Source organism: Sceloporus occidentalis, unplaced genomic scaffold (assembly GCF_023333645.1).
Source record: "Sceloporus occidentalis isolate IW3139 unplaced genomic scaffold, rSceOcc1.0.p SCAF_13, whole genome shotgun sequence".
Lineage (NCBI taxonomy): Eukaryota > Metazoa > Chordata > Lepidosauria > Squamata > Phrynosomatidae > Sceloporus > Sceloporus occidentalis.
This window is the reverse complement of record NW_028316993.1, coordinates 18,212,818-18,356,996: the sequence shown is the minus strand read 5'-3', so window position 1 is coordinate 18,356,996 and position 144,179 is coordinate 18,212,818. Positions and strand designations below refer to the sequence as shown.

The following is a 144,179-nucleotide window of genomic DNA, read 5'->3' as shown; positions in this document are numbered from 1 at the left end:
ACTGCACAGGTGATGGTCACCATCCCAGCGTGTGTCTGGTGTGTCAGCAGAATATATTTTAGGTTTTGTTGGAATACCCTGGTTTGTCATAACTTATCAGGATGCCTTAGGGAAATTAACCATCTGTGATCAGACTGCCTCTTAGAAATGGCTCAAGACTTCATGTCTGCCAATGCCATATTTGTCCTCAAATGGCATCTGGCCCATTCATGCTGCAGGGACTCCTTTGTACCTCATTTTATGTCCCTGATATGATAATGGTGATCTTGGTAGTGTCATGAACAGGTCATTACCTGGTGAGCTTTGGACTCACTGGAACGCAATCAATGGAGGAAAAAAAGAAATCCCTCCAGTATCTCCATAAAGTGATTTGATTGATTGATCTGATTAATCATTCTCCTCCCATGTGAGCCTGAATCCATTCTTTAAGTTCTACAACAGAGATTCTCCTCCATCTCCTCTTATCAGTAGGGATATGGATAACTGTTATAGGAAACATCCTTTCTAGGCTAAGCTAGATCTCTCAAGGCTGGACCAATACATTCTGCTCTTTGAGACAAAAGACAAAATAGCATCCCTCTTCTATTTGACATGCAGCACCTGACTGCACAGGTAAATGAATCTCACCTCAGCAGTGGAAATGATCTCGCTTCCTCCATCACACCTGAGACAATGGAGCAATTTAAGGGACCAGCAAGGAAGCTGGAACCACTGTCCCATTCCCAGCATCTGTTCTCTGAAGTGGCTGCCTGATTCTGCCTAATAGTGGGCTGTCCCTATAAGTACTGCCTATTCTGAAAGACCCTTTCCCCACCAAGTGATAAGCCATCAAAGGCCTGCCAAAGTGAAAAGGTCTCCTCCTATCTAAGAAAAGATAGTAGGGAAAGCATCGGTCTAATCCAGGGGTAGGCAACCTGTGGCCCGTGGGCCGGATGCGGCCCGGTGAGGCCTTGGGACCGGCCCCAGCCCGGTCCTGCCGCCGATTGCCGCCAGGGCCTTTGGCCTCTCGCGCACAGGGGCAAGGGGGGGCAATTGTCTATAGACGCCTCAGAAACATGCATTTATATTAACATTTTTTAAAAAAATCAGCAAATTTTTTTGCGTGTCCTCCACTTTTTTAAAAAAGTGTCCACCATTTGAAAATGTTGTCCTACATTCATCCCAGTTTATTTATTTATTTAAATTTTTTAAAAATTATTTAATTATTTATATTTTGGCTTCGGCCCCCCAGTTGTCTGAGGGACAGCAACCCGGCCCCCGGCTCAAAAAGGTTGCCTACCCCTGGTCTAATCTCTTTAGGAAGGGAGTTCCAAAGTCTGGGAGCAACCATCAAGAAAGGCCTCTGCAGGTCTCAAAACATGAACAAACTCATATGAGATCACCTTCAGATAACTTGGACCTATATAGGGCTTTATAGGTCACCATAGTCCTGGTTAGTAATCTGCCTGCAGCTCTTTGGACCAGTTGAAATTTCTGAACATTCTCCAGAGGCAGGCTCAGGTATAGCATGTTATAATAATCTAAATGTGATGTGACTGTATCATGTGCCACTGTGGCCACATCTGAAGACCATCAATGGAAAGGTGCTCTTCATTAACAATTGAAATCCAAAGACACAGTCATATCATAAGTACCTGCTATTATATAAAATGAGGTCCAGAGGAGGCCCTGCAGCAAGAATGGGCTAGATGCCATTTGAGGATGCTATTATCCTACTGTAGTTGTGCTTTACTAGCCTCAGGTGATAAACTCCTAAATCCTTTGTTAGTCTTTTAATACATACATTTTTCACTGTATAGGGTAAGAAGAAATATATTAAAACAAAGCACTAAATTAAATGTCTAAAACATTTAAAATATAACAACAACACAAAGATAGGGGTAAAACACCCCCAGTTAAAGACCTGTCCACAATAACCAGAAGATGGGCAAAAACCTGCCTTAATAAAGAGATTTTTGTCCGCTTTCAGCATGGAAGTGTGTGAGACCTCTTTTATAACCTCAGCAAATGTGCTTCACATGGTAGTGGGACCAAGATCCCTTATGGGGAGATACAGTCTTTCAAATATTTTCAACCCAATCCATACAAGGTTTTATAAATCATAACCAGTTTGGCAAGAGCTATGTTCTCTCCATCTGCCTCTTGCCTTTTCCCATCAGGTGATATTTTAAGCATGACTCCACTAGAACAAAATTCCTAGACACGGACATCCATTTAAAAAAAAACCTGAGCGTCATGGGTATATGGTGAAATAAGATTAAGGAATTAATGTTAGTAAATGAGCAGTCCATTCAACAGTACTTATTTCGTTTTAATGAACTGACTCAAAAGCATCCAGGGCAGAGGACTTAATTTAATAGAAGGAAAAAGCCATTGCTCAACAGGACAAGACCTTCCTCTCTTTTTCCCCCTACTATGGATGTTGAGTGCAAAAAGGCACCATGCTTGAAATCAGAAGGCTCTGGCTCAATGGCTTTGTTAGTTGGTGGATAACTTTACATTTCCACTTCCAAACACAAGTATTCACAGGAACAATCTCATCATCATTGTATATATGCTCATTTATACATAATATTTGACTTTTGCCCTGACAGCTCATACTTATGTGTCAAACTACACACTGCCTAAGAGGGAAGCCACCGCGGACAGATACCATACACAGCAGTTGGAGGTAAAGGCCACAACTTTATTAACATAACAAAAACAACAAGACAACACCAAAAAACGTAGGGTTGGCTCTGATGCATGAGGTCTGGATCTGTCATCCATCAGCCCCATACTGAATAGATGAACTGAAGTGCTTGGTCTCGGCCAAGCTTTGGGATGGCAAGGCATATCTGGTTAATGCCCATGTTCCGATCATCGATTATGCAATTGATTGCATCTCCGCATATGTGCATCATCACATCTCCATCCCTTGTCAACAGGGGACACTGTATTGATGTTGCCCCCGCAATGGCAACACCGCATCGCTCATAGCACCCCCGTGTCCTCATGGGACTCCCAATCCAGCGCTATGCAGCCCTGGAAACCACGCCCACCAGATCTGAGACCTATGCAACTGCCTCCAAAGTTGTGACAGCAACCCAGATCCCACAGAGGGAGGGTGGGTGGGTGAGCCGAGCTGGGAATGGCGCCAGGTGGGGCGCCTCATGGCCTTAAGTAGACCGCAGCACCAATGGGAGGCCGGGAAAGGGCGAAGGGCCCGCCTCCCAGCCTCCCTACCAATCCCGGGCGGCGCCAAGCTATGACGCCGCCCAATGGGGAGGCACTTCCACCCCCAGCGCCTTCGGGGACATGGAGTCCCAGTCGGCACAGCGGAAGTCCCTCCCACCAGCCCCCATGCTGGCCAGTCACAGCTCGGGTGGCCCCACACTGAGGCCCATGGGGCCGCCCGAGCCGGAAGAGCCGGCCTATGTGCTGCGTGGCTTCCCCGCGCGGCAACTGGACCGGCCCACAGAGGCAGGCGGCCCCCTTTACATTAAACTCAGAGTTTTCCAAGATCACAGGCCGTACAGTTGTAATCCAAAAAAAGCAATCATTCAAGTCCTGACTATGTGCACAGTTTCAGCCTGGTGTCTTCTTGGCTCCATCCGCATTGCAGAAAAAATCCAGTTTGACACTACTTTTACTACCATGGTTGAATTCTATGGAATTCTGGGAACTGTAGTTTATTGTGGCACCAGAGCTCTCTGACAGAAAAGGCTAAATAGCTCCCAAATCTGCAATTCCCAGAGTTCCATAGCATTGAGCAATGGCAGTTAAAGTGATGTCAGTCTGGATTATTTCTGCAGTATGAATGCAGCTCTTGTGACCTTTCCGTTCTAGCATGCTTGCTGCTTCGCAGATGTCTTATCATAGTATTCAAAAGCTGTTTGTGTAATGTCATTCTGTAAGCCTGATGCTTTCGGCCATTTTTTGTAGGTTACAGGATTGGCCTGACACATCCTCTCTTGGCAAAAACAAGCCATCATATTGGAGTTTATCACACGGGACAAATCCCATGCATAAACTAAATTTAAATTGAAAATAACCCACATTTGCGGGATTTTTTTAGACGATGTTTGCATGAAAGAGAAATAACGAGAAAATAACCTGAACACAAAGTTGTCAAAACCAGCTCCTTTTTACTTTCACTAAATTCCAAAAGTACAAAGGAGTTTTCCATTCGGATTATTTTCGCATTATTTCTCTTTCACGCCAATGCATCTGACAAACAACACCTGGATTTTAAAATCCCGTTTCTGCACAGGATTTTACCAATTTGCCCTCCGTGTGATGAACTCCATTGTTTGCTTCCTCTTTTAAAAAGAAGCTGCTGCAAGAAAATGAGTAGCTGGTACCCAGCTGTCACTTTAATATGTATTGACAGCTAGAGTATGTTCTTGACATAGATGCTGGTAGCAGACAAATGCAAACAGAACAATCATTAAGGGATTTAAAAAAAAGTTTTGTGGGCAACTAAAATGCACATTTTTGGCTGCATCCTGTGCCCTTCTTATAATCCATGTCAAATCTCTATCATGTACCCAGTCAGGGAAGAAAACTGTGGTTGTCTTTTCAAGAAAGGGGCAGAGTTTGAATGTCTCTGGGTCAGGAATGGAGAAGCTCACAAACTAGCTCTTATACCATTTGAACAGGCAGACAGAGTCCGGATGGAAAAGAACTTCCCATTAACTGAGACTTTTAAATAAATATATCCAGTTCTTGGACTGCAAGAGTATGAACAAAAACAGGCATGTTTCAGCTTCCCATCATTGGAATGAAGCAGTGAACGTCACATTTCTCCAAGCTCCTTTTCAAATTATATGCAAGTAATACGCATGTGTAAAAATACATATTTTGGGGAAATATCCACAAAACAGTATGTTAAAAATACATATGTTAGGGAAAGTGCTTTTATCAAAATACGCACAAATTTTTATATGGGAAGAAAAACAAATTCTTACACTTTTAATATGAAACAAGGATAGGAAGTCAATGTTGAATAAATTCAGAGAAATGCAATGAAAATGAGACTGAAATATTTTCATATCCCTGATGGGGAGATAGCTCGAAGAATAGCGTATGTTTCTTCTCTAGTGATCCATTAGTGTTATTTTTCACTGGCACTGGCAAAAGATGGTTATCAGTTTCTGGAATATGGCATAGCAAATATGGAAACTCACATTAATGTGTGAAGTGTAATGAGTTTGCATAATTTCCTTTTCAAATATAATAAAATGGCTCTAACTTTTTACATCTATAAAAATAAATTAGAAATGTATAACAACTAGAATCTCTTTCTCCTGCTGCCTTTCCAAAGAGCTCAGGTAGCATGTGAGGTTCTCTTTCCATCCATTTTTATACGAAAAATACCCCAGTGAGGAATCACAATAACATCCCAAATCCACAAACAGTGATACCTTTTATTGGGCCAACCAACATGCATAAAATACATGTTGCAAGCTTTTGGAGCTCCACTGGCTTCTTCATCAGGCAAAGGTGTTAAAAACCATGCAAGAGATTTTGATACGTTTGCCTGATGAAGAGGCCAGTGGAGCTTTGAAAGCTTGCAACATGTATTTCGTGTATTTCGATTGGCCCAATAAAAAGTACCACTGTTTTGTGGATTTGCGTGTTACAGTCCCTTTATAGACACAGACAGAAAATAATTTCTTTGGGGTTGACACCGTCACTTGAAAATATAACATACCTCCCAGGAATTGTTGTGAGACAAAGCATAACTTGCCTCAAAAATCCACTGAGGTTTGATGTACATATCAGAAATAAATTATGCATAAAATCACAAATATATTTTAGGAATACAAGGAGCTAAGAATGCATACAACTGAAATACAAAAACACTCTAGTCAAAGAGAGAAAACTGTACAGAAAGGGAAATATTATTGTAAACCCCTTAAATCCCATGGGAGGGGGGACGGGATATAAATCTCATAAATAAAATACAAATTTCTATGTGCAGAGAAAAAAACCAAGTCTCACAACCTAGAGTTTTTCCTCATTCCTTGTGCCACAGCTCGCTAAAAGATTCATCATCTGGAGCAATCTTTCTTCAATGCACAATTACCAATTGCCTTTCCAGAAACAAAAATACAACCAAAAAATCAAAACTCATTGATATATATTCCAAATTTTATTTTTGCCCAGGAAGACATGGCCCATGCACTAATGAATAGGTGCTGAAGGGTGCTTTTGGTCTGAAAAGGAACGGGGGAGCTCTAAAATTGGAGAAGAAAAATAACATGAAAAGGCAGCACAGGAGATAAACAGAGATTTATTCTTTGAGTTTACTTTTGTGGTTGCAAGGGTTGTTTATGGCCTTGGCCTAATAACTCACAAACCAAAATCCACATTGATCTGGGGGAAGCATTACATTATGCTTCCCTGAGTGCTCAGAGAGTTTGCTCTGCTTTCACTCATTTCCTGTGACACTATGCCCCCAGTTTGGAAGCGGAGTGGGGAATTGTGCATCTAACTGTTCTCCAAGCACACAGGCAGAGCAGCACCACAGCACTTCTGGATGGACCTCTGCATACTCTAAACAACCAGTTTGCACAACCAGCCACTCTCTTTTTTTCTTATTCCAGAGCACTTGTCCAGGAAGAACAAAGGATCTTCTGGATTAGGAACATTTGTCACATTGGCCTACTGTCCGGAGTTGCTTATGAACCTTCTCTGTCACAAAATGTTCGGAAGCTGGTGTACTGGGTTATGCAGTAGAAATGGCTATCACTGAAACAGGTGATTTCAGATACAGGTGCTGTGATAAGACGAGGGGAGTGAAGCATACGTCAAGGCTGCTATCTAATCCTATTGTTATATTTTCTTTATATACATATTTAAACAACCATTCTGCATCTTTATTTTACTAAGTCTGAATCCACACTGGAAAAATAACTTGGTTTGGCACCACTTTAACTCTTTGTCTGGCTCAAGGCTATGGAATTCTGGGAATTGGGGTTTGTTGTGGACCCAAAGCGGAGGAGGGCCCCACAACAAACTCCAACTCCCAGAATTCCATAACCTTGAGCAAGGGCAGTTAAAGCGGTGTCAAGCCAGGTTATTCCTCCAGTGTGGATGCAGCCTTAGGTTTTACTTTTGTTGTTACTTCTCTTTGTTTCCCACAGATTAGCTGTTTTCCTATTCATTTTCATAATTTTTGTAGTGTCTTATTACTCAGGTACATTGTTAATTTGCCCATCTGCGTCATTTCCATTAGTTTTAAGATCCAGTCATCCATTATCGGAATTCGTTGATCTTTCCATTTCTTGGCGTAAACTATTCTCGCAGTTGTTACTGTGTATAAGAGAATACGCTCAAATTTCTTCCCTTTCTGATCTTCTAAACGGATTGGCATATTTAATAGATAAGTTTCTGGAGTTAGAGAGAAACAAAAGATGTATTTCAAGTGGATGTGGCTCTTTTTGATGCATGGTCAGTACTCATCCAGCCAGAGTAGTCAGACCAATAACTTCTGTTGCCCAGTGCTGAAGAAGACTTAGGCCCCGTTCCCACTGGCTTATAACGCGGATCAAGACACGAATCATGGGTGCATCGTTTCCATTTGAGCGCGAATCCAATCCGCATTGCTCTGATATCGTTTTCATTGAAATTCAAATCTGATTTGATTTATCTTGAAAATTCTGAATTATTGGTCGATAAAGCAGTTTAAAAAAATAGCGGCTTTTTAGAGAGTTTTCCTGTGCCTCCCGGGCCAAATGAATGGGAACGAAAGGGTGTCTGATTCGGGATCTTGAGGATGGGAGGAGCAGTGCTCAAGGGGCTGGCCTGGGGGTATCACCCGCTTGTTCTCTTCCCTGCATTACCGGCGCCAGGGTAAGGCTACATTGAGCTCCAAATGCAGTAAACACATTATAGACCAACATGTGAGGAGAACCATTGAACACTATTTTAAACTACTATTTTTTCCGCCTCTGCCTGAGTGCCTGAGCAGCAGATGGGCTTTGCAGGACATGCCTGCTTGATCGCCCCCCAGACAGCCCAGGGAGCAATGGGGCAGGCAAAGGGATTTGGGGAATAGAGGCTCCTCTTCTCTCTTTCCCAGAGGAACTATGGGAAGACACAGAACAGCCTTGGATGCAGAGGGCTTTAGGAGAAATAGTGGCTCCTTCTCTTCCAGAGAGTCTGGGGAGACACAGAATAGCCTTGGATGCAGAGGGGTTTAGGAGGAATAGTGGCTCCTTCTCTCTTCCAGAGAATAGATCTGAGGGGAATACAGGCTCCCTTCTTCCTTTCCCGGAGGGGAAAAGTGCCTAAGCGACTGATTGGCTGTGATGTCAAGCGCTCATGTGCTTGATTGACAGCTGCTTTAAAAAAAGAGGTTCTGGAAAGGCAATGGGAACGGGGAGCTTCAAATTACCACAGGGAAAATACCAATGGGAACGAAAACAGGGGTATAAAAACCCGGGTCTGTGTGCACCCGTTTTTAATGGGAATGATGGGTCAGATTCGATTACGACTCAGAAAAAAAATCCGAGTCAGAATCACAGCGAAATAAGCTGCTTTTTTTGCCCAGTGGGAATGGGGCCTGAATGTGCAAAATGATTTGGGCCTAAATCAGGGGTAGGAATTATGTGGGTCTCCAGATTTGGTTAAACTGTATCTCCCAGACCCCATAGCCAGTATAGCCGATGGTGGAAAATACTGTGAGTTGCCATTCAACGTCTGGAGGGCACTATGATTACTACTCCTGGACTATATATCAGAATAGACAAGTTGAATCAATGGAAGCAAGGCAAAGTGTTGCAGAGCCTTCCAAATCTATGATTCTATGAAGTTACATAAGTTTTTATTTGCCAAGCTCCCATCAGTTCAATGAGTCTACTCTAGTTGGGACTAACAATTGGATGTAGGCTTTGACTACTTTTTGAATTGGTTACCAAATCAAGGGATTACACCAGACTCAAATCATTTTGGAGATCCTCATGAATCCAAATCAAAATACCACCCATACGTTTTAAGATTTTCTGACAATTACTCCTTGCTGTTTGTACAGCTGTAAGTGGTGGATCACGAAAGAGAAAGATAGCACTTTTAATCTTCGCCAAGTACAACTGATGTTCTCTATTTCTGTGATATATACTGTAAATCTGCTTCATTTTAAATTCACAGCTAATGGCTTCAGTCCCTCTTCTTCAGGAAACTCTGCAAGGTTCCGGCTTTTAAAAAGGAAAAGAGTTTTACCAACCAGAAAATGAATCGCAGTAGTACAAAGCGAAATCTCTACACTTGAGCCACTTAAAGACATCACTCAGCAAGAGCTCAAGAATACCTTTAAAATATCATAATAATTTATCAGCAACAGGATGAGGAGAGTATAGCAGATGATAAAATATTTGATGATGTGAAAGAGAGAGATGGAGAAACTAGCTGCAAAACTCAGCCATAGCACATTTAACTAACTTTATACTATGGATGAAGCTTGGCAACATTACTTTTCTTTTCCTTTCTTCCTTCCTTCCTTCCTTTTGTTTTGCAGCTCCAGGGGGGAAAAACACTTTTTCAGGCTCCGACTCTGGACTTAGTGGTCTTAAATTCCAAACCCTGTCTATTATTTCCCTTCAAAATGTAGTTCTGCTGTGTTTCAGATCTCTCCTGCTCATTCAACTCATTAAATCTTAAACATGTAACTCAAAATTCTACCCTGAAGATACCAGTGAAAATGAGGTTTATTAACACTGTTATAAATTGCTTGTAACCTCTTTATATCAGGTCTTTATATCAGGATCTCCCATTTAAGAGCCAGTACAGTGTAGTAGTTAGAGCATTGGACTATGACTCTGGAGAGCAGAGTTCGAATCCCCACCCTGCCATGGAATCCCCTTGGGTGATCTTGGGCAAGTCACACTCTCTCAGCTTCAGAAGATGGCAATGACAAATTCCCTCTGAAGAAACTTGCTAAGAAATCCCTATGATTTCTTTAGGGTTGCCATAAGATGGAAATGACTTGAAGGCACACAACAACAGCAACAACCATGACAACATCCATAGAGCAGAATTCAGCTCTAACCAACACTTAGTGAAATATGTGAAGACGAAAGCTTTCATGGCTGACATCCATAGTTTTCTGTGGGTTTTTCAGGCTGTTTGGCTGCATTCTGGAAGAATTTATTCCTGCAACTGTGGCTGACTTCTTCAGAGAGTGATAAAAATAGTGAAATAAATAGGAACTGATCTGCAACTTGTGTGCTATCACTACAAGACCCTGTCCCATGGCCCAGTTACTTGTACTACTGATAGCAATGGGATGAAGAACAAGGATAAAATCATCTTAAAAACATGACTGAAATGCCTAGTGCAATTTGAAATCAGACAATCAAACCCAGGCCCTGAACCTCTTGCCAGGGACTGTTGATGTATTTGGCATGGCAAGTCAATGCACTAATTGATTAAAGTGTGAAGTTTCTCTGCTTAAACATATCAGATCTCTGTTGACACCAGGTTATATGAAAGTTGTGTTAGATTTTGCAGTCTCTGATTTTTGCATGCCAATCATGGAGTAACACTACAGTGTAATGAACCTGTTGGTTGGGGTTGAGTTCTGTTCTATAGTTGTTATCATTGTCATTGTTGCTGTTGTTGTGTGCCTTGACAACACTTCCATTTTATGGTGACCCAAAGGCGAACTTGTCATGGGGTCGAATATACTGTAAGTAAAATGCAAAACTGTAGCCGTGTTAGTCTGCAGAATCAGTACGTAGAAAGATCTTGTAGCACCTTTAAGACTAACTGAAAGAAAGAAGTTGGCAGCATGAGCTTTCGTAGACTTCAGTCTACTTCCAAATGCATCTGAAAAAGAAGACTGAAGTCTATGAAAGCTCATGCCACCAATTTCTTTCTTTCAGTTAGTCTCAAAGGTGCTGCAAGATCTCTCTACACACTGTAAGTAAAATGATAAGTAAAGGTTTGTTGGGGGGAATACCTGCAAACTCTCTCACTTTGGTAACTCTGGCTGGACAGACGATGGCGATCTTAAGCCTTTTCCGACATGAGAGGAATCCTTTGTTGGAATTAGCTCAGATGTCATCTCTGTTTTCCTTGCCATCCACATCCAATCCATCAGATTGGCTTCATCTGAACTATCTGATCAGGGGCCTTAATATAACACAATTAGGATCCTGGTTTTCAGGACATTTAGCTGAAATTCAAAGCCTTCCCTGCAGTCATTTGGCTGTGAAGGAATTGATTTTGGTCCTCAGCACTCTCTCATTTTCAAGAGAGTACCACTGTAACCAGGTTAATTTCTGTTAAGCGCATTAGTCAGGTACTTTCTGCTCCCTGGCCAAATGATTATGTGTCTGTGCGCTTTGACCGATTATCATTGCAACCCAACAGGACACCAAAAAAAAACCCCACCAACAAAAAGTCAAGATGTGATTTAAAGAGCTTTCGATCCAACAAAGAATGCTTCTTCTTACTTTTCCATTTCTCCCCTTTCCCCTTTCCATGTTCTTCAGGAATAGGAAAACCGAAGAAAGTAACCCAAACTCTTATTTTTTATAATCCAGAAAATACAATGAATAGGATTCAGAAAGGAGATGTTTGGGTAAGATGTTTGCCCAAACTCCTTTAAAGATATTTTAAAGGCTTGCTAGATTTTGTAGGAGAGTGCCTCCAAATGAGTAAAAAAAGCAAACCTCAGGAAGTATTGAGACTTTCCAGTTCTTTTTCTATTTGCATATTTATCGGCTTGCATCCAGTATCCCAGGTTTCTTTCCCTCTCTGCCTTCCTCTCCCACTGAACATGTGTCACATCTGTTGTTGTGTGCCTTCAAGTTGTTTCGACTAAGGCAAACCTATCATGGGGTTTTGGGGGGCTGAGAGTGTGCGACTTGCCCCAGGTCACCCAATGGGTTTCCATGGCCAAACAAGTAATTGAACCCTGGTCTCCAGAGTCGTAGTCCAATGCTCAAACCACACTGGCTCTCTGCCCACCTACTCAGCCTACCTATTTTTTAAACAGAAATAATTTTGTGCTCATCACACAACAATAACATATGTTACATCCAACTCTATGATTCTATGATCTAAACTCATGCAACATTTCAGAAAGCGATTGTCACCTATTCCCACTGAGGCTTTCTTCTTCTTATTATTATTATTATTATTATTCAAGAGATAATAAGTGCTACAGTGCTTTAGCAATATCACACTAATTAAGCATTAGGATCATTTTGTTTTATTGCTAATATGCCTCCTTCCCTTGCTTGATCTTTGTTCACTCTCTATTCTGGAAACAATAACTGTGTTTATTTGGTTCCAGCAATCTTTATGAGACAGTAAAAAAAGAACAACACAGTGCAGTGCAGATGCAGCCAAAGTGGTGTCAAACTGGGTTATTTCTCCAGTGCAGGTGCAGCCAAAGTGGTGTCAAACTGGGCTATTTCTGCAGTGCAGATGCAACCTGGGAGCTGCCAGGAAACACTTCAGAATGCAGATAACATTTGGATCTCCAAAACAAAATCAGTTTGCACAGGAACAAAACCTGGGGATTCCAGTGACTCTTTCCCATCTGGAAGCATTGCCTGTACTTTCCTGATTGTCAGGAGCTGCTGGCTACTACTCTGTGTGATGAAATGAGTAACTACAGGTTCTCAGTGAAGAACCCCTCAGGTTTCTCCTTAACTCTGCCCATGTGTGGCAGCCGCTGTTAGATCCTTCCAGGCAGGAAAGATTATAATAGGCATCTTGTTACAATTGGATCTTGCTTGAGCACAAAGGCCTGCTTGAGCGTGGGCATGCTCGGGGTTGTGGTCTTGCTCTCCGATCCAGACTCCTCGTTCGCCCTCCAATCCTGTTTGATCTTCCGTCCTGATTTCTAGTTTCCAGCTCCATCCTTTATTCATTTACCAATGCTTTGTAGCACTGTGTTACCAGAAGTATTTCTTTAGGGCTGGCACAAGATTTTATGGAAGTACCCTAATGTAGTTCTTGTTTCTTTTCTTTCTTCTTCCTTTTTCTTCCTTTCTTTTCTTTCCCCATCCAAACCAAAGCTCTAGTTCTCCACTCCCAGGGTGACCAGTTGTCCTCTATTCCAGCCTTCTGTCCAACAGGAATTCCAAAAGGTAAAATTAATGCAGTTTGACACCGCTTTAACTGTCATGGTGCCATCCTAAGGAATCCTGGGTTTTGTAGCTTGTTGTGGCTCCAGTGCTCTCTGATAGAGAAGGCTAAATATCAAAACTACAAATCCCATAATTTTGGGATTTGCTGCTTCTCCGTGGCCTGGAAAAGCACTGGATTGGGGCCTCTGGGCTGCTGGTGAGGCTGCCCTGGCCCCAATCCTCCGTGGAAAGGGGCAGGTGCAGGCCGCCCCTACCGCGCCAAAGTTGCATTAACTGTGGCAGTGTCTGATCTGGAATGTATGTTCGAAAGTGGTACAGGCTGAGTCTCCCTTATTCAAAATGCTTGGGCCCAGGAATGTTTTGGATTTTGATTTTCTTTTGTTATTTTGGAATACCTGTATTGGCATGTATGTACATATTGAGATATCATTGAGATGGGACCCACATCTAAACACAAAACTTCATATATGTTTCATATACATCTTATACACATAGCCTGAAGGTAATGTTATACAATATTTTTTAATAATTTCGTGCATGAAACAAAGTTTGTGTACACCGAACCATCAGAAAGCAAAAGTGTCACTGTCTCAGCCACCCATGAAAAAAAATTGATTTTTGGAATCTCTTGGATTTCGGAATTCCGGATAAGAGAGACTCAACCTGTATATAAAACAACAATAGAATAAATGTCATATCATCCACAAGAGGGTAGTGATACCAAGTGTATGGCAGCATTTCATACTGGTAAATCTATCGCTTTGATGGTAAGATTGCAACACAGAGTGATATCTACCTGCCTGGATAGAATGCTGTTCTATACGCCCTTTGCTTTCTTGAATGGGTTTCTAAAATTGATTTTCAAACCTATTTTAATCTATTTCCAAGGAATGTTTTTTATCCCCTTGGGCAGAAAGGCCAATGACAAATACTTTAATGAGAACAGAAGTTTTGCTTGCTCTCATATTCATTTTTTCCCCAAAAAAATCTCATATTCTATCAAATTGATGAAGGCATCCCATTTCCTTGCTTGACATCCTCCATTTCAAAAGAATGCTACAGCTGGGTGCAAAGAAGTGCAAACTTAGAGCTGGCCGAGGAATTTGAAAGTTACAGTCCAAAAAAAGTAACTATTCCTAGCTCTGAGCTGAAATCTACATATTTTCTTCTACTTATTTCCAATCTATTGATTTATTGATTAATTGATTACAACATGTTGCCCAACTTGGAGATTAAACCATATTGTTGATTTATCAATCAGCTATATGATTTGTTTGTTTTCTGTTCATTGATTATTTAGTGGTACAGTTAACTAATGGATTTTAAAGAAACATTTCCTTCTTTCTTATTAGATGTATTGTAGGATTAATTGTATTGCTGAATTGGTTGCTTGCTGAATAATTGATCTAGTACTATCAAAATGAGTTAAGGGTATTAACTCATGGTATTATTAGGTGTTGAGACACCAGCATGGTGTAGTAGTTTGAGCATTGGACTATGACTGGATATGAGGGTTCAGTTCCCCGCTTGGCCATGGAAACCCACTGGAAGACCTTGAGCCAGTAACACATTTTCAGCCTTAGAAAAACCTGTGACAGGTTCACTTTAGGGTTGGCATATGTCAGAAATTACTTGAAGGCTTACAACAACGATTAAGTGTTATTGCTTGTAAATATCTATACATTTTGTTGTTATTCTTACAAAGAGACTAGAAAAGTCAGGCTTTGATGGATAACACATTTCTAGGGGTTTTTTCCTGCCTTGCTAGAACTCAAATAGCTGATCACATTCTTTGATCTAAAACTGATATGAGGAACGTAAAAATCCCCAGAAGGTACTGGATTTCAGTTTCCATCAGCCTTAGCCAATTTACTTAGTAGTAATTTTTGACAGGAATTGCAGGACATTACTGCATGAGGCTCTGGAAATAGAATTAAAGCTGAATGGCAGCATCTGCTTCCACTTATTATCATACGGCGGTGTTGTTACTCTTCTGTGTGTGTCCTATTGTCTGAGCGTCAGTTTGGTGATGCTTTTCATTAATGGAATACCCATGAATGGCTGTCAATAATACTGTTTTCCCATGATTACCTACATGCATTGCCGCTGCAGCTCTAAAATTGCAGAAATGTGGTTCTTGCCGTCTCTGTCCACATCACTATGTACTATACATTCTGTGCAGAGAAGAAAAAGGACATTCTTCATGCATGGAAAAAAGGAAAGGAGGATGGTATTGACAAAAACAGGGCTGCAAATATTCACCAACGAGGCAGGACTATTGTGCTATTAACAGGAAAGTGCAGTAAGAATTATTTTAACATTGTGTTCATGTAAATATAAATTGCACAGTAAGTGCCAAAGAACCCTTGGGCAGTAATGTCCACAGTCCAACAGTGTATGAAAAATTTAATATTTCCCATCTCCAATGGAGATCTTTGTTATGACTCCATTTCTCTTATACAATGGGGTTAAAGGAAGTGGTGAATGCAAACATTTAGAAGAATAACATACAGTCCGGCCTCCTTATTCATGGATTCTTTATCCACGACTTCAACCATCCATGGTGGAATCCATGGCTGAAAATATTTTTTTTAAAATCCCAAAACCAAACCTTGATTTTGCCATTGTATATAAAAGAGACCATAATGGGACTTCAGCAACCATGGATTTTGGTATCCATGGAGGGTCCTGGAACCAAATGTTAAGAGATACCAAGAGCCTAAAGTATAGATCAGTGGTGGTGAACCTATGGCAGGCGTGCAAGAGGTGGCACTCAGAGCCCTCTCTATGGGCACATGTGCCATCACCCCAGCATAGAGTTTGCCAGAGTTTGTTATTGGAAAGTCAGAGAGATGTGGCACTTCACGATAAATAAGTGGTTTGGGGTTACAGTTTGGGCACTCGGTCTCTAAAAGGTTCGCCATCACTGGTATAGATATTCTCTTGGTGTCGCGTATCTTTAAAAATCATTATGATTGACAGAACATTGGGTGATTAGTTTTGATATGCATTGTCAGAGTGTTTTGAACTCAGCTTATGTATTAGACGTCTTCTGAGATGTTTGGTCAAAATCAGAATTAGTTTCTGAAGGAATAAGTTTATTCTCAAGAGTGGGGAAAGGCTGCAGGTGCTCAGAAGCACCATGCTCTTGGTTCTAGAAGCCTGGGAAAGAAAAGGTGATTTCTCTGCAGCTTGGTGATAAATCTGCACTCCTCTCTGTGTGTATATTTAGAACTATACTGCCATCACATGTTCAGGTGCAAAAATAGCTTAATGTAAAGAGATTACTGTATATACTCATGTATAAGTCAAGAAATGTTAGTAAGAAAATTGACCCAAAAATCCTGGGTTGACTTATCCACGGGTCAATGTAAATACTGGACTTCAACTCTTAAAATAATAATTATTATTATTTATTTATTTATTTATTTATTTATTTGTGTTTCCCTGCTTCCCCCAAAGGATCGAAGCGGGGTTACAGACTACTAATAACTGGTAAAAGGGAAGAATGTAATCTGTCCTGAAAACATTGACCTCCCTTTACTCTCTCATCCATCCAGCCTTTAGTGTGAGCGCAGTTATGCCTGCCAGGATTTTGTAGGTTCTTTGGCATTGTTTTCTTTTGCTTCATCATTTAGGTCTTTTGTTGCATGTCCCTAAGTTTTACCCTTGACTTATCCAGGGGTCATATCAAAATCTATACTTTTGCCCCCAAAACCTGCCCTCGACTTATACATGAGGTTGACTTATAGTAGAGTATACACAGTAAGCTACGTAGCTTAAATTCTTTATATTAAATTGTGTAGAGATTTTGAAAGGGATACATAAAAGATTATGACAAGATTAGAAGCAAACCAAAGATGTTTGAGGATCCTCAAGTGAAATATTAAAACGCTCTTTTTAAATTAATACAATCAAGGCACAGACCTTGATTGTATCATGGTGTTTATGTACACACACACACACACACACACACACACACACACACACAACCTAAGGAGGACTGAACATGGTGAGTGGGAAATGGTTGGAGGAATAATAATAAATGTATTTCTTTCCTGCCTTTCCTTAAGGTTTGAGGCGGGGGGTTTAACAACATGTTATAATAGAAAACACAATTACAAATAGAAAACACATAAAACCAACAGTTAAAATACACTACTATAAAACCATTAAAGTACACTCAGATGAGTACATTCTTTTAAATATACAAATTAAAAAGTCATGATTTAAAACTGACTGGGTATGCCTGCGGGAATTGATCAACTCTAACTACCTGGCATGTAATAAAACATCCAGGGATAGCCATATTGGCCAAATAGTAAATCCAGTATTGAACTCCTTCCTGTATTGTTATGTATTAATTATATGTATTATGATATTATTTCTTAGATTGCATACTATGGGCAGGTTTACTTTTATGTATTTTATTGTTTGTATGTTCAGTGCTGTGTAAATCTTATTCTTATCTTCTTCTTCTTGGCTTTACTTCATGAACGAAGATTCAGGGAAGGATTCATCCATGCTTTCTACAAGCGCGTTGATGACGTTGGCTGTATCCTTCGAGCCTGTGCAATGGATTTTTCTGGTGGAGCGCAGCATGCACAGAACTGGCCTCACCCTTTAAACTCAAGGTTCGACTGCTGAGGCCTTGATAAACATGGACAGTGGCAGCGAGGTCCTCGGGTCATAGGTTTGATTAGTTTCCTTCTCTTAGATGGTTGACCTTACAGGGTGAGACGAGCACAATCTGCCCGGGTTTGGGATTAGAGTTTTCCTTCTCCTAGGATGGTTGCCATAAGGCTAGAAAGCCCATCCTGCCCTTTGGCGCTCTTGGTCAGACCCTTCGGTTGTGACCTGTCTGGCATGGGAGGCCCTACCGGTAGCTATTATACCACCGCCAGCATAGCTCACAACTTTATTAGGGTACGCAAGCCTCTCCTCCACACAGTCAGAGCATAGCTGGAGGGGAATAGGAGGCCAGAAGATGACAGTTAAGGAGGGAGGAGTCTCCTCCTTCAGACTAGCCCTGATGGAGCTGGGTCTGCCTGATCACTCCCTCTCAGGCTGGAAGTTGACAGTTAAGGAGGGAGAAGACTCTTCCTTCAGGCTATCCCTGGTGGAGCTAGGCCTGCCTGATCACTCCCTCTCAGGCCAGAAGATGACAGTTAAGGAGGGAGGAGCCTCTTCCTTCAGGCTAGCCCTGATGGAGCTGGGCCTGCCTGATCACTCCCTCTCAGGCCGGAAGTTGACAGTTAAGGAGGGAGGAGCCTCATCCTTCAGGCTATCCCTGGTGAAGCTGGGTCTGCCTGATCACTCCTTCTCAGGCTGGAAGATGACAGTTAAGGAGGGAGGAGCCTCTTCCTTCAGGCTATCCCTGGTGGAGCTGGGCCTGCCTGATCACTCCCTCTCAGGCCGGAAGATGACAGTTAAGGAGGGAGGAGCCTCTTCCTTCAGACTAGCCCTGGTGGAGCTGGGTCTGCCTTATCACTCCCTCTCAGGCTGGAAGAGTGTAAATCTACAGCGCTATATAAATAAAGCATAATAATAATAATAACAACAACAACATCCAAACAATTATACCTTTATTGGGCCAAGCAAAATGCACAATTACATATTGAAAGCTTTCAGAGCTCCACTGGCTTCTTCATCAGGCAAGGTGTTAAAACAAACAGGAGAAAAAATGAAGATGTTAGTCAAAGGCCTGCATTTGGCTGTTTTTGGTCTTAGTTCAGATGTTAAGGAGGGAAGGCTATCTGACGGTTGGCACCTCCTCATTTTTGGCCATGTGGTCACTGGGAGATTCTCCAAGTCCAGGAAATACAACATCTATTTGCAACTCAAAAGAAGATGCTTCCTTTGAAATCCACTTTTGTGAAGCCACAGGCTCTCATACAAATAGAGAACACTGAATAGCCAAAGGAGGAGGTGCCAGCCTGCAAATAGCCCTCCCTACCATCTGAACTAAGACCAGAAACAGCAAAATGCAGGCCTATGGCTAACATCTTCATTTTTTTCTCCTGTTTGTTTTAACAGCTTGCCTGATGAAGAAGCCAGTGTGACTTTGAAAGCTTGCAACACGCAATTGTGCATTTTGGTTGGTCCAATAAAGGTATCGTTGTTTGGATGTTATTGGATCTGGCATGTGGTCTTCTTTTCTTTCTATTGCCGGCAACCTTTCCCAGAATTATTGTCTTTTCCAATGATTCATGATTCTCATGATGTGGCCAAAGTATGGCAGCCTCAGTTTTGTCATCTTGGCTTCCAGGAGAGTCCATGCTTGATCGATTCAAGGGCCCATTTGTATGTCTTTTTGGCAGTCCATGGGATCCATCATCCTCGACACTCTTCTCCTGCACCATATTGCAAATGAATTGATTTTCTTCTTATCTGCCCTTCTCACTTTCCAACTCTCACACCCAACCATAGTGATGGGCAATACGGAGAGCCTTTAGGGCTGAAGGGCGGGGTGTAAATACAGTAAATAAATGAATAAATAAATAAATGTCTTCCACGATTCTAACTTTATAGTGTCCAGAGTTATGTCTTCATGCTTCATGATCTTTCTTGTTCTCTGAAGCATTTGGAACTCAACTTTAATATTGTTGAATAACTTAGATTTGATTTTATATGTACTGCCTATTTTTACAGTTTCGTATTTCAATTGTATAATTTGCTTAATTACTGTATAGCTTTATACTTGTTTGTTTTCAGATTGTAGATCAATGGTAGGTTTTAGTGCTGAATTGATGATGTCTGTAAAGTGCCACGTAAATTTATGGCCCTATATAAATAAACACTAATAATAATGATATGATGATGGTCTTGTACAGTTCTTTCATAGCTGCCCTTCCTAATCCCAGTTTTGTTTTGTTTGTTTTTTAAATATTTTTATTAATTTGTTTAAAAATAATAAAAAAATAAGTAATACATTGTGTATTTATAAAACGCAGCAGACAAAACATTGTCATTATTTACTTATCTGTAATTACACTTCTCCTGACATATATTCTGCTTCCTTTTCTTGACTTTTTCTTCACAACTATAAATAATCTTATAAACTCAACTTTCTATTCAAGCACAAACTGCTGTTCTCTAAGCATTCAAATCTCAATAAACTTTCTCCTGGTGCTTTTCCTACAATGGACAAGAGTAACACAAATATTATGGGTGTGATTCTTATCCTTTTCCAAAATCCTAAACTTTCAATTAATTATTATTCCAGTAAGGTTTCCTCTTTCTTTCTTTCTTTCTTTCTTTCTTTCTTTCTTTCTTTCTACCTGCAGCATATGGGTGCATCTACACTGTAGCAATGATGCAGTTTGATACCCCTTTAAGTGCTATAGCTCCAGCCTGTGGAAAAAAAGGGGTTTGTAGTGGCTAGTGCTCTTTAGCCATCTCTTCTCTGTAGTTTTCTGGTGCCTCACACAACTGCAAATCCTAGGATTCTGTAAAGATGGTGCCAGCCCTTGGAGTTAAAGTGGTGTCAAACTGGGTTATTTCTACAGTGTAGAAAAGCCTTCCTCTCTCCTTGACTAGTGAGGGAGGTTGGAGACGCAATTCCTCTCCCGGCCATGCGGTGGCGCTGCAGCGCAGTACTCCAGAGGGGGCGCCCGTGCGGTTGCGCATGCGCGCTTTTCCTTCCCCTCCTATTCTATGGCCCCGCGCGGTTTGTCGCTGTTTACCTGCGGTGACGTCACAGGGAAGCGTGAAAGCGGAAGCGGAGAGAAAGAGAGACAAAATGGCGGCGGAGGAGGAGGCAGAAAGTGGCGCTTTGGAGCCTGAGACGGTGAGAGGAGCGGGAAGGAGGGCAGGCGCCTTGAGAGAAGCATTAGGATTAGGGAATACTTTCCTATAGAGAAGCATTGGGGAATACCTGCCCATAGGGGAACATAGGAGAAGACTTGCCCATAGGGAGCCATTGGGGAATACTTGCCTGTAGGGGAACATAGGAGAATACTTGCGCATAGAGAAGCATTGGGGAATACTTGCCCATAGGGGAACATAGGAGAAGACTTGCCTATAGGGAGCCATTGGGGAATACTTGCCCATAGGGGAACATAGGAGAAGACTTGCCCATAGGGAGCCATTGGGGAATACTTGCCTGTAGGGGAACATAGGAGAATACTTGCGCATAGGGAGCCATTGGGGAATACTTGCCCGTAGGGGAACATAGGAGAATACTTGCGCATAGACAAGCATTGGGGAATACTTGCCCATAGGGAGCCATTGGGGAATACTTGCCCGTAGGGGAACATAGGAGAATACTTGCCCATAGGGGAACATAGGAGAATACTTGCCCATAGGGAGCCATTGGGGAATACTTGCCTGTAGGGGAACGTAGGAGAATACTTGCGCATAGAGAAGCATTGGGGAATACTTGCCCATAGGGAGCCATTGGGGAATACTTGCCTGTAGGGGAACGTAGGAGAATACTTGCGCATAGAGAAGCATTGGGGAATACTTGCCCATAGGGAGCCATTGGGGAATACTTGCCCGTAGGGGAACATAGGAGAATACTTGCCCATAGGGGAACATAGGAGAATACTTGCCCATAGGGAGCCATTGGGGAATACTTGCCTGTAGCGGAACATAGGAGAATACTTGCGCATAGGGAGCCATTGGGGAATACTTGCCCGTAGGGGAACATAGGAGAATACTTGCCCATAGGGAGCCATTGGGGAATATTTGCCCATAGGGGAACATAGGAGAATACTTGCGCATAGAGAAGCATTGGGGAATACTTGCCCATAGGGAGCCATTGGGGAATACTTGCCCATAGGGGAACATAGGAGAATATTTGCCCATAGGGAGCCATTGGGAATTACTTCCCCAAGGGAAACATTGGGGAATACATGCTTCTAAGGAAACATAGGTAACCTCCCCAATGTTCCCCTAAGGACAAGTATTCGCCTATGTTTTCCTACGGGCAAGTATTTTCCAGTGATTCTCTATGGGCAAGTGTAGTTTCCCTGTGGGCCAGTACTCTCATTTGTTTTAGTACGCCCCGACATTTTGGAATTCCTCCTGGAAGAGAAAACAAGGACGAGGCACTGCAAGACGTAGGACATGTGAGAAAATGCAAGATGTTACCAAATAAAAACGAAGAACCCCACATTTAGAGATAAATCCCTGCTTGTTGGTCATGCTCGAAATGGAGGGTATTTTGGAATTCCACGTGGAGAAAAGTCTGAAACGCCGGGCATCTCCTGGAAAAGGAAGGCGCCTGGCCAGCCTGGGACTGGGGAGCAGCTGGTTTGAGATAAGGAGGGGTGTTGTAGTGTTTGTCAGGAGGGAAGGGGATGGATAACTCAAGGCAAGAGAGAGAAAAGCTGCCTTTGAGACACTGGGAGGGCTCTCTGCAGGTCACTGTAACTGGTGTGAGAGGGCTGAGTGATTCATGAGTTTAGTACAGGGAGAAAACATTTAGTTGCGAAACATGGTGTTTACCTTTTATTAAATATGAGTGACATTCCAGGCTGCTTCTGACATCTCAGAAGATCAGATGACAGCAGAAGAATTGGCTGCACAAAAGAGAGAGTCACGCCTTCGGAAATTCAGAGAGCTTCATTTAAAAAGGGTAAGATCTCCCATTACAATATTGCTGTTCCCCATTCTGATCCCTGCTTGCCCTCTGGCATCTGCGTGGGGCAGGAAACCAGTGTAATCCGTGTTTTAGCTCTGTCTTTTTGAAATACTGTAACCTGCCTTGAATGCCATTATGGGAGAAAGGCGGGATATAAATCCTGGAAATGAAATAATAAATAAAATAGAATAAAAACCAACTTGAGGATCGCTCGGTGGGATCTTTTGCAGATAGAGAGGGGGAAATATATACCCCTAGCATCTTTAAATATAGCCTCGTTACTTTCATGACATGTCAGCATTTAATAGAACGCTGCTGGGGTTTATAAGGACTTTCACATTGTTTATTTACTTATTGGTTGATTTCTCTCCAGCTCTACACCGTGAGTCAAAGTCTTCATTATGTATCATTGGCCTGTTACAGACTGCCAAAATAAAGCTGCTTCGGGTCTCTTTGGAGGTATGCTATTTAAATGATGCATGGGTCCTAAGAATCCGGAGGTCGCACCAAAGCCACACTCCATTCCTAAGCACCAGAGTGCAGCTTTTGGTGCAGCTTCCGGATTCTTAAGATGCATGCATCATTTAAATAGCATACCTCCAAAGAGACCCAAAGCAGCTTTATTTTGGCAGTCTGTAACAGGCCATTGTGAATATCTTACAAAAACAGAAGTATCAAACTAGAAGATCATGGTTATGTGCATATTTGTTTGTCTCTTTCTCTCCATTTGTTTGGTTTTCCATGTGAAAAATTACTGTCTTTTAAGAATGTTAGGTGCATTATAGCTACCCAAATTTGCTTGTTCTTTGTAAAAAGGTACATAGCAATTTTTTCATGGTGCTGCTGTTGTTTTTAAAGAATGAAGCCCGCAAGTTAAATCACCAAGAAGTTGTGGAAGAGGATAAAAGGCTGAAATTGCCAGCAAACTGGGAAGCAAAAAAGGCTCGTTTAGAATGGGAGCTGAAGGTGGAAGAAAAGAAAAAGGTAAGTAAGGAAATTATACATCTGAGATTTTCCATCAGGACCAGTCAAGATTATGTATCCTCCACTCTTGCCCCAAACTTCCATCCCACACAACGCCCAGGGCTTATGTAGACCCATGTAGTCCTAGTTTTCATGCATTTCTACTAATCAAGAATAGGATAGACTAAGTTCAGGTGTTCTGCAGAATAATATGAGATGGGTTCATCCCAGTTGCCAGGCCAGCTGAAAACTAGCTGGGACACACGAGGCAAACCATTGTAAGGTTGCCTCAGGTCTAGTAAGAAGAGGGCCTTTCACTGCGATCGAATGGCTCCCATGAATTTCATATCTTGTGGGAACTTTAACATCCAAGGAAATCCCATGATGACATTGTAACCATCATCAAATAAAAAGATCAGGTGCTACACAACAGAATTTGGAAACTGAGTAGCTTAATATCTCTGCAAGTCATAGTATCCAGAATTCCATACCTAATAAAATCATAATTATTTGATGTTATCTTGCTTGCCAAAGGCTTTTTAGTGTATATAGTGGTGATACTTGAGCCAAGTTCTCCAAAGTTCAGATTTTTGTTAGGTTCCTCTGAGGAGAAAACAAAAGGGCTTAAGTTACTATGTACAGATATTAGAAGAACGTCTATACACCAGCTCACAGGGCATGCTATTGCTGGCTTCAGTTATCTTTTAAGAAGCAAGCCACTTAGTCTTAGGAAAGTTCAGTATGACAAACTTTAATAATAATAATAATAATAATAATAATTTTTTATTTATATACCGCTATTCCAAAGATCATAGCGGTGAACAGCAAGTAAGCTAATTAGCAAGTAAGCTAATTTTGAGAATCTGTCTTTTAAAATGTTACAACCTACTTAATCTGTGCAAGGACTGTATGGCAAAAGGAGAAGATTATGAAAGAGTGAAGCTGTTAGAAATCAGTGCAGAAGATGCGGAACGATTTGAGAGGAAGAAGAAAAAGAAAAATCCTGATCTTGGATTTTCAGGTAAAAATGAAAGGTTGTCCATGTCTTTTTCAGCCATTAAACCTGAAAGAAATGGAAGCAGACTTGTGACAAAGCTTTCCTGTAACAGTGTTCTCTGTCCCTAGATTATGCGGCTGCTCAATTACGCCAGTATCAGAGGTTGACCAGGCAGATCAAACCTGACCTGGAAAAGTATGAAAAGCTAAGAGAAGAAAGGTGAGTCTTTCATTTTGTTTCCCTCATGATGTTTTCTCTGGTATGTCATCCTGTTTGTAGATTAACCTCTGAACCAGTTTCACATAGAAGTTTCCAGGTGGCTAAAAGACCAACTATCAAAAATTGATAGTTATCTTGGTGAATGGCCTACACAGGGAAATGGATATGAGGATGTGGCCTTCTTTGTTCTGCCGGGGCTTGGAATAGCTCTATTTTTTCCTGGAGGGGTACTCTCACAAAGTGGTGCTGCAGGATTCCTGCTCAATTCCTTGGCCATTGACTGTGGGATCCTTCAGAGTTTTGTCTTGTCCCCTATGGTATTTAACATATACACGAAACCACTGGGGGAGGTTATCTAGGGTCAGGTGTCACCAGTATGTTCTTGATATCCAGCTCTATTTCTCCTTGCCACCTAATTCCTTGCCACAGCTATCCCTGTGCTAAACTGGTAGCTGTCAGCTGTAAAGGACTGAATGAGAGTAAACAAACTGAAGCTTAATCCAGACGAAGCAGACACTCCTGGTCAGCTGAAATACAGGTCTGGGAATAGGGATTCAGTCTGTTGGATATGGTTACACACCCCGCGAAAAAGCAGTTTCACAGTTTTGGAGTACTTCTTGGATACTCCTGGAATTAATTTTTATCAGATGCATCAATAACACTATTAACTATTCTTCTCTATCCATTCAGTGGTGAAGAATTTTACCCAACTTCAAATAGTCTTCTTCATGGAACTCATGTGCCCTGTAAAGAAGGTGTTGACAGAATGGTTTCAGATCTTGAAAAACAGTAAGTAACAAATGTTAATGGTTCTTAAAATGATTACATTACAGTGTTTGAACTTCTAGTGTATTTTCCCCCAGAGAAGACATATATGGTCATGCAGACATTAAGTTTGCCTCAGGCTCCATACCTATGCACTATTAGGTCCATATTTACTTCAACCAATACTTTTACAGAGTCCTGAGACTTCATGAGCCATCTATCTTTTTGTTTCTCAAAAGTTAGTGAAGGCCTTGGTGGTCAAAGCTTTGATTTATAAACATGTTACGACATTTGATTTGATCTTGACTATGTTACTACTTTTTTTTTAAAGTGGTGGTTTTGTATGTAGAGACCAGATGTGTCCTAGAATAAATGTTTCTGTTGACTATATTCCTGATGACAAAGGTAGATTGATTTGGAAGAGAAAATGCAGCAGGGAGAAATTGTTGTTGCTGGATTTCATGGACTTGTTTACTTTCTTTTGCCTCTTTACTGTACAAGGCTAATGCAAGCTGAACTGGGCTTGTTTATTACATTCATCTAAGTATGAAGTTATATGTTTTCATATGTCAAGTGTATCCATATCTCTTCCAGAATCCAAAAACGTGAAAAATACAGCCGGAGACGTTCTTACAACGATGATGCAGATATTGACTACATCAATGAGCGTAATGCGAAGTTTAATAAGAAGGCTGAACGGTTCTATGGAAAATATACTGCGGAAATTAAACAGAACTTGGAAAGAGGAACAGCTGTCTAGGAGATTCAGGATACAGCAAAGAAACAGCCATCCAGGTTTTCCAATTTCTGCATGTAAAACCTGTTTTACAAAGAGAGCTTGGCTTTTAATACAAGTTAATGTAATGATTAAATTTATCTAAGACTCTTATTACTTTAATAATATCACATTAGGATTTGGTGGCTCAGTGGCAGTTTGTCCTACATATAATACTTGTGGAACACTAGAAATTATTTTAATTTCTGGTTCACAAGGGAGCAGTGAACATGCCAAAATTTCAATTTTTCCTTATAAACCTAAATCCAGATAAAGACCATTTCTTTATTGGAGTCAAGGTTTTAATTTTCACGTATCTGAAGTTTCTGTGTAACCACATTCTGTACAGTAAGACATTGGGTTTTTATTACAGTTTGAATGTAAAATGTTAAGTTTGCTAATATAATTAAACTAGTTATCCTATAGTATAAAACCTGGAAAGTTTCTAGGATCTAATAATCAAAGATTTGATTTATACTGAAGAGCTCTTGTAAGTTAATGAGGCTTAATTCAGCCAAATGTACTAGTTAGACAAAGCAGTATTTTTTTAAAAAAACAGAACTTGGAAAAATAGCCCCAGAGCTATTAAGCTCTAGGGTAGCAGTGTTGCATTTTATTCTAAAGGTTTAAAATTATGTATGTATATATACTGTGTGGGATAAGGTATTTTGGGTATCATTAGCATACTCTTGACACCGAATGCTACTTTTTGGAGTCAGTCGGCGGTCAGCAGGCACTGGACCAGTCCCTGGATGCTGAAGTTGGATGAATGAGAACTAGTAAGGTGAAGCTGAATCTTTTTAGATACAGAATTGTTCACTCTAAACCTGGGAACATGTCTCCTGAAAGGCCATAGTTCAGAAGTCTTCCTGAGCCTGGAAGGCAAAATGCCACCTCGGGTTTTTACTGTGAAGATTCATTCTGAGTTGTTGAGAGGAGGAATCATCACATCCTGGGTTTCTCCCATCACTGCCCAGAGACAAGCAGGAATTGCTCAAAATCTCAGTTTCTCAATAAGAGAACTGAACAAGCTCCTCCCAGCTCTGCCATCTTAGCCTTCATTTGAAACCCTAGCCAGGCCTACAGGGGAGGTTTTTCTGTTAAGTCCCACAATCTTCACAGGTACAATTGGTGAAGACTAGGTAGAAAGCCTTCTCCATTGCTGCTCCCAGACTATGGAATGGTTGGCCTCCCTCCTGCTTGCAGGTGAAGATGTTTTTATTTAGGTAGATTTTTTAATTGTGAGTCTGATTAAACTAGTGTGTGTAAACGGTGTACTGTCCATGAATATGTTTTAAGCAACTTTTCTAGCACATTTTTAATAATATTGAATCCTTTTTTAACTTGTGTGTATCATTGTTTTAGCTGTACCTTTTAAGTTGTTGTAAACCTTCTTGAATCCTATTTGGGAGAATATAAATTCGATGAATAAATTTTAAAAAGGTAAACAATAACCATAGTAGAGAAGAAAGAAACCACATACCATTGGTGGAAAAAGAAATTTAAAACAAATCTAAGGGAGGGGGTAGATTCCTCCTTTCAACAAGCCATAATGCACCTTCGTGGTAAATAACCAATGTGCCATTCTGAGTTGGAGAGAAGGAATCAATAAATCCTGGGGCTTAGCCATGCCCTCAAGCAAGAAAAAAAACTTGGTGGGGATGACTTCTGCTTAATCTGTAATCACTTCCTGGAAAACCCTCATGCCAAAAGTAGCATCTGTCAACCTGAATTTTAAAGTACAACATCTACTGTAGGGGGCTGCCCCACAGATGTCAGTGATGTCTGAAAAATGAGACCTTACATCCTAAGTAAGCTGGCTTAAAGGGAGGGGGGGGAAGCACCTAAATGAGCTCGTTCTGCTGCTAAGATTTTTAATGCTCTACACACATCTAGAATGTGCCATGGTTCCTCTTGTGGGTGCAATGGCCTGGGACAGAAAGAATGAACTCCTAAGAGGTATAAAAAGATGACAAAACTTTTGGTGGAAAAGAAGAATCTGACCAGAGGTAAGTCTTCCCCCCAAAAAAAGAGCAAATGTGCTCTCACACACACGGCCACTAGCTCCAACACATGTGTGGTTGTAAACCAAATAAACTGGAGCAGTGGTTAAAAAACAATTTTTCCACAAGCAACATAAATTGTGAAGTGTGCAAACTTTGAATTCATCATACTAAATATTCTGCAACAGACTGAGGCAATTATTACCTCTATTGCAGTAGTGTTTTAGCTAAACCTCATCTTGCTCCACATTCCATTTCATAGAGTGACATAGTACTTGTGTTGTCTTGTGTTTCAAAGTACCAATGATAGGCCGAATGGACAAAACACCATTTACTCCTGCCTCTTTCACCTTTAGTATCCCATTTTATAAAATTCAATGAAATGCCACACAGTAATGAGAATCGGTTTATTTCAAGATCTTTTTATACATATACTCCAGTCTTTATGGAAACTTAACGAAAGATGCTAGTTGTACAAAATGCCCCTTAATGCTAGCTTTTGAACCAGGTTACATGCTCCAGTACTCTCCTTAAATGTCATACAAATCAACCACACTTAACAGGAATAACAGCTCTATACAGCCTATGGATTTTCTAATGTCTAATCTCCAGAGCTAAATTGACAATTTTAACTAATCTTGCTCCAAAGCTGCCTTTTCTGCTTGTGGTCTGCTACACTCAGCCTCAAATGGTCCTTCTGAAGTCTGTTACACAACATAATACACCTTTGGGCAAAAATCTAATGGAAAAAAATCTTTGATTTTAAGTTCTAAGAACAAGCTTTTTTCTAATGACAATTATATGTGGAACATGCACAGTTGGCTCAGAGCTTCATGTGCGACACTGCAAATGCTTTTAAGCTGCATCAGAAGTAATTATGCAGATTCTATAACAAGACAGTAAGCAAGAGTAAATATTTAAAGAACTAAAGTGACTTTTTTTTAAAAATTGGCTTTACGCCATTTGCAAAGTATGGCAGCATTAAGGTTAAAAGGAAGTAAGGGCAACTACATAAGACAACTGAATTACCACCAAGAGCCATAAATCACATTGCTTAAAGCGCTGGCTCAAATACCGAAAGTTTACAAAGGTTGATTTGTAATATTTGAGGTGCAGACATCAAAACACTGAATGCCACGTGACACACACTTAGAAGATTACCCACCTGTAATTTAATCCACAACAATAACAGAAAGGTAAAGAAACACAAATTTCCACTTCTGTTTTCTGAACTCCATTCTATATCTGGAAAACAAATCTCATCACAAATTAAAAGTTTGTGTTTTCTGCATTTAAACCCTGAATTCTGAGAGTATCAGGTCTCATAATGCCTCAATTAACAGAACACAAATATTAACGTGCTCTAAAGGATGTGCTTTTAGGTGAGAAGTTATGGAATAGAACTTTTTCCTCATTCTTAACAGGAATCCATTGCCCAGATGGGCTTTGCTTTTTCTCTTCTCTTCCTGGAGACCCTGCAGTCTCTTTAAAAGGACCATTTGCAGGCTTCAGGGTTGCAGGCTTTGCCACTGTTTTCTGGAAAAGAAAAAGACTAATGATAAGAATAAATCTAAATTAGAACAAAGACAAAGGATGTACAGAGTGGCTCAAGGATAAACCCATTTCAGCTTCTATACTCGATTTTTTTTCTATTTAAAGGACTTAGTATCAATGCTGAATTTCAGTCTGAGGACTGTCCAGACAATTTCCCCTTCTACTGATTTTAAAAACAGCTGAAAAATTTAAAACCTCTAGAACCTCAACTTCTAGTCATGCAGCTATTTCCCAAAGCCCCAGCCAGCATATCCAACATTCACAGATTGTAGGAGTTGGAGAACAAAAGTTAAAAACTATTCAATAGTTTGTGGTATTTAAAAATGCAAATCATACTAGAATCTTGAAAGATTCCATGTATCAAATGCAATCTAAAAACTGAAGATCACAGCAAAATATATATATTTGTTGTTGTGCTTTTTCTGATTAGTAATTCTCAAAAGGCAGCTCTCTTTTGTATTATGTTAATTTCTAATTTATACTTTTTGCCATGAAAGGTTGCAATTTGGGAATAAGTCTCACCATGCAGAGTGGGACTGGCTTCTGTTTGATTCCCAAGCAAGTTACAGAAAATCTCAGTTGTATGAACTCACATTAGAACTGCAGGCTATGCCTTTTACTGCTGAAACAGTCTGTTCCATTTTTGCCATCTTCAATTTGTTTTCTGGATTGCTAGAGGGGGAAGGTCTGTATTTTAAAACCAATGTAACCTAGATGCTTGCTTGTTCTAGCATCTCAGTTAACATGCACATATTATAGATTCAATCCTAAATCTGCCTCCTTGGAAGTAAATCCCAACAATGCTATCAGACTTTTAAATTATATTCTGGTTCTAAGTGCAAAAAAAAATTACTGAGTATTTTCCATGTTCTTGCTTCCTATGTTCACCGTTATGCTATGTAACTTTGTCCCTAGAAGTGTTTCCATTAAATTCTTTCCATTATAATAACTGTGACCTCATGAACTGGTACAGAACAAGACTGCAGGGCTTTGAAAAACAGACCAGCAAGTTTGGTACAAGAGATACAAACTACTGCTTCTGATTTTCAATGTCCGTAATGTATTGAAATATGAGGTACACCTATATAATTTTACAACTATATGACATTCTTGCTAAATTCAGGAAGTATTTGTAACCTACTGATATATGGCAGCAAGTACTATTTACTATATACATATATATATGAAAGCTTTCCAACCATCCAAATATGTGGCTTTATTAACTTGGCTCTTATCTCCCTCCCCTAAAAACAACTAGAGCCCACAACCACTTAATTACCACCAGATTTTCTTCATCAGTGCTGGAGACCATATTCATGATTTCTATAAGACAGAAATAAAGCACGTAAAATGCGCTGTGTGTCTAAATAAAGGATTTCTGGGAACAATTTGTTGCACAATGTGACAGGTATTAAACACCATTTGAAATGTAACAACAATGAATTAATCTTATCTGGGTGAAGAAAACATGTGAAAAACAGCCCAAATTGAAGGGCTCCTTTCATTAAAACGTTACTTTCAAGATTTTAACAGGTATTCCAAGAACATGTTCACCAAATCAGTATTTTTCTTGATCATTCTGTTTTTACAGACTAAGATTTGCCATCTCCAAAGGTGAGGGCAGAACTTTAGAAATATTTATTTTCCAATAACAAAGTAAGATTAGTTTTACTTTTCATGCTGTTTTGGAAAAAAACTGTACCTTCAGCATCTGAAGACCTCTTTCATACTTACCTCAGTCCCCATGCTATCTTTTGGCTTTCCATTTTCAATTTCATTTGATTTTGTAGCAATTTTCAAGCTGGCTGGCAAAGCTATGTCTGTTCCAAAGGTTTTGGCTGCATTCGCTTTTGCTATTTCCAGTAGTTCTCTCTTTTCTACAGAAAGTTAAAGCATTAATCAATTTTTTATTTGATAAAACTCATCCTTATTATTCTTTTTCTACTTGTTTGACTTTCCCTCACCTCATTTTCAATTCTTTTTAATAGTCCTCCTCATTCATGATAGCCATAAACAGATCATTACATAAATAGATACTTAATATTCTCTTTACATGTAACAAATAAGACAGAGCTTCTGAACCCTCTAATATACAGTAACTACTTTTCTTCTGCAGTAATATAGCAAGGAATAGTTTCCAGATAAAGGAAAGCTTTGAGAATTCATTCTGTCAATATGGTGGTAGTGTCTGTGCTCTCTTTGACTGCCCAGTATCCCCACCATACCTTTTTCAGTCAAGCGCAGAGGAGTTCTACTGCGAGACCTTGATCGCGAACGGCTTCTCCAACTTCTATAAGCCTCGGGATATATGGTTCTTCCAAATCCATAGTATCTTCGGCTTCTCGATCTGCTTCTGGAGTAAGACCTCCTATAGTATGATCTTCTAGGAGAACGGCTGCGTGATCTGTATCTTGGAGGAGAGCGACGGTATCTCCTGCTGCAGTATCTAGGATGGTACCTTTCCCTGTATCTGTAGCTGAGGGATCTTGAGCGACTCCTGGAATAAGATCTTGAGTATCTTCTGTTCCTCCGAGAACAATTCCTTTTTGGACGTGATCTTGACCTGCTGCTAGAACGACTCCAGCTTCTTGAGGAAGATGAAGTGCTTGAACTGGATCTTGAACTGCAAGATGACCTGCTAGATGATCTTGAGGAGGATCTCCCACTACAACTACTCCTTGAGCTTGAACGAGACCTCTCTTCTGGTGAAGTCAAAGTCAAATCATCCATGAAGTCTGTCATCTCATCTGTCTTCTTGCTAGCTCTCTCATTCTGATCATTTCTGGAACCTGTGCTTTCTGTTCTCTGCTGGCCAGATACGACTACTTCTTGGGAAGAAAGGGAGGGCGAGGAGAAAATGAAAACTAGAACTTGACCTATGTTTTACAGCTCTGAACCTATGAGCTACAACAAAATGTACTTCTGGCCTTGTAACTCCGAAACAAGCATTTTAAAAACATAGTGTGGTTTGCCTTTTCATTTTGGCAGCCACCATGGGTGCTACTTTCCCATAGTCCTAGACATTAAGAATTTATGAATGAATGAATGAATGTTTATTTATATACCGCCGTTCCAATGATCACGGCGGTTAACAATAATAACAAAAATACATTATATAACATAGGAACCCCCCAAGATAAAACCATACAACATCATAAAAGCCATCATTCATTCCTAACTTAAAACCAATAAAAACATCAATAAAACCCCCTAGCTAAAACACGATCAGACATCATTACAGGAGCAGATAACAATTCAAGACATGGTAGGGAAAGCTTGCCGAAAGAAATGGGTCTTCAAATACTTCTTAAAGGACTCAAGGGAGAGGGCTGAGCGGAGCTCGATAGGGAGAGAGTTCCAGGACTGCGGGGCAGCGACCGAAAAAGCCCTCTGCGAAGTTATCACAAATCTCGTCACAGGAACTCGCAGAAGTTGTCTCCCTCCTGACCTAAGAGTGCGGGGCGGATTATATGGGGAGAGGCGGTCCTCCAAGTACTCTGGGCCCAAGCCATTTATTTATGCAGGCTTATTTGGCTGCAAGCTCCAATGACAACCCAGAACTTTGAGGCACTATGTACAAATATACAGAGATATACTGGTCAATGACCGAATAAATTTTTATTACAAATATATAGAGACAATTATCTGAATTTTATTGTTAATCTCAACTGAAACGAACACAATGAAAGAGTGGGATATAGAGAAATATTTATTCGCTATTCAACAGATCTCTTGGAGTTCAAAGGAGAGATTCAGGCCAGAGAGACTTAATCAACCGTAGGGAAAAATAAACACTAACTGTTAAAATGGCTGCTATTACGTAACAGCTGCCATTTTAGGTAACCTACATACATCTGCCACTGTGTCTATCAGCAGATCATCAGTCTAATTTCTCCAGTTTGTGACACGATTCTGTGAACCCTCTCTTCCTTGCATCCCAGTTCTACTTAATGAACGGGATCATAAACGAATGATCACAGATTACAAACTTGCAACATCCCACAGTACTTTCCAATCCTTTTTGTGTTCTAATGTCCTAAATACCGGCAGCTGAATCAGCAATATAACAAAACCTGTTTACGGAAGAAAGAAGATCCTTTCCAAGTACTGTGTTATTATTAGATGGGGCAAAAATATTGTATACATAAGAAAGAACCAGGGGAAAAGACCCTAAACATATTAATTTCATTGAAGACTTACTCCCAGGTGCTGCTGAAGCCCCATTCTGCTCAGGATTGCCATGGAAGTGTTGTGGGCCCCTGCGGAGAAAAGTATATGGGCTTCAGTCTTGCAACAATATACTGTCCTACAACTCTTTGGCCTCTTCTTAGGACTATGGTCTCCAAAGGAAAGGTGGGGACCATTCAAGCGCATCCAAGAAGGTTTTATAAGCATCTAGAAATAAGCACTGTAGTTGCTGCTATTTAAAAACTTACCCCATTTCAGTCATGCTATCTGGCAGCAAAGCTTGATGTAACTGGTTTGTGCATGAATGGCCTAAGCTTTAGCATGGCAGACTTTCTGTGAGTTACTTCCAAGCATGGCTACAAACAAAAGCTGATGGGAAATATATTAACTTATCTTACACCTTGAATACAGCTGGCTTTAGAAAGGGTTCTTAATGTTGTGCGACTGAAACAAAGTGTGGATACACACCCGCACTAACCATGTCATGCGCTTTGTTATATTGGCAGATCTTCTTGGGCTCCAAAGGCAAACCAAAGCCACATAAACCTGGTGTCACTCAGCAACTCAAAACATCCAAGAGGAAAGAGACCTTGCAGCACCTCTGGGAAAGAGGCTGCAGTAGCCTAAGCTTCCCTGCTTGGTCTACTTGCTGAGAGTGAAGCTGCATCTGAGGAAGTGGACACAGTCCCTGAGGGCCTATGCTCCCACTCCTTTCTCCCCATGAGCCTCAAAGGGGCTCCAAGGTCCCCCAAAGTGAGATAGATGGCAGTCCCTTTGGATCCTTTTCTTGCTCCAGAAGCTCAAGGGTGTCCCCCAGCTGTGCCCTGTTTATCAGCCTCACTCGCACTGCTGCCAAAGCCACACCGTCCCAGGACACCAGGCGCTTTGTTGACGGGGAGGGGCTGTGTGTTGTGTGCCTCCGAGTCATGCTTGACTTATGGCGCCCCAAGGCAAACCTGGCACAGAGGGAGGGTGCCAAAGACGCCTTCCGCGGCTGCTCCGCAGAACTACAACTCCCAGAATCCCACACCATTGAAGACCTTTACCTTGGTACCACAGCAAACTACAACTCCCAGAATCCCACACCATTGAAGACCTTTGCCTTGGTACCACAGCAAACTACAACTCCCAGAATCCCACACCATTGAAGACCTTTGCCTTGGTACCACAGCAAACTACAACTCCCAGAATCCCACACCATTGAAGACCTTTGCCTTGGTACCACAGCAAACTACAACTCCCAGAATCCCACACCATTGAAGACCTTTGCCTTGGTACCACAGCAAACTACAACTCCCAGAATCCCACACCATTGAAGACCTTTGCCTTGGTACCACAGCAAACTACAACTCCCAGAATCCCACACCATTGAAGACCTTTGCCTTGGTACCACAGCAAACTACAACTCCCAGAATCCCACACCATTGAAGACCTTTGCCTTGGTACCACAGCAAACTACAACTCCCAGAATCCCACACCATTGAAGACCTTTGCCTTGGTACCACAGCAAACTACAACTCCCAGAATCCCACACCATTGAAGACCTTTGCCTTGGTACCACAGCAAACTACAACTCCCAGAATCCCACACCATTGAAGACCTTTGCCTTGGTACCACAGCAAACTACAACTCCCAGAATCCCACACCATTGAAGACCTTTGCCTTGGTACCACAGCAAACTACAACTCCCAGAATCCCACACCATTGAAGACCTTTGCCTTGGTACCACAGCAAACTACAACTCCCAGAATCCCACACCATTGAAGACCTTTGCCTTGGTACCACAGCAAACTACAACTCCCAGAATCCCGCAGTCGTGAGAAAGCGGTGTCAAACCGGGTTATCTGCGCAGCGCGGATGCAGCCCCGGCGGAGACCCTTTCCCCACCTTTAAGACCCAGTTCTGCTCAGACTCACTGGAAGCCGAGGGCGGCGAAGGAGGAAGGCTCGGCTCCGCTGGTCAGCGCCATGAAGGGAGGCAGATAAAACCTAAAGCGAAAAGCGCCGCAAGAAGAGAGAAAGGAGGCCCGAGCCACAAAACGCCTTCGGAGAGGCCCCTCGGTCGACAGCCGCCGCCAAGTCGCTCCTCTCTCGATGGCGCCGGACTCCGACTGAAGGAGAAGGTTCCAGAAGAGCAGCCAGGGAGGGGCCCTTTGTTAGGTAACAATGGGAGGCACTGCGCATGCGCCGCAAAAGGGCGGAGGGAGGGGGACGCAGCGCTCCTCGGTTGCCATAGAAACAGGGGAGCGCCTAGGCCTGGCCTTGTTTATTTCATTTATATTGATTTCAAAGATTTAGATCCCGCCGCCTTTCTCCCTCAACGGGATTCAAGGCGGGTGGACATAGTTTAAAAGAAAAAACAAAACAGAAGTACAAAAGTTATTATGATTTTGTTGTTGTTGTTGTTTACATATTGCCGACTACACTGGACCATGTAGCGCATGCGCAGCCCTTTCTCTCTTCAATACACAGAGCGGACTGCACGGAACCAAGTAGCGCATGCGCGTCGGTTTCCGTCTTAATAAAGCGGACTCCAACGAACCAAGCAGCGCATGCGTGGCCCTTTCCCTCTTCCATAAAGCGGACTCCACCAAACCAGGTAGCGCATGCGCGGTCCTTTTCAATACATAGTGCGGACTCCACCGAACCAAACAGCGCATGCGCGGCCCTTTCCCTCGCCGAGCTAAACTGCGCATGCGTACTTGGACAGCCAGCCTTTCCGCTTCGACGCAAGCTGTCAAAACAACAACACCGCTGTAGCTGGAAAGACTGTTACCCAGCATCCCCTGCGCACGAGCGATCCTAAACCCGCCGCGCTTGCGCACAAGAGTGCCTTCGGTAGCTGCCGCTGGGGCCTTCCCATCATCCGGGTCCTGAAGCCGACCCCTTTCCTTTTGTTTACTCTGAGGGAGCGGAGCCGGTCGCCTGAAGGGAGCCCCGGAGCAGCAGGAGGGTGAGTGGGGCCGGAGGGGGCCCTAAGCTGCCCGGGGCCCGCCTCCTCGGGAGTCTCCCCGGCGCCATCCAGGGCTTGGCTTATTATTATTATTACCATCATCCTCATTATGGACTGCAGCTCCCATGATGCTTCACTCCTGGGCTGGTCCTTGCTCCCTCTGCAGCCTAAGCTTTGTTATTCTTAACAACAAGAATCATAACAGGATTTCTTTCTATGCCGCCCAAGCGCTGGGAATCCGGGCGGCTTACAACAGCGGGGATAATAGGCGGCTCCCTGCCCTCAGGGTCACAGTCTAAAACATAGCCGCGTTAGTCTCTGGAATCAGTTGCCGAGAGATCGGTCTTGTCCCCTGTCGAGACTCCCTGAAATGATCATGATCATGATAATGATATCAACAACAGCGGCTTTAAAACCATGCAGCCCCTCTGAGGCTCCCTGGAAGAAGGAAGCCGGCAGCAATGAGCTTCCCTAGACCTCAGTCCACTTCCTCAGATGCATTTGGTGGAGTGGGAAGCCAGGGACAGACCTATCAATTCGCATTAAAGGAAGATGCCTGCCTTTGGACGCTACCAGGATGGAAGGCACCAGACGCAGCCGAAGGGAGTGGAAACCCATCAAGCTCTTCCAGAAACTGGCCCAGCTGCAGACAGAGAGGCATCTTTGACTGGTGCTTTCCTAGGCTTCTGGGCAAGGAGCCTGAAGTCTAGGAAAGCTCATTGCCGCCAACGCCTTTCTTTATTATTATTATTATTATTATTATTAACCTTTATTTATGAAGCGCTGTAAATTTACACAGCGCTGTACATGCAATCTTTTTAGTTAGACGGATCCCTGCCCTCGGGCTTACAATCTAAAAAGACATGACACAGAAGGAGAAGGGAGTGATGGAGGGAAAGGGGATGTGGTCCAGCAGTTCCTCTCTACCTCCAAGGCCTGGACCAAGGCAGATGGACTGGAGGGAGGGCTTGCTTCATAATGGATGGTTAATCTTCATCCAGGGAAAATACATACTCTCAAGTAGGATAATACATATACAGTACATAGCAATACAGGAAATGGTTTGATAAACAGGCACCAAAAGAACATCTTTCCGGGAGTCTCAAAGGTGCTTCTGTGTTGTTGGGTGCCTTCAAGTGGTTTCCGACTGAGAGCGACCCTAAATGGCACCTCTGAGGCTGAGAGTGAATGCGATTTCCCCAAGAGGGTTTCCTGGCTGAGTAGGGAAGCAAACTCTGGTCTCCAGTCCATTTACTGAGCATGCCATTATGCTGGTATCCTTCCAAGTGTGTCCCAGCGGTGGATGTTGTGCGCTCCTCCTCCATCACTCAGCATTACTATTGACTGCGGTTGACAAAAGTGGCTGGGAATATTTGGACTGCGGTTCCTAGCGACTTTTGTCAACCACAGTATTTGGAGGGCCACACAGCTCCCAGCCCCGTTGTGTATAAGTATAGTAATGCGTACTCGCACTGGTGTGTGATAGTTACATGTGCTCATTTAGAGGATTAGTATGCTTAAAGTTTTAATCCACTTAAAAATGTGCACTTTTAAAAAGCCAAAGGAAAAGAAATGAAACTCATTTTCTCTTGCAGGTTTCTTAAAGCGCTGAGACATGTCTGGGTTCCTTGAGAGCATGAGGTGCTCCGAATGCGTCGACTGGGGAGAAAAACGAAACACGATCGCTTCTATTGCCGCTGGGGTCCTGGTGTGTATAACTGTTTTTAAACTGACTGACTTGTATTATTCTTGCCCCTCAAATGTTTTTGCTAGTCTTTGCCTGAAAGCTGGTCAGAACTCTCGCTGATTTCCGTAATAGCTTCACTATATCCTATAAACATGTGCTTTGTTCATTTATTCATTTATCTGTTGAATTTATACCACACCACTTTCCTGAGATCGGACCCAAGATGGACCCAAGACACTAACTTAAAACAAGATTAAGTTTTTAAAATGTTATTCAAAGTCTGTTTAATTTAATTTGATTTAATAGTTCTGCATATGTACTAAATTCCTGAGTGGTAACTTCAGTATTGTGTTGCAGCTAAAACAGTATGGTATGTCACCTAATAAAAGCTATCTTGTGGCATAAGCTTTTGTGGGCTAGACCCTACTTTTCTCAGGTACATGAAATGTCATCAGCTGTGAGATGCATAATACCCATGTTGCCTTCTCCTTCTGTGTCATGTCTTTTTAGATTGTAAGCCCGAGGGCAGGGAACCGTCTAACTAAGAAGATTGCATGTACAGTGCTGTGTAACTTTACAGCGCTTCATAAATAAGGTTAATAATAATAATAATAACGTGTAAAGTCTGTAACATCATACATCGGCTGTGGGCAACTTGTTGTTTTGGGGCTGCAGCTCCCTGCTTCTGAACTTTTTGGGAATCCTGGCCAGGCCCTGATAGGAGTTTCAGATTTAAGACACTTGGGTCGAAAACACACTGCAAAAATAATCCAGTTTGAGGCCGCTTTAACTGCCCTGGCTCAGCGATAGGGAACCCTTATTGAGGCACCAGAGCTCTCAGACAAAGAAGACTAAGGCCTGTTACAGACTGCCAAAATAAAGCTGCTTCGGGTCTCTTTGGAGGTATGCTATTTAAATGATGCATGGGTCCTAAGAGTCCGGAGGTTGCGCCAAAGCCACACTCCATTCCTAAGAAATGGAGTGCAGCTTTGGTGCAGCTTCCGGATTCATAGGACCCATGCATCATTTAAACAGCATACCTCCAAAGAGACCCGAAGCAGCTTTATTTTGGCAGTCTGTAACAGGCCTAAATGTCTCACAAAACAACAGTTCCCAGAAGTCCCTAGCATGGAACCAAGGCAGTTAAAGTGGTCTCAAACTGGATTATTTCTGCAGTGTGTTTTGGTCCTTGGGCCACATGTACCGCTCCTATTATATACAAAGCCAAAACCTGGGAACAAGATGAATAAATAAACTATTCACAAGGATAGAAATTCATGACAATGGTATCTTTCTACAAAGTCTTCATCTTTCCTTCTTTTGTTTGGAAGAAAGCAACCAGTGCAAAAGAGTCAAATTTGCTGACAAAACTATAGTGCAGCAATTTAAGTTTCCCTTTTAGAGCCTTTAAAGATTGTTTTTTCTGCGTCCTTGACAACTGAAATGTTCCCTCGCTGGCTCCTTATTGTAGCCACTTTCATTGAATGTCTGATAAGCATGGTAATAGCTTTATGTCAGCATTGTGTTGATAATTGTGTTCAAATAGTTTTTTACAGGTTGGTGGATTATCATAGATGCAGCTGTTAAATATCCAGATTCAAAACAGTTCAACCATTCATACCATGCATGTGGAGTCATAGCTACGGTTGCATTTCTAATGTATGTATAATACACATTTTAATAATATTACTATTTTTGGAGAACCTATATTAAAAATTTCCTGTATTTAAACAAATCATTTATTGCTCTTTGTTTTGATAAAATAAATCCATTAGGCCAGGTGATATGTAGCTCAGTGTTTCTTCAACTGTCTGATGTAGGAGTCTGTGGTTATTTTTAATCGTTGTGCCAGGGACCAGTACATATTTGTGCCCACTGGGTACCATTATTTATTTCTTTACTGGAAATGCTCCAGTGATGGTCCATGGACCACCATTTTGAGTAACAGTAACATAGGTTATAGGAAAGAAGTTAAAGATGTAGAGTTGAACTAAAGTATTCTGTACTGTGTTATAACCTCATTTAGGCATGTTTACTCAGATGTAAGTTTCATAATGTCATTGGGCTTATTCCAAGCAAATGGGCATATGGTTACTGACTGATAGCTTTATTTAGTTCAAAAGAATTCATATTTGCCCTTTTATTTCACCGTAATTTAAAACTGCATATTCTTGCACAGAATCTGATGTATTTGGGGCCCAGATCATGCCTTGCTAGAGAAATAAGAACATACATACTGAAAAGATGCACACAAAAAAGCAGTGCTCATAATTGAACCATCCTATCTCCATGGTATCAGAATTTTTAAACAGGTAACTGGTTAAAAAAAAAACTTGTCCCAAAATAGCCACTTGCATCTTCCATTCTGCAACCTGGTGCAAGTGATCCCAGGTTAGTCGCAAGAAAATCCACATGCAGCATGGACTGGGTTGTCTTCAGGATGATATGATGCACTATTGAGTGTGGAACATTCAGACTGATAATGTCGCTGTGACCAGATATGTGACTCCAGTCCAACAACAACAGTACCATTTAGTATGTTTTTTTCAAATTTTATTCCGATCAGTTTACATTTTTAAAACAGTTGGTATTAAATGAAATGTTATGCAGATGGACACAGTGGACTCTAACTCACAGAGAGCTCTTGCAGCAGAGCAGCAGTTGTAAAGCAGAAAATTCTGTTCAAATCTTACCTCTGCAATGAATTTGCCAAATAACATTAGATATTTGCCTAATCTTACCATCTTACCCTCAACAGTAACATAGAATAATGATATAATCCAGTTTTACAATGATCCTTGGATTGCAACAGGGTTAAAATACATGTGGAGTTCTTTGACTGTCCCAAAGTGCTAAATGTGTTGAGCTCTGTTCTGTTTTCTTTGTATAGGATCAATGCTGTCTCAAATGGACAAGTGCGTGGGGATAGTTATAGTGAGGGCTGCCTTGGACAAACAGGTAATCTAGTTGTTTGCATTTTTCAACTCTTGCTGCATTCAGTTTATGGTTCACCACAGAAGCAGTCTCATTTTCACATACATACCTGTCAAATAGTAAAATTCCTTTCATGCAGCTTAAAGCTAGCTGCTTTCCTCCTGGATTTCCATCTCCTTGTTTTGGCAAGACATACTGGGCAAGTTCAGTCCTATGGGCAAGTGGACTACTTCTTTTGTTTTAAGCACTGCTTCTTTAAGCACAGCATGCATGTTGTATCACTGGAATATTCATTTCGTGCCTTATTTATAGAGCATGAAAATCAGTTTTAATTTTTTAAAAAAACTACATAAAGAACCAGGAGAAATTAAGCTAGTAGCGTCACATGGGACAATTCACAGCACTCTCCACAGCTGCTTCTGCAGAAATGAAAAGAACTGATTTTCTCTTAAGTTGTTTTGCTGAAGAAAGTGTATACATGTATAAGTTACATGGTATATATTTCTTAGCAAACTTGCTAAATTATACATATCTTTATGCTGTCTTGATAATTATGCAGGGATCTAAACTTTGATGTCCCTGGCTCCATACACTCCAGTCCACTGGACACAAATGAAGAGGGTATTGTAGGTGTAGTAATGAAAAAATCTTTCCTTCACAAAGGAAAAGAGTTTAAGGACAGGGTATCTCAAATTCGCAAGGCTTTAAACATTGCATTATGATATTTTCAGATGTGAAAAATGTAGACTTTGTCTAATAGACAGATGTTTTACAAAACTTACATAAGCATCCATTTTTTGTCCTAGTACAAAAAACAACAGTGGAGCCGCTAATCTTAAAAATAAAATATGTCTGTGTTTGTTTTTTAAGGTGCTCGCATCTGGCTGTTCATCGGCTTCATGTTGGCTTTTGGATCTCTGATTGCTTCCATGTGGGTTCTCTTTGGAGGCTATGTTATTAACGGTAGGCATCAACCTTTGAAATGAACACCTTACCGCAGGTTAGGCAATGTCTAGGTGTTCGACTGCAACTCCCAGCAGCCTAAATCTGCAGCATAGCCAAAGAGGGCCAGCTGACCATCTCTGCCTTAGCATGTAAATATAAATGTTGGATTATAAATTCCTTTGTTGAATTTTTAAGTTCCTTTGGGCAGGGCTCTGTCTTTTGCTTTTGAAATTCTTCTAAAGGTGCCAGTTAATGATAGTATGTAAATAATAATGAAATGGAATTCCCCTGGACAGAGAATGGACCTGAGGTGTTACTTTTCCAGGGATTACGTTTGCCATGGGGTTGTTTTCTTTTTCTGTATACTTTTGCCTATGGAGGACTATGGTCCAAAGGATCAAAATATAGCAAGCTTGATTAAATTAATTGGTTCTGGATCTTACCACTGACTGAATAGGAAATTCCTGGGAACTCTTATGTTCTTGTGCTTTAAACGATAAAGGCAGACTATAAATGTGGTAAACATAGATTACTCAAGCAACAATCCTGCAGATATTTACAGGGAAGAAGGCCCCACTGCTTGCAGTAAATGTAATTCATTGCACTGTCAGTCCAGTCATACACATATATTGAGAATTCGCACTGAGATTATTTGTTAAGTACATTTATTATTATAGCCTCAGTGCCTGGTTGAAAGAACGTGTAAAAGTACACATGAGATATCAACATTTGGTTTATGATATATAGTTGATACATTTTGTACAGATTTAATATGTATTTGTTCTGCTTTCTTGTGTTGTTCAAACGTAAATGGTTTTAAGTGAATTGTTTTAATCAATGGTTTTGTTACTGTAAATCAATATGAGAATCATTGTGATAGAAAGCAGTATAAAAATACTGCAAGTAAATAAATACAGTGGTACCCCGGGATACGAATTCACCGCGTTACGAAATTTCCGGGGTACGAAAAAGTTAGATTTAAAAAAACTGTTCCGGGTTACGAAGGATTTTTCGGGTTACGAAAATCTTTTCGGCGCGTTTTGGCACGAAATTCAAAGCGCGGCTAGCGGCTTTCCAGCGGCTTTTCGGGTTGCGAAATGTATCGGGTTACGAACGGCGCCGCGGAACGAATTAAATTCGTAACCCGAGGTAGCACTGTAAAACAAAAGCTCTTTTCCAGATAGCAATGGCATCATAAATAGCCATCTGGTAATGCCTTCAGAATTTACAAAATAGATCAGGTAGACATTGGTGGGGCTTAGGTCTAGGAATAAACATCTGGTAATCAAACTTAAACATTTTTTTCTTTCTCAGACAAACCAGATAAACCAGCTGTATACCCAGGAATAGCAGTGTTTTTCCAAAATGCTTTTATCTTTTTTGGGTAAGCACACATATCTGTTTCTTTCTTTTTTTAATCACATAAGGCAAACCACACAAAAATAAGTAACTTGCAACATCAAAACCAACAGTAAATCACAGTCCGAGAATAAAATGGCAAAAGTAGTATAAAGATGAAATAAAGCACCAAGAGAATCTTATGTACTAGCTACACAGTTTAATCTAGTAGAACAAGCTTTGCATTAGAGTGGGGTGGTTTCTTTGCTCAGGAAGGTACATACACAGGTATTAGTTCACAGAAAAGGTAGCTACAGTTAAACTGTGAGGTCGAAGGCTTTCACAGCTGGCATCCATACTTTTTTGTGGTTTTTTCGGGCTATGTGGCCGTGTTCTGGAAGAGTTTATTCCTGACATTTCACCAGCATCTGTGGCAGCCACAAATGATGGCAAAATGTGAGGAATAAACTCTTCTAGAACAAACTCACAAAAAACTACAGTTAAACTCTTTGAAATAGTTCATCCCCTCTGAAACAGAAGTAAGTGCATGCTTAATTTTTCTACTGAAATGGGTGAGATTTAAGGGCTTAATTCTAGCTGTGTTATTTGTGGTTCTGCAGTGAAGTGGGGGGAACTCCCCTTTTCATCATATGTAGGTCATAAATGATGGGGTGTGATGTTAATTCGTTATCCTACCAAAACATGAAAGGTAGCTCTGGCATCCCCAAGTTGCCTACCATATCTCCCCATAGGAAATATCCCTTTGGCCTGTTACAGACAGCCAAAATAAAGCTGCTTCGAGTCACAGTGGAGGTATGGTTTTCAATGATGCATGCGTCCTAAGAGTCCAGAAGTCGCACCAAAGCCACGGTCCAGTCTGGAGCTTGGCTTTGGTGCGACTTCTGGACTCTTAGGACGCATGCATCATTGAAACACCATACCTCCACTGTGACTCGAAGCAGCTTTATTTTGGCTGTCTGTAACAGGCCTTTGTGTCATTTTCCTGTTAGGCATCTCAGTTACTGTTGGAAGCAGTCTCTGAAAGTCATTTATGCCCATTTATTTTCACCTTGGTTTCCCTAACATTTTAAAACTTGTGTATCTTTTATTTACAGAGGTTTGGTCTTCAAGTTTGGTCGCACAGAAGATTTGTGGCAATAAGTGACAGAGTCTGCCCTATTATTTTAAATTACACACTTCCACATTTGTAACATTTACCCTCTGATATCACTGAAAATGAGAACTGTCTACACTTTTAAATCATGAAACACATTTCCATTTTTTTATTCTGTTCTCTACTTGTAGCTTCTGACATTAAACATTTTATTGTATGATAGATGTAAAACTGAGAAGTAAAAGAGGGCCTTAAGTCCTCTTGCTGAATGTTTTTGTTATAATGAATATTAAACTATATAAACATTTATTTCATATCTCTTTTATGTATGATGTGCCTTCATAATATAGTTACTGTTCCTGAGTAAGGGACAAAATTTAAGGGATTTGTGGGTGGGGTTTTTTAATGAATTGGGTGTAAACATGCATGGATTTATTGGAATCATGCATATTCTCCATAATCAGTGGTATAGTGCAGCTTTTCCCATTGTGGCATCCTTCAGATGTGTGGAGCTGTGGCTGCTGGAAGTTGTAGTCAACACATCTGAAGGGAACCAGGGTAGTGATTCAGAAGCTTTCCAACTGTGTATGGGGTTCTGTACAACATTAACTAGAAGGTGATTAGTGAAAAATTTAAAAATAGAGCAATTATCCTTCAAGGGCAACTTGCTTGCGCTGCCTCTCTGCCTCCTGCAACTTATTTAAATCATTTATGCCCCACCTCTCAGTTAAAAAGGTTCCAAGAGCAGGTTACAGGGGAATAAAAACAAGATAGTTTCCACTCTTAGGTTTAGAGGTTTAAAGCAAACAAAAAAGGGGACGGGGGAGAGAAATTATGAAGGGAGCAAAACAAGGAAATTTAGGCACTAATATTTAATAGTATTGGTTTCTTAAAATAGGAAAGACGCAAAGAGGCTGCTCCCATTTTGGAAAGAGCTCTCATTTGGGCCTCTAAGACATTGGTGCACTAACTTCTCTTCAATAGTTGTATTCCAAGCAGAAGCTATTGGTCTTGTGGAATTAAACCTCAGCCTTCCAAATTCTTTGTAACATCTACTAACTTCTGGTCCCTCTGACATTAGATACAAGGGTTAGGGGGCTCAGGTAACACCACACTCCTCTGAAACAGAGGATCATGCTGCTCTTTATCAGAGGGCAGCTGATTCCAGTGATCAGTGTCAAGATGAAGAAAGGATCAAGCCCAACCCATAGAAGAAACGGAAAGTGGAGATGGCAGTTCCAAGCTGTCTGATAAGTAGGTGTTTTAATCGTCACAGGGTAGTTGGAATAATAATAATAATAATAATAATAATAATATTTATTTGTATCCCGCCTCTCCCTGTATTGGATTGAGGTGGATAACAACAGCTGGTGAAGACAGAGGCTGTGTGGCTCTTTAGCAAATCTCATCAGCCCTAAGGGAGGATGGGAGGTACAGTCCAACAACAACAGCAGCTGGACGGCAATAGTTTGCTACTTAAGATGCAGGAGTTTTTTTCCTGCATCCTGTGAAAACCAGAGTGCTTTTTTGTGTGTATGCGAGGGAGTCTTAAAAGATTGAAATTTAACATGACATTGTACCTCACCCCTCCACAAAAAAAAATCATATTAAAGAATAAGCTATATACATAGTATATATTACATAAAAGAATGTGGATCACAAATATTCTTAAAAAGAAACAGCAATGTTATTCATTTAGCCTTGCAAGCAATTCTTTCTTGCAGAAAGATGAACTAAGAACTTGGGGCAGCTTTAAGGAAACAGATACAAATTCTCACTTTACACATTCTGGTGACAGCAAATAGAAAATAATGCTGCCTAGCTTCCTTTAAACTTGATGGCTGTATTCAATATCCAACAGCTAAATGTGGGAACTAGAGAAAAGAACACAGTATAGCATGAGAAATCTAACAGAAAAACGTTAACAAACAACTGTCTAGTTTCCTCTTTTGTGGAACTTTGAAAGTATTTAGAGAGGAGAGAGCTCCTGCTTTCAATGCAACTTAATAAGTAAATAACTTGTGTTCTGGGCATTGGGCAAGAAGTCCAATCCTGATTATTTTTACAGTGCAACGCTACAATTAATAGAAGATATCACAAGATTGTGCTCAGATGTTTTCTCCAGTTTATTCTTTGGAAATTAGCACTGTGTAATGGTTACAGCACTAGACTCTAACTGGAGACCTGGGTTCGGATGCCTGCTTGGCCATAGAAACTCATTGGGTAAGTCACATTCTCTCATCCAGGCTATGGCAAACTCACCTCTGAACAAATCTTGCAAAGAAAACTCTGTGATAGGTTTACCATAAGTTGGAAACAACTTGAAGGCACACCACAATCTTTGGATCCTGGCCTAAGTTTAGATATATCCCAAGTGGAGATGTATTTTTCTTATATCAAAATATATGGTGTGATCCTAGTGTGTGTGATTAAAAGCATTTATGTCCAGGTAACTGTACACAGGATCAGTTTTCAAACAATTTTTGGAACTGTTATGACAACCACTGGTTGCTAACATACCTATGGATAAAAAGGTTTTTCTAGGGGGGAATTACGTGCAGAATAAAAATGTCTTTTGGAACATCTCTCAAGGGCCTGCCCTAAACGGTTTAGAACAAGATGGTAAATATAGAATAGACGGTTCTTCTTGAACTATGCTTTTTCAAAAAGTTGCATTTCGCTTTGCACTAATCTAAAGCTAGCCAACCAAATGTTGAACTGCAGCTCCCATCATTCCATACCATAAATGCAATGCCTGGAGCCTCTGGAAGTTCCAATCCAATAACATCTGGAGATCCACACCATTCACACCCCAGCATTATGCAACCGTAAGGCAACCAGTTTAGGCAGGGGCACAACTATATTTTGCCTGATGTAGCTGCCATTAAAACCTCAGTTGGCTTGGCCAAATTCACCTTTTTAAAGATATGCCTATATTATTAGAATCCAGTTTACAACAGTGAATTGGCATGTCTCCCCCTAAATAATTCTGGAAGCTCTTTCCATTCATCAGTTTGGACTGAAAGTATTCTATAGTTTGGGAAGGACGTTAAATTTCCATTAGAGATCTTTTGACTTCAAAAGAACTTCAATTTCCATAGCTCCCTTAAAAGAGCTGATGACCAATTCAAGTCAATGATAAAAAGATGGTCCTGGCAGTCCAGTTTGGCTGTATTAGCTCCTTTCTTTGCCACTACCAGAGGCATCAAACTGAAGACATAGCCCACTTTGCTTCATGTCTTCCACTCTGCATGTGAATGAGTGGCTGTTGAGAAGCAAAAGGACTCTTGACCAAAATGCTGCCCTGATAATTCTTAATCTCCACAGTGACCAAAATCTAACACACATTTGAAACTTACCTCCCAATAAGCTTGATCATCAAAGTATTTGGTTATAGGAGGTGCTTTCCAGAACTTGCAGGTTAAGAAGCCGCCTGAGAAAAAAAGTGGAAGTAAGATCATGTAATAACAAGATTTCTTTATTGCTGTGTGTATAGCTGTATCATAATAGATGTGCCTCACAAAAACAATACTGAAGTACAACATAAAACTCAAAGCAGTTAAATTGGAAATTTAAAGGCTGACTTTAATTAGATCCAGACAACTGAGCAGCTCCAACTCTAAGTTTGACCGATCCAATCCCAATCTGAGCAGATCTGAAGCAGTATAAATCAACCAGGTTTGATCCAGAAGTTGTTCCCAAATCCTCTTTTTAGTACAGTACACACAGTCCTTAATACAACAGTGTATTCCTATAACAAACTATAGAAGAGTCCTTTCAACAAACACAGACCTGTAATGAGACCGCCAATCATACCGAGGGCCATGCTCAGACTGAGCGCACCACTTTCAATCAAAGCTTCATAACCCAATCTGAAAATGTCCATACCATAAAATTAATAATTTGCAGATCAGAAAATTTCTAACATGAAAACGTATCAAGACAGCTGGAATTTCAACATACTCACTAGAATTCTACATCTGTGCTGTGCAAACCAGTGGCAGTTGGTGGCTCCCACCCCAGTGAGCTGGTGAATCCACTGCAGAGTTTAGAGGAACTCTCAAGGTGCTGAAAACTGTCCCACAAATAGACCCATCACCTTGAATAGCTCCCTTCAAGCTTTCCAAAATCTGCCCTTCTGGCAGGGGAGACATGAACCACCAGTGGTGTATATACCTGTATTATACATTTTCCATTTGTCCCAGAGTTATTTTCCACTTCACTCTCATTTCCCCAGATTGAGACTTAAAGCAGTTTACAACATTGTTTTTAAAATGTTAAAAATCCACAAGATGCAAAAGTTAAAACACAATAAAACAATAAAAAACATATATCATTAAAACACACATGCACACCAGAACAATTAGCAATATCCAACACATTGTGTAAGATGAGTCTTATACAATCACCCATCAAATGCCTGCCAGAATAGAAAATGCTTGTCTGCAAAAAGGAAGGAAGGAAGGTGTCAGTCTAATTTCTCCGGGAAGGGAGTTACAGAGCCTGGGGACAGACACTGAGAAGGCCCACTTCTGTGTTACTACAGATGTACCTGTGAGGGAGGTGGGGTAGAAAGAAAGCCCCCCTCAGCAGACCTTAAAGCACAGGCTGGTCCGTAAGGGAGAATTGTTGTTTTGTGTTTTCAAGTCATTTCTGACTTATGGCAATCCTAAGGAGAACCTATCATGGAGTTTTCTGGACAAGATTTGTTCAGAGACGGTTTACTATTGCCTTCACTTGAGGCTGAGAGCATGTGACTTGTCCAAGCTCATCCAGTGGGTTTCATAGCTGAGCAGAGAATTGAACCCTGGTCTCCAGAGTCGCAGTCCAACACTCAAATCACTATACCATGCTGGCACTCTTCCTGATGATGACCTTTAAAGCCGTAGACAGTTCAAGTCCAGGTTATTTATTGTCTTGTAGGCCTTACAACCCATAGGAGTGGCTTTCAAACCTTTCTGGAAGACCAGCTGTGGTGTGAAAATAGTTCCCTAAAAAGCAAAGGTCTCTTACATATTTGCTGTGGAAATCCAGTACCAAGGCATCCTTGGCACACACTCCCTTCAGGTAGGATACTGACTGAGAATGTAGGGTCTTTTCTTTCATCTATTTGGACTGAATGTGTCCTAGAGTATTCCTGCAGAAGTGCCTGTCTCCCAAGGACTTTTGCCTGCAATTACTGGTTTCAAATTGAGGAGCTTCTATGTTTTGGAAAAATGGTTTTCCAGAACAGGACCAGCTCTATGTTTGGGGAGTGGGGGATCAACGAACTACCCTCTTGCTGTGTTTGTGGACTTCTTATCCCAGTATTAGCAGGCTGCCTCAAGCCACCATTTTAAACTACCCAGAGTGCTCTGAAATGACCAATATAGTGTCACAGCAGTATGTAAATTTAAAATGGCATTTCAAAGCCACATAGCAGATCGTTTGAGGAAACCAGCAAAACTGAGAATCAATGGGAATCAATTAGAATGATCAGCTACCTATGGATGCTAGACAGTTTGAAAATCAGTGGGTTAATCTTTGTTGTCATATGCTAGATCTTGTCTACTCATGAGCAATTAATCTGAAGTAGAGGGAAAGGATATTAGGCAATCAAATTTATGCATACCATATTTAGAGGATTTTAAGCATAGGATGCATGTTTACCTATCAAAGGTGCTGGAGTAGTAGATTTCCTGCATTTAGAGGTGGAAAGCTGGGTTAATCTTTGTGGAGACATGCATTCAATAAGATAATATAAATAAACAAGTTCAACCTACACTGTTAGGTTCTCCAAACTGTTCATTATAATCAGAATAATGTAGACAATTCCTCCAAGAAAACTGGGCAAGCCAAATGTGTAATGAACTCCACAGGTATCATGAATCCTCAGTGCTGGATCTAGGCGTTCCTGGAGACAGTGGAAAGGAACATGTGAAAAACAAAGAGACACAAAGTTAAGTGTTTAACAGAAGCTGTCTGTCTAATGTAATGGGGCTGGTTGTACAGATTGTGGGTGGCCCATGATGACCTGGAAATGTAGACTGTTGAAAGCCACCATCGGCAGCAGCTGATGGTTTTCATGTTAACAGGGAAATGCATCTGTTTTGGGTTTTAGTTTGAACTTTAAAGGAACTATTCAAGTTGCTAAACTTTATTTCTAAAATAGGCTCAGCATCTTAGACATATCTTTTAAAATTGGCCATAGAGTCGTCTTTGACAACACTGGCTCCTTGGCTTAGTAACGGAGATAAGCACCACCTCCTACAGTCAGATATGACTTAACAACCTTGTCAAAGGGGAAACCTTTACATTTACCTTTTTATGCCACCAACAAGATTCCAATTAGCATGTACAGTCTTTTCCTTGTTCATAATCAGAACCAGAACAATTCAAAATGGGGACCATTTACCTTTAGAAAGGCAAACCCAAGCACAGAGAATGCTCCAGCTGTCAGACCCAAAGTCATTGCAATCCAAGGGTACTGGATGATGGAAGCTGAGAAACCAAGAGCAACCCCACCTGCCAATGTAGCATTCTGGATGTGAGCCTGGTGAGCAAAGAAAAGACAAAGTAAAGAAATAAGGGAACTTGACTAATGACTTATTGCTAGATATACATCCATGGGTCTGTATAAATATTTGGAAAGGTTTCCTTTCTGGATAGCAGTGCCCAGAGAAGCCCCCAGACAGATAGACAGTGACACTATCTAGTTTGCAGACACTATCTCGGTTCCAGCCCCTGAGAAACAAAAAGATCTCATTCTTAGGCAGGCAAAAGCAAAACAATTATTCTGATCTTCCATATGAAAACATTGTCTTAACATCTATGCTATTTCCCCCAGTCGCTGCTACCTTGGATCTTGACCATATACCTGCTTCTGGCCCTCATGAAGTTAATTATTCATAGAATCATAGAATTGTAGAGTAGTAAGAGACCACAAGGGCCATCCAGTCCAACCCCATTCTGCCATGCAGGAAATCTCAATCAAAGCATCCCTGAGAGATGGCCATCCAGCCTCTGTTTAAAGACCTCCAAAGAAGGAGACTCCGCCACACTCTGAGGGAGTTTGTTTCACTGTCGAACAGCCCTTACTGTCAGGAAGTTCCTCCTAATGTTGAGGTGGAATCTCTTTTCCTGTAGCTTGCTCCCTCCTCCTCAATATGACATCCCTTCAAATATTTAAACAGGGCTATCATATCACCTCTTAGCCTTCTCTTCTCCCGGCTAAACATTACCAGTTCCCTGAGTCGTTCCTCATAGGGCAAGGTTTCCAGACCTTTCACCACTTTAGTCGCCCTCCTTTGGACACGCTCCAGTTTCTCAATGTCCTTTTTAAATTGTGGTGCCCAGAACTGGACACAATATTCCAGGTGGGGCCTGACCAGAGCTGAATACAGTGGCACTATTACTTCTCTTGATCTAGACACTATACTTTTATTGATGCAGCCTAAAATTGCATTGGCCTTTTTAGCTGCCGCATCACACTGTTGACTCATGTTCAACTTGTGGTCTACTTGGACTCCTAGATCCTCTATTGCCACTCTGGAATTCAAGTAACATCTCCCTAGATTTTCCCTCTCATCCCATTCTTGTGATATCTCACTCACTTGTGCGCTCTCACTCTCTCACGTCTTCCCTCCCCAGTTCACTTTCTCCATCTCTTGTTCTCTCGTAGACTTTGTCATTTTTTAAAAAGCCATGTTGTCGGCACATGGGGCCCTGGACCTGAACCTAACAGGGCTCTTGGCCTGTTTGTGCCACTGATAATAAGAGGACCTCTTCAGAAGCAAAAGCCTCTCTTCAATATTCAGTACTCTGTTTTGAGGAGAAGAGCCCCACCAATTAAAACTGATGTCTCACCATGCTGAGCTTTCCGTTTCTGCTGGTAGCCACGGAGAGTGAAGAGGCAGCAATGGCACTTGCAGCAACTGCAAAATAGGTATTGTACACAGCAACCCATTTCTCCTTTGCGTCTGTTATCAACACAGAATTGAAGCTGGGCCAGAACATCCAGAGGAAAAGAGTACCTGGAAACCCACCCCAAATTACAATTGTTAGTTCCTTTTTTCTTCTGCCTGATGCCTGGTTTCAAGGGCATCACTATGGGGGTGCAGGAGGTATGGAACGCACTAGGTGACACTCTAAAGGGAGGTGACACCACTGATCCCCAAACATCTGCCTTTGGCAGAAATGGACTCTGATGTTTGCCTGCGTCTATATGAAACACTGGAGCTCAGAAGATGAGATGGTATGAGTAGTGTGACACTCAGGTGTGTGTTTTTTAATTAAAATTTTAAAATTTAACAATGTTTTAAAAAATTATTCTTTTTTAAAATTCTTTAAAAACACCACATCTTACCAAATCTTTACTTTAACTCCATAAAACTATGTACATGTAAATACATTTAGGCTGAACATAGGATATTGTAATTTAAAGGTATAATTTTAATTTTCCTAGTTGTTTATGTCACAACTGTTGCCATTACATTCAGTGATAATATGACAAATTACGACTGATGAGTAACATTAGTACACAAAACAAGACTAAGGATTCTGTATAGTGTGGAATTGGAAGAGATAAATGAGGGGGTGATGCCATGAGTTACCACATTGGGGGAAGCCAACCCTAGTGATGCCAGTTCTTCATTTTAATAGCCATCTCCAGGTTAGATAATCTGCCCATGTCCACAAAGTATGAAGTAAGCATTATTGATGTTCCAGACTTTCTCAACCTTTTTACCCTGCAGGAACTCTTGAAATACTTTTTAGGTTTCAGGAAACCTAAAATAAAAATGATTATATCTACAGCTGAGAAAAAAATGGCTTCATTTTCAGTCACAATCTCTTATGGAATCTCTAGCAACCTATCATGGGACTGTAGGGTTCCAGAGAACGTTGTTTGAGAAACCCAGATCAGATGTTATGTTAACATCCAAAACTCTAAGCACTGGTTCACTGGAGAATATATTGTTACAAAAATTTTCTAGTTGGGAAATAGAGGACAGAATAAGACAGTACTCCCTAAGGATTGACTTGAGCTGAAAGAGAATCAAAAAGCTACCTTCTTAGAGACAGATTTGACAGCAGTTAATTACTCCATCAAAGACAAGTGATTCAGCTGCCTTTGGGAAGGTAGCAGTGGGGGGATTTACACAACCTTGAATCCAGGCTGGATTCCTTTATTTTTCAGGTAATACATAAACGGGAAGCAGATTTGCAAGGCAATTATGCAGTGGGACAGATGCCTGCAGGTTTCAGGTGGCTCATTTGGACAGGTTCCCTGAGTAGGCACCTGCTTCTATTTTGGAACCTAATGAACTTATTCTGCAGTTAAAAACTGGCAAAGCTCCTGGAGATTATATTATCCCTTTAGGACTGCTTAATGCCAATGGAGAGTGGTAGGCTAGAGTCCTTTCAGCATTGTTTATACTAATCAATTGTACAGTATGTGTTCTGGACAATTAGCATCAGGTCTTCATTATCCCTTTTTATAAAAAGGAAATAATTCTGATCCCACTAAATACCTCCCAGCCTACTGTGCATTGTTAGTAAAAGGCTATGTGAGCCACCTGCCTGAGAAATTACTGAATTACATCTTAGAGGATGAACACATGAGGTTCAAAAGAGGATGATCAGCCATAGATCAGGGTGTTATCCTGCATCATCCGGTAGATAAATATACTGGTTCAATTAGTGGTGGCCTTTACATGGCCTACTTTAAGCTGGTGCTTGACCTTATTCCTTGAGGCATACTGTAGAATAAATTTAAGACCATGAATGCTTACAAAAGCGTGTTAATGTTCACATTAGGGCCACCATAAGTCAGAAATTACTTGAAGGCACACAACAACAACAACAACAACAACAACAACAACAAGACTTAACTGACATCTGTATGAAAATGCATGGTTACAAGTAAAGTGTAATCATATAGGTCAATGGTATGGCCTATCTTTAATGTTTATGTTTTATATTCAATGGGAAAATATTTTACACCTACATTTTTCTTTAATTTTTAATTTATTTAATTTATTACATTGCAACTTACCAAAGTGATGGATTTTAAAGTATCAGTCACAGAAAGACTAAAGTGTTGGGCATAACTTTATAATGATGGAGCTACATTGCTAACACTCTATGCAACTGCACTAGAGAATTATGGCAATGCACAGGGGGGCACCACACAAGATGTCCAATTGCACAAGAGGGGCAGTTCTGAGGCCAATTTATTTATTTATTTATTTTGCCAAATTTCATATTGAATCTTGCAGATCCAGGGGCGTTTCAAACATAGTGGAAATACATCCCCCAGAGACATTATGGGCACTTTTTGGAGGAGGGGGAGTGCAAAAAATATATATTACTGACCCCTGGGGGCCACAAGCACCTCGTGAGCTGCACTTTGCCCATCCTTGTTCTATAGCCTATTCTGTTGGCCCAGCAAAAGCAGGACATAAGGCAGCAGGGGGTTTTATATTTTGTAGGCTCAAGCAATTTTACAGGCTTCAGTGCTCACCTTGTTAGCTGTTCTATAGTCACAATCAAAAGTGCATAGAAGCAACTCCCACCACCAATACTCAATAAGCTAATTTATAGGAACAGGTGCAAAAAACCAAACTACAACATCTCTACATATATTAATCTGCATGCATAAATGCTCACTATAGTGGGAGAGACTGTGACCAGGTGACAGGTGTACCTGCCCAATCTGTGGTCCAGGTGATAACCCAATGGTCCCCAAACTTTGATCCTCCAGCTGTTTTTGACTACAGCTCCCAGAAGCCCCAGCCAGCTTGGCCAACTGTGAGGAATTCTGAGAGCTAAAGCAAAAAAACACCTGGAAAACTAAAGTTTGGGAATCACTGCAAACCAAATCAGACTCAGATTGGACTGTTCTTTTAATCAAGGACACCTTCCAATGAAGCCATTATAAAATATGACTGTTCCTTGGTTGTACTATAAACAGACTGCCCTCCACAAAGTAGAGCACATGGCTGTTCTGGGTTTGTGCTGTTGGGGTGGCCAATACATGCTGCCTATTATCTAGGCTTGATGCTTCATACACATATTTTTCTCTTCTGCCTGCAGAGGGCTCCAAGGTCAAACACAGCCAATTCTCCCAAACAGCTAGGCAGCAAATCTCCCAATTTTTCAGATCTAATCCAATTTTTAAGATGAAAAGAGGGCATGCATCAGTGGAACGTCAAACGTTTCTTCCCCAAACTGGGGCTTGCTTCACTACTGCCCCTCTCCCCCGCTGCTTTTCCTTCCAGTTAGTAGCCCCATTACCAGAAATGGACCTGGTAGTGAGGAAACACTCAGAAGGTAGGAGCTACAAAAAAAAGGAAAGATATTGGAAAGGGGAGGATTCAATCTACATATCTTTTTTCTTTTAAATTCTTTAAATTTAATGAATTTAAAAGCAAAAATGATGCGTAGGTTGAATCCTCCCTTTTCCTCCCCCCCCCCTTCTTTAAATTTAACATTGTTACTCCCACACTTTTCTGTGTGTTCGCAGCACATCGTTTAAGGACATAAATCTCATGCTTTCATGTCAAAAGCTACAAGGTTCTTAGCTCAAATGCAGGATTTCTATTGCTTGCTGTGGGATGTATATTAGGGGGAAATGACACACAAAAACACACTTGCTGTGCTGCTGCATCAGGAAACATAGCTATCGTCGTTGTTGCATGCCTTCAAGGGGTTTCCGACTTATGGAGACCATGGGTTTTTCTGAGGCTGAGAGTGTGTGACTTGTTCAAGATCACCCAGTGAGTTTCCATGACTGAGCACAGAACTGAACCCAGATCTCCAGAGTTTTAGTCCAATGCTCAGACCACCACACCACACTGGATATTACAGCCTCCCATCAACTACCGTTCTTGGGCAGCTGCAGCTGAGAAAGCTATTTTGGAGGGTGGGAGATTTTGGTCACTGGTAGGGTATTATTGAATTCTGACCACTACAATGACCAAAGGAGCAAGCTGCAATGGTGTTAAGATGGATTTATGCAGGAGTTTAAAGAAACTGGGATGTTTTAAAAGCAGCTGAAAAAGTGGTACAACAGAGGATCAATTGGGACAGTCCCTGCCAAACTGGAATCATTGGAGGGTATGGAACATGTACAGATCAGATAACATTGTAGGTTCCCCAAAGGTTTTCATAAAAAGCCATTTTTTTAACCTGAGGATGAAATGAAGACAATGGCCCTTATCAGATGAGGAGTTTTGCAGCTCCAATCCAGAGCCACTCCTGGTCCAACCATGCGAAATCATGTTAAAATGTGATACATTATTACACGTGATTGCTTTCTATGGGGAGTACTTCCGAGCCAGATCCAAAGCCAATCCAAAGTGACTCCTGATTATTGTGAATTCGGTAACAAGCGAATTCACAAAAATTGTTTCCAAGCTCACTTCAATTTCAATCTGAATTGCTCTGGTGTGGAAGATCACCCCGATCTCACCCCCCTTGGCTCCCTGCGTCAGATGCTGGGATCTATTTGGGTCTCTATGCCTTAGGGCAGTGGCCAGAAAGCTTTTTCAGGCTACTACCCTCTTTCCTCTTGGGCGACAACCCTACCATTCCTAATGAATATTTCTTGATATTTGATCTACTGTTCTACTGCAAAACAACCAACTTTAAACGCCGCTCCTTTTAAATCCGTGGGAGCAGCAACCAAGAAGCCTCTCACCCATGTGGATCTTGTGGCAAAGGCCAGTGCAGGTGAGAGGCTTCTCAGTCGCTGCTCCACTGGCTACTTATTTGCTGCTTCCCTTTGCACCCAGTCACCCTGGAAGCAACAACTGAACAGCAACCAAGAAGGTTCTCACCTGTGCCACCTGCTGCACCTGTGCAGCAAAGAGGCTCCAGTCAGTTTGTCCCTAAACTGTGCTGCAAGAGTGAGTTTGTGTGGGCAGGTGAAGAGTAGGAGACACCATCACACAAAGCAATCAATGAGGCTGCACAGTGGTTTTAAGGGACACTGAAAAGTCATGTTTCATGCAGCCCTCATCCCTACCATAGTCCTAAAAGCCACTGGTTCCCCTTGTCATTCTTGCACACCATTACTTTCACTGAAGTCCCCTCCGCCACCCCCTTTTCACAGCCCCCACTTTCGGAGCACCCACTTTTGGAATTGCTGCCATAGAGATGAAGGAGAAGGCCTTTCACAACTAGGATGCCATACCTGAGAAGACTGTTTTTCACACATTGTGTTGCACTCACTGGTAGATGGAAAATGGCACCTCCAGTAGTTCTCAATCCTTGTATTTATGTATGTATGTATTTATTTATTATCCCTGTTTTTTATGTTGGGATTTCAAGACACACAACAACTGTAAGAAGGCACCATTTGGCGCATTTGATCTTTCGTAGACTTCTAGCTAGTTCCTCAGATGAATGTTTCTTTCAGTAAGTCTCAAAGCGTCTACAAGATCTCTTTGCATAGTGATTTTCCAGGCTAACATGGCTAAACTTTGGATTTCTGCTTTCAATCTACCAGTCTATTCCTACATACCAGAAGTGAAGCAAGGAAATTGCTATTGTTTACCAACTTTGCTTTGGGTGCCCCCCCCACACACACACACACACCTATGTATATAATTTATATTCTGGGTCTAGTCTATCCATCATCTAATGCATAACAAAACAAGAGTTGGGTCAAGGAGATATGTAACAGGATCTTCCCCTGCATGCCATGTTCAGAGGAAACAAAAGGTGCAGGCTGCTGGTAATTTATTACAGGGATGGGAGGTAAACAGAGAACAACCACAGCAAAGTGCACTGTTATGTCACCTGCTTGTCTATCAGCAAGTAAAAGGAACTGATCTCTGGCTCAGATACTGCCTCTAGAAATGCTAGCAACAGAAGTTCAAAGAATCATGTAGTTGGAATAGACCCCAAGGTCCATCCAGTCCAACCCCTTGCCACACAGGAAGACAAAATTAAAGCATTCCTGAAATACGGAACTCCAGCCTCTGTTTATAAAACCTCCAAAGGAGGAGACTCCACCACACTTCAAGACAGCACATTCCATTGTCGAACAGCTCTTACAGTCCCTTTTTGAAGATGGGGACAACATTTGCCCTCCAGTCTGCTGGGACTTCTCCTGTTCTCCACACATCTCAAAGATAATTGCTAGTGGTTCTGAGATGACTTCTGCCAGCTCTTTTAATACCCTTGGATGAAGTTCATCTGGCCCTGGAGACCTGAATTCATTTAGAGTAGTCAGGTATTCCTGTACTACCTTTTTACCCATTCTATGCTCATTTACCCTACTGCATCATCTGCTACATTTCCCCTCAGGTTGATTATGGTTCTCTTTTTGCAATCCTTCCACTCTTTCTATGTGTTTTTCAAACACAAGTTTGTAACAAAATTTCACACAATGATAATGAGGTTTTAATAACCTCTTGATGGATCAGAGAAAATGGGCAAACTGCATACAAAAGCAAACAGTCAGGTAGAATGACTTTTTTCCCTTTTGGCTCAGAAAAATAGCTCAGGGGGCTCCACCACCGTTTCTCCATGCCTAATTATCTCCCCTTCCCTAGGCAGTGAAACATGCAGCTATAGTCCTGTGATAAATGGTATTGCTTTGATACAAGCAATCAAAAACATGACTTTTATGTACTATGCATTTCTTTTCTCTCCTCTTTTCCAAAGAGAGCTATAGCAAATGCCAAAGCTAAGTAAATCATGATGCAGCCTACAGTACACTGCCATACACTCCAATGTTTCACAGGGACGCATGGCCGAGCACCACCAGAGTGTGGTCAAGACAGGAAAATGTATTAATGAGGGAGAACACACAAGGTAGGATAAACTGCAGCAGTTTGCTTTTGCCTGAACTGACTGGAAAGGGGAGATTTTAGCCCCCTCCTCTCCTTTACTCCTTGCTGAGTTAATTGAGTTTAAACTGCTTTTGCACTTGAACTCAATTCACCACAAAATCTGCTGGAGGGATTTCTGAGAACATAATTGTTTCAGGTCTAGTATAAAAATATTGTTTTGTGATTTCTCATCCTGGCTTTAGGAGACTAACCAAAAGACTTACCTAGCATTGTAAAAATATCCGAAATTGGCTTTGATCCTTCCTTCTCAACTCTTGAGTTCAGAGAGGAATGGTAGAGCTTCCAAGAGGCCATAATGCCAAAGTAGGCCCCAAATAAATGTACATGCATCAAGATCACATGGCTTTTAACCTATGGATAACGACAAAAATATATATATGCTGTTTCAGATATTATTATTATTATTATTATTATTATTATTATTATTATTATTATTTCTATATAGTGCTGTAGATTTGCACAGCACTGTACATAAAAACAATAAATATAAAAGAGTAAACCTGCCTATGGAGTACAATCTAAGAAATAATAGGATAATACATATACATAGCAATACAGGAAATGGTTCAATATTGCTGGGTGGGGGTGTACTATGTGCTAATGTGTGGGTAGGTGACTGAAGCTGCAAGGGTGAAATCTGTTCTACTTTATAAATGCCTACTTGGACCAATACTTAGTACATATTGTAACTAATTAGGAATAATAAGGACTGCCTACTGATGTTGCCATATTGCCAAATTAATGCGGTTTGACACTGCTTCAACTGCCATGGCTCCATCCTATCAAATCCTGGGATTTGTAGTGTATTGTTTCAACAGAGCTTTCTGATGAAGACCGTGAAATATTTCACAAAACTACAAATCCCAGCATTTCATAACATGGAACCACTGCAGTTAATGTGGTTTCAAATTGTGCAGTGTACATGCAGCCTAAGGTATCAGATGCAGTGACTGACAGAAACAGTAATGTTGGCTAGTATAGCTTTTTCCATAGTGCAGAAAAGGTGGAGAGGCTATATTTTTGTGCAGGGCTTAACTGGAGACAGGGTGCAACTTGAGAATCTTTTTGCCTTGCCATATTCCCCACCAGTGGTGATGTTTCTCAGGGATTTCATTTACCAGGTTTCTAAAATGGCAAGAAAAAAAAAGGCAGATGGTGTATGGGACATAATGGGAGGCAACTGGCAAGTAGTAGTCCTGGGCAAAACAATTGTGGAGAAGTCTGGGAACTGTCTTCCAAAAAGATCACAGTGCTGTTTTTGCTACATAAGAATAAACACTCAGGGTGCATCTACACTGTAGAAATAACACAGTTTGATGCCAATTTAAGTGCTGTAGCTCCACTGTATGGAATTCTGGGATGTTTAGTTTTACAAGTCTTTTGCCTTCTCTCTGCCAAAGAGTGCTTGGTGCCTCACTAAACTACACATCTCAAGATGCTGTGGGGTTAAGCCATGGCTGCTAAAGTGGCATTGAACTGCATTAATTCTACAGTGTAGATGCATCCTCAAAGAAAACAGCTGATACAGAAGTCTTCTCCAAACTGGAGGCCTCTGTACTGGTTTACAATCCCCATCATTCCCAACCAGCTTTGAAGCATCCTAGAGGGTACATTTGGATGCTGCCAGGGTGGAAGCCAGTGTGATGTAGTGGTTTGAGCACTGGGCTATGACTCTGGAGACCAGGGTTCAAAACCTGGCTTGGTCATGGAAATCCACTGGGTGACTTTGGGTAAGTTACACTCCCTCAGCCTCATAGGATGCCAATAACAAACCCCCTCTGAATAAATTCTACCAAGAAAACCCTTAGGGTTGTTAAAAATCAAAAACGACTTGACAGCACACAACAATAAAGCTTGCTAAAGACTGTTGCAGGACAAATGGATCAGGCAAATTCAAGAAAGGCAGAAGGTCTACCAATAGTACAACAGTTAAATAGACCCTCCATGGTTCAGAGACAGTAAGCCATCAAATTCTGCCTCCTGGGGAGCAGCAGAAAGAGAGAGTTGTTAGTTGACTTCATATTCTGCTTGCAGACTTCCAATTGGTTGCTCCCCTGGTGGGAAAGAGGAAGCTGCATTAGAAGGACTTTTGGTTCAAACTAGCAAAAAATTTTTTATGTAGAGTTCATTATAAAAGGCACCAAGGGTTGGCACCTCTCTTAACACAGTGGAGGAGTGACTGTGGAAAATACTGTACTGAAACTGTCAGTTAAGGAAATGTAGAGTGAAAAGCCAGGGAAGCTGCACATAACATAAAACCACAAAAATGGACATCTTTCTCAGAAGAAAAGGTAAGGTACCTTTGGAAAGGTAAGATTGCTGCTTCTGCTGAATGGCTTTCTATGCCCTGCCATTATCTCAGAAGTACTTTGGCAAAGTGTCTTTTTCTGGACATCAACTCCCTGCATCCCATCATTTTAGCATGCTGGATTCTGGAAACTGCACTCTGAAAAAAGTAACTTTGCCAGACTCTGGCAAAGAGGTCAATTGTACCTGCAGGATATCCACAGCCACCCATCTGTTCACAGCAAAGACTGTCACTTCTACCATGGCCATCCAGATCAACTGCATCAGGTTGACTTTGCCAAGAATTGCCCCAGCTGAAATCAGGACCGTGGTTACAGTCATGAGGGCTTCCAGGATGCTTTGGAGAAGGAAGGAAGGGGAAAAGAAAGAAATATAATAAACAGTAGCATCTCTATGGAACCCAGAAGCCATATAAGCAGCTTATACCCATGCTCTCTATGGTTCTTGTGATGTTGCTCCCTTCAGTTTTTATGGACAGACTGTGTTCTCTCTTCATTCCTCAGAGCAAGAGGGCCTGCAACTAGCTGTGAATGGCAAGGTATGGGCTAACCACGCAGGTATGGACAAAGGTGCTATTATCTAAGTTGCATGGCAGTTTAAAAGTTGTGTGTGATAAAGTCCCAAAGAAGTGGAATGTTGCCAGAAAAGTGTAACCTGACATAAGTTGGTTTAATTTTAAAAGGCACCACAAGTCTGCTCTTCCTCTCTTAAGCAGGTTACAGTGTCATCAGAAATGCAGAAATTCAGCATTCCATAAATGATGTAAATGTGACCAATCAATGGCACAGTCAATCTTCATCTACAAGAACCCCATGATTCACCAGAGGTGACTATAAGGAATGTCCCTGATAGATTCTGATATTTAGACCTTGAGCTTCCACTGCTATGTTTCCTTCCTTCAAAGAGAAGTCCCGGAATCTTTTCTAAAGTAGAAGCCCACTAAACACTTTTGAAAAAGTGAAGCAAGCATGGAAAGACTGGACAAGAAGGAAGCAATGTTTCATTGTGTCAATGTTTCAAAGGAATGGCTTGGTTTCAAGGGTCAATTGTTGGTAGGGCTGTGCTGTTCAGGGAATCATCAGGACAGTGGAAGACATTTAGGATCCAAGTTGCAGAATGAGAAGAAGGCTCCAGATGAAGCAGGACTGATTGCCACATTTTGAGTTAATACCTAGCCATCTAAACCATGTGCAGGCAATTTCCTCTGGACAAAGTACCCCATTGGACTCCCTCCTCCTCAACCTCTTTGAGGTTGCATTCTATCACCTGATTCGCCACCATGCCATCTAATTATAGTGGAATAGTTGGGGAACACAAGTACCCTTGACTTTTATGTTACACACCTCCATAGAGCCTTTCGACATAAATGAACCAATGCATGCTGTGATTGGATGGGTGAGGGATAATAAGACCATGGTGTCCAGAGTCTGAATTAGCTAAACGTAACACTGCTGTGAGTCCCAAGCTTTCAAAATGTAGATGTGACAATCACTCTTTAAAACAAGACTCAGGAGCTACATAGGGGATGGGACAAATTCCCCAAACCAGTGGAGGGGAAAATAGCAGCATGGGGGGGGGGGTGAGTTCTGAGTAGTGGGAGGCCATTTGAGTGTGTTTTGTACAGTTTTGGCATGTTTCAGGCAAAAATCACCCAAAGATCATTCAGTTTTAAAAAAGGGGTGGCTAGGGAGACTAGTAGGGATTTCAGGTCCTGAAAGATGGGAGTTGGGGAGAACTTGCAGTCCACAGTCCACACTTCTCCCCGCCCCTGTTTTAAAACAACTGGGAACCCCATCAGTTTTTTTGTTTTGTTTTGTTTTTTAGAAAAGGTTGTGAGGTTAGAACCATCCCAGGCTCTGAGAGTTCAGGGTCAAAAGCTGATACCTTGGGAAAGTTCCATGAGATGTCATGGTGTGTAGACCCTCAAGATGTCATTAAACACAATACATTAAGCATCAATCATACTTGTACAGTATGCCATTCGTTTAAAAAAACTAATACAGTTGTCCCTCCATATTCGCTAGAGTTAGGGGAACAAGACCCCCGTGAATATGGAAAAACCGCAAATAACAAAAACACTGTTTTTACCTGAAAGGACACCTCTCCAGGAATCTCTAGGTCCTCCAGTGCTACTCTGTGGTCAATGTCCAACATACACTGACCATAGAATGGCACTGGAGTAGCTACAAATGGTCTTTCAGTGCAAGTTTTAGTTAAAGTTGACCACAGAGTTGCACTAGAGGACCTAGACAGTCCTAGAGAGAACATATTAATGAAATCTGTGAATAACCAAATCCGCAAATATCAAAGCCACAAATATGGAAGGATGACTGTAAATGAGAGAAAATGCATATACAGTACTTTCAAGACAGTGCTCTTGCTCTGAGGTTCTTCCCCCTTGCTTTGAGGACCAGAGAAGAGGAGCCAACCAATTGTGACAGCCCAATCTGGGAATTCTAGTAATAATGGTATTAAAAAGTATGTTAACTACCTTTGTAGGCTTATCTTCACTGCTCCATCTGAGAAATGGAAGAGGAATCCATTCACAATCACAGCCCACTGCACTCCAAGGGCAGCAAGACAGAGGCTGAATCCAGTGCTGCTGAAGCCATACCTCTTCAGAAAGACCAGGAGGAAGGAGAAGCCAAGAATCACCATGACATTGACATCTTGAAATGCTGTGTAGTAGAGAACATTGATGAGGCACAGATAGCAGGATTCAGGACTAAACGTTCATATGACGGAAGCGTAACACATTGACCAAACACAGGAATGTTACTAGAAAAGGCCAATATGTTTAGTTCACTGTCAGTAAGCAAACATCTAATTTAAGTGCATTTATGGCAGAAGGAGAGAAATGTACTATTATATGCATGTTAAATTGCCTTTTAAACTTCAATCAAATACCTGTAATCAGTAAGCCAAAGAAAGAGCAGGGTATGAGGTTGAGATTATAAGGTAGGGAGGGGAAGTAAATGGAAAAGTTTTAGTAGAGTGGACAAGAAATGGGGGTTTCAAAAGTGACTGTTTCCTTCTCTGTGAAGCATAAAACAGAGGTTGCAGGTGGGAAGTGGAAACAAAATCATAGATGGCATGTTAAATCTTTCCAAGGCTTTTAACTGACACAGTTAAATTTAAATGCCAATTTAATATAGCATCATTAATTTGCCCCTTCTAAAGTAAATGCAACCAAACTAGATTTTAAAAAAACTTTCCTGCTAACTCTCCTATCTAATCTTCGATAATTCTGTAAGTTTCTAATTAAAATTACAGGAATCCTTTGATGAATGAGATTTTAGAGTTGAACAAATATTTTAGGGGAAAAAATTGTCATTGGAAAGGACATTGCTGGGTTCAGTGTTATCTGAAATGACATTTTAAAATCAGCTTCAAGCTGGTAGAAGAAAAGCAGTGCCTCTACAATGTTAAAAGGCATTTGTGTGGAAGCAATTCTGTAGCTCTGTCTGGACACTTCTCTCCAGGCAGCATATTGCCAACAACCTAAAGGCTTTCAGAAGATACTGTACCCCAACCTGGACTTTTGTAAGTAGGCATTATCATATTTAGCAGTCCTCTTTCAGAGAAATAGTTTCTTAAAAGGAAAGTTGGAAATCTGGATCATTCACAATCAACATACCGTATATACTCAAGCATAAGTCGGCCTCATGTATAAGTCAAGGTCACATTTGGGGGCCAAAATTATGGATTTTGCTATGACCTGTGAGTAAGTCGAGGGTAAAATTTAGGGGCATATAGCAAAGGATCTAAAGGATTAAACAAAGCAAAACAATATCAAAGAACTTACAAAATTCCAGCAGACAATCACTCTTTGTGCTTACTCTTAAGGCTGGATGTATGAGAGAGTAGAGGGGGTCATTGCTTCCAGGACAATTATACTCTTCTTGCTTTTCACCAGGGGATGGTTCCTTCTTTTAAATAAGACTACATTGACCCATGCATAAGTCGACTCAGTTTTTTGGGGTCAATTTTTTTTACCTAAATTTCTAGACTTATACATGAGTATATACAATAATATTGTTTAAAATGTATGGTACTCATTTGTTGGTAACAGTTTGGCAAAAACTTGGTAATTATCCAACCCAAGAAGAAAATGCTGGCTTGGGGGACTTTGCAAGTCCTAATACCAAAAGCTGTTGCGTGGAAGGATGTGCTGTTGTTGCTTTCTTTAGACAAATCAAATTTGGGGAGCACCAGACAGGGGAAAGATGGAGAGTTCCACTCCTCTTCCCAACCCCATTCCTAAGTATGACTCTCTTGTCCATAATTTGAGACTCATTACCACTGATGGAGCACCAAGCAGAAATAACCCCCAGCATCCCCTGCTACTTTTGCATTCCAGTCCAGTGCTACTACCACTATCCTCCCGCAACCCTCCATGAATGTGCACAGGTGAACCCACACACCTACCTACCTCTGCCCTCATGCTCTCGACCATGGAAGGAGGAAACAGCAGCAATAGCAGCTCCTTTAAAAGGCACTCACATGTTCCTGAGACAGGCGGGATTGGGACCAAAGTGTGCCTGGTCATTATTTTGAATGCCTGCTGGATCTAAGCACAGGCAATTTCCCCAGTCCCCTTCTCACAGTGCCTTGGTTTCTATAGGCATTCAAAACATTGGTTGGACTCTTATTACTTCTAATACCACTTGCCTTGACAGCATGGAGAAGCCAGTGTTGGGCAACGAGGATGAGCTACCACCTCCATGATCCTTATCCCCCAACCCTTTCTCCTTCTTTGGTGGGGGCAGACAGCTTGCAGCAGCCTGATTGACTGGGAGCCCTGTGGCCTGCCCTGTCCGAGAGTGCATATACACTGTAGAAATATTGCAGTTTGATGCCAGTTTAACTGCCTTGGCTCCATCTTACAGAATCCTGGGTTTTGTACTTTTCTGAAGCACCAGCATTCTTTGGCAGAGAAGGCTTGTAAAACTATAACTCCCAGGATTCCATAGAACAGAGCTACATCACTTAAAGTGATGTCAAACTGCACTATTTCTACAGTGTAGATGCACCCCCAGACTGACTTAGCTCATCACCCTGCCAAGGCTATATAACCTACAGCTTGTGGAAGCCTGGGCCAATTATTTAACAAAGGATCACATCTCTATTGAAGAAGAACCTTTCCATTATTCTTTTAAATATTCAAAATAATACCAATTATATTTGTATTAAGAAGAATGTAAAATAAAACTGATGACTATAAATAATAAAACAGTGACCAAAAAACCCCCCACCCTAATAAGGAGAGTAAAACAATTAATTAATAGTAAATAATTCCAAGCCAGGAATAAATTACAATCTAAATAATAGGAAAATAAATTTTAACTGACAGCAGAAGATCACCTCACCATTTTCCCCCCGATGGGGAGATCATTCCACATGCAAGGTGCCACAATGGAGAAGGCCCTGTCCTAACTAAGGCCTGTTACAGACAGCCAAAATAAAGCTGCTTCGAGTCACAGTGGATGTATGGTGTTTCAATGATGCAAGAGTCCAGAAGCCACACCAAAGCCACGCTCCAGTCCTTAGGGCTGGAGCGTGGCTTTGGTGCGATTTCTGGACTCTTAGGACGCATGCATCATTGAAACACCATACCTCCACTGTGACTCGAAGCAGCTTTATTTTGGCTGTCTGTAACAGGCCTAAATCTCCCAACTTTGTTTCTTCTAGCTGTATAATAACTCTACAACTGTAATTGGAACTGGTTGTCCAGAGTTTCAGACAGAGGTCTTTTACATCCCTACCTGGAGATGTCAAAAACTGAAGCTGTGGGTTTCCTTCTGTAAAGCAAGTACTGAGCTACAAATCTGACACCCAAAATGCTAAAATTGCTTCTGCAACCATAAATAGGTGTAACTGAGTTTCTCACATTTTGGGAAACTGCAGGCACCACCACACCTGAAGTGCCACAGAGAGACCTCAGACACAGTCTCCTCAACCAGAGAAAAATTTGCCACATGTACCAATATAACATAATAAAATCTACAGCTCTGACAATAGGCAAACATACCTGGGTAGATAGTAAGGTCTTTTTGAAGATTCTGAGGGTCACGGTCATAGGAAAAACAGAAGCAAAATATCAGGATGAAAGTAGTTTCCAAAAAGAGTATGAGGACAGGCAGACGAATTTGGAGACTTGGAGGATACTGGGAAGCCATTTTCTTTGTTCACTTCACCATTAAAGACAAGTAGGCATTAATATTTTTGCTACTGTTGAAATGTTCTACAAGCCCCAACTAGAAGAAAAGAGAGTGTGTGAGAGAGAGAGGCACACACAGTTTGAATATGATAAGAGATCCCAGACGGCATAGAATCCTTATCTAAGGAAACCCAGAACAGCAGGTCAAATTGCAATGACAGATGCTTGGCTGCTGTTGAGCAGACTTGTGATCTAGTGTCATGGGAGAGAGTTGTGCCAGAATGGGGTGGTTAACAGAGCTGCAACTCTTGGGGAAATGTCCTAACCTTGGACAATTTGCATGTGCCAGTGGTTCCTGGTCAGTCTCAAAGTAAAGTAGCAGCGCTTGGGAATATTTTGGGCCACATTTCCAACAACTCCTTAGCTCAGACACAGTGACCATGTTGTCTGGGATTCTGGTAGTCAGAGCCCCAAATGTCACATTTCCAAGCTCTGGTACTGGGTGAATTATCTGGAAGTATGATTCATCCTCCAAGGAGGTAACAGTGCCACCACTGCATCTGAGGAAGTAGACTGAAGTCTATGAAAGCTCATGCTGCCAACTTCTTCTTTTTTTCAGTTAGTCTCAAACGTGCTATAAGATATCTCTACATGTAAATAGCAGTTGGTCATACATAGTCATATGCATCTGAGGAAGTAGACTGAAGGGCCCAAATAGACAGGCCAAAGTAAAGCTGCTTCAGGTTACTTTGGAGGTATGGTATTTAAATGGTGCATGCATCCTAAGAGTCCGAAAGCCATGCTAAAGCCATGCTCCAGTCCTAAGGACTGGAGCGCAGCTTTGGCTTAAGATGTGAGTGTCATTTAAACAGCATACCTCCAAAGTGATCCAAAGCAGCTTTATTTTGTTCGGGCTCTGAAGTTTACGAAAGCTCATGCTGCCAAGTTCTTTCTTTCAGTTAGTCTCAAAGGTGCTACAAAATCTCTCTACATACTGATGCTACAGACTAACACAGCTATATCCTTGAATTCTAAAACTATAAGCATCTACTACAGTCATCTCAAACCAGACAGAAGACTTGGACGATGCCTTTCTAGATAAAATCATTAAACATTAAAAGAGAGATATAGTAGTAGTAGTGAGAGACTTCCATCAAACTGTTATTTGTTGGAAGGCCAACAAAATCCCCACCAGCCTTACATACCCACATTCTCATTCCTTCTTTCGCAGGCAGGAGCAGGGAGAAGACAGGCGCAGGAAAGCAGACATAAGGGAGAATGAGGCAGAGAGTGAGCAGAGACCCTTGATGGCTCAAAAGGCCCCATTGTACTGGAAAGGACATGAAGGCCAAACAACACACAACAGGTTGCCCAAGAGGGAAAAGAAGGAGTCACTGTTCGTGCACAGTTTTTTGTGGGTTTTCCGGGCTATGTGGCCATGTTTTAGCAGAGTTTCTTTCTGACGTTTCGCCAGCATCTGTGGCTGGCATCTTCAGAGAATGCTTTGCCTGGAAAAATTGGGTGAATATATTTATTTATTTATTTATTTATTTATTTATTTAGGTATTTATACCCCGCCCTTCAGCCCTAATGGCTCTCAGGGCGGCTTATATATATATATATATATATAGAGAGAGAGAGAGAGAGAGAGAGAGAGAGTGAGCGAGCCTGGGAATGCAGGAGTGATTTGCATGTGTATTGTTCTGTGTTGATATCTGGCCTCAGCCTGGGAGGCTAATGCAATAATGAGGATTAATGTATGCTAATTGGTGATCAATTATCTGCTGTGTTGGTGCACAGTTTGTGGAGACAGGAGATGCCCAGCAACCATTTTTGCAGCCAAAGGGACATGTAGGGAGGAGGGGGTGAGTGGATGCAAGGGGCACTTAGCCCTTGCAAGGGAACACCTGCTTGCAGGAACACCTGCTTTCCACCTGCAAAGCAGCCACTCAATCTCCACCTGTTGTGCATTAGGAACTAGGATTGCCATAAATCAGAAATGATTTGGAGCTCACAACAACAATAAATAGGTAAACCCCACTCCTTCAATAGTCTTACTCTGGAATGGATGACTCAACAGAATCCGGGCCAGTGCCTTGTTTTCAGGCTCTTCTCCTTAACTCCTCTATTGGCTGCAGGCTCTGAACAAAGCCAGATCGTACCAGCCATCCTCCCCATGTGCCCCACCAGGCTTTCCTGACCCCTGAGGTAACTCACCCAAGGGTTTTTCCACCAAAGGAGGAAGAAAACAACCTCTTTTCCTGGAACTACTCTCCATCTGGAACAAAGGTTTGGAGGAAGGAGGAGAGAAAACAAGGAAGGTTTCATACTGGACATGTGTATCCATGCACATAGGCATTGATAGGCAACGCGAAGTGACAAATAGCTACACACCATCCAGGTATGTGCAACTGCATGGCCTGGGATCCTCTTAGTTACTACTAACTAGAGTAGACTCAGCCAGTCAATGGCTGAATGGAGAATCGACATGGAGGTGAATATAACTGATTCAGCGACACACCTCTCTTTGGGATTAACAACAGGATTTAGGCCTACATGAAATGAAGACTTTGTGAACTCCAGATACACAACCACAAACTGAAGACATCTCTTGCACAAAAGCCCCAAAAGTACAATTATATGTGGAAGGAAGTTTGCATGGCATAGGAAACCAACGAGATTGTGGCCAATAAGTCTGGATTTTAAAAACAATAATGACGGTCTAGAATAGATAGAAACTATGCCTTATGAGGAGAGACTGAGGGAGCTGGGGATGTTTAGCCTGGGGAAGAGACGGCGATATCCCTGTTTAAGTATCTGAAGGGAGGTTATATACAGTGGTACCCCGGGATACGAATGCACCGCGTTACGAAATTTCCGGGGTACGAAAAACTTAGATTTAAAAAAACTGTTCCGGGTTACGAAGGATTTTTCGGCTTACGAAGATTTTTTCGGCGCGTTTCGGCGCGAAATTCAAAAGCCGCCGCTAGCCGCTAGCGGCTTTCCAGCGGCTTTTCGGGTTGCGAAATGTATCGGGTTACGAACGGCGCCGCGGAACGAATTAAATTCGTAACCCGAGGGAGCACTGTATATTTTTTTAATTTTATTATTAAAACAGATACATAAAACAAATAAACAAAAAGTAAATATATACAAATATACACTAAAATAACACAACTTAACAACCAGACAAAAACAATACCAGAGATACATTCATAATGACGTTCCATTCCTACTTGTTTCCCAATATATGGAAGAAGGGACCCTTCTTTTACTTGTCCCTAACCCCCAGATCTAAAACCTTCAACTAAATACCTTTCCTATTCTATCTTCCTTCTTTCTTACCTCTTTCTTTCCTTCCTTAACCCTATCGCTTCTTCTTCTTCAATAACTAATCCAACTTCCAATACTCAACCTACTCCAACCTTCTACACTTACTTCTCTTAACTTAGCTATTTTAGCTCCCTATCTCTCTCTCTAGTGAGACCATCTCCTTCTTCATATTGGGTCAGTAAATTCCCCAATCATTCTGGTTCACATTCATACCGACATAAAGCTTCCCTTCACCAGTCTTCGTATTATTTTTGATTGGTCTTGCCTTTCTTAAAATGCAATAAGGCAACAATCTAGATCCAATCACCTCTGAAGGGAGGTTATATTGATGATTGAGCAAGCTTGTTTTCTGCTGCTCCAGAGATTAGGATACAGAACAAAGGGAAAGAGATTCCACCTCAACATTAGGAGGAACCTCCTGAGAGTAAGGGCTCCTTCCTCGGAGTGTAGTGGAGTCTCTTTCCTTGGAGGCCTTCAAACAGGGGCTGGGTGGCCCTCTGTCAATGGGGATGCTTTGATGGAGAGTTCCTGCATGGCAGAAGAATGGGATTGGGCTGGGTGGCCCTTGGGGTCTCCTCCAACTCTATCATTCTATGACTCTCCAGAGCCCTAGTAGATTACCCTCACTACCCTCTTCTAGTGCTGCTATTCCGCTTTAACTGCTTTGACTTCCTCCTGTTGCATTCTGGGTTTTGTAGTTCATTGAGGCCTAAGAGCTCTCTGGCTGAGGGTTCCAAATGCACCCTCCTTAAACTACAAATCCCAGAATGCAACAGGAGGCAGCCGGAGCTGTTAAAAGTGGAATATGTAGCCTAGGGTTCAAACCACTCCCTCAGGCTGGCTCTGGGCCCAAGCTATTTACCCAGGCAGGGAGGGACTCTGCCAGAGCAACGCCCGGCTCCTTAACTATAAATACACTCCTTCCTCCCCCTCGAATAGAGCCTTTCTGAAGCCATCTCTCAGCCAAAAGAGTCGGAGGCGGGGCCTCTACCTGATTGGCCACTTCTAGGGGCTCTTTACGTGGCCGCCACACTCCTTCTCACCTTTCTCGTTCCCTATTGGCCTGCTTTGGAGTCATTTTCTTCCACGGCCAATTTCTATTGGGCAATATTCCTGTCAATCACCTTGGATCCGCCTCTTTTTAACTCGCATGAGCAGAACCTTTTTCTCGGATCCCATTGGTTAGGAGAGCAATCAGTTAAGCCCAAAATGTCAAACCGTACTTAAAAAAAACCCATCCACCCCCCCCCCGCGCACACACCAGCATCCGCTTCCTTTCCTTCCATTGGATGACAACTAGACTTCCCCGCCTCCTTAATCCCCTTCCGTACAACGATTGGGTGACGCAACTATCAGTCTAGGAGCAGCCTTGTTGTCATGGGCTGCGCCGGACGCCGTTCTAAGGCAAGGGGCGGGCCTTGTTTGGTGAAAAAGGGGCGGGTTTCTAAAACCGGGTCCTATGATTGGCTGCCCCGCCCGCCTTTCTTTCATCCATCCCAGCTTTGGTCGAGCTTGGCCTGGTAGGCCTCGTCGCCTGATTGGCTGACGCTTGAAAGGAGGCGGGGCCGGCGGGGACAGATGTGAAAAATATTTTTTATTTCTTTGTTTCCTTCTGGCGGGGGAGGCGGCGGAGTCGCGCGGGCGGGCGGGAAGGAAAGAAGGAAGAGAGAGAGAGAGAGGCAGGCGGAGGAGGCCCAGCGAGGAGGACCCAGCGGGGCTCGGTCGGGCCTCTCCGTCGCGGATGTGGTGCCTGCCACCCGGGTGGGGCTGCTACTCCTACTCCCCGGCGCCGGCCTAGGCCTGGTTGGTCCGCCTCAGGCCCCGCGGGAGGATGAAGCGCAGGAGCGCCGACTGCAGCAAACTCCGGCGGCCGCTCAAGCGGAACCGCATCACCGAAGGCATCTACGGCAGGTAAGGCCCCAGGAAGCAGCAGCAGCAGCAGCAGCAGCACCTGCCGCCCCGCCCCGGCCCCGAAGGAGAGGCCCTGCCTCCCTCTCTCCGTCGCGCAGCCCTAATCACCGGCATTGTCGCGTTATGGCCAGCGTTGCCTGGGAGCAGCCCCCGGGGAGACCCGGCCTTCAAGGGGCGGCTGGAAGGGGAGGAGGGCTCGCCTGGCCCCCTTGAAAAGGCCCTCATTGGAGCAAAGGCAGTCAGTGCTCAGCGTAAACCAATGGTAGTAAATACATTCAAAGGGAGCATTTGGGGTTGGCTCCTGGCTTCATGTCCTGACATAACTATAGGCAGAGAGGGTGATTTACGAGGGACATGGTTGCAAAAGAGGTGTATGTTATGAAGGGTCTGATGTGGCACATGGCGCATGGCAGTGGCGTCTCTGGAGGGCTGTGGGGAAGTGAGGGCCTCCTCAGTGTTAAACTTACCTTAAGAACCTCACCAACTGAACCCCATCAAAGGATGTCCTGGTAAGAGGATAGTAACTCCATCACTGTAGGAAAGGCAATCCTGGAAGATGGTAACTCCATCACTGTAGTCAAGGCAGTCTTGGAAGATGGTAACTCCATCACTGTAGTCAAGGCAATCTTGGAAGATGGTAACTCCATCACTGTAGGAAAGGCAATCTTGGAAGATGGTAACTCCATCACTGTAGTCAAGGCAGTCTTGGAAGATGGCAACTCCATCACTGTAGTCAAGGCAATCTTGGAAGATAGTAACTCCATCACTGTAGTCAAGGCAATCTTGGAAGATGGTAACTCCATCACTGTAGTCAAGGCAATCTTGGAAGATGGTAACTCCATCACTGTAGTCAAGGCAATCTTGGAAGATGGTAACTCCATCACTGTAGGAAAGGCAATCTTGGAAGATGGTAACTCCATCACTGTAGTCAAGGCAATCTTGGAAGATGGTAACTCCATCACTGTAGGAAAGGCAATCTTGGAAGATGGTAACTCCATCACTGTAGTCAAGGCAATCTTGGAAGATGGTAACTCCATCACTGTAGGAAAGGCAATCTTGGAAGATGGTAACTCCATCACTGTAGTCAAGGCAATCTTGGAAGATGGTAACTCCATCACTGTAGGAAAGGCAATCTTGGAAGATGGTAACTCCATCACTGTAGTCAAGGCAATCTTGGAAGATAGTAACTCCATCACTGTAGTCAAGGCAATCTTGGAAGATAGTAACTCCATCACTGTAGTAAAGGCAATCGTGGAAGATGGTAATTCCATCCCTGTAGTAAAGGCAATCTTGGAAGATGGTAACTCCATCACTGTAGTAAAGGCAATCTTGGAAGATAGTAACTCCATCACTCTAGTCAAGGCAATCTTGGAAGATAGTAACTCCATCACTGTAGTCAAGGCAATCTTGGAAGATAGTAACTCCATCACTGTAGTCAAGGCAATCTTGGAATCCAAAGCACAGGCAGGAAGGGGAGAGCATAAGTCATTGGCCATGCCTAATGTGAGCATTGTAGTGTTTATTTACTGTATACCTTTCCAAACATCCTCTGTGTGATTGAAGGACTCTGGAGTGTTGTGCGAAAGATAAGGATCTATGGCCCAGGGCTGTGGGAGGGTTGTAGAGTGCACCAGGGACACTGCTGCTCCCCAAAGGGGAGAAAAGGGGCAGAAATAGGCCGCCACATGGAACTATTTACCTGTAAATAGCTTTACACTACTAAGGAATTGATGGTAGGAAATGTTAGATGAAGGGAATGCTGTGGATATAGTATATCTTGATTTCAGTAAGGCCTTTGACAAAGTTCCCCATGATATTCTTGCAAACAAGCTTGCAAAATGTGGGTTAGACAACGTAACTGTTACATGGATTTGTAACTGGTTGACCAGCAGAACCCAAAGGGTGCTCAACAATGGCTCCTTTGAGGAGGGAACAAGCTTGTTTTCTGCTGCTCCAGAGAACAGGACCCAAAGCAATGGATGCAAGCTGCAGGAAAAGAGATTCCACCTCAACATTAGGAGGAACTTCCTGAGAGTAAGGGCTGTTCGACAGTGGAACACACTTCCTAGGAGTGTAGTGGAGTCTCCCTCCTTGGAGGTCTTCAAACGGAGGCTGGATGGCCATCTGTCAGGGATGCTTTGATTGGGATTTCCTGCATGGCAGAATGGGGTTGGACTGGATGGCCCTTGCGGTCTCTTCCAACTCTATGATTCTATGAAATGCATTTAAGAGTGATTGTGCCAATCAAAGCAGGAATGATAATGTATGAAGAACATGAATATATATATATATATATATATATATATATATATATAAATGAAGGAATCTTCCTGGTGGGGTATAGACTGGCAGTCTTGTCAAGCCTTTTCCTAGCTCCTAGGGTGTTGTGTATTTGCAATTCCTGTCGCTGCAAACCATTGTTCATACTGGCTAAGGATAATGAGAGAGTCATAGTTTGGCATCTCAAGCCCAGTGTTGACAAAGGGCTGCCCTAGAATTTCTCCCAATCCGCCCATGTTGTCTGCTCTGCGCATTGCGCTCTCAGCCTTTCCCTTGGTTCCCCAACTCCACTCTCTGTGCCCAGTTACGTTAATAGCCCTGTCCTTAGAGGCCCCACTCAGTTGTTTTTCTCCTCATGAACACAAATCTTTTCCTATTCCCTTACACCGTCAGTTGTGTGTCATCAGCCTTGGCAATTTTGCCCTTTTGAATGTCCCAATGATTTCCCCCCCTCTGAGTTCATTATTTCCATGAATCACAACAGGTTTTGTCAAACAGGTATCTTTCAAATGTGTTGGACTACAAGGCCCATCGTTCCAAGCCAGCATGTCACTGAGTAATAATTCTGCTATCCCATAGATTTCCTACCTCTGCTGAAACGGACTAATTTTGAAGCCATTTTAATTCTGCTCCATTTTTCTTTTGACCAACTAACAGTTAGAGGTTCAAGTTCCTTTAGGATCCTCACAGTGATATATTTTGGCCTTTCTCCGTCCCAAATCATCAGGATAGTTGGCCTACAATTTCCATTTCATGCCATCCTCTGCCTCTGTTTTTAAAAGGCCCCATACAGACTGCCAAAATAAAGCTGCTTCGGGTCACTTTGGAAGTATGCTGTTTAATTGATGCATGTGTCCTAAGAGTCCAGAAGCTGTGCCAAAGCTGTGCTCCAGTCCTTAGAACTGGATGGTGGCTTTGGTGCGGCTTCTGGACTCTTAGGACACATGCATCATTTAAATAGCCTATCTCCAAAGTGACCCGAAGCAGCTTTATTTTGGCCTGTCTGTATGGGGTCTAAGTTGTGCGAGACTCAAAGTCAATAATGAGAGACTGTTTGTGTTCTCTATTCAGAGAAAGATGTAAACTTTAAAGGTTTCTGTGGCAATTTAACTTCTGCTAGTTGCAGAACCGTGCTTACCAAAGTTTTGGTTTATTCTTTTCTTAACAGCCATGAATTACAGTGGTGTGGTTCATAAACCTTTAATGTGATGCTTTGCTAATGTAAGTGCTGTGATACTGACAGGTTGTACACTTACAAGGGGCCTATTGATGCAGAGTTATGGCAGATAGAACCGCACTTGTCATTGGTCTAACATAAGGAACTGTGCTTTTATGGAGACATGGTAAGGAGGGGAAAGGATGGATTTAAATTAACACATAGTGCTACACATAGGGTTGCCATATCCCGCCTGGGGGTGGGACTTTCCCGGTTTGGGGCGGGTCCGCACGGTCCCGCCCTGGTTTGGCCCCGCCCCCAGGATTCCCCCCCAGCGAGGCACTGGAGGCGGCTCTGCGATCGCGGAGTCCTCCAAGGCCTGGCCGGGGCTTGGGAGATGCTGTCTCCCAGGCCCCAGCGAGGCCCTGGAGGCGGCTCCACGATCGCGGTGTCCTCCAAGGCCTGGCCGGGGGCTTGGGAGACACTGTCTCCCAGGCCTTGAACAAGGTTTAAAAATGTAGGACCTTTTTTTTTAATTTCCTGGCCAGGAAATAAAAAAAAAAAAGGTCCTACATTTTTAAACCTTGTCCTACATTTTCCTGGTTTGGAGGTCCTCAGGGATGGCAACCCTAGCTATGCAGAGTATGACTTTTGCCTTCTGATAAGTCATTATTCTAATAACTATCTTGAAGAATGAATTGGGATGAGACTACTATATGAAAATCTGGTTTTTATGCTAAGAAATGTTGTTCACCTGAAGTCCCAGTTTTGTTATGAAATATTAGCTATTTTTTCAGATTCATTTATTCTTATATTGTTAATATGCTTCATTTGTATTCTGTCTGTGACATGTATGGGCAAAGTGCAACCTATGCACTGTATGTAGCCCCATGGACTTTGTTGTAGCCAATGTATCCTGCCCTTAGGCAAATCTTTTGCTCTGAAAATGGAACTGCTCCCCTAGAAATCTCAAAGGGACATCATTGATCATTTTCATTCACCCCAAACTGTTGCTGTATTAGGTGTCAGGGGCTTTTTTTTTTTTCTTCTTCAAAATTGGAGGTGAATTTTTTGGGACAGAGGTTGAAAATGGTGGGTCCAGGAAGTAGTCCACAGAAGTGGACATCCCCCTGCCACTTGAAGATTGCAGACAACAGTAAGTAGTACTCTTTAAAAAAAATTAAAACATTGAGATAAAGGATTGGCAGACTGTACAAAATCCTACCAGGGAAGTCAAGAAAGTAGTGGTTTAAATATTCTCCCTGAGCATTCCTGTTACTTTTAAGATCTCTAGGACAGGAACACTGGAGAAACAAAAACCTTGGAATACAACAAAACAGTGGTCTATTTATCTCCTGGTTTTTAAAGTACAGCTGATGGGTTTGTATCCTCCTAGACAGAATTGATTGTGTGCGTATGGGGAGTGGATAATATTGGTACTATTCTTCTTAGGCTGAATGCCAAGACTATCTATCATGAAAGCTAACAGGAGTAGCAACAACTCAGTTGGAAAATCTTCAAATTTGTATAGGCTGTTGGATTGTATTAGATGTGTGGCTGTTGACACCTCTTTGCACACTACAACGCTTGCTCATGTTTGCTACTTGTGCACATACACGTTGCAGAAGTGACTCTTGCAGACAGCAGCAGGAGAACAATATAAGTGGACTATAGACTTCCCAGAAACTTTTTAAATACTAATCTGCATCTATGTAGATATAGCTTCCTTTTGTATTGTTAGATCTGAGTTTTGAGCTGGCCCCTTTCAAGCTCATGATTCTGTAGACAAGTTCTATATTTCAAATGAGCACTCTTCAAAAGTATAACGTTTTCAGGTGGTCCGAGCTTTATGTAAAGAATACTGAAAGCATGTCTATGGTTATACGTATGGAAAGTTCATTTTTTTTTACCTCCTGAACTAAAGAAAGCTGGAGCAAAGCAGAGGTTTATCAAACATTCTATGGAACATGGCCCATGCTTCATCACAAACCCTGCTCTGCTACTTTGCCAGGTCACAAGAGTTTAGCTTTACCTACCATTTATGCCCTTCCTGCAAAAAATGCACTAACATTGTCGAGAGTCACAGTCAGATGCTACATTGAAGATATGGTCAGCTTATACTGTCGATATTTGATTGATTTATTAATCAATTCATTTGTGACTTCAGCCATTTTCATAGGCTTATACATGGTTTTAATTCTAACCTAACAGAAGATATTCATATTACTTTGCTTGTTATTATTCCTTGCCAATAACAAAATACATTTGTTGACTGTAGTTTGAATATTCCTATAGAGATGTAGGAATATTCAGAGAGCAAACAGAACACAGTTGCCAAAAGGGAGGAAGGAAATGCTCCTTAGCCAGAAGAGGAACTGTTACATGTCAGTAAAATGAAATGCTGTGGATTGGAGGGAGAAAGCATGGTTAGGCCTGCCTTTTCTCATTGATGTTCGTAGTAACCAGTAGCATGTTGAACAAGCTATCGAATATCTCTGATCTTATTTCTAGAGTAGTTTCAATTCACTTCCAGTGGTGGTGACAGCTGAATTAACATAACCACACTTACATTGGGTATGAAACAGCTAAGGCCATGTGAAAACCCATTGCTTAATAATTTTTAAATTTGGGCTATATATTTTTAAAGTGTGTATCTTCAACTTCAGTAAATTTACATATACAAAAAGGCTGTGAAAGCCTATAATCTGACAGATGACTATCAAATAATTTAAAAGGTACTACCCATTTAAGCCCGCATTCCTATTGTTTAAATGATGGGTCTTTTCTAAAGCTGTTTATCTGTGAATTTGTTTGTTTGTTTTTTAAATCAACCTGTCCCTCTTCGTGTTTCTTTTTGTGGCTTGAAAGCTGGTAATATTTCTGGGGCATCCCAATATCTAAGCTCTGTGACAATCTTGAACCTGTTATCAGATGTTTGTTGCTAACCTCCTACTGATGCACCTTCAGGAAGGACAAAAGGGAGATAATGTTTCTGCACTGACATTAATGCTTTTCTTTTCTAAGACCTAAGTGTCATCTAGGAAGTTGTCTTTGCATATTGATCCCATCTTTCATTCATTGAGATCAAGGATGCATACTAAAATGTGGGTTGCCTCACAACAGTCTTGTGAAGTAAAGTGCTCAGGGAGTAACTGACCCAAATCACTGATTTAATTTCATGGCAAAGTTGGGATTTGATCTTTATGGTCAAAGTTTATTCCTGAACCACTGTACTATTCACTTCTCTCAACCTCAGCACAAACACCATTGCCCTAGCAGTATATAATATTGGTTGTTATAAAGACTTGAAAATGCTCTGAACACTTAAGTATTGTGTATGTGCTGGGTACTATTTATGAAACTATTTATAAAACAACTGTTTTGTCAAAATGCCAGGCTGGCCTAAAGGCATTTGGGAAAAAAAGTTTAGACACCTATGTCAGGCAACTATTACCTATGCATCTGAAACCTGGGATCCAAAGAACCACTTGCGCCAGAGCTGTATTCTTCAGTTTGGTTAATATCTCTTGGTGACTGGAAATGCCATGCTGGTGAATAAATAGGCTGGTATACCAATGTACAGTCAGTGTACAGTCAGCCCTCCATATCCACGGATTCAAATATCCACCGGTTGGAAATATTTTTAAAATATATAAATTCTAAGAAGCAAACCTTGATTTTGCCATTTTATATAAGGGACATTATTTTACTATGCCATCATATATAATGGGACTTGAGTATCTATGGATTTTGATATCTATGGAGGGTCCTGGAACCAAACCTCAACAAATACCAAGAGCCCACTGTAGTTGATAGAAGGTACTTTGGGGGTTTGTCTGTTTCCAAGTTAGTAGCTTTCATTTCCATGCTAACCACAGATTCCTAACCTGAAAGTGCAAGCTACAAGCCTTTGAGCAGGTTAGTAAGACCTTTTATAGGCTTATTTATAAAAGTGACATGTTTTTTCCAATTGTGAATCTATTAATTTTATTGTTACTGTATGAAGCACCCAATGTTTTGTAGGCGCACACACACAAAAAAAAAACATTGTGGAGCCTGCTTACATGTTTTACTGTTAATTGGGTAGGTTTATTTGTGTGATTTAATTGTGTTATACTTGTATTTTAAGTTAATCTGTTTTATGTTTTAATTCTGCTTGTTTGATTTGATTTTATTGTTAGTTGTTTCTCCTTTTTCCTAAAAATGTGTCCCTTTTTACAAGAAAGACATACATACATACAATTTATTCGGTCAGTGACTGGCAAGATTTTAAAGGGGAATGCAAAATACAGTTAAAAGATCCAATAGTAAACTACAAAGTGACACAAAGTAATAAAATACTCACCTTCCTGTGATTTTGTTAATACCTTATAGAGTGAGCCTAGTACATTAGAAATTATATAATAGAATGTTATAAGGCAAAATAAAATAAAATAAATTGTATTTCCCGTGACAATTTTTCAGTTAAAATTTTCAGATTTAAAATAATAACAATAATAATATAGCACATTTAAGATAGGGAACTATTTTTTGTCTGATTTTGTCTTATTTTCATTGCAGTCACACAGAATTTAGCAACCATACACATAATATAAGGATTTAGATCCTGGAGTAGCTAATTCACGCCTCATCCACACTGGTGGCATTGCTCTGGAACGAACTGGTCAAATTCGGAGGGCTCCGGAAGCAAGTGCTGACTACCAGTCAGGGGCATTTTAACATGAATGCCCTCTTGGAAAATTCAGGTTTAAGGTGAAGGTGCCTGGCTGTCAATCAAAGTTAGTTCTGCGATGGTCATAGGTGACGTTTCCAGCACTGATAGGGGCATCAGAAGTGTGCTTTCCACCCCTCCCTTTTTTTTTAAAGGACCAGGCACCATTTGTCAAATTTAAAAACCTCTGGGGTGTGTGTGTGTTGTGGGCATTTGGGTCAGTGTTGTAGATTATGATCTGCCCTTGGCCCCATTTTCAACCCCAAAATGAAAGCTTGTGCCATCTCTGTAGCCTGTATCCTACTCCCTTGGCACCCCAGAATGCCTCATACACAGGTAATAATAATAGTAATAATAATAATAACAACAACAACAACAACAATAAAATTAATTCCTCACCTCGGGATGCCAGAAAAGGATGCATTTTTTTTTTGTGGCTTTCCCTAGGCTACCCCTGAATTCCTTAGAGACAGTAGCAAAAGCTGTATCAATTTGCCAATTTGCCTAATTGGAAAGAGAAGCATTACATTCGATTTCTAACATTCATTCGCTTTGCCGCAGTCATTCCAAAGGAAAAAATAGGCTACCCCTGAATAATAATAATAATAATAAGTTTTATTTATAGACCGCTATTCCGCAATGATCATAGCGGTGTACAGTAAAAATTGCAATACATTACAAAAAATTGCAAGGCCTCTCTCCCCCTCAAGATGGTGGTCGGGGGGAGGGCTCTTAGTCTTTCCAGGCCAGGCCTCGTCTCTCCCCCTCAAGATGGTGGTCGGGGGGAGGGCTCTTAGTCTTTCCAGGCCAGGCCTCGTCTCTCCCCCTCAAGATGGTGGTCGGGGGGAGGGCTCTTAGTCTTTCCAGGCCAGGCCTCGTCTCTCCCCCTCAAGATGGTGGTCGGGGGAAGGGCTCTTAGTCTTTCCAGGCCAGGCCTCGTCTCTCCCCCTCAAGATGGTGGTCGGGGGGAGGGCTCTTAGTCTTTCCAGGCCAGGCCTCGTCTCTCCCCCTCAAGATGGTGGTCGGGGGGAGGGCTCTTAGTCTTTCCAGGCCAGGCCTCGTCTCTCCCCCTCAAGATGGTGGTCGGGGGGAGGGCTCTTAGTCTTTCCAGGCCAGGCCTCGTCTCTCCCCCTCAAGATGGTGGTCGGGGGGAGGGCTCTTAGTCTTTCCAGGCCAGGCCTCATCTCTCCCCCTCAAGATGGTGGTCGGGGGGAGGGCTCTTAGTAGCAAAAGCTGTATCTTGAAGCCAGTAGCAAAAGCTGTATCAATTTGCCAGTTGCAATATTACATTCGAATTGTAACATTCAGCATTGCAGCAGTCATTCCAAAGGAAAAAATAGGCTAACCCTGAAGCCAGTAGCAAAAGCTGTATCAATTTGCCAAGTTGCAACACTACATTCGAATTCTAAGAGGCCATTCATTCTCATTGCAGCAGTCATTCCAAAGGAAAAAATATGCGCATTTTTTGCCAAAAATAATAATAAAAAAATAAAATCCAAAGGAAAAAGGTCTCTGCCGGATAGCAGAGGCATCCCTTGCTGTAGTGCCCTGACTTGCCCTGAATTGACCCTTGCTCCTGCTCACGATCTATCTATATATCTATGTATATCTATATATCTTTACATACAAACATGCACATTTTTTGCCAAAAATAATAATAAAAAAATAAAATCCAAAGGAAAAAGGTCTCTGCTGGATAGCAGAGGCATCTGTTGCTATAGCGCCCTGACCTGCCCTGAACTGACCCTTGCTCCTGCTCACGATCTATCTATCTATCTATCTATCTATCTATCTATCTATCTATCTACCTATAGCAGGGGTAGGCAATCTTTTTGAGCCGGGGGCCGGGTTGCTGTCCCTCAGACAACTGGGGGGCCGAAGCCAAAAAATAAATAATTAAATAATTTTTAAAAATTAAATATATAAATAAACCGGGACAGATGTAGGACAAAATTTTCAAATGGAAGACACTTTTTTTAAAAAAAAATGGAGGACACGCAAAAAAAAATTGCTGATTTTTTAAAAAATGTTAATATAAATGCATGTTTCTGAGGCTTCTATAGACAATTGCCCCCCAAAGGCCCCGGCAGCAATTGGCGGCAGGACCGGGCTGGGGCCGGTCCCAAGGCCTCACCGGGCCGCATCCGGCCCGCGGGCCGCAGGTTGCCTACCCCTGATCTATAGCTATATTTCTATAGCTATATATTTTTTGCCAAAAATAATTTTTAAAAAATACACATCAAAGGGAAATTATCAGAAATAGAAGAGGCTGCTTCTGCTGTTGCTGGATTTCCCTACATGCCCCAGCGTAGCCCCGCAACCCAATTCCCCCTGGAAATCCTCTTTTTTTCAGCTCTTTCCTCCTCCTCCTCCCTCCCTCCCTCCCTCCCTCCCTTCTGATGATGGGAGGGAATGCCCTGCCCTTTGCCCACCCTCTGACCTAAATCCCTCCCTCAATTTGCCCCGGTCATGATCGGGCAGCAAGTTCATATTCCACAGAACCGGGGTTTCTCAAAAGAAACGCTATTTGCGCCGATTTCTTTTAACCCGCTCTAAGGGGCATTTGCCATGGAACGGAACTGATTCGCTTGTGGGGGATTCGGGGTGAATATGAACTTCACGTGCAAGAATCGGTTTGAAAACCGTTTTTTCTCCCCGTAGTCTGAATGGCCCCGTAGATGTTATCTGGGTACCCTGGAAGTTTTTCTATTAGAGGTGAGCTAGAAAGACAGGTTTCAAACCTAATAAAATAAATAATAAGCATATGTAATTGCCATTGACACATTTATATGCTCTCTGATTTTTTTTCTTCCCTTTGCCTCTTTTAGATTGTAAGTGCCTTGAGACTGGAACTTCTCACTCCTGTCTCACTAAGACACATAGATGGCACTATGTAAAGAAAATAATGGTAAAACTTGCTAAAATGACCAGATGGAATGTGATTGTGGAAGACAGTGTTGGGAGGGGGAGAGCTAAATGACAAGTTAGTTCCACCTAAGCTGATGGGCTGTATGATTTGTCATCTGCTGCCAGGTGGGTGTACCCTAGAGAAATTATTCATTTTAAACAGGTGACAGCACCCAACCCCCATTTCACCAACTCCTTTCAGTATAGCAAATCAATTTGCTACATGGCCTAGTGGCAAATGGTGTAGTATTGTCATTCAAGAGGAACAAACCCAAAGCTGGCTCTTACTCATAGGATTTCTTGAGCAGGAGGTTGTCTTATATTTACCCCTATTTTTCCCTGTTCAAGAAAGCATAAATTGACTGCTGTGCTTAACAGGATGACTTTTTATTAATAAAACTACGGTGTCAAAGTATGGAAGCAGGGCATTTTAAAAAATACGCGTGTATAGAATATCCTTTCAGCAGGAAACACTGAGCCAAATGCATGGCTTGCTCTTTAACTTGGTATATTTTATTTATTTATTTATTTATTTAAGAATTACTCTGTTTCCAAGACTTTCGGGACAAAACTTAAATGGGGGGGGGGGGGCATGCAATTTGCTAATGATACTATTGTGAAAATCCAGTGAGGATTTCCAGAACAAAAATCAACACTGTTGATATCAAAACTATACCATAAAAGGCTACAAGCAATAAAACCCAAATTAAACATACTGTATTAGAGTAGACAACATGTTCAAAAATATTTCAGAGCATGATAATTGTAACTGTGATAGCTGCTATTTGGACAAGGATACTACCAGTCTCTGTGATGCATGCTTCCCATAAGGCAGGGTCTGTGCATATGAGGTTCCACTCTGTTTTTCTGAGATGAGGAGTAAATAATGCAATGCTGGAGAGGGAGGCAGACATGTTAATCCTATCCCAGAGCATCTTGTGCAGAAAAGCCAGAAACCCCAGTAACCTCTTGGCACTTGTTGCAACCATTGCCACATACTAGGCATTATCATTTTTAGATGTATTTATAAACATCTTTTAAATAAAATTTAATTAGTGTTTCAACATTACATGCAGTTGTGCTATAAATTGTATTCCAGAACATTAAAGTAACTTGACTTAGACATGGTATATCAAAAGGAAACTTTTATAATTTTTAAAAAGAATTAAATTTGACCCTCAAGTTACATTTTAGGCACCGACACAAAATTCTTAACCTACTGCTCAAATTGGGGATTTACTGATCATGTTGGTAACCTCAGGATTTCTTCCTTATCAGAACAAAGCAAAAAGAATGTTACAGCCGAAACATTCTTGAAGAAGAAGCTGAAAGCAGATTGTCAAAAATCATAGGCTGTGCTATGGTACTGCTACTATTTATAGTTCATTTGTGCTCTGTATACATAATGGGTAGAACGTAGAAGAAAATACATATAAGAGATAGATATTAGTATCTTCTGAAGAGCCTTTTATGGTGAACACTAATGCACTGCCTGGGCATCTCCAGTGCAGTATGCTGACAGCAGTTCATCTTATGGGCACTTTGTGCTTAGAGTACTTATTTCTTTCTATATATATGACACCCTTTTAAAGTCTGAAATCCTTTATGCTGAAATTATGGATGGCTAACTTCTTTATCCTAGGTGCCTGTCCCTACATGCAGCACATCTGCAAGTCGGTTGCCACTTTGAAGCCAGGCTGTGCTCCCCTCCATTCAGTCTCCCATATCTGGAGAGAGAGGAGTTTCCCAATCGCTTCTGTGATAATGCAGAGGGCTGTGAAGCATATATCTATTCAGTGCTGTGAAGACTGAGGTTGAACCAGATATTGATGTTAGAAACCAAGCTCCTCATGTAACTGGCCCTCTGTGTGCCTCTGCCAGTCTGAGCAAAACCACTTGGACCATCTCAGACATGGCAGATACTGGAAGGCTGGATGTAGCACACAGGCTGTCTGTTCATCACCTCTTACCTGTATAAAACTTCTCTTGATAGAGGTTTGTTGTTTGAGATACTGTGGAAACAGCATCTATGATTCTCCATGTGGTGTTTTATGTTAGGCACTGAAATATTTATATTCTAAAATATTCATTTTCTTTTTTGCTTAGAAGAAATGTTTTAGGGAATAGCTACATTGACAAGTGAATACACTTCAGAAATGATAAAATACCTTGCTTTGCATAGCAGCTAATTTTTCTAGAAGTATTCTCCAGAATTTCCAGCCACTTAATTGAAAGACCTTTTTAGAACACATGCATTTTAGGCGCTGCATCATAGCTGCTTTGTTATGAGAAGAGATTCTAATGGACTTTGGTCCTTGGTGTCATTTTCAGATGTCAAGCATCTTCTTCGTGTAATTATCCAAATCTGAAGCATGCTCTTTTTAGGACTTGTTTTACTTGGACTGGAATTCTTATCTATGCTTTGATGCTTCTTAGTGACAGTTTCTGCAAGTGTGTTTGTTTGGCAGGTTGCCCTTCTAGAAACAGGAATGGTGGGTTGATGTGGATTAGCCTCTTTGATACTTATCAAAGAAGGTTGTTTATTTTTATGTTTGTTTTGAATGTTCTTTCTCTTTCCACCTATCCTGGCTCAGTAGGTCATGGTATGAGAGAGATGTGGCATGTAATCAGGTTATTCATGGTTTGTTCACTTTCAAGTTGGATAGGGCATATTTTTGACCTGCCTTAAAGTGACACAATCTTTGTATAGTAACATCATAGTTATATATTAAATGCAGGCCTCTCAGTAGGGGAGCTATTTTGAACTGTGTGATAAGAGAGAAGAGAACCTTTTCCATCCTAGTTACAATTGAACAAATGTATATAAGAGTCTTTATTAAATTCTTTGGACAGCTCAGTCCTAAGGGACCACTTTAGCTATCGCAGAGCGAAAAGGATGTTAGCAGAGTGGCTTCTAGCCCTGACTGTGAGAGAACTGACCAAGATTTACAAGAAACTATCAGCAGAATTCAGAAAGGTGTGATCATGTACATTTCACTCTGAATTCTATACGCAAACACAGGACAGCCTTAAAAAAATGCAAATAGAGTGAAAAACTGAATCTGCATTTAATTCTTAGAGATTCTGTAGAATTGTGAATTATATGTTGAAAGATCATTTTCTGGTTTTTTTTCGTATTGTGCTCTCTTAAACTGTATTCCTCCACATGAGCCTTATGCAAAGTCCAGTGTTTTCTAATCTTACTGGAAGCACACTTAACATCTGGGCCTGGCAGAGAACAATTTTTGTGGCAATGCTAACAGTTATATTGCCTTAATTGTTGGTCAAAAGTGTTTATTTATTATTTAGTCTTGGAGATCTGATGGCAATTTGTCTTTTTCCCAGCAACTCAAAAGAAGCTCGTGGAGTTTAGCATGGAGTGCATGACCTCCATGTTTCCAAACTTCAGGTGGAATTCCATCAATCTCGGCAGCCTTGCCATTTTTCATCTGCTGTATGACCTTAACGGTTTCTTCCAAAGTGGGAGCTATGTCCAATTCCTTCTTTATTGGTTGTTGTGTCATGTGTTGAATAGCTGAGTCTTGGACTACTCGTTTGGCACTAAAGAGGCTTTGGAAATGTTCAGCCCATCAGTTCAGAATGGAAGCTTTATCTGTTGTTAGTGTTTGGCCATCTGTACTGTATAGGGAGCTTTGGATCTGATATGTAGGTCCAAACACTGCTTTAAGAGCTTCATAAAATCCTCTGGAATCACCCAGATCTACACAACATTGTGTCTTTTCTGCTAAATTGATCCACCACTTGTTCTGAATGTCTCTGAGTTTTTGTTGGAGTTGACTACATGCAAGGCAAAAGGCTGCTTTTCTTTCATGGCAGGATGGCTGGGCGAGGTGTGCCTGGTGAGCACACTCTTCTTTGCCAACAGCTCATGGATCTCTTGGTTGTTTTCATCAAACCAGTCTTGGTTTTTCTTGAGGGAGAACCCTAAGGATTCTTCCACAGATTGCAGGATGCTGTTTTTGATATGTTGCCAAAGCACTGTAGGAGAAGAGTCTACAGGATGGTCTTCAAGTTTTGTTTGCGAATTTGCCTGGAAGTTGGCAGTTTGTTGAAGATTGTTGACTTGGAGTCTCATCTTTAGGATGCCACCCCTCTTAGGTTTGAACTTAAAATGAAGATTTAGTTTGCATCTTACGAGGCGATGATCTGTTTGACATTCTGCACTGGGCATCACTCAGGTATGATGGACATCGCGAATATTTCTCTGGCACCCTAGGATATAGTCAATGAGGTGCCAGTGTTTGGATCGGGGATGCATCCAGGTTGTCTTCAGGCTATCTTTCTGCTGAAAGATGGTGTTTGTAATAGTCAGCTGCTGTTCTGCACAAAACTCTAGCAGGAGGCATCCGTTATCATTACAGTTTCCAACACCATGCTTGCCTAAAACACCTTTCCAGCCTTCGAAATTCTTTCCTACTCTGGCATTGAAGTCACCAAGGATAATGATTTTGTCTTAGGTACTTTCTGTATAAGGTGGCGTTGGTCTTAGTAGAATTTGTCTTTCTTCACAGGGTCGGCTTGCATAGTTGGGGCATATATACTGAAGAGAACCACATGTGGGAGGCTAAGAACTACTGTGTGTTAGGTAGGACTGTAATGTGTCTGTAGCTGAAGAACTATTTCATAACAAAGTTTGCTCTTATCCCAAAACTGGACCTTGGATTATTGAGGTGGTTATATTTTATCAAAAGGATGTTGAAGACTTTGAGCACCACATTGTCTTTGTTACATTGATAAAAACCTACTGATTTTTTTTCCTCTTGACTTCAATCATTAATCAATCCAGAATAAGTATGTACGTGTGTTAGGAGCTTATTGCTCACCTTTTTAAACCTTCTCCAGCCTCCCATAATTCCCATAGTTTTATTGAAAAATGTAAATCATATCAAATCCTAGTAATTTTGAATTGTTAATGTTAGAAAGCATTAAAACATATGTAGAGAGATCTTGTAGCACCTTTGAGACTAACTGAAAGAAAGAAGCATGAGCTTTTGTAGACTCAAGTCTACAAAACTTGAGTCTATCTCTCTACATACTGATTTTACAGACTAACAGAGAGACATTAGCTTTGCACGTGTTTTACATACAGATAGTTCCAGGATGAGCCCATAGCATCTTCATTTTGAGGCAGAATGGGCTGACAGAGAGAACCAGTATGGGGTACGAGTGTTGAACTAGGAATCTGGGAGACCAGAATCCCTACTCAGTCACACTCTCTCAGTCTCGGAAAAAAACAATAGTAGCCCAGCTCTGAACAAAGCTTTCCAAGAAGCCTCCATATAATAGGTTTGCCTTACAGTTGCCCTAAGTTGGAAATAACTTGAAGACACATAACAGCAACAACAAATAATTGGAATATATGTGTAGTCCATGGGCCATTTGTGCTCTTCAGAGACCCTCACCATGGCCTCTATGACTGCCAATTGATTCCCCCCTCCCTGAAAATACTCTTCCCTCAGCTTTCTTCCATTTAACTGACAGGTTGGCAGGGAGCAGTTTTACCTGTGCTGGCAATTTTTTATATGGAGGATATTGCATCCCAAGGCAACATTCTTTATATAAAGATGACATGCTTTAAAGCCCACCGAAAAGTTGAGAACAGGCTACTTACTTAGTTAAAGTCTTAGATTCAAAACACACTGCAGAAATAATCCAGTTTCAGGCCACTTTAACTGCCCTGGCTAACTACTAGGAAACTCTGGGAATTGTAGTTTACTGTGGCAGCAGCGCGCTCTGATAAAACTACAGATCCCAGAACTCCCTAGCACTCAGCCAGGACAGTTAAAGCTGTCTCAAACTGGATTATCTCTGCAGTGTATTTTGGACCTTACTTACATGGTGAAATATAGGACTATTTGATACATAGAGAGGAAAGGTTAATCCTCCTCCTGTACTATTCCTGTTTATGATGATATGTGTGACTTAGGTGGTATGCAAGAAGTCACCGTAGAGCAGATTCCTATGTAATGTAGTTGATTATGCTTTTTATGTTAAAAACATCCAGATGTTTTTCTTGTCTCCTTTTTATTTACAGCAGGGGGCATACATTATAAAAACCACATTCAATCTTAGTCTTACTTTGCCTTATTTTTAGTTGAAGACTGGAAATGAAATTCATTACAATATTCTGTTACACCAGCATTGTGAGTAGTATCTCTTCATAAACTGCTTTACTGCACGAGTATTTTATCTCCTCTGACCTCTTGGATAGTTTTATCCCAAGAGGAGTTTTATCTAATCAGACCTGCTGCTCAGGAACATTTATGTGCTACTGAATAAGCACCTCTTACGCTAGCATAATGTAAGAGAGATGAGAAAGTTTTTCTGAAGTAGCATGCACACATACATTTATTTTATTCCCCCTTAGTATATTTTGGTACTGTCATAGTAATTTTTGTTCAGAGCAGGTAACAGGACTCAATTGGATAGCTGTTATTATCTATATTACCATACATGCTACATATGCATCTGTTTTTAACCTATCCTAAAGGCAGATATTTAAATAAAAATGAGAATTAACAGCTCCTGTAATTTGCTGTTTGAAAGATTACATAAGCATATTGCCAGTGAGCTTTGTGCAATAGGATATTACCAGCCAATTCTAATTTCTGAAAAAGCTAATTTCATTTTTCAGTTTCATTTTTTCCCTAGGCTTGAAAACTGGGAAGTCTCTAACTGATCTGGTTCAACTCCAGTACTCTGAATTAGCAACTTATCTACTACAGTTCCTAGCTTATGGACTGGTGTCATCAGTAACATGCAACCTACAACATCCAGCATATACTTTAGCAATAACTGAGTGTAGGAGGAATATTCTACCCTGCCAAAGGAGCCTCAGGTCAGGATAACAAGTGTGGTCATTTTATTCATATTAGATATACCTCTTTGTAATGCTAAAGTAATACCCTACTATGTTTTTCGGTATATTGCCTTTTGTCATTATAAAATAGGTGTTTATGTTGACAGCTAATTACTTTGTCATTTCTATAACCACAACCACTTGTCCAGTGCTTCAGTGAATTCACTTAGTTAAAGTTCAAAGTGCTTACCACATGAGTCCAGTAGGGCATGGTGGAAAGAGTGAGAAGGATTTCAGGTCTATGTTTTCAAAATATAAAATTTCCATTTCCAGTTTCTCACTGACAAATCAGTCCTCAATATTATAGGGAGTTAATTACCATGAAAAACTTTATGGAAGTTTACCAGTTCAACTTCAAGCTCCAAGGTCCTTATCTTTAAGATAATTTTAGAGAGCCACAACAAACACCCCCAGCCTCTCCACTGCCATCTTGGTATGCATATACAGTACCATTATGTTTTAGTTAAGTGCCCTTGAGCCACCCTCAATTCATGATGACCCTGTGGATGAGACATCTCCAAATCCTCTATTTTCCACTGCACTGCTTAGTTCCTGCAAATCCATACCCCTGACCCCTCTGAGTCTATCCCTCTGGCATATAGTACCAGAATGCAATTCATTGATCTGTGAACATCTTGAAAGCTTTTCTTATTTACTTCTAACGCTTGCTGGATTAGTTCAGTTATTCGGCCAATTCATGGTTCGTCCTAGATGAATATGGGTTGTGCTTATGCCCTCCCTCCTTGGTGTGAACTAATTTGTGGTTTCTAATCCAGGCTTTACAGAGTCATGCAAACAATACTTAACATAGGCCCAAAACAGACAGGCCAAATAATGCAGCTTCTGTCTGTTTTGGGGGTGTTGCGTTTAGACGACGCATGACCAGAAGCCGTGCTGAGGATGCAGCAAGGGAACAGAACATGGCCTTTTAGGAGCGGATTAAATCCGCTCCTGCCAGCTGCCCATTTGTGATCACAGTGGCAGCCGCTTTGACAGTGGGCCATGCAATCACCATGGTCCTGGGCCAATTGCAGCCGGAGAGGCCTCTGGCCACTCCTTTTGGCCTGTCTGCTTCACCCCATAGATGTATAGCAAAATATATCTTGCTAAAAACCAGGATGTTACTTACTAAGCAAATGCCTCATGTAAGAAAGGAGGCAGTTAGCAAACATATTCATGCTTCAGCTTCATATCTGAAATGCTAACATCAGGTGTGGCATCTCTAATTCTTTACTTCACACTTTATCACAGGTTTCACTCTGTTGCCTGGCAAGAGTTGCAGGTGATAAATGGAAAGAGATTATGGCTTTGCTCTCCTTCCTCAGAGAGACAGATAGGATAAAAACTATGCAAATAAATAAATAAATCCTAGACTAAAGTTCATGAGCTATATGGAAGTGCTGAAAAATAAGAACTCTAACTGAGCAAAGGAGACATTTAGGGTTAGGAAAGAGAATAAAGTTAAACTTTTAGCAGACCCTCTCGTCTCATTTCCTATAAAATAAAATCTGGGAAGAAATTAAAATATTCATATTGTATTAATACACAGAATGGTATTTAAATGTGATTTCTGTTGGACCGTGTTAGTTATTAAATCTCAGTTTTCCACATGGAATTAAGGCTGATTGTTTTTGTTTTGAGTCATCATTGTTCTGATCAATATTTCCATTCTTATGTGTGGCCCTGTACAGATGGGCCCTTTGCAGCACACCCATGACATGCTAGGGTTGCCTCAAGGCGGTGCTTGCACACGTCCCGCAACCCTAGCATGTGATGAGGGCGTCGCAGCTGCGCAGCACCACCCACATGGCACGCACGGCTACGATGTCTCAGCTGTGCAGCGTCCAAACAGCGCTGTACAGCTGCGACGCCATCAGGATGTCTTTGTAGGTTTGCAGCGGCGCAACTGCTCCACAAAAAGGAGCCACTTTTAAATGCTCTTTTGTTATTGTGCAGCAACGTCGTGCAGTTTGGTTGCTGTGGCGCTGCTGCGGAGCAAAGAGAGGCGCCTCCCCGGTGCATCTTTCTGGCGGTCTGTACCCCGCTTAAGTTTTCCCCTCCCTTTAGTAACTATGCAATGAAGTGTATATTCTGTATTGAGACAGTAGCCTCGAGGACTGGACATTGCTGTAATGGGACATGATGGAGCTTTTATAAAACTGTGAGTAGAGCGGGGAGAGTAGATGCAGATATACTTTTTGATTACTACAAATTATAGAACGTGGGACATAATAGAACTCAGAAACATGCAAAGAATGGATTTTTCAGTAGATTAAGGACATACTAGCCAGAACTACTTCATCATACAATATATAATTAATTTAGGTAGTTCAGTAGTGTAGTCCACTGTATTAGATCACTTTTAAAAAAAGGATTAAACAAATTCATAGAGATGTGATCTACTATAATAGCTGAGAATGAAATCTCCATATTTACAGGTAGCATATATACGAGTACTAGATGTTTGGTGCCAAAAAGGGATGGATGTAATCTTCATGCCTTGCTTGTGAGCTTCTAGAGGCCACTACCGGCCACTTTAGGGAGTATATTAGATGAGACCATGCCCATCATTATATTAAAAAGCGCAAAAAAGATTATGTCTGTGTTGAAAAGGGGATATTTATTACACTTCATTTCTAAGTTGACATTTAAATTTATTTTACTGCACTCAAAGTCTTACAAGAATGAGGGTGAAAAATCCCATTTTTTGTTTTAGCTCCCTGATCCTTATTTTGAACTTGGAAGAGAATGAAGCAGCTGTGTGAATTCTGTCAAACTCTCATCCACCCACTGAAAAGGAATGAGGGAGGTTAAAAAGAAATACACACACAGAGGAAGTATATGTGGAATAAGAATTTTTATTTTAAAATATTAACGAAAAGCCATTCTCACCCCATCAGCAATAACCCACAATAAAAATATTACATATGTTATTGATATTATTTTAAAGAAACTACAAAAGGCAGAGTTGCAGAGGTACAGAAACAGCAGCAGAGAATGAAAAAAGGAGTACTGTCTCTGGAGAATTGTAAGCTCCAAAGCCCATAAGCTGAAGCAACTACTGCATGCAAATAATAATAATAACCTTTATTCTTATACCCCGTCTTTCTGCTGCAGCAATCAAGGCAGCTTACATGACTAGAATATATTGGAATAATACATACTCTCAATAAATAAATTGACCCCCCCTCCCCCGCTTTAAAACAGGATTAAATAAAATACAGTTTAAAAATTCAACCTGTTAAAATGACAGTAATTTTCTAGTAGAGGCAGTGGTTACATAAAGTAGGGAGAATACAAAAATTAGATTGAACTATTCTGGGAAGGCCTACCGGAAGAGATCTGTCTTGACACCTTTTTTGTGAACTGAAGGCGGGATCGCTTTCAGAAATTGAGCCCGCCTTCCTTTGTAACAAAATTTCACATTGTTGTTACCATATCTTCCTCTGCCCTACACAACCTCGATTGCCGGTCCCAGTGCTTCCTTTACTGATTCTCTCCTATTGAAATCTATCTGATTAGCTGCTTTATTAGTCCCAGAATTCGCAAACCAATTGACCTAAAAAACACAAGGGGAAGATGGTCTGGGGCTTGGCTTTAAAGCTGCACCCAAAGTTCTCCCCCCGCGCCACCACTGAGGGGAAGGGCTCCTCCTTTGTTGCTGCTGGGAAGGGCAGTTGGTACTAGGCCTGCCTCTGAAGGCTCCGTTTCTGGTTCATCCTTTGTAGCTGCCCAAAGGGCAGTTGGTACTAGGCCTGCCTCTGAAGGCTCCGTTTCTGGTTCATCCTTTGTAGCTGCCCAAAGGGCAGTTGGTACTAGGCCTGCCTCTGAAGGCTCTGTTTCTGATTCATCCTTTGTAGCTGCTGGGAAGGGCAGTTGGTGCTGGGCCTGTAGAAGAAAGTGCTGCTGTTCAGTGTGTCTGCTTTGCAGTGGAGTATGACTGATTCCTGTGACAGAAATGGCAGTCTACTCAGGGAAGGATTTTCGCGTTAATTTAGTTAGGTTAGAGCAGGGGTAGGCAACCTGCGGCCCGCGGGCCGGATGCGGCCTGGCGAGGCCTTGGAACCGGCCCCAGCCCGGTCCTGCCGCTGATTGCCGCCGGGGCCTTTGGCCTCTCGCACACAGGGGCAATTGTCTATAGAAGCCTCAGAAACATGCATTTATATTAACATTTTTTTTAAATCAGCAAATTTTTTCACGTGTCCTCCACTTTTTTAAAAAAAAGTGTCCACCATTTGAAAATTTTGTCCTACATTTGTCCCGGTTTATTAATTATTTAAAATTTTTAAAAAATTATTTACTTATTTATTTTTTGGCTTCGGCCCCCCAGTTGTCTGAGGGACAGCAACCCGGCCCCCGGCTCAAAAAGGTTGCCTACTCCTGGGTTAGCGTGTGTAACAATATTAAGTGTCACTAACAAACAAGCAAATCAGTCTTTTAACTCAACTTAAGCCTGTTTTCATGCCCTAAGGAGCTAGTTCTCACTGTAGTGGCCTATTGAACTGTGAGTAGATATAATTGCAGGCTCATTTCTTAAGTGGTTGATTTCTTGGTCATTTGAAATCTTCATTTGATGCTTCTCTTCATGTTCTCTTGCAAAGATTCCTTGCACTTCCTCAGGCAGGCTTCCTAGTATTGTATTCCTGAAGATGCAAGTGGCCTTTTTCAATCTCCTTTTTAGCATTCCTGATATGTTTATTTATTTTCTTCTACCTGTCTTTCATTCACTCTTCCCCCCACTTTTTTTATTGCACTGTTAAATAAGTAGGCAGACAAAAGTCTTCAAGTGACATTAGACTGATGATTAAAGAGGCCTGTTCTACTGAAACACAGCAGGAGCAAACTGCAGAATTTGATCCTTCTTTCCAGAGTTTTCTTTAGCCAATACATTACTTGAACATTACCAGGATTACCCTCATAACTATAGTGGATATCCTTTCCAAACTGGCAGCAAAGATAACTTGTGGTATGTTTTACTATATTTAAAATACTGTACACCTTGAAAGTACAGCTGGGTGGGTTTGTGAGAAGTGAGTGACCCTGTGGCCCCTCCAAATCACACAACGCCATTTAAGAAAGCAGGAATATTACATCCATCCTGGACCATGCACTTCATAGCGTTACCAACTTTATCAAATACGTTTCACTGCCTGCTTATACTGTAGCAAGGTAACAGCTGTTTTAGTGGATTTAGCTGATGCGGCAGCTAAAAAGGCCAATGCAATTTTAGGCTGCATCAATAAAAGTATAGTGTCTAGATCAAGAGAAGTAATAGTGCCACTCTACTCTGCTTTGGTCAGGCCCCACCTGGAATATTGTGTCCAGTTCTGGACACCACAATTCAAAAAGGGCATTGAAAAACTGGAGCGTGTCCAAAGGAGGGCGACTAAAATGGTGAAGGGTCTGGAAACCATCCTGTATGAGGAACGACTTAGGGAGCTGGGGATGTTTAGCCTGGAGAAGAGAAGGTTAAGAGGTGATATGATAGCCCTGTTTAAATATTTGAAGGGATGTCATATTGAGGATGGAGCAAGCTTGTTTTCTGCTGCTCCAGAGAACAGGACCTGGAGCAATGGATGCAAGCTGCAGGAAAAGAGATTCCACCTCAACATTAGGAAGAACTTCCTGACAGTCAGGGCTGTTCAACAGTGGAATACACTCCTTCCTCAGAGTGTAGTGGAGTGTCCTTCTTTGGAGGTCTTTAAGCAGAGGCTGGATGGCCATCTGTCAGGGATGCTTTGATTGAGATTTCCTGCATGGCAGAATGGGGTTGGACTGGATGGCCCTTGTGGTCTCTTCCAACTCTATGATTCTATGATTCTAGAACAAATGCTCTATGTATGTAAATGGAACCTGAATGAAAGAAGTGGGCTACATTTGTCCAAGGATCATTATGACAAGATCATTCTCCAGCAAATATGTGATTGTTTAAACAAAACAATGTTAAGAGTTACATAGATCCAATGCAAATACCTTAGGCTCTGGCTGTTTGGCACTAAGATAACCACCTGCTCTTCCCAAACATTTGCACATTGGCACCTTCTGATGATCGATAAACTGAGTTCCTCCTTACACAAAACATTTTACTCTTCCTTTCTAGTAGGCTTAATGAAAAGCTTGGAGATATAGTATGTAACAATCTAAAATGAGGGGAAAGGGGTAGAAGAGACCCTATGAATGAGAGACCTCCAAGTCACCCTGTCATCATCAACCCTGCTCATGTTTTCCAGACTCAGGGCTGTGACTTCCTTGATTTGGTCTGTTCACCTGTATTGGGGACTTCCTCTTTTCCAACTTCCTTCCGCCTTTGTTGTTGTTGTTGTTATGTGCCTTGAAGTTGTTTCTCACCTGAGGACCTTAAGGCAATTCTATCATGGGGGCTTCTGGGGATGAGAGTGTGCAACTCTCCCAAAGTCACCAAGTGGTTTCCCATGGCCAAGCAGGGCATTGAACCCAGATCTCCAGAGCCGTAGTCCAGCCCTCAAACCCCCACATTGCACTGGCTCTTCACTTCCTACCTTACCAGACATTATTGCCTTAGGCAAGTCACACTCTCTTAGTCTTAAAGGAAGGTCATGACAAACCCTCTCTGTGCACATTTTCCCAAGAAAACCCAGTGATATGCTCACCTTAGGGTCACCATAAATCGGAAAGGCATGCAACAAACAGCTTGTCTTCATTGCCTGAATACTATTTTCACTAAAGTCCGTTCTCTATGGCACATGAAATAAATAGTTCCAAGAAATATGTTGCCTAGCAACCACTTACTTGAATGCTTTGCCAAGAAAGGAAATGTTGATTATTGGTGTAAAGTGTTTAACTTCCACATCCAGGTTAGGACTGAATCTCTGCCTCCTCCAAGGAAGCTGGTACCACTCCTGTTGCTACTAAAGTAATAATATTTGCTAGATAGATTTGTATCCTGTCTTGAGCCAGCCCAAGGTCACTTAATGAGTTCCATAGCAGAGTGGGAACGTAAACCTGGATCTCTCAAATCCTAATCCAGTGCTCTAACCCAGGGATGAGTGACATAAGGACAGTTGTTCCACCTATCCCTGACAATTAGCTATACCTGCTAGGGATCATTACAGTGTATTTGTTTTTGTCTGTGAACTCCTGAAGAACAGGCGAGCCATATATAATATTCCATATTTAAAAATGGGCAAGTTCTGATATTCAGTTCCCCCCCCCCCCGCCCATGTCTATGAGTTCTGGCATTTGCTAATAGAACGCAAGGCTCATGACATACCTAATGAAATCAGGTGTGTTGGTAACTAGCACAGTGGTATCTTATATTAGAAATTCGTTATTTGCTGTTAAGACACCAGATCCTGGCTGATCTTGGAAAGTAAGCAGGGTCAGGCTTGGTTAGTACTTGGATGGAGAACTGCCAAGGTACCACATGCTATAGGCCATATTTCACAGGAAGGTCATGGTAAATCACCTCTGAGTATTCCTTGCCTAAGAAAACAGTGTAAAATTTATGGGGTCTCGATAAATCAACAGGTGGCTTGAGGGCAATTACTTTACATCTGGTAAACAGGAGTTGCTACTTTGAATTATATCCTCCCTCTTAAGTGTGCATCTTAATGAAATAAAGTTGTGTGTATTTCCTACCACCCAGCTAAGCACCTTTTCACATTAGCATCTTTTCTCACTTGCTCTTCATTGCAGGTATGAATCAGAGTAGTATTGCAGATGTGCCGTTCACACCAACTTAATTCTATTTTATGAGAACTGAGATTAAGTACTGGCTGATTCTTAACTATGGCACAGGACAGACCATCCAAAAAGGACGGTCTCCCGGCACCCAGCTTTGATCCATGGGGAAGCCGCAGCCTCCAGACTGTGGGACATCCCTGTGGACCAAGAAGAACCCGCATAAAGCGGGTTCTTCTTGTGGCACCATTATGATGCCGCAGTGCACCAATGGCGCACTCATGACGTCACAATAGCGCTGTGATGTGCGGATGCTAGGCGTCGGTTATATAATGATAGCAGCGCCCATCTGTATAGGGCGCCGCCATTTTGACACCCTAGTCAGGTGCGAGGGACGTCTAGAAGCGCCGCCCCTCGCACGTGACGAGGGCACCCTATTGCGCCCGTCTGGACCGGGCCTATGTGACTGCATACTGCCTTGTTACTTTTGCACTTCAGCAGAATCATTTTCTGTATCATAGATGATATTCAAATAGTGGTGAAAGTTCAGTAAGTCTGCAAATTTTGTGCAACATAAAATTACACGAGCCTTGTGAACTAATACCATGGAACTGTAAATCATAATCTATAACTGTGGCAAAAATGCTTCTTTTAAATTATAAATAGCTGACAGTCAAAACTGCTGCCTTCTTTTCTCTGGAGCTGTGGTTCTCAGTCTTTTGTCTGCCATATGTTTTGGGCTGCAGTTCCCAGAAGGCCTACCCAGCATGGCCAATGGTTAGGGATTCTGGGAGTTCAAGTCAGAAACCTCTGAAAGACCACACCCTGAGAACTGTTGCTCTAGAGGAAAGTAATGGTATGATATCTTTTTTGACAACGAGCAAACATTTTGCTCTGCTTCATAAAAATACCTTTTATTCTAGTTAAACATAGATGGTTACCTGAAAGCACATGCCTTTGTTGGCCTTTGTGTTACAGCTTGCATTTAACCTGGACACAATGTAGTATGATTTTCAATTCATTCTGACTTTTTATTTCAAAATTCCCTCTTAATTTAGTAATACTGCTGTTCCAGTGTACTTATTTTGAATCAGCAAAATATGTTTGAATGCTTTGCTTTTCTATATGTATACTAAATTACTATTTTGTAATTTTCTCTCTTTCAGTACTTTTCTGTACCTGAAATTCCTGGTAGTTTGGGCCCTTGTGTTACTGGCTGATTTTGTTTTGGAATTCAGATTTGAATATCTGTGGCCATTCTGGCTTTTCATCAGGAGTGTTTATGATTCCTTCAGATACCAGGGATTGGTATGTATAACAGAAGTGACTTTATTTTCTTTTAAAATTTGTAGCATTACAATAAATAGCATTGATTAAAAGTTTTTCATTGGATCCCAGGGTCCAGTGTGCACCTGTGCAATGTGCATCCCTAAGTGCACAGGTCCAAAGTGTTTTGGTGCCTATGCATTATTGCTATGTAGCAGCAGTGGAGTGCAGCCCCCCAAGGTCTCCTGCCAGGCCAGTGCAGATGGCCACCACTGCCTTACAGTGTCCTGGAGGATGCTCTGAAAATTCCCCCAGCATTCAAAAGCCACTTTTCAAAAAGTACAAGCAGCTGAAAGGAGAGAAAAGTCATACTGTGTGAGCATCTTTTTGGATCCTAACCCATGGATCAAGTGGGAAGTTGAAGAACTCTGAATAATATGCAACAGGTTTAAGAATAAAAATAAGTTTGCTGCCTGTCAGCTAATATTCCATTGTAATTTTTGCCCCCACATAATGAGGTCTTAGCTAATATTGAGTTGTAATACTGAGTTGGTATCAAAAAGCAGTGTTTCTCATGTTACAACCCATCATAAAAAAAGTAAAGCGTAGTCAAATACCACATTGATTTGGCAGATACAAGTGTTGGATCTGAATTCACATTGCTGCTTACACAACAGTGGGTGACCTTTGATCAAGTTTTGCTTTGTGTTCTGCAAGTGTAACATAAAAATAGTATGCTACCTCATGGAGATGAAGGTATTATTAGAACTACAGCACAATCCCATTTACTTACCCATAGTATTTACTAGGTCTCTCTAAGCATGCTTTTGATGGTGACAGAGGACTTCATACAATTTCAGCAATTCTCCTAAAAGCTTTGACAGCTAAGCTAAGCCATTAATATTGTCCCTGTATTGCAGATTTTAAGTTTGTATCGTGAGCTCTTGGCTGAGACAGAATTTGAACTAAACAGTTTGTGCCTGGTGAAAGAAATTTTATAAAATACTATATACAGTATCAAAGTAATGCTTGATCTGCATTGTGAAATTGATCTGGTATGCAAAAAGAGAGATTTCTTTCATAATATGCAGTTGTAGCACTTTGATTCCACTATAATTGCCTTGACTACATCCTACAAAATCCTGGGATTGTAGATCGGTGAGGCGCTACTGTTCTCTGGCAGAAAATTCTAAGCTCCTCATAAAACTATAAAGCCCAGGATTCCATAGGCAGGAGCCATGGCAGTTAAGCTGATACTGCTTCAAAGTATTATAACTTCATGTTATGAAAGAAGCCTAAGAGGAATTGTTGATACTAATCTACATACAAAAAAGCCCTCTTCCAAAAATAGTACTAAAAGTAATATTAGTAAGTTAGTTACTGTTTTGCTTAATTATTAATGTGCATTTTATGTGGTTTCCTTCATAATGCATATAAAAAGCTTAAATAAGAAGCAATTGCTATGCACTGTTTGAATAAAAAAAATATTTTAATAAGTAACACATTTTTCCTCTCCCCCCCCCCTTTCCCCCTCTTTTTCTTTAGGCCTTTTCAGTATTTTTTGTTTGTGTAGCATTCACATCAAATATCATATGCTTGCTCTTCATACCAATACAGTGGCTCTTCTTTGCTGCCAGCACATATGTTTGGGTACAGTATGTCTGGCACACAGGTAGGCTATCTTAATTGTTACATTTAGTTTATTGAATGTGAATCATAGAGCAAGGCACTCAGTTATGCCTCTTGGTTATATTTACCGGTGTGACAGTTAGATTAACCTTCTGTCCAAAAATACAGATTACAGTCTTAACTTGTTAATGTGTGTTTTCAAGGTTGCCAGATTTCAGCATCCCAAAGACTGAGATTTAAGAGGCAGTGCTAGCTCATTCAACAGTTGGCATCTGTATAACAAGTTTTTCAAAAAATGGTTTTGACTTAGAAGCATAGCTCATGGGTAGAATGATTGAGTTTAGCCAATGAACGCTCCAAAATGAGAAAAATTAGAAGGCAGAAACTTCTATATTTTGTTTGAAACATTTAGGAGTGAAAATTGGGAAGCAAGAAGATCCCAGTTTGACATGCTTTTCAATTTAGCAAGTTAGCAACAGTTTGCCAGGGTAACCCACTGTGCTTGTGGAGTTCTACTTTTTTAACTGTTGGTTCTGTATGAAGAAGAAAGCCAGTGTGATGTAGTGGCTTGATGGCTGGAGATGCGGGTTAGAATTCACACTCAACCACTGGGTGACCTTGGGCAAGTCACACTCTCTCAGCCTCAGAGGAAGACAAAGGCTACCCCCGATGAACAAGTTGCCAAGAAAACGCCATGAAAGGCTCACCTTAGGGTCACCATGACTTGGAAACAACTTGAGAGCATACAACAATAACAAGCCGCATGTGAAAGCTAGTCAGTGAATTCAGTACATGCCTGCACTTAGAAAAAGACACCAAGTGCTCAAATGTCCCTAACTAACGGGAGCTGTGTTGTTCCCTACCAATAAATCAGTTTTTATATCTGCTAAGAATAAGTTTTTGAAATGTGTGAATTGCCCATTGAAGACCTGCTCACTCCATAATAATTTGGATTATAACACAAATAGCTCAACAAAACATTATTGTTGGAAAATCCCATTTCCCTTCTAGTTATTTTGGGGAATGTTGCTAATTCACAGGGAGTGGAAGAGCCTGAGAGAGCATGACAAATCAAAAAGGCCTGGTCTGATTTCCTTCACAATTCATGCCTTCAGGGAACACAGTTCACCACAAACTTTAATGTATCAGGGGAAAAAGCTAAAATAGACAAAGAGCAATGCATTTTTTATTTTTAATCTGGCATAAAGTATTATTAATTACTTAAGACTATTTTAAGAATTCTGATTTCGTTTTATCTGTTGATAATGCTTTCTTTCTGTCTCCTAACAGAGAGGGGTGTGTGTTTACCAACAGTATCACTGTGGATACTATTCGTTTATATTGAAGCAGCAATTAGATTTAAAGATCTTAAAAACTTCCATGTAGACCTTTGTCGACCATTTGCTGCACACTGGTAAGTGGTGATACCCCCCCCTTTTTTTTTTTTCCATTTACTTAGATTTTGGTGTTAGATTCATGGCTTCATCTGTCATTTCTAAGCAGACCATCATGTGCTTCAAGAATGCAACAGCTACATTTGTGGAATTAAATCTCAAATTGTCTAAGATAGATGTGGGAATGTTTTACCTGAGATGGACTTCAATAAGTATGTTGGTGTTCCAAGACCTTCATAAAGGTTAAAATTTCAGTTGTATACACAATACAAGGAAATAATCTCTAGTCTGGCATGGATCTCTTGCCCAGGAGTGCCCTTCTACAATGCTGCTTCTGGTAGCAACAGTTGTGATGTTGTGTCTTCATATACTGGTTGGGAGGTCCTGTTTGGAGGGAAGTTCTTGACTGAGGAAGAAGTATATCATCACAATACATAGAGTTAAATGAGAATTTGCTATAACAGCAAGTCCTGCTTGTTTCTTATACTGTAAGAAACTGGATGACTGCGGGATGAACAGAGTGTTGCTTTAGTTGATTTGTGAGTTTGCTACAGTAGGCTTCTCTGTATTTTTGTATATTCTTAAATCAGATATTTAAGCTGAGCCCTTAGGAGCTCTTTGTGTGCATGTAAGGGTCTTTCCAAGGCACAACCAGCAAGTCAGAGAATTTCTTTCTTTAGAGCATTTTTATGCAGGTTTTTTGTGTATAGTTTGACCATTAACATCAACCAAAATAGAATCGCTATGCTTTGAATATGCATTTCTGAAAATTGAAGGATCAGGTGCAGTACAATCAGTGTGCAAAGATAATTATGAATTTAGAGATGTAACATTAAATAAGTATATTCCTTAATCTTGTTGGTTTGTCACTAGTTTCTAGCTAGTGACATCTCAGCTCATTTTTTCAGTCAAAAATGAGCTGGGATGTGAGGCATTTATAGTGATAAAATAAATTAATGGACACTGAAATGACTATATCACCAGAAACCTGTCCTGCTTGTTTCGATACAGGTACTTTTCTGCAAGAGTGCTGCTCTAAATTTTAAAGCAACTTTCTGTTGTGTATACTGAGGGCATTCTCTGGTGTTTCATGTTCTGTATTTTAGCCATCACTAATAGAAAGATCTTTTTGCACTGTATTTGTTCCTTTAAATATTGATGAGAGGGCTAATCAGAGTCCTATGTTAGGAGCCAACATATGGCTTCTGATAGCATGAGCTTTTTCACTAATATAGTATAATTTTACTGGCATCAGATGCCACATATTTGTCAGCTTAAGAGGACACTGTCTTATGAAAACCAAAATATTTTTCAGGGCAGTTTTATTCCACATGGTTTCTCAACCAACACCTAATATATTTACCATTACATCAACTTCCTCTATTTCTTTAAGACTTCCAGAGATGCCATTCCAGGTTATCAACCTGTCATACCCAGCATTCATTTTATTATTGGGTTGATGCAAGCATAGATTTTCAATATGATGTGTGAACTTCCCATGACATGGTGGTTCTGCAGTATGGATCTAAAAAAATTAGTAACATTTTTGTAGCCTAGAAATTTTTGTTCTTTTGGTTTGTATTGGGTATTTTAGAACTTGGTATAGGCTTGCATTTTTGCATTACATTTCTAGCTAGTGGATTCCCTTTTCTTTCCAGCTTCATATTGCTTAGTTTAAGGGCCAAAGTAGACACTGAATGATCCAAAAAGAGGAATATTGACAGTTGTTGACATTACCATGGAGGTGATGACTTCTCCTGTAACATTATATGTCCACTTTATGTGTTTGGGAGAGTGTTTGGTGTTTTCAGTTTGACTCTTTTAATTAATATATTGGTTTCTTTAAATAGTTCCTAGACACGTACTTTGTTTACAGTTGTAAATGTGAAAAACTGAGTTACAAAAGTTAATTTGAATTTCATGGAGGCTGGAATTGCATTTATTGCCAGCAGAGTTCTGCTGGAGTCAACAGGGTTCATTTGGCAGAAGCAAACCAAGGACAGAACGTTTAGTAGGTTTATTGAACGGTAGAATTACAATTAATTTGAGTAATTAATGCTATCAAATGCAGAAGGTTAATGTGCAGTTTTAAAGTAACTTATCTACTGTACAGTACTATGATGTGTGCCAGATGCAATGGAAAAACTGTACCTAAATTCCTTCAAAATGTACATTCTGAGATGGTGAGATTTATAAATGCCCAGGGCTTCTGTTCTCTGATGGCTGTCCCACCAGAAAAAGTTTCCTATTGTGATAGTTTCATTTTTGTCCCAACCCTTCTTTCAAGGAGCCCAGGAGAGCACACAAGTTTTCCCTCCCTTATATCCTCATAATAACTGTATGTTTGGGTGAGAGATTAATAAGAATGAAAGATAGTAATTGGTACAGAGTCACCAAATGTACTTGATGGCTGAGCACCAATTTGAACCTAGGAAATATATTCAGGAGTAGCCATGTTGGCCATTCAGCAAAATAAAAGAATGTGAAGTCAAAGGCTTTCATGGCCGGCATTCAGAGTTTTTTGTGGGTTTTTCAGGTTATGTGGCTATGTTCTACAAGAATTTATTCTTGATGTTTTGCCAGCATCTGTGGCTGGCATCTTCAGAGAATGCTGGCATGGAAGAGCATTCTCTGAAGATGCCAGCCATAGATGCTGCCGAAACATCAGAAATAAACTCTTGTAGAACATGGCTACATAGCCCGAAAAACCCACAAAAAACAAGGTCTGTTCAACAATGGAACACACTCCCTTGGAGTGTAGTGGAGTCTCCTTCCCTTGAGGTCTTTAAACAGAGGCTGGATGGCCATCTGTCGGGGATGCTTTGATTGAGATTTCCTGCATGACAGGGGGTTGGACTGGATGGCCCTTGCGGTCTCTTCCAACTCGATGATTCTATGAAAAGGAGTTGCATATGAAATTTAAACATCCACAAAACCTTCAGTTGTTTACATTATGTGTTTTGTGCATTTGAGTTGGTCAATAAAAGTATCACTTTTTTCTGGATTTTGTATTTTGTTTTAATTTGATGCCACTTATGGAAAAAACCTGCTGTTTTTTGTACGTCGTCGTCGTCATAATCATCCTGCCCTTCTTCCAAGACTAGGACTCAGGGTGGCTTATAACATTTAAAAACATTACAATTAAAAGCATACAAAAATAGTACATTAAAACAGAATCACAGTCTAAACTGCAGTGCCTAAGTATTAAAGACAAGGGTAACCAGTCAGAGGTCGCCATGTTGTTCTTCTGATCTATGAAATGTAAAACTGCTGAGGCTCAACATCTTGACTTTAGAGAAGCCTGTCAGAATAATGAACATGGACACCAGTAACTGCATTGTCTGTTAACTCTTGCAAGCACTTGGAAGTTATGATTTTGAACTAAATCATTGGGAAGTGAATATCTCAGTTTCAGATAGAATCACATGAATTAGGCTGTTTCTCCCCTAGTGTATTTGTATTTCTGTTCAATTATTTCCAGCAGTCAGATATGACTCCCCCACCATCATTGATAACAACCTTTCCCCCCAAGAGTAATAAAATGATACATGTACTATATCCCTCTGTCATTTCTCTTGATAACCTATGGTGGTATTAATCCTTGACTCTGCTGCCTTCATGTATTTATAATTGCAGATTACATTGTTAAGTGAATATCATTGTCATGTTGCTTCTTTCCATCAAGAATTCTTAATCCATGACTCTGTCTTCATGTACATAATTGCACATTATATTGTTAATATCATTGTCATGTTGTCTCTTTGCATTAAGAATATTTTGCTGCATGCTGGGCTTCTTATTAGCTTGCTTTTATGGTTGTCTCTATTAACTAAGTCATCACTTTTTTTCTAGTATCGGTTATCCTGTTGTGACTTTGGGCTTTGGCTTCAAAAGTTATGTTAGCTATAAAATGCGATTAAGAAAGCAAAAAGAAGTGCAGAAAGAAAACGAATTTTATATGCAACTTCTTCAGCAAGCCTTACCGCCAGAACAGCAAATGCTACAAAGACAAGAGAGAGAAGCAGAGGAAGGTAAGTTCTTGATTATTACAGGCCTATGGTAGGCATAGTTATCTAGAGACAATCTTGTGAATGTGTGCCCCTCTTCTTTTCCTTTACTCCTTTCTGGATTTGTTTATAGAGTCTTCAGAAATTTTTCCCTTCCCTGTATCTTCAAGAGGCAGCCACAGCTGCTTATATTATGTTCCAAGATATAGAGACAAGTGCTATCCCACTGGTCTAACCCTCCACAACTATGCCTTATTTAATTCTGGATTGTCTCATCATGGGGCTTTTGTGATGAAAGACATTCAGATGTGGTTTGCCATTGCCTGCTCGGGTCTTGAAACTCAGGGCTGTGGCTTCCTTGGTTAAGCCAGTTCATCTCTAATGTGGTCTTCTTTTCCTGCTTTCTTCCATTTTGTTAAACATTTGCCTTTGGGCCCTTCTGTTTCCATTAAATTAGTAGTTTGGAAAGTATTTCTCATTAGTCACAACAGTGACACTGATATTGAGAGATTAAATACATTCTGTAAGAATGATAAGACTAGACAACAGGTTGATGAAACAGAAGAAGCCTTATGCAGAAAGCTTCAGGAGTTCTCCAAAAAGATATGTACTAGGGTAGTTTCTAATTTGAGTTTTCTACATTATCTGGCCAATAGAACTCCTCCTCTTTGTTTCAAGTTATAAATCTGAATACCGCATAAAGGGCAGTGAAGCATATACAGGTTGACTCAACCTGTAATAAAGGTTTTGGTTTAAATTTTAAATTCTGTCTTTTCTTTTCTTATTCTAGCAGCCAAAGGATTGTCAGAGATGGATTCATCAATACTTTTGCAACACAATGGAGGTATTCCAGCTAATAAAAAGTTATCTGCAACATTACCAGAACTAGAATATAGAGAAAAGGGGAAAGAGAAAGACAAAGATGCCAAAAAACATAACCTTGGAATAAATAACAATATATTGCAACCTGTAGACTCTAAAATACAGGAAATTGAATACATGGAGAACCATATCAATAGTAAAAGATTAAATAATGATCTTGTGGGAAGTACAGAAAACCTCTTAAAAGAGGACTCATGCACTGCCTCATCCAAAAATTACAAAAATGCAAGTGGAGTTGTGAACTCCTCGCCTCGCAGTCACAGTGCAACTAATGGGAGCATCCCTTCCTCGTCTGCTAAGAATGAGAAAAAACAGAAATGCACTAGCAAGAGTCCAAGCACACAGAAAGACTTAATGGAAAATTGTATTCCTAATAACCAGCTGAGCAAACCAGATGCACTGGTAAGGTAAGTTTGATATGTTCGTGACTTAGTTTCTTTTACTTTCTTGGTGTTTGTTTTCTGAGTAAGTTAAGGTGCTTTTTAAAAGATAGGCTATTGGGATAGAAACCATGTAAGAAAGAATAATTTGAAGATGTGGCAGACAAATATCTTTGCTTGTAATTACATGTATATGTATGAGAAAATGTTTGACACACTTTGGAGTTTGTTCATTAAGGTTTCCAAAAAATAATACTACATTATTTGCATATTACTTGACGGTGTACTTTATGGGAACTGGAGAATACTGGATATAGTGATATACAGCAATGATAGTGATGGTGAAGCATCACCATCTTTTTAGAATTCTGGATAGAGCCTAACTTGAAATACAACAGAATTTTGACATATTGACCTGTTCGAAAAGGAAATATTTCTTTGCTAGTTCATTAGTTTTGTTTTTAAATCTTTCTTCCTGGATTTGTAACACAGATGATGCAAAACCTCTTTTGGGGTGGGGGCAGGTAAATCCATACCAGGGTGGAGGGAAGGAGGAGTTAATTAAGAGTTACAATTGTTGGGCTTGGAATATATATCAGAAGGTATCTACAATATCTGAGACATAAAACGTGTGTAATGGGAGACTAGAGACTTGATTTGAAAGCCTTTTGACTGTTGTCAAAGTAGCATTTTGTACAAAGGCTGAAAAACAAGTTCATAGACTAGTCCACAGTTCCATTTATCATTTGTCCTCAGGCATGCACGGCAACAGGATCCTCTGCCTTCCTGTCCATATTTGTGCTAGAGAGGAGTATTGTCAGCTAATGGTGCTACTCAGCTCTCAAAGGAACAGGACAGTGACCTAGAACATTGACACCTTCTCTGATTGTGAGCTTGCTTTCTTGGTGCTAATTTACATAGTAGCATGAAGCGACTACACATCTTAATACTAAATAATGACTTCCTCGTGTCTCACGTTCAAAATTGGGCTGAAGGATCATTTCTTTGCAGTATACATGCATTGGGGAGAAATCTTGCTCGCTCCTATCCCTAAATATCCAAACCGGTGGGGAGCAGAGCATTGTTCCTGATGTCACACAGAGATGCGGCATAAGCTTAGGGGAAAGTAGGGGACACTGCATTGGCAGGGAAATGTTTTGATTTGGCTATTGAAAGCCAATCAAAATGAGTTGGACTCCACCAAAATAAGAATGAGTCGAACAGTCAAACCAAATCTAGAACAGAATGGCAGTAAATTCATGAAGGGAACTTTGGGAAATGTCCCTTGTGTGTGTTTCAACAGTACAGTACCTGAATGGTGAAAGTAAAACAAATTGCAAAACTGCTTAGTTCCTAATTTTATGTGTATGGTTTTGCTCTATTGTGGAATTGTTTTGGCCACTGTTTCTGTCAACCATATTTCCTATTGCTATGCTGTTATAGTAGCTGACATCTTACACTTGTTTGTGCTTTTTTAAACTGGGATGAAAATTGGTGTGTCTGCTGCAGGTTTTCTCAGCCAGGGTTCTATGGAACCCTAGGTTTTCATGAGAACTCACTAGGGGTTCTGTGAATATTGTGAATAATAAAAAAATAAGCATTTTTGAGCTATAGGTATGATTAGTTTTATGCAGGGATTCCCTGAGACCTGAAAATTATTCCAAACGTTCATTCAGAGTAAAAAGGCTGAAACAGGCTAGGCTAATGTATGATGAAACTAAAATAAAAGTGATATTGCATACTTAGGGCTAAAGTCTTGTGTATTTGGAAGTAAATCTTACGAAAAGACTTGAGGATTTGTTTCTAAGCAAATGCAGTAATGATGATGATGAACAGTTTGAAAAGACCAAACCTGCAGCACCAAAATAGCTTGGCAGATGATACAAGAAAACATGACCCTAGAGATCATGAAGTGTTCTCTCGTATTAACCTAGAAGTTCAGTCTCATAAGTGTTCTCTTACCCTTAAAAATTATAGACATATAACTACCCTTTTCTGTAGTGATTACGGGGTAGCCGATAACCTTTAAACCAAAATATAATTAACAATAAGTATTTATAAATCTGAAAGAGTTTACCATGGCAAAATCATCCTAATGAAACACTTGCCCAAATAAATGTTTCGCAGTACCTCTAGAAATGAGCCTTGGCTGAGAAATGCAGGCTTTGGGTGAATTGCACAATGAGGATAGAGGAGTAACATGGTTTTTGTGCCGCTCTAAACTCTTATTTGTAAAAACAAGCAAGGAGATTATTGCAAAATTCTTGGAGTGACTCTGCATTTGTCCTGTGTGTTTCATCAGTATTTCCTTTCTTCCTCTTTTTAGCCACTGATTATTAGTATACATTGGAAACTGAAGTCACTTTTTACTCTTTTTAAATACCCAAGGCCATTCTGTATCTCTGAAGGGGAAGGAGGGGGAACACACACCTTGCTTACCCAAACACCTTCTTAGAACCAGCAACTTTAGAAAGATCAAATCACCATTGTGAAATACCTTGCCAAGACACAATTCATAATGCATAGTACCATTCAGAACTGGCGTAAGGCACATGTATTTTGCACCTGAGTATCTATAACTCCAGTAGAACTAAGTGGGCACCACAATTCAAAAAGACATTGAGAAACTGGAGCATGTCCAAAGGAGGGCGACTAAAATGGTGAAGGGTCTGGAAACCATGAAGCCCTATGAGGAACGACTTAGGGTGCTGGGGATGTTTAGCCTGAAGAAAAGAAGGTTAAGAGGTGATATGATAGCCCTGTTTAAATATTTAAAGGTTTGTCATGTTGAGGGAGCAAGCTTGTTTTCTGCTGCTCCAGAGAACAGGACCCGAAGTGATGGATGCAAGCTGCAGGAAAAGAGATTCCACCTCAACATTAGGAAGAACTTCCTGATAGTAAGGGCTGTTTGACAGTGGAACACACTCCCTCGGAGTGTGGTGGTGTCTCCTTCTTTGGAGGTCTTTAAGGTCTCTGACAGATGGCTGGATGGCCATCTGTCAGAGATGCTTTGATTGAGAGTTCCTGCGTGGCAGGGGGTTGGACTGGATGGCCCTTGTGGTCTCTTCCAACTCTACGATTCTATGATTCTAAGTGAGACTTGGCCCTTTAGTGTCTGTTACAGCAAAGGTTCACAATAGATTTTCTCAACACGAGAAATACTTTTTCTGCTGAAATGATTAATTTGAACTAATATGAAGGATCTTCTATCAGTGTGACACTTACTTTTATATTATATATTTTAATAATGATGATGATGATAATAATAATAATTTAAAAATCCAATTTACGAAGCTGGAGGCAAAAAATAGCTTAAATACAATAAAATTATATTTGTTTTTGTTGTGGGCCTTCATGTCATTTCCAACTTATGGCAACTCTAAGGTAAAACCTATAATGAGGCTTAATGTGAAGTCGAAGGCTTACACAGCCAGCATCTCTAGTTTTTTGTGGGGGTTTGGGCGCTATGTGGCCGTGTTATGGAAGGGTTTATTCCTGACATTTCGCCAGCATCTGTGGCTCGCATCTTCAGATAAATAATTAGGTTTTCTTGACAAGACTTCTTCAGAGGTTTGCCATTGCCTTCCTCTGCGGCTGAGAAAGTGGGATTTGTGCAGGGTCACCCAGTGGACTTCCATGGCTGAGTGGGGATACACTGATCTCCAGAGCTGTAGTTTTAAATGTGGAGCTGTACCAATTTATTTCACATTGTACAGGTCTCAGTCATAGGAACCAGTGGATATAGTTGTAAGTTTGAAGGAAGTTGCTGAAAAAATCCTGTTTGACATTTGCAGTATAGTACTGATGGATTGCAAACCTTTATCTGTGTGATTCTTATGCCTCTTGAAATAACCTTAACAGTAAGAGAATCTGCAGGTGAAGCAGACAAACATATCCAGTGACAGAAATGTCAGTGGAACAGGTAGACTTTTAAGTGTAACAGATGGAGATGGATAAATCTGTGTGTTTCCAGTCTGTGTCACTTTCACATGTCTTTATTTCATCTTATTCTACATTAATCTTGGACATTAATCCTTTTTAAAAAAAGAAATTTGAACTACAAATTTCAGTATATGTGTTGAGGTGTTTACATGAGTGAGAACGCTATTACAGTACTCAATAGTACAAAACCAGCTTGGATGATTATGATGATCAGGACATCCTGTACAGAATTTTTTAAAGCTTGGACAAGTACAAAAAGGACTTCTAGGTCCCCACAAATCATAGCATTGAGAGGATTTCCTCATTAACAGTTCAAAAAGGTTAACTTTTCCAAGCTGTGGGAAACACAGTTCTCAAGCATTGGTAACAGCAGTATATGGGTGAATGGGTAGCTATATGGCAACCTAGGCCTGCTCATTCTGTAGTTGTATTTCCCTTTAATGGTCTTAATGAATATTTTGCAATAACATAAGAGTAGAATTGCATGGTTATCTGTGGCGAGGAGGAAAAATCCTCAACTAGCCAAATTTTGGAGTAATTTAGCTGTAATTTAGCTTCAGAAAAGGTCCATACTACCTGATCACTACAAGGAAGTCCATTTCTATTTGGTATGCCATTTTTTTAAAGGAACCCCATGCCTGCCTAGTTCAGCACTGAGGGCCATGTGCTGCATTTTTACATATAAACAGGACCATTCTGTTGACAGAGTAAGCATGAGGTTGTTATTCATCTCCACACCCACACCACACACCTGTTTGGAAGAAGCTGAATTCTGAAGGGCACCAAAACTATTTATTCTAAAGAGTGTGGGAGTCGTGGACAGGACTCATAACAAGTTTCACATTTAATCAACATGAAGGCAAAAAGGACATACATTTTGTTTTGGGTTTTGTTTTGTTTTTTCCTGTTTCACCCAGTGCTTAAGTTCTAAAAAGAGAAATAGCAAAGTTTAATTAACTAGAAGTCATATTCCCTGGCTCTGAAACCCGGCCTGCCAGGTATGGCTCTGTGTGAGAGAGGTAGATATACCACAGGCATTTATGTATCTTGTTCACGTGTCCGCCTGTTTCATGTACAGTCAGCCTTCCTTATCCACGGATTCTTCATCCACAGATTCAAGGACGCACTTTTTGAAAATATTCCAAAAATATATAAATTCTCAAAAGCAAACCTTGATGTTGTCATATTATATAAGGGACACCATTTTATTATCCATTGACTTGAGCATCTACCAATTTTAGTATGCATGGGGAGTCCTGGAACCAAACTCCAGCAGATACCAAGGGCCCATTGTATAAAACAGAGTACCCTATTTTTATTGAATCCTTCCCTTTCCCCACTTCACATCCCAGTCAGACAGTGGGGTCTGCCAGTTAATGTCTCCATAACTCCATAATGTCTTGTTGGAGGGTTGAACTTACATCAAGGGCATTGTTGGAAATTAAAATCCTAGAACATGAGTGCTGATGCCTTGAACAGCAAACAGTTTTAACACAATGATAAGCTAAGCAATGCGCAGGATTCATTTTTGCTGTTACTTACATCCTTTTTACTGTTTAAACTCAAGATCTTTTTCACTGGGCATGAACACAGCAGACATACAATAAACAAATGTAGCCACCATCATCTAAGTTGGCTTTAGGATTTATAGAGTAAACCTTTTGTTTCTCACTAGTGAAAAACAGGTATTCCCTATCTGCTCAAAGCTGCTATATTATACTAGCCCTTACAGGGCAGATTTCACCTTAAATTTTAAAACTGCAGCTTGAAAAGAGTTGAAATGCCAGAGGTTGTCGTCTGTTTCTTCTCTTCAATAGTAATATTTAAAAAAAAAAAAACTTCTGTAGAACAAGATGCGCCTGGAAGTGAGAAAGGTCTACATGAAAACCTGTCCTGCATAATACCTTTTAATAAAAGTGGTATATACAGTAGTCCCCTGCTTATCAGACAGATTAGGGATCGGGATACTTCAAAAATGAGAAATCATTGAAATGCAGAAACCATATCAGTGTATATTATATTAATGTTTAAATACAAATATACATATGAATACCAGCACAGTGCTGTATTATATGCACATGATGACACCACAAACAACTTCTACGCTATATAGACTGAACAAAAAGATGGCACAGAGTTGAAAAGTGCCATCTTTTTGCTGAGCTTGTAATGTGTATCATAGAAGTCGCTCAAGGTATCATTGTGTGCTTTATATTACAGCACTGTAGAAGTACTCATACTTACATTTGTGCTTGTACTTGTCGAAAGAACAGGCCACACATCAGCTAAATGGATTTTGGTAACAATTTAATAGTATTGAAAAGTGATTATCAAAAAAGTGGGGGGACACCTGTATTCATCAGCAGTTTTGTTCTTGCTTGCTAGGCAGCAGTCCAGTTCTATACAGAATCATTTCTAATAGCCAGTTCATGGAGTTTCAATAAGTTAATGAAGAAATATTGGATGTGAATAGCGTTCCACACGAGATATTTAATCAAGCGGTCTTGGCAAATAGCATACAGACCTTAAGTAGCTTTACATCTCAGAAATGGCAAAAACAAAACCAGTGTTTTTTAATATATATATATATATATGTTGCATTGTATTTGAACAAGATTGGAGATTGCCTTGATGAAGGAAAATCAGATATGGAAAGATTTTAATCGTTGATGTGCTCTGATGAAAAATGGTTGTGTATATAGAATTATTTTTCTTAATATGGATCCTAAGTACCGTAGTAACTGATACTGGACTTTCAAAACAGTTCACACATTTTAATTATCAAATATAAAGAGATCTATAACATTTCAAAAATATATCATCTCTGGATAGTCTGTTGACAATTTTTATACACTTATTTCCTAATTTCCTGCCTTTTCTCCAGAAATAGGACTCAAGGTTACAAACATTAAAACAGATATTAGATAATAACAGGCATCACAGTTAACATACAGGACACTCAAATCAATAAAATTGAAAGCAGTTTGAAACATATCAAAAATAGATAAAATCACCATAGCCCTTTGTTAAAAGCCCTTAGCTTATATTAGTTCTCAAAGGCTTATCAAAACAAAACATCTATACCTGCTGATAGGAGAACACCTGTGAAGAAAGCAGTCAAGCCTCCTTAAAAGGGGAATTCCAAAACCTGTGAGCAAGAAAGATTTCTCCTGCATTACCACCAGACGTTCCTATGAGAATGAAAGGACCAAGAGAAGAGAGATCTCAAAATTCAGTTAAGATGATATGGAAGAATACGTATAATCATTCAGATAATCTGGATGCAATCCAGCAATAGAACATTATGTCTGAGAGTGGCATGGAGGGTCTGTCACTGTCCTGTTCAAAGATGGGTGGGCATGAAAAGCAAGGTCTTCTCTCGGGTGACACAGATAGATTCCCAAGCCTGGTTTTCTTTGTATATCATGAAAAGTGAAGTGGAAAGGGGAAGAATAAAATTGGCAGAAGGAGTTTTCATTTTCTCACATTTGTCAGTTCTTCTAGCACATGCCCTCCCTTTGCCATGTTTCCTTCAGCCAGGTTGGCTTCTTGTTTCATGGATTGGGGAAAAACGCTATTTTCCATAGCTGGGGGAATTTGGAGTAGAATTAACTAAACCTACCTCCCCACTGGTTCTTTTTAAATTACGTATCTCAGTCATGCCCATGCTCAAAACATGTGAGTCTTCTCTGTATTGTAGAGCAATATTACTCAAAGTCATGGTATATTTTCCTGGTTTTTACTATTCAACTAACAGGAATTAACAACATTGCTATCGGTCGACCAGTGATACAGGCTTCTGATACCACCAAGTTTTATAATATGAACATATAATATTTGTATTATAAAGCTCTCTGGTATCAGCACCCTCTATCACCGGTTGATAGCAAAGTTGTTAATTCCTAAGTGTATAGTAAAAACTTGGCACTTGTTAAAAATATGCATATAATCTGAAAATAACATATTTTCTTTAGGGTATTCTCTACCCACTCTCCTATATTAATTTGATACAAAACTCCTAAAGTCAAGATGTGGTATAAATATAACTAATAAATGTGGCCAGATCCTGTTTTCAAAGCAAGAAAGTACAGTCAGCCCTTCTTATAATGGATTTTTCATACACAGATTCAAGGTTCCACGGTTTGAAAATGTTCAAAAAAAGTATAAATTTCACATATCAAACCTTGATTTTCCCTTTTTTATACAGAACATCATTTTGCTATGTCATTATATTTAATGGGACTTAAGCACACACGGATTCTGGTATCCATGGGGGATCTTGGAGCCAAACCCCAGCATCTAACAAGGGCTCACTGTACATTGTTTTCTGTAACCAGATCTTTGTGTGTTTTTCACACTTTTCAAGTTATGTTTATAATGGATGAACATCATGCTAGTTAGCTATGAAAGATCAACTAGCACCAAACAGTTGCCATCTATACTGTTATAATGGTCCCTACAGTGGATTCTTACTGGTACTGTATGAATAATCGAGCAAATAATATTTGCTTTGAGTTCAAATAGAGGGCATTTGGGTTATGTAATAAACTGCAATAGAAGCAAATATGTACAATATTTCATTTGATATAACAAGAAGTGTGTTCCTTAAATCTGGAGGGCTGGCAGTTGCTTGTACTAGTTACTTATTATGACTGTTAGTCTGATTTCCCATGTTTCTCATATGCAGCTGTATCCTTTTAGCATCCCTGATCTTATTATGGCTTTAATAAAACATTTGATTCTGCCATTGCTGCACTCTGCCCAAATTCAGCAGTGGAGTACTAACAAAAAAAGGGGGGCTGCATCTGCCTTAAATCAAAGTACACATTAAGCACATGCTTACTTTTAGAGAAGTGCACTCTCAGGAGCATGATTTTCATTTAAAGCAGGCCTCTGCTCCTCTAATGCCTCATTTTAAGGTGCAAATGTAGTATTTTTTTCACCATTGTAATGCCAGATTTAGACAATGTAGCATAAAATTTGGTCAGGGCATTTGTAGTGGGCCTCAGAAACAAATTGCAAGAGCCATAAAGGCTACAATGTTCACTACCCATTATAGGGAAATTTTTCAAGAGGAGGTTTTTGGAGTAGAGAAGCTTCTGTGTAGGGCAGTATTTAATTTTTTACCTTACACATAGGGCTGCCATAAGTCAGGACCTCCAAACCGGGACAAATGTAGGACAACATTTTCGAAGGTAGGACATTTTTAAAAAAAAAAAAAAATGGAGGACATGCAAAAATATTGATGATTTTTAAAAAATGTTAATATAAACACATGTTTCTTAGACATGATCAAAATGGAGGACATTTGGGCATTATTCCTAGACAGATGGCAGAAATGGACTTCCCTTTCTGGCCAAAGCACCTCCCTCCATTCCAAAACACACAATAGCACATTTCGGCATTTAACATGGCTTTACTTAACTTGCATATTTCAGAGGCTTATTCCATAACCAAACCCTTTGGGTTTAACACTTAGCATGGTTTAACATGGCTATGCATATTGAACATGATGTCAAGGTGGTTTCACAAGAAGTGAATTTGCCGTTTCAGGTTTCTTGAACCAACTGTACTTCTCAGAAGTGTGTACTTGGTCAAGAGAAAGCACAAAAAATACACCAAAAACACACTTTGGAAGATGACACTGTCTCGCCTTCAGAAAGAGTGAGCGCATGCCTCAGAAGCTGATTGATATCAGTATCACCATCCTCATCATCACCACTATCACTGTTCAAGAAAGCCAGGCTTGTTAGCATTCAAAGCACCCAAATGCATTTTGGATAGTCACACCATCTCGACTTCAGAAAGAGTGAGCACAGGCCTCAGAAGCCGGCTGATATCAAGAGCACCATCCTCCTCATTCTCCTCATCATCACTATCATTGTTAAAACAATGTTAAAAAAATAAAAACAAGGGAAACTTGGATATTAATAATAATAAAAATTAACCAAAAATAACAAAAAAATAAATGCACACAAACCACACTGACTCTTAAACAGGCCTGCCCTGAAAAAATAATTAAAAAACCAAGATAGACCTGAAATGGCCACTCACCTTCCCTTCTCCTGATGCTCCTGCTCCTGTTTGTATTTCGCGCCAGAGCTCTTTCCCCTCCCTCTGGCCCAGAGTCCGCTCCGTCTCCTTAAGGGGACCAGCTCCTTTTGGAGGCTGGCGCACGGCTAGGGCCCAGCCACGCAAGCAGGCCGATTGCGCGCTTCTGTCGGCCGGTCGCGGAGGAGGAGGCAGAGGTGGGTGGCCAGCCGGGCCCCATGAGCGGCCATGTAAAAGGAGCTCACGGGGCGGAGGAGGAGGCAGCGGAGGGCCCGCCGGCTGCATGAGCAGCCATGCGCAGCCATGTAAAAGGAGCGCGCGAGGGCGGAGGAGGGAAGTGGGTGGCCAGCCGGCTAGCTGGCTGCATGAGCGGCCGTGGCCATAAGGAGGGTGCGCGGGGAGCGGAGGAGGTGGAGGAGGGTGGCCACAGGTGGGACAAATCCCGCTTTTGGTGGGAAACTGGACCGGGACTGGGCCAGGACTGCCAAAAGCGGGATTGTCCCGCCTGCAGGCGGGTTATGGCATCCCTACTTACACACTGATTTTACTCTGCAACCCCTCCTGCCAGATGCTTCTCTTCCCCTATCAGCCTCTGGATACTCATTTTCAAAAGTTATAGTTGGGAGCCCCTCCGGAGATTAAAAAGTTGAGGAAAGAGTTGTAGAAAAGCCACTGTCTTTCCCCAGCTTCTTTTCAAATATAGTGAGCCATTGGTATCCAGTGGGGTTTGGTTCCAGTTCCCCCTGTGGATACCAAAATCCATGGATGCTTAAGTCCCATTACATATAATAATGTAGTAAAATGGTGTTCTTTATATAAAATGGCAAAATCAAGGTTTGCTTTTGGTGATTTTATTTTGCGGATGGTTAAATCGGTGGATGCAGAATCTATGACTACGGAAGGCCAGTTGTATCAGCAATATTTTCCAAAGCTACTTTGGCACAGTAAAAGCAGTTGTCAGGTTTGTTGTACATGTTTGTGCATAATATGTAGTTCTGCTTGACAGGAAGATAGATGTGCTTGTTTTATGGTAGGTCAATAAATAACACAATGGCAATCACAACCAAGTGGATGAGCTTTATTATCAATTCTGTTGGCCTGTCTTCCTGGATAATGTATTTTGTCCTGCCCAGCCAAAAGGGTGTCCATTTGTGTTTGTTGTCACATAACAATTCTTTCACCTTCCAAATACAGAGGTTCTAATACTCAAAATTTTGGTATTCTTTACTGAAGTATGGTTTCTTGCCAAACATGAGAAATATGTGAAGTCGAAGGCTTTCACGGCCAGCATCCATAGTTTTTTTGTGGGTTTTTCTGGCTATGTGGCCGTGTTCTGGATGAGTTTATTCCTGACCCTTTGCCAGTATCTGTGGCTGGCATCTTCAGAGATGCTGGCGAAACATTGGGAATAAACTCTTCCAGAACATGGCCACATAGCCTGGAAAACCCACACACAAAACGAGAAATCTCTTTGCCAAGTTTGTTCGTTATTACAGTACTTTCCAGATAAAATATGTGCTAATAGAATATATATGGGATGCAGTGGCTCAGTGGTTACGATGCTGACTCTGACGAAATCAGCAGTTCAAGGTCCAGGCATCGCATTTTGCTATGCTATCCATATTTGCTATGCAGTCTGAAAACATGGATGCAAGAGGATTATCTTACTAGAGATGACAGACAAATATACCGTATGTTTTCCAATTTTTCTAGCATGTACAGAATACTCTGGGAGGAATAGGACTTTGGCAACACTCAGGAGCATATAGGAGGTCCCCCTCCCCCCTCTTTAAAGTGTCACTGATCGTAAAATAAGAAATTGACATCCTTGTGTCAGGACCATGGTAAACAGGTCTGATAAAATGACATGGATGTGGCCACTAGGGGGGAGCTGTTGTGGAAGTCATTTACAGCTCTAGTGGCAGTTATATGTGTCAGCATTTAAACAGTGCATCAATGGAATGTTGATGCAACTGTCAACTGTCGTTCTCAGCTGTCACTGAGGGAGAGTGAGACAGTTGGTCCTTCTGAGAGAGAGTGCCAGTTATGACAGTTGGTGTTAGAGTAACTGCCTCTCTGTGTTGTTGTTATGGTTGTTTGGTTGGCAAAGTAACTTATTTATTAAAGTAACTTATTTATTAAAGCCCTCGTATAGAGTGAAGGCTTGAAGTGCTCTGGTCGTTATTTCTCAAGCCGGGAGCTTAAGGCCGTTTGCAGTTGTGAAGGAATTTTTTCCTTCTTGGCCTGAATACCTTTGCAGACATCTCTTCAGATTCCTTCTCCCTGGCATCCTGTCAACGTGGTTCAACTCTGCAGGTGGTCGTGGTGGACACACTGCGCCTTTCCATGCCCTAGCACCTTCTCCCCATCACCAGTGAATGTCAGGATCCTCAGGGGAGACATCAAGCCAGTTGCAGTCACAGATAATATCTAGATGTCAAGACTAACCCAAATGTGTCGATTCTGCATTTTAAAAGTTTTATTTCTGACTCCTTGACCAAACAGGATCCCATCCATGGAGAGAGAGAGAAATGCAACCTGGCTCATGTGTACTCAGAGACAAGTCCCACAAAGCTCACTCAGCGGCACTAATTCCCACATAAGTGTACATAGTACTGTATTGCAACATTAGTTTTCTCAATGAATGTAGACAGTGTGAGATGACTGCACAACTGCTTGATAATTTACAGTATCTTTTCATGTTTATTTTGTTCTCCGTTTATTGACTAAAAGAAAATTCCTTTATGCACTTTAACAGATAATGGAACAATGACAGAAGGGCCCATCATGTAATACAGTTTTATATAGTGATCAGTGTAAGTTTATTTTTAGATCTTTGTGCCTGCTAAGCAGTTGTAGCACACATAGCAGAACTGAATACAGTGTGATGAAGGCATTTCCCAACTGAGTATAGTTTTGGGAAACAAAAAGTGTTTATTGTCTCTTTGTTCACATTTTTTTAAAATATTTTTTGTTATGCAAACCATTCTTGCATTCTCAGAAGAGGGAAATCATCTGAGGACCAAGCCTGTACATCATACACAAATCCTTAAAGTTCTACAAGCCTTACCTCCTTCCCACCCTCATTAACCATATGATGGGGGCCAGTGCTTGCTTCCCTTGTAGGTCTATTGTAAAAATTAACAAAATAATATATGTGAATGCCTTTGAAGAGATGAAATAGGGTTATGGAATTGCTAAGGATTAAAATAACATTCTCATAATAATTTTGGCTGTTGGCCAATTGCTACGTCTGCCTGAGAAAATGTGTACTAAACCTCTTCCAAAACACACTGCAGAAGTAATCCAGCTAGAGACCACTTTAGCTGTCCTGGCTCAATGTTTGGGAGTTCTGGGAACTGTAGTTTTGTGAGACATTTAGTATTCTCTGTCAGAGAGCTCTGGTGCCACAATAAACTACAATTCACAGGATTCCCTAGCACTGAGACAAGGAAGTGAAAGCTGACTCAAACTGGATTATTTCTGCCATGTGTTTTGGACCTATGAGGTGCTTTTCAACACTTACTATAGTCCCTGTGAATCTGCACTGAAGAACCTTGGTTTGATGTATGTTAACAAACCAAAATAATAAACAACTAGGGATTTTATCACACTGGGAAAATTGGGGGTTTAAACAGCGATTATCCCATGAAAATAACACAATCGCAATTAACATTTTCACATGATGTTGTGATTAAAGTGCCATTATCCTGAGAATAAACAGGCAGTGAACAGCAACAAATCATTCACAGGAAAATCTTGTGAATGATTTGTTGCTGTTTATTGCCTGTTTATTATCTGTTTATTCCCAGGATAATGGCTCTTTAATTGCAATGTGTGTGAAAATGTTAATTGTGATTGCATGATTTTCACAGGATAATCGCTGTTTAAACCCCCAATTTTCCCAGTGTGATAAAGTCCTAGCATTCTCCTGACCTTGTTAATAGACATTAAGAGAAAATTTCCTAGCTGGGATATAAGGTGTGCCAAAGTCAGTGAAAATAGGTGGGGAGAAGAATATGTTTTACAGTGTTTATCCACAGCTTCATGGTTTGTGACATTGCAGACAACTTGCTCAGTGTGACATGAGCTACAGTTCCTCAAGGCAAGTTGCAGACCCAAACACCTGGTTCAGGAAAACATACGCAAAAGTAGTGAGTAGGATTTGTTGGACTTTGTTTTTAAATTTTTGTCAGTTGCTCTGCCAGAGAAAAGGTGGGGCATTTATTAATTGATGAACCAGTGTGGCATAGTAGTTTGAGTATTGAGCTTTGACTCTGGAACCCAGAGTTCAATTCCCAGCTCAACCATGAAACTCCCTGGTGACCTTGGGAAGTCACACTCTCTCAGCCTCAAGGGAAGGCAATGACAAACCTTCCCTGAATAAGTCCTGCCAAGAAAACCCCATGTTAGGGTTACCATAAGTTGAAAGTAACTTGAAGGCACACAGCAACAACTAATTAATTAATTAGGATTTGACTCAACAGAGCCACAGTATTGGGCCACTTGTAGTCCAAAAGGAGCTGATTCTTTTTCCAGAATGTTTGTCACAAGAAATTTGGATTCATATCTGCTAAGCATGCAAATGCCAACAACTCTAGTTGTATGTCATCCTTATTGTCAGTTGAATGTGATCCTCTTTGAAGGTATTACTTAATTAACATGTATAATAAAATTGTATGTGTCATATGTTATTACTACACTGTGAAATGAGCACAGATAGTTCAAAGGCAGTCTGCCTCTGCGCTTTGGGTGCTGGAACAAATAGGAAGGGCTGGTGCTGTTGGAGACAGAATGTTGGCTAGATCTGTGCCTTCCATAATATTTCTGGTAATACAAGTACCATTAGTTGAAAATTACTAAGCTAGATACACCTGAATCTAATTCAGCTTAGTATTTCTTCAATATGATAGGGGGAAAGTATAAAGAACTCATCTACAGGCTGGAATGCTATATTGTACATAAGGGTTGTATCAAGAACAATCTGGCATTCAGTGGGTGACAGGGGACCGAGGAAAAGCCACTTATCAAAAGCATTTATTTCCTTTGAATGTTGCCTACTATAAAAATCTGTATCTCAGCCATCCATGAAAAAAGTTTTGTTTTTGGGAGTATTTTAAATATCAGAATTCTGGATAAGGGAGACTAAACCTGCACTGTGCAAATTGAACCTTTTAAGACCATATTGACAAATAAATGACTGTTGAAGGCATTTGAACATCTCTGTCCCTTGTTTCTCACCGACTCAGTCCAAGATGCTTTGATAATTACAATTACGGTTGCCCCCATAAACCTAGTCTAGGATAAGAATGATGGTAAATTTAACAAAACTAGAATTTTTTAAAGAAGAGATTGGACAACTTCTAGTGCCTGTGGTAGGTCCCAAATGCTTTTTTTCTCCCTTGGGAATCTCTGGCAGAAGGCTTCCCCTGATAAAGTTTCCCAAGACACACCCTACCTTCTAAGCTACCTGGTGAACTGTAGCTGTAATCTCATATGAGGACCTACATTTGGTAAGCATGGTGTTAGGAGTGCTACTTGTTCAGTTAATTTTGGTATAACTGTGATTGCCAAATTTTGTGATAACTTATATAGCATGTGAACTTTCCTTGAGGGTGAAATTCGAGAATATGTGTGCACATGTGTGTGCATTTGTAAAGCTGTGGCTCTTGATATTCTTCCTCAGTGGCCCTTATGTCATACATGTTTGTAAGACATTGGGAAGGCTTTGCTTTTTCTCTGTCCTGTATCAGCTTCTTGTGCCCTGTACATATGGCTGATGAGTGTTGTTTTCTCCTATCCTTCAACTATAGAATTCTGCTCCATTGATGTGGGCTCTCCATTGAAAATCAGTATTATGTAGTAATTAGTCTCTTGAACTATGAACTAAGTTTAAGTTGATTCTCAACCATGAAAGCACACTATGATCTGATCACTGTTTCTCAGTTTAACCATGTTAAGCTATTTATTATGGGTGATTGTTAAGATGAAATAAATGGGGGCGAGAAGAGATAACCATGAGTTCTTTCAAAAGAACCCTAACAATTATTTGCCTGAATGCAAACTATATCAAGTGAATATTGGCACGTCAAACCAGAGAAAAGCTTTGTTTATCTACTATTTTTATAGATTACCTTTTCCAGCCATACAATAAAGACAAGTCCAAACAATGAACAATTAAAGCAACCCAATTCTAAGAATAAAGTCAGAGGTCAGTAAGCAAAAAGCCTAACCAAAGCACAGCAACAGAAGGACAATCAAAACAGATAATCAGAATAAGCAAATCAGCAGACAAAATAATTTGCTTAATCTGACTGCTGAACCTATAGTGGAAAAGGTCAGGTTTCACTGTCCACCCAAAAAAGATCCCATACCCATTAAATTTTCAAAGTGTGAGAGTTTGAAAGTACCACCATGTATCTGAATTTCTCTATCCATAGTCATTTAAGCTAATGTCTTCTGTGACATTCTGTGACGGTGAATTCTACAAATTTGGGGGTAGCAGATAATTGAGGAGACATGGTACATTTCTGGGTGAATGACAAAGAACATTCTTAAATGAATTGGGCTTGCTGCTGGCTCTAACTGTTACATAGATTTGTAACTGGTTGACCGGCCGAACCCAAAGGGTGCTCAACAATGGCACCTTTTCATCCTAGAGAGGAGTGACCAGTGGGGTCCCACAGGGCTCTGTCCTGGGCCCAAAGTTATTCAACATCTTTATCAGTGACCTGGATGACAGGATTGGGAGCATACTTATCAAATTTGCAGATGACACCAAATTAGGAGGAATAGCTAATACTCCAGAGGACAGGATCAAAATTCAAAATGACCTGAATAGACTAGAAAGCTGGGCCAAAGCTAACAAAATGAAATTCAACACAGAGAAATGTAAGGTACTGCACTTAGGGCAGAAAAATGAAATGCACAGATATAGGATGGGGGATACCTGGCTGACTGAAACTACATGTGAAAGGGATCTGGGAGTCCAAGTGGACAACAAGTTGAACATGAGTGAACAGTGCGATGTGGCAGCTAAAAAGGCCAATGCAATTTTAGGCTGCATCAATAAAAGTATAGTGTCTAGATCAAGATAAGTAATAGTGCCACTCTCCTCTGCTTTGGTCAGGCCCCACCTGGAATATTGTATCCAGTTCTGGGCACCACAATTCAAAAAGGACATTGAGAAACTGGTGCATGTCCAAAGGAGGGTGACAAAAATGGTGAAGGGTCTGGAAACCATGAAGCCCTATGAGAAACAACTGAGGGAGCTGGGGATGTTTAGCCTGGAGAAAAGAAGATTAAGAGGTGATATGATAGCCCTGTTTAAATATTTGAAGGGATGTCATATTGAAGAAGGAACAGGCTTGTTTTCTGCTGCTCCAGAGAACAGGACCAGGAACAATGGATCCAAGCTGCAGGAAATCAGATTCCACCTCAACATTAGGAGGAACTTCCTGATAGTAAGGGCTGTTCGACAGTGGAACACACTCCTTCCTCAGAGTGTAGTGGAGTGTCCTTCTTTGGAAGTCTTTAAGCAGAGGCTGGATTGCCATCTGTCAGGGATGCTTTGATTGAGAGTTCCTGCATGGCAAGGGGTTGGACTGGATGGCCCTTGTAGTCTCTTCCAACTCTACGATTCTATGATTCTATACCCTTCAAAATCCCTTCAAGAGTATATTATTATTTTTCTGCCTCATTATTTTTTTTTTTTTTTTGAAAAAATTAGTGATTATAGTATATATTTTTTCTGACTAAGATTTTGCCACAAATTTTTGTGCTTCACACATTTTTGTCTGACCTTGGTAAGCCAACCATAATATGTAGTCATGCCCAGATCTCTTTCCTAAGCCAGGAAGAAAATGCATCCCATCTCTAACAATCTAGTGAGCTTCAATTAAACTTGGAAGGAGCTCCTCTTGCTACCGTAATTTGGAGGATCACAAGAGCTAGAGTTAGCACTTGCTGGGAAGTGATGTCAAACTGGAAGGTATTCTTGTGAACTCTTAGCTTTTCAGTAATTGCTTCCATTCAAATAACTGCTGTCTGAATGAAAAAATTAATAACACAGTGCAGCTCTCTCCACTGTAGTTCCCAGAACCTCAACATGCATACCTCCAGTCCCATTGCAAGGGTGAGGCAATGCAAAAGTCTGTCTTGGGTGCAACAATAAGCGAGTGCAAAAAAGGGGAAGTCAGTCCTTTTTTTGGCCAGAGAGAGAGAGTGAGAAAGTGATGCTCCAAGCCTTCCTCATGTGCAAAGGGAGGCAAGGGAGGGAAGATTGGGGAGACATTGGACACTGGAGATCCTTGCCAAGTGGGCTATGGGGAAGCTTTGCCAAAGCTGTAGTTGACAGGACAGAAGGAGTGTGGCAGTGCAGAAATGGGAGAAGTCTCAAACAGCACTTGGCACTGACAGATTCTTTGTGTCTGAAGGAAATACTTCTTCAGGGTGCTAAATGAGGCAGGGACTAGAACAGAAAGCCCCACGACATTCCCAAAGCCAACAGCATTATTTTGACATGGGAAACAGAGGAGCCCACATGCACTTGCCAGCACTGCTGAACTATCAAATTGTGTGGCTTTAGTGGTTTGAGTGTTGGACTATGACTCCAGGGTTCTGTTCCCTGCTTGGCCATAAAACCCATTGAATGACCTTGGTCAAGTCACACTCTCTCAGCATCGGGGAATAGGAAGCCCCACACCATTCCCAGAGGGCAAGAACTCCTGAACAAATCTTGCCAAGAAAACCCCATGCTAGGGTCACTTTAGGGCCTCCATAAGTAGGAAGTGACTTGAAGGCACACAACAACAACAATATAATTTATTTATATTACGCCTTTTCCTGGAGGAATCAAGGCGGATTACAGCAAAAACTATAATAAATACAAATAACAATAAAACCACATTTCAAAATCACAATATACATGATGTAGGGAGAATCATGTTCCTAGCCTAATATCCACTGCTGCTGGCAGGTGATGTTATGAGGACAAGTAAAAGGGAGAAGAAACAATAAAAGCACAGGAAACCCCTACCTATCTGAGGGGTTAGAGGCCAGAGCATTGTCAGAAAGTGGAATCTGTTCAAAAGTGGAACCTGGGGGTTTTTAGCTTGTGAATGCATTTTGGCCATTGAAAAACGTAAATAACACATTATACAGTGGACCCTTCCCATTTGCAGGGGTTTGGTTCCACGGCTTCCCACAGATGGGAAACAATACAGTCATGCCCCATATTATTCAACGGGCAGTGATGTGTGTGCATTTGCATCAGTATCCATATGTTGTTATTTAATAATACGTGTCATGGCAATCTATGGGCAGTTGAATCCACAGATCACCAGCCTGGCAATGCAGTGGACCCACAGTATGAATGCGTCCAAAAGCTAAATAAGACCCCCTCCTCTCTCTCTCTCTCTCTCTCTCTCTCTCTCTGTACTATACTACACATGTTGTTGTTGTTGTTGTTGTTGTTATTTATTTATTTATTTATTATGGTATTTATACCCCGCCCTTCAGCCCTAAAGGCTATCAGAGCGGCTTACAATTATTATTTTTAATTAGACGGTTCCCGGCCCTTAGGCTTACAATTTAAAAGACACAACACAAAAGGAGAAGGGAAAGGTGGTGGGAAAGGAGATGAGGTCCAGTGGTTATGTCTCTGAGGCCTGCTTTACTTTACTTTAAGACTTGACTTTAATGTCCTGTTGTCAACTTCAAACAAGATTAATAACTCCAATATGCATTGGTGTAATGTTTTTAATTTCATCTAACACCTTGGCTTTATTCTGAACAGTTGTACTAACTACTGAGTGAAGTATGCCTATGTTGCAGCCTGTATTATTCATAGACATACTTTCTTCACTGATTTTAATTAGTTCTAACTTTTCTTGCAGATTCAGAATCTTGTGGTTCGTTTAGCTTTCTTATTGCACTTTGTTGTTGTGTGCCTTGAAGGCGCTTCCTAAGGCAAGTTGATCACTGGGTTTCTTGGAGCTGAGAGTGTGTGACTCAGCCAAGGTCACTCAGTGCACTTAGATGCCATTATGAATACAACATTATAAGGTCAAATCCTGTACTACTGCAAGAGATGTACACAATCTCAGAAGCACCATGAATGACTGAACACAGACTGAAGGAGCACTGACCACAGTTCTCAGAAGCACCACCAAATGAACGCAGAGGGGGGGGGGAGTGCAAGCACACTCGCTTTGGACTGCAATGGAGGCTCACGTTGGATTGTCTCACACATGTGGGTTTTTTGCTGAAGGGGAAGGGGACACCAAACCTCTTCAGGGAAGGGAAGGGAGACACCAAGCCAAGTCAGCTTGGCACCTCTCCCCCCGCCAAAGCTCACTTTGCAAGCAGTACAAATGCATCTGAGGAAGTAGACTTAATTCTAAGAATCCTCCTGCTGCCAACTTCTTTCTTTCTCTTAGTCTCAAAGGTGCTACAAGATCTCTCTACATACTGATTCTACAGACTAACATGGTTGTATCTTTGAACTTTGCAAGCAGTGTATGTGAGGGATCCAAAGCAAGTCTCTGTAGGAAGGACTGCCACAAGCCCACTCTATCCAAGCTTGCAAATTACACAGACAAGTTCCATTAATTCAAAGAGGGGTCTGCTCTTTCCAGAGGCAAGGTTTGGGATCGCATGGGCAAGCAAGTGAGCAAGCAATCTCAAGTAAGCCTCATAAGCAAGAAAAACTAATGAAAGGGCAGGCCCCTTGTCAAATTAATGGACCTTGTAATTTGCAAGTATCAAAAGAGTTAATCATCAAAAGCAAAGGCATAGAAAGTGGATGCTTCCTGCACACTCCTCCCTATCTGTGCTATCTCTTCCTCTTTTTTCCCCATAACCTGTGTGTAATATGTTATAAGAGGCTATTCCTAGGCACATCTGCCTTCAAAAGTTGTAGTGTTTGAGCCAGAAGATCTCAGTTGCCTTGCTTTCCCCCTCATTAATGTGAAACAAAGTTCCCAAGGAGCATTATCAAACCATACTTTTCTAGAAGTTCATGTTCATGTAAGTACACTCTTGTGTAAGTTTCACTGTAGTTTGCACAGGAGAACAGACATTGCCACACTTTAACACCTCTATCCCTTTCTGCCCAGTGTCTCCTATTCCTCCTTTGTACAAACTTAAAAGATGTGTCCCTTTCTTTTCTTAAAGATATTGTCATCTGACCACAGAAATATGAACCCAAAATATACTTTTAACGTCCTTATCTCCTTCTGGGCACTCTTTAACCTGAAAAACAGATTGCAGTCCCTGGTATAATTTAGGAGACCTCAGCTAATCCATATGCTAATACTAATTATGACATTGTTTGATATGGTATTCAGCAAGCCTGCCATATTTGTATAAATATGCTCATTTTCTGGACTGTATATAACTTTATGAAAAGGGTTTGTTGTTAGAATGTACTCTTTAACGCTGGTGATCAGGCGATGGTGCAATGCTGGCAGAAAAATCAGTGTTCGTGTGGTAGGGCTGGAAGATAGTATGTACTTGTTTAATATGCTGTGAGTTATATTAATTTGTTAGAGCCCAAATGATTTTAATTTACTAGACTTGTTCATATTTAAAGTCTGTTTTTCTGTCAAAATGTTACAGCAAAAGGGTGGAGGCTTCTATTCAAAATGACAATTTATTTCTAAAATATGACATATGGCAGATGGTTTCTGGTCAGGAAAGATTAAAATTAAACCTTCTAAACTGCTGTGTGTTTATCTCTTGCAGTGTATCTCTCTGAGCCCGTATGTGTGCATGCACACAAGTGGACTATATCTCGGATCTAGAATAGATTTCTCTATTGTGTAAAACTATTTGAGTCAGTAGCTCTGAATGTGCATGTAGCAGGATAGTCGTGTTGGTTCTCTTTTAAAAACAGCCCAGTTGGAGTTCATTGAACTATCCCAATCTAGCAAATGTGCAGGATGGGGCTTCAGACTGTAGACTGGTCTTCCTGATGTTGTGCTGTTTAGGAAAAGAACTTGTAGCCCACAAATGACTAAAGCTGCATCTGCACTGCAGAAATAATCCAGTTTGACACCTCTTTAACTGCCACGGCTGAGTACTGTGGAATACTAGGAACTGTAGTGTCATGAGACATATAGCTTTCTCTGCCAGAGAGCTCTGGTGCCAAAATAAGCTATAGTTCTCAGAACTCTGTGGCATTGAGCCATGGCAGTTAAAGTAGTGTCAACCTGGATTATTTCTACAGTGCGGATGCAGTGGACACTTTGGATATTCCTGACACAGGGTATGTGCTACCAAAATGAATGGTTGCAGCTAGCAGTACTCATTGCATGGGGTGGGAGATATTAGTCCCTTTCCAGTTCAGTGATCATTGTGTGCACCCCACTGCCATGTTCCTTCCGACTCTGTGGAACTAAGAACATATTGATACCTAAATCAAGACTTTAAGTACTGTAGTGCATACTAATGAGTCACCTTGGCAAAGAAGGCAAAACATTCATTTACTTGAACATCTAACAATCATTGTGTGTTGTTGTTGTTTTCCTTGGCTTTCATGCTTACATTTCTGTTCCTGGGGAGAAAGTCCCATAAGATCTGTGCTACAGCTTACCAAAGTCCTTTAACTCTGTTGTATATTTATTGGGCAAACCATGAAATTGAAAGTACAACAAATACCTCAGTAGTATAACATGTGAAGCTGAATATTTCTAACGTTGAACTTCTGCTGTGTTTTCTCTTTATTGCAGCAAAACTAGAGAAAATTGGTACGTGTATACACACACACACACACACACGGGAGTCTGCAAACACCCTCCAAAAACCTGGCTAGAAATATACAGTATTTGCAAATATAAGTGACAAGCCTCTGTTAATATTCTGACTAAGATGTAGGTTACATATGACTCAGGCAAACTTCTTGTTGTAATGTCTGTCTGTAAAGCAAAGTGTGTTCCCCAGACTGTTACTCTCCCTACCCCACATCTATCGACCCATCAGTAGCACAGATGAGGCTGGCTGGGAGGAAAGTGAATGGAGCGAAGATTGTAGGAGACTGACAGAGTATAGAAAGGAGAGGCATCCTTTTTGCAATTCAGATTGTTTGTCCCACCTGATCCATTTTACATGTGATTGCAGTGTGAGTCTATCCCAGGATGAAAGCATTGTAATGAATGTAGTAAACTGGTTGAGGCAAAGGCCTAGAAAAGATGATTAAAGAAGAGATTAAAAAAACAATTATGGCATTGGTTGTTGCTGCTTTTTTCAAAAAAAAAAAAAAGATGAAAGCAGAGTACAAAGCTTGAATACTCAAAAAAGAGACAAAACTTACTTTGTTCCGTTTCAGAAATTAATAACAAAGTAATTAATCAATTAATTAAGCTCCTTTTCTTAACCCTAGGTTGGAACAAGATATTAAGAAGTTAAAGGCTGACCTGCAGGCAAGCAGGCAGATTGAACAAGAGCTGCGTAGTCAGATCAGTTCTCTGACCAGCACAGAGCGAGGGATTCGATCTGAAATTGGACAACTTCGGCAAGAAAACGAGCTGCTTCAGAATAAGTAAGTTTAGCCCTACTCCACAATAGATTTGCCTTACTATGGCTGCCTTCTACACTTGTACAGTGGGCCCTTTGGATCTGTGGAGGTTTGGTTCTTGGACCCCGTGTGGATCTGAAAAAACACAGATGATCACGCCCCATATTATTAAATGATGATGACATCAACATGAACGCTTCAGCATGTCCACGTTCACCTCACCACCATTTATTTTGACAATCTACAGTTGGTTGAATTCAGGACTCTGGAAGGACCTATTGTAAGCTCTGGAGGGTAACTGTTTTACTTACTGAACCAAGTGCAGGTACATAAACTACACTAGTCAGATATACAATAATCTGAGGCTTCAAGTAATCTAGAATAATTGGAGGGCATGCTTGCGGCCATCCAGGTGTACAGAAATCTCATCAAGGGCTTTGAAATGAAATGATCCCTATTTCTGTCTACATTGAACCTTTTATTACAGTCCGTCCTCGCCTTACACGGGGGATCCGTTCCGGATCCCTCCGCGTAAGGCAAATTCCGCCTATGCTCGAGCCCCATTGGAAACAATGGGGCTCGTGCGCGGCAGTGTGGGAGCGCGCGGGGTGCAATGGGCGGGCGCGCCCATTCAATTGAATGGGACGCTCCGCCCCGCACGCGCCCCATGACTTGAGCGCGTATGTTCAAGGCAGCATATGGCGTGCCCGCGTATGGCGCGGGCGCACTGTATTCACAAAGACAGAGCTAGTTTGTTGTGCAGCTTGGCTTAAGAGATCTAGGTGAACATCAACCATTTTAATTTTAATAACCCATATTGTGGTAGTACCTTTATTGGGACAACCAAAGAGTTACAAAATTCTCTCTACAAGCTTTCACAACCATGCATTTCTTCCAAATGGCCAAAATGGTAGAAAAAACATATAGGTAAAAATGAGAGTGGGGGTGTTCATGAAATATATAAAGAATCTAATATGTAAATTATAATAGTATGTGTTCAGAAAACTGGAAACATCTGAAATGATTACCTCAACACAAGTGTGAAAGTATAAAACTTAAAATACCCAATCAAAAGGAGTTTTGTATCCTAGGAGCTGATCCCTAGATACTGCATCCTATTTTGCCACACTTTCACAGACCATTATCTGTAAACTTTCAGTTGCACAGGATGGGAACACGAAGACAGTAAAACAGAACAGGATTCTTATGATTTTCGTTGCTGATGGTTTTCCTCACACATTTTGAATACAGAAAAATGTTACATCTTTCTTTTCTCTTCCAGATTACATAATGCTGTACAAATGAAACAAAAAGATAAGCAGACTATTGGCCAGTTGGAGAAAAAATTAAAAGCAGAGCAGGAGGCACGGACCTTTGTAGAAAAGCAGTTGATGGAAGAAAAAAAAAGGAAGAAATTGGAAGAAGCAACCGCTGCACGGGCTGTTGCATTTGCTGCTGCTACCAGGTACCTGTACTTCATTTTCTCCTCTGTCTTCACTGTTTAAATTCCATATAACTGAAAGTATAAAGACTTGTATTTAATTGTTTACTAAATTATTAACAGCTACCAAAATGTCAATAGCTGCATTTTGAAAAAGAAATAAGCACCAGTCTATATTTAGGATTAGGAACATGCTTGTAAAGGCAGATCTTTCATATCACATGAGATCAGAAGAATTATGAAATGTGTTCTTGGAATTTTGTTTTGTTCTGAGATTTCTGGGTATATTTTCTAATGACATTTCCCCATATTCGTGGACTACAATGACTGAACAATGTCTCCTGCGATCCAAGAGCTATGTGCTATTCTGAGATATCTGTAATGTTTTATATTTTTGTACAGTTTATTATGATGATTAGTATTGTGTACAGTTTTATATTTGTGTACAGTTTATAATAATTATTTTTACTGGGCTGTACGATTTGAAACTCCAAGTTTGGGTTACATTTTTGTACTCTCCCCTGGGTGGGAATAAAAATCCTTGCATATGAAAATAGCATATTGATGAAAAGCTAGGTTGATGCCTTCTTCCCCCTAAGCTAGGCTACTACATGAAGGGGGTGTGTTTTGCCACTGCAGAACTATACATCCCCTTCTCTTATAGATTGAAATGTAATTGTCCAACACAAGCTCTACCATGATTCTGCCAAATCTCTAGATTCACTCTATTTTTAGTGGCAAAATTGGTGGAATTGGCAGTGTTTATAGTATGCAAATGCATAACCACTGTTAAATAGTGTGCCATACTATTCACGAAACGATGACTGAAATGCATTTGTGCATCCAGGTTTCTCTTTTGGCAGTACTTTGTGTCCAACAGCTTTAAGAAGTCTGAGAAGAAAAAGACAGAGACTTACTTTAGAGTCTAGGATTAAGAAAGTTACATGCAGAAGGGGTTCCCCCCTCCAGCTTCAGAGAGAAGTTGCCTATATTCAGGGAACAGAAGCTCACATTTGAAATGTGGGTTCCAAGAACTAACTGAGGGTTATGTGGTTCACAAGGCATTTGTATCCTACTGACTGTCATTTTTTAATACTGTCACTGAACTAGAAAGAGCAAATGTAGCACCTTTTCCCTCCTGCAGTGTTAACGCTTCTGTGAAACTTAACTGTGACACACATTGAAAGTTACTTCCCTTTCTCTGTTCTTGTCTTACTTGGCAGAGGCGAATGCACTGAAACATTACGAAATCGCATCAGAGACCTGGAGACAGAGTGCAAGAAGTTAACAATTGACATAAAAGTGAAAGAAGATCAGATACGAGATCTAGAAATGAAAGTTCAGGTAACAAGAGGGCACCAAGACACTGTATGCCTTCATCCTTCCTTGATGTTAATAGACATTCCAGGGTGGTCTTCTGCCCATGGTAAAATTTGTACTCTTTGGGATGTTTATCAGACTTGGCCGTCAAACTTTTAGCACTTCAGAAGTGCATAGAGTTGTACTTTCTTTTCTCATCCTAAAGCAAACTGGCCTCAAAAAAAAATTTTTCTTCGCAGTTTTTCTCTCTCCTTGTGGGAGGTTTTTTGTTTGTTTGCATTCTTTCAAACGTAACTTTGTCTTTGTGCACTATTTTATTTTATTGTGCAGTATCAGTGTGCTAGTGAAGTACCAGTTGGCTCCTTTGAAGTCCAGAGTGGTGGATTTTATTTCACTAAAGGATATAAATGAGCCTGTAGCTATAGGCAAGTTATCACACTTTGTCTTGACTACTTGCATGTGTGACTGATTGAGAGGCAAGAGACTTTGTAAAACAAAAACTTGGTAGTACATTAATACATTGCTGTGTTCCTCTGAGGGATTAGGACTTTTCCTTAGAGAAATAACTAGAACATCACATCCTGTTTTTAGTCTATCTAGCATGATTGATTGCTATACAACATCCCAGACACCTATGGATCACACACACAAATACATATGTACACACACACAACTCAACACATATATATATGGATGGGGAGGAAAATTTTTCCACTGAAAAATATAGCATCAAAATGTGGAGCTGGAAAAATTGCCCACTCCACATGAAAACACATTTGGCATACATTAATTATAGGTTTATGTGGGAAACATGTTAAGCAGGAAGTGTCAATAAATGGTTCCAAGTGGAACCAGAAACAACAGGGTTTTTTCTGCCTTTCTATCCAGTCCAAATCAAAACTTTGATGAACAAAAACAAACAAGATAAGAAAAGGAAGAGACACTTCCACAATTAGGCCTCTTAACTTAAAAGGACTCCTGTATATTTCCAACAGTTGACCCTCAAAAGGTGGCAGGGCCTTATTAGATAGACTTCTCCTACCATCATTAATCAAAAGGCATTGTGCAGTTATCCTTTTTCTGCTGAACATATTTTTAAAGATGGAAACCATGAGAGAATTAAAAGACATTATCTATGTCAGATCCCATCATATATGTTTGTGAATGAAGTCAAGGTTGCAAATGATCAAAGTTTCATCTAGAAGCATTCTAGATGAACATAATGGCTGGAAAATTTCATTCCATTTCCATCTGGAGAACAATCCTATAGTTGCCCTAGTCCTGAGCCATTTTGAAGATGGTTTGTCATCTCATTGGTTTGTGTCACTGTCCCACTTTCTCTTTGGTTAAATAGTCTTTGTGAAATTTTACCTTTATTTCAAAAACCAGTAAAGCCTACTTGTCTATAGGTAACCATGGATTAAAAGAAGAGACATGTCACATTATGTGAAGAGACAACTCTCTGAAATCTTTTTCAGTTCCCTTGCAAACATTTCTCTCTCCTCAGCCTTTCACATACATCTAAAAAGATAGTAATAATAGAGTCCTCATGACAGAATGCTAGCTATTCCTATTGCTAAAGCACTTTCATAGTTTAGTAGTCTTTTCATTATGTTTGGATTTAAAAGAAAATTCATTTAGTTTAAATAACTGCCTCGAGGTTTTGTTGAGTGGAATAATACAAAATATGAATATTTTAATAGACTAATTCCAGTTTTAGATCGTTCCAGAGAGAGAGGGAATGAGTAAAAACAGTAAGGAAGAGAGGGTAGCCTTTATTTTCAGAGAAGAATTGGTGGAGAAGTTTAAGCACTCTCTTTCCATAAAGAGCCCTTAATCTGTTAAAATGATTTGCACAATGTTCTTTATATTTTTTTTAAGTACATTTCAAAAAATGCATATAAAAATAGATTCAGATTCTACATCTATTTTTTAACTTGTTCTCTGTTTCCCCTCACTTATCATTCTGTAGATTTGCCATAAAACATCTGCATTTTCAGTGTTTTTTTTCTCCTTGTGTTGCATATAAAGCCCACATAATCAAATTATCTAGGGAAAAGTCGCACAACTCTTGATTTGATTTGCAGAGAGCTTTGAAACATAGAAAGGAATATATTCTTAATCTTAAGCTTTTTATTTGTGTGTTAAAAAGAAAAACTGTTTGACTTTGTGGGTTTGACAGACATACTAAGTAAAACCCTCTCTTTTTTTTTCCTGCTTCTTTCTTTTTTATGTTCTCAAATACATCCAGCGCTTTGGCATTAAATAGCTGGAGCAAAAAAATTAAATGCACCCTACCCTTAAAATAAAGCATGGACACATTAGGTATGTAACAGAGCTCGTCAGAAACCCATGAGCAAACACAGGAGTTTCAGGTATACAGTCATCCCTCCATATTTGTGGCTTTGATATTTGCAGATTTGATTATTCACAGATTTCATTAATATGTTCTCTCTAGGACTGTCTAGGTCCTCCAGTGCAACTCTGTGGTCAACTTTAACTAAAAGTTGCACTGAAAGACCATTTGTAGCTACTCCAGTGCCATTCTATGGTCAGTGTATGTTGGACATTGACCACATTGCACTGGAGAACCTAGAGATTCCTAGAGAGGTGTCCTCTCAGGTAAAAACAGTGTTTTTGTTACTTGCGGTTTTTTTCATATTCACGGGGGTCTTGTTCCTCTAACCCTAGCGTATATGGAGGGACAACTGTATAGAGAGGCAGTTAGACAATCTCTTATTAGCTAATAGGACCTACTGAACAGTCAGGTTGAGCACCAAGACCTTGTTCTTGAGTTCATTTTGACCCTCCGTGGCACCACTTAGCTCTCATTAGGTCTCTATAAAGAAATCCACAGCTCTGTGTAGGAAATGTGTTTTCATGGAGGTGAACCTCGGTTCAGTCCCTAGTGTTTCACTTCATCAGCCTGGATGCTCTCAAGAAGTAGGATTAAGAAAGATGTGCTTAAAACTGTGGAAGTTACAGCTAGTCAAGAGTAGACAGTACTGGGCCATATGGACAAACAGTTTTGTTTAGTGTAAGACAGAGCTTGAAAACATTACATTTTTGGACTAGATTGCCCAGAGTTCCACAGCCAGCATGGCCACTGGTCAGCCCAGTCAGATAGTTACTCTAAGGAAGGGTTTTTTCCACGACAGCTTCATGTTCCTCTCCACTGAAAAAGACCAAGTGGGATTCCCACAGTCACCTCACATCAATGGTGGCCAACCTGTTTCAGGAGAATCTTGAATACAGAGTCATCCTGAACTAAGAGTCATCAAAAGTGTTTTTATCATCCAGTAAAGCTAAATGGTGGTAGATTCAGGACAAATTATTATTATTATTATTATTATTATTATTATTATTATTTAGCATTGTAGATGTACACAGCGCTGTACAAACAGACAATAAAATTGATAAAGTAAGCCCTTCTATACATAGTTAGACTAGTCTAGTTAACTTCTATAGGATGTGGTGATGGCAGCCAGCTTAGGTTGTTATAGATTTACTAGGCCTGATGGCTTTTATCAAAGCTCAAAAAAAAACTTCTCAATACTGGGTGCTAAGAAACATAGGGCAGAAAATGATGTTTGCTCTTGTGTCCTGCTTGTGGGTTTCCTGTAGGTATCTCAGTCATCAGTGTGGCAGAGAAGGTAATGGACTTCATATGCCTTTGCTCTGTTCCAAAAGAACTATTATTATATTCTTACTCTAACATGAAGCTTGGAGTATAGAATGGACTCTGAGAGACATGGCCAAAAGATAGCAGATCCTCACACCAGACCAACTCTCTTTCTGGGATGGTTTTGTTTATGTTAACAAACCACAAAAAGACTATGTTGCAATCATTTCTTAGGAAAGACAGGTACAGAAAGTATATAATTGTGCATTTTGATTTACAAGCTGCTGCTTCTGAAAATGTTAGTTACCTTTATATTCAAATTATGTTGTTGAAGCATATATGTGTATTTTCATACTGCTTTCATAGTCAAGGATATAAACAAATGGTCTTGAATACTGCAGGTTAGCCCACACAGTTCTCCCACCACTCCTTAGCCTGTGATACATTCACTTTACTTTTCCCACCTATCTCAGTATAAAGACCTTATTCGTAACAGTCCTGCTTTAATTATTCTCAAAGGAGCTGCGGAAATACAAAGAGAATGAAAAGGATACAGAGGTGTTAATGTCAGCACTTTCAGCCATGCAGGATAAGACACAGCACTTAGAGAACAGCTTGAGTGCGGAGACAAGGATCAAGTTGGACCTGTTCTCTGCGTTAGGAGATGCAAAAAGACAGCTTGAGATAGCCCAAGGTAAGTGGAATTCTTCAGAGCAGTGGAAAACAAGACTGTTCCTTCTTGTTTAGTAATACATTATGGACCTGTGAAAATGGAAAGCACTGCCATGCATATAGGGCACCAGAGATGGAGGAAGCTTGGCAGTTTCCAACTTCAGGGGTGCATTTCCTTGTCCTACAGAGGGGTCTCCTAACCTTCCGAATCAGATTTCTGCAGAGTATAAGGGGGGATTGTGCAGAAAAGTCACAGCGAGCACACAGAGTTTTATGCATGGCCCTTGGGATTCTGTAGACCCTTGGCTGCACAAACTACAGAAGTAACAGTTGGCCCTCCATGTCCATGGATTCAGCCATCCATGGATTCAACAATCCATGATTTCAAACTATTCCAAAAAGATATAAATTCCAAAAAGCAAACCTTGATTTTGCTGTTTTATATAAGAGTTATAATTTCATTACACGTCGGTATTTAGTGCGACTAGAGCATCCACAGATTTTGATATGCACAGGGGGTCCTGGAACCAAACCCCAGTGGATACCAAGGGCATGCTATGTTTCTTTCTGTTGTGAATGTGCCAGTCTTAGTTAAACAAACAAACAAAACACCTGACAAAACACGTAGTCTCACTCAAGCCTTTTGGCTACCCATGAAGTTCTTCTGGTTTTGGCTGGCAGAGGAACCTCCACCATCACATTATCTGCGTTTTTTCTTCAGGCAAAATGTCAGTATTTGCTCAGTGTAGGGTTCAGACTTAACCAACAGTAGGTAATTTGTTAAATTAGGTTAACTTCTGCTTCAGCACCAAACAATAATTCTGAGAGTCTCTGTGGAAACAGAATAGAGAGTACAGATGGCTGGTTGAGAAATTTGAGAGAATTGCTTTGGTCCTTCTGAGCAGCAGAGATTTGGCCAGAGAATTCTGATCAAATACCTCATTGTCCATACCAATGAAAGTCTTAGGCGTTCTGGGTATTTTTCCCCACTGAGAACAGAAGCAAGCAGTGCTTGAAAACACGTGGTTAGATTTTATTGGCTCTCTGAGAGCACTTTCAATTTGTAAATTTGCACAATATTCAAAAATGTAATAAGGTAGGAAATTAAGAGCCCAGGCACAGTTTGAGTTCCAAATGGGATGGAAAGTAGGAAGGGAAAATAATAAAAACAGAAATCTGATTGAATAGTTCAATTTATGTTTTTCACTGGTCCTTGGTTCCATGCTTTAGAAAATAATCCTTTTGCGAGGGCCTCTGTGAAAATGAAATAATATTCTTTAGCAGGAATCTTTAAATGTATACTAAATTTTAAACCTCAGTTTTGAGGGGAGTGAGAGGGAATCTAGAGTTGCTTTTCCCACCCCATTCATAGAAAACCATTGTATAGCACCTTTCCGATTATTCTTTGGTACCATTTCTATTTGTCGCGGATGCCACATTGCTGGTCCAAATGGCTATGTGACATGAGCGTTTTGGGAAATGGGAGAGAAACCCACTAGTCCTTTCCATGTATTCCTTCTCACTGTAATAGTATAGGATGTATTGGTATCAAGGAGACAAGCCACAACATTTTTCCTCTCTCCCCTTCTTTCAGAGACAGTGTTGGTGAAAAGGATGGCCCTCTTTAATACAAATATATTTGCAAAACTCAGTCCCTCTCTGCTGTGTGGCTTAGCTCTAGTTGTGGTAATTGTGCACTGCAAATGGCATCTTTAGCCAGCAGAGGGCACACAAGGTTAATCCAAGAGTAGTGTTCTGTTCTGGATGACAATATTGTATTAATGTCGCCATCCAGCAGTAATATAATTGTATTTTTGTATTAAAACATTGGCTGCTTTTAGTAAAAGGTGAAAGATTTATACAATCTGAAGAGAAACCAGAGATCTCAGTTTTGTAAATCTGTATTTTATCTTGTGTTTTGAAAGTAGAACGATGACCTAATTGTTAAATTAAAATTATTTTTTTAAAAACCATTTGCTGCTTTTGCATTGTTCAGATATATCCATGGGCTTCCCCATCAAAACAGATATATATGTACACTTGTAATATTTGGTTTCTGTTTTGTTTTTGTTTCTTACTGTTTTGTTTCTGACGGTTCTTATTGGTTGTGAGTTGGCACTGAATGACATTTTCGTGTTTCTTTTTGTTTAATGTTTCAGGGCAGATAATTCAAAAAGATCAGGAAATCAAGGACCTAAAACAGAAGATAGCGGAAGTTATGGCAGTAATGCCCAGCATAACGTACACTGCGGCCACCAGCACGCTGAGTCCTGTTTCCCCACATTATTCTTCCAAATTTGTGGAGACCAGCCCTTCTGGACTCGATCCCAATGCCTCAGTTTATCAGCCCCTGAAGAAGTAAACACCAACTTTCAGTTCGTCACACGGAAGCATCACACAGAAAAATCTCTTGCAGTCAAGATGAAATTTGTATTGTGTGAGACTGTACTGATTTATTGTTTAAAAATAAAAATAAAAAGAGGGAAGTGGGGAGACAGAACCCCAACACCAAGGTTTGGCTAGAACTGCCCATCAGTTTTTTCTTGTAAATTTTTAGAAAACCTCACAGAACTTTACAGTTTTTTTCTTGGCCAACACATTAAGGGAAAAACAACCCACAACTCTTGGTTTTCACATAGCAAATTCTGCCTCTATTCTTTTTCTTTTTTCTTTTTTTAGAAAATATGTACACTCTTATAAGGTTCCCTCTTGTAAAGAAAAGAAAAATAACATGGCACTCTGTTTGACTCTAAACCCTTTCTTCCCCCCTCCCTTTTTAAAAAAATATAATGGGGCCAAAATGGCAAATTAAAAATGGCAAGGAATAATGATGGAAATTGTTTAAGGTTTTTTTTTAAGAGTGAAAGGGTTTATAGTCAAACAAAGTTTTGATTATTACAATGTGAAGCCATGGAGTAGAATGGTGGGAGGAGGAATTTGTGCAAGGAATTGGTTTGTTTTTACCCCGCTAAGGACCAGACATATTTAAAAGTGGGCATCAGTTTTAAGGGGAGGCATAAATAATGCAAAGGGGGGTAGACAGTTATATTTAACCTTGGCGGTTATGTGAAATGTTTCGATTCCCATCAGTCTGTTCAGTCTAGAACTTGGAAAAGTTACTTTTTATATTACAGTTTCCAGAATCCCCAACCAGTATGGCCCACTGGCTATGCTGGCTGGAGATAATGGGAGCTATAGTTAAAAAGTAACTTTTCCAAGCTCTGGTTTAGTCCCTTCAGAACAGTCTTCTTCAACAGTGCCTTGGGAAAAGAGACCTTTCAAGAGGAATCCTGATAGTATAAAGAATTTTCTCCCCCTTTCGCTGTCATCTTGCTAATAACATTGAGCTCATTTTACAGAGTCTACTGCAGATCGTAAGTGGTAATTTGAATGCCCATTGTAGTCCAAATTTACATTGCTCTTTTTTGGTTTATTTGTTTGGGTTACAAAACCTAACAGTGTTCACTAGATAAAGATATGCTGCAGAGGGCTCAGGAGTAGCAGAGGGAGCATTCTGTTAAAGGCAGAACTGTGCAATGTACTGTATACAAGAAAGAGACTGTCAAGCTTGCTCAAAAAGCGGCAGTTTGGAGGTTTTTGTTTTTTTAAGTCCACTGCAATTAACACTTTAATATCATCTTGAGTTTGACAATTTAATTTCAATGAGGCTGGCTAAATCTCAGCCGTTGTGCCAAGGAGTTTTTTTTTAAAGAGTTTTTAAAATAAAACTCAGAAAAAAAATTGCACAAAGATTTAAGTTTAAGTGTATATTGTGCATTGGTAGGAAAGTGTTGCACTGGCGACTTTTGAAGTGTTTAAGGTTTGGGGTGGGTGGGAGGGGGCAGTGGGCAGGGATACAAAATTGTATTAGTAACTAGCAAAATTATAAAAATCAAACCATTATGATTTTGCAAACATGCAGTAGACTCTGGAAGGACAAGGTTCCTCTTTGAAAACAACAACACTTTTTAAAGTTTCATAAGAATTGGCAGATATGCCTTGTTTAAAAAAAATTAAGTAGGACAAGCAAGTCAATAAAAATAGGAGTATTAAAGATCCATCATTTTAATCAGAGATTCTTTTGAGATTAAAAAAACTTCTAGCTTTAGCCAGGTGTGCATGTTGCTGTCATTTTGCATTTTTGAATCATCTTGTGTAATTGTCACCATGAAAGTGTTATTCAGAAATGTCATAGGTTTTCATCTTTGTGAAAAACATGGACTATTGTCACTGACTTTCTTTTGTGTTGAGGTTCCCCCATTTTTTTATTTTTATTTTTTATTTTTTATTGTTTTGCTGCCTTTGGGGCACTACTTTCATTGAAATACTTGGTCTTGGCTGCATTCTTCTTCTTTTTTCTGTGGGGTTTACAAAAAATAAACATTTTCTTGCAGATAAAGTAGCTTTCTGTTTTGTTTTAGGATGCCTAGATTATTGGGGAGAGCCAGCGTGGTGTAGTAGTTTGAGCTTTGGACTACAACTCTGGAGACCAGGGTTTGAATCTGCACTAAGCCACGGAAATTCACTGGTGGCCTTGGACAAGTCACATTTTCTCAGCCTCAGAAAAGGCAAAGCTTGCCAAGAAACCCCCATGATAGGTTTGCCTTGTTGTTACTGTGTTCCTTCAAGTTGTTTCTGACTTATGGTGACCCTAAGGCGAACCTATCCTGGGGTTTTCTTGGCAAGATTTGTTCAGAGGAGGTTTGTCATTGCCTTCCCCTGAGGCTGAGAGCATGTGACTTGCCCTAGGTCTCTTACTGCGTTTCATGACTGATCTGGGAATTGAAACCTGGTCTCCAGTTATA

General features: G+C 40.8%; 5 protein-coding genes across 14 annotated transcripts; 3 read left to right on the top strand and 2 right to left on the bottom strand.

Annotated features, from left to right (window-relative positions):
• Positions 1–20,771: 20,771 nt before the first annotated feature.
• Positions 20,772–27,736, top strand: SYF2 (SYF2 pre-mRNA splicing factor). Its single transcript, XM_089479135.1, has 7 exons — positions 20,772–20,877; positions 22,567–22,668; positions 23,533–23,658; positions 24,541–24,658; positions 24,763–24,853; positions 25,544–25,642; positions 26,213–27,736. Exons 1-7 carry the CDS (start codon positions 20,830–20,832, stop codon positions 26,376–26,378), a joined length of 750 nt encoding a protein of 249 aa, XP_089335261.1. The 5' UTR covers positions 20,772–20,829; the 3' UTR covers positions 26,379–27,736.
• Positions 27,737–28,788: 1,052 nt separating this feature from the next.
• On the bottom strand, positions 28,789–36,143 carry RSRP1 (arginine and serine rich protein 1). 5 transcript variants are annotated; one of them, XM_089479134.1, is made up of 6 exons: positions 36,055–36,143; positions 34,151–34,209; positions 32,176–32,778; positions 31,685–31,827; positions 31,230–31,273; positions 30,544–30,622 (listed from the first exon to the last, which is right to left on the bottom strand). In XM_089479134.1, the coding sequence occupies exons 1-5, from the start codon at positions 36,105–36,107 to the stop codon at positions 31,265–31,267; spliced, it is 867 nt and encodes a 288-aa protein (XP_089335260.1). In that variant the 5' UTR covers positions 36,108–36,143; the 3' UTR covers positions 30,544–30,622; positions 31,230–31,264. The 5 variants fall into 5 exon arrangements, with proteins under 5 accessions (XP_089335256.1, XP_089335257.1, XP_089335260.1 ...); XM_089479130.1 differs by lacking the exons at positions 30,544–30,622; positions 31,230–31,273 and adding an exon at positions 28,789–29,932; XM_089479131.1 differs by lacking the exons at positions 30,544–30,622; positions 31,230–31,273 and adding an exon at positions 28,789–29,932 and having other exon boundaries at positions 32,176–32,775.
• Positions 36,144–36,912: 769 nt separating this feature from the next.
• On the top strand, positions 36,913–45,424 carry TMEM50A (transmembrane protein 50A). The gene is made up of 7 exons (XM_089479412.1): positions 36,913–37,090; positions 38,686–38,798; positions 40,324–40,436; positions 41,668–41,735; positions 42,582–42,674; positions 43,971–44,040; positions 45,110–45,424. Exons 2-7 carry the CDS (start codon positions 38,706–38,708, stop codon positions 45,153–45,155), a joined length of 483 nt encoding a protein of 160 aa, XP_089335538.1. The 5' UTR covers positions 36,913–37,090; positions 38,686–38,705; the 3' UTR covers positions 45,156–45,424.
• Positions 45,109–73,065, bottom strand: RHCE (Rh blood group CcEe antigens). Of its 5 annotated transcripts, XM_089479407.1 has the most exons (12): positions 72,611–72,689; positions 69,621–69,923; positions 68,287–68,512; positions 64,747–64,933; positions 62,442–62,592; positions 60,152–60,299; positions 52,954–53,120; positions 51,503–51,640; positions 50,871–51,001; positions 48,901–48,980; positions 48,468–48,541; positions 45,109–46,982 (listed from the first exon to the last, which is right to left on the bottom strand). In XM_089479407.1, exons 3-12 carry the CDS (start codon positions 68,432–68,434, stop codon positions 46,956–46,958), a joined length of 1,251 nt encoding a protein of 416 aa, XP_089335533.1. In that variant the 5' UTR covers positions 68,435–68,512; positions 69,621–69,923; positions 72,611–72,689; the 3' UTR covers positions 45,109–46,955. The 5 variants fall into 5 exon arrangements, with proteins under 5 accessions (XP_089335533.1, XP_089335536.1, XP_089335535.1 ...); XM_089479410.1 differs by lacking the exons at positions 69,621–69,923; positions 72,611–72,689 and adding an exon at positions 73,010–73,065 and having other exon boundaries at positions 68,287–68,446; XM_089479409.1 differs by lacking the exons at positions 69,621–69,923; positions 72,611–72,689 and adding an exon at positions 72,740–72,757.
• A 303-nt stretch (positions 73,066–73,368) lies between these two features.
• Positions 73,369–143,773, top strand: MACO1 (macoilin 1). 2 transcript variants are annotated; one of them, XM_089478377.1, is made up of 12 exons: positions 73,369–73,659; positions 91,369–91,572; positions 100,419–100,560; positions 102,064–102,190; positions 103,438–103,561; positions 107,394–107,572; positions 108,339–108,837; positions 132,185–132,343; positions 133,602–133,784; positions 134,984–135,104; positions 139,222–139,396; positions 141,534–143,773. In XM_089478377.1, the coding sequence occupies exons 1-12, from the start codon at positions 73,580–73,582 to the stop codon at positions 141,734–141,736; spliced, it is 2,196 nt and encodes a 731-aa protein (XP_089334503.1). In that variant the 5' UTR covers positions 73,369–73,579; the 3' UTR covers positions 141,737–143,773. The 2 variants fall into 2 exon arrangements, with proteins under 2 accessions (XP_089334503.1, XP_089334505.1); XM_089478379.1 differs by lacking the exon at positions 91,369–91,572 and having other exon boundaries at positions 73,370–73,659.
• The last annotated feature ends 406 nt before the right edge of the window (positions 143,774–144,179 follow it).

Bases quoted from the DNA above. Each gene is read 5' to 3' on its own strand.
- MACO1 (XM_089478377.1), top strand. From the start codon at position 73,580: ATGAAGCGCAGGAGCGCCGACTGCAGCAAACTCCGGCGGCCGCTCAAG. The intron at 102,191-103,437 runs GTAGGCTATCTT...GTCTCCTAACAG, and splicing joins ACAGTATGTCTGGCACACAG to AGAGGGGTGTGTGTTTACCA. The intron at 139,397-141,533 runs GTAAGTGGAATT...TTAATGTTTCAG, and splicing joins ACAGCTTGAGATAGCCCAAG to GGCAGATAATTCAAAAAGAT.
- SYF2 (XM_089479135.1), top strand. From the start codon at position 20,830: ATGGCGGCGGAGGAGGAGGCAGAAAGTGGCGCTTTGGAGCCTGAGACG. The intron at 24,659-24,762 runs GTAAAAATGAAA...CTCTGTCCCTAG, and splicing joins TCCTGATCTTGGATTTTCAG to ATTATGCGGCTGCTCAATTA. The intron at 25,643-26,212 runs GTAAGTAACAAA...TATCTCTTCCAG, and splicing joins GTTTCAGATCTTGAAAAACA to AATCCAAAAACGTGAAAAAT.
- TMEM50A (XM_089479412.1), top strand. From the start codon at position 38,706: ATGTCTGGGTTCCTTGAGAGCATGAGGTGCTCCGAATGCGTCGACTGG. The intron at 41,736-42,581 runs GTAATCTAGTTG...TTGTTTTTTAAG, and splicing joins GGGCTGCCTTGGACAAACAG to GTGCTCGCATCTGGCTGTTC. The intron at 42,675-43,970 runs GTAGGCATCAAC...TTTCTTTCTCAG, and splicing joins TGGAGGCTATGTTATTAACG to ACAAACCAGATAAACCAGCT.
- RSRP1 (XM_089479130.1), bottom strand. From the start codon at position 36,107: ATGGCGCTGACCAGCGGAGCCGAGCCTTCCTCCTTCGCCGCCCTCGGC. The intron at 34,210-36,054 runs GTGAGTCTGAGC...TTTTCTCCGCAG, and splicing joins TTCGCCGCCCTCGGCTTCCA to GGGCCCACAACACTTCCATG. The intron at 32,779-34,150 runs GTAAGTCTTCAA...TTTCTTCCCAAG, and splicing joins GGCTTCAGCAGCACCTGGGA to AAGTAGTCGTATCTGGCCAG.
- RHCE (XM_089479410.1), bottom strand. From the start codon at position 68,434: ATGGCTTCCCAGTATCCTCCAAGTCTCCAAATTCGTCTGCCTGTCCTC. The intron at 64,934-68,286 runs GTATGTTTGCCT...TCTACTACACAG, and splicing joins AGACCTTACTATCTACCCAG to CATTTCAAGATGTCAATGTC. The intron at 62,593-64,746 runs GTAGTTAACATA...CCTTCTCCAAAG, and splicing joins GTGAAGATAAGCCTACAAAG to CATCCTGGAAGCCCTCATGA.